At 38.1% G+C, this 121,896-nt stretch overlaps 1 protein-coding gene across 38 annotated transcripts; it reads left to right on the plus strand.

The window, feature by feature from the left end:
• The first annotated feature begins 25,911 nt into the window (after positions 1–25,911).
• On the plus strand, positions 25,912–121,279 carry MYBPC1 (myosin binding protein C1). 38 transcript variants are annotated; one of them, XM_012174902.5, is made up of 35 exons: positions 25,912–26,035; positions 45,673–45,714; positions 48,078–48,119; positions 49,203–49,244; positions 50,047–50,088; positions 59,660–59,698; positions 60,221–60,256; positions 61,880–61,990; positions 64,549–64,697; positions 65,036–65,153; positions 66,381–66,432; positions 68,506–68,562; positions 74,431–74,597; positions 75,541–75,673; positions 77,570–77,694; positions 78,663–78,768; positions 80,265–80,431; positions 82,475–82,637; positions 83,730–83,836; positions 84,145–84,278; positions 90,417–90,576; positions 92,439–92,543; positions 93,286–93,474; positions 94,318–94,452; positions 97,622–97,675; positions 98,827–98,994; positions 102,904–102,992; positions 105,645–105,840; positions 110,318–110,457; positions 113,213–113,372; positions 114,368–114,504; positions 116,196–116,382; positions 118,203–118,270; positions 119,779–119,821; positions 121,006–121,087. In XM_012174902.5, exons 1-34 carry the CDS (start codon positions 26,011–26,013, stop codon positions 119,782–119,784), a joined length of 3,651 nt encoding a protein of 1,216 aa, XP_012030292.1. In that variant the 5' UTR covers positions 25,912–26,010; the 3' UTR covers positions 119,785–119,821; positions 121,006–121,087. The 38 variants fall into 38 exon arrangements, with proteins under 38 accessions (XP_012030292.1, XP_042103072.1, XP_060269091.1 ...); XM_042247138.2 differs by having other exon boundaries at positions 118,203–118,261; XM_060413108.1 differs by having other exon boundaries at positions 118,203–118,261; positions 119,779–121,279.
• The last annotated feature ends 617 nt before the right edge of the window (positions 121,280–121,896 follow it).

A 121,896-nucleotide genomic window follows, 5' to 3' on the forward strand; every position in this document is an offset into this window, starting at 1 on the left:
CCTTGACTAGATGGACCTTTGTTGGCAAAGTAATGTCTCTGCTTTTTAATATGCTGTCTAGGTTGGTCATAACTTTCCTTCCAAGGAGTAAGCATCTTTTAATTTCATGGCTGCAATCATCATCTGCAGTGATTTTGGAGCCCAGAAAAATAAAGTCAGCCACTGTTTCCCCATCTATTTGCCATGAAGTGATGGGACTGGATGCCATGAAATAAATGCATTCTCTCACTTTTGAGCCATGACATTTTATAACAGCAATTTATGTTACATAATATTTCTAAGAATATACTTTCAAAAAGGTCCAAGACGTTTCTTCTATTGGATATCATTTTAAAATATGAAGTTCCTGGGATCAACATTTAATGTAAAAGAAACTGGCAAGAAAGGAGAGTTCAGTTCAGTTCAGTTGCTCAGTCGTGTCCGACTCTGCGACCCCATGAACTGCAGCACGCCAGGCCTCCCTGACCATCACCAATTCCCAGAGTCCACCCAAACCCATGTCCATCCATCCTATGCTGTAACTATCTGGCTCTCTAATGTGACACCCTCAACTATAATGGCATCCCTACCCACTTTTTTTGTTTCTCTTTCACCCTGAGCTGTCAGTCGTAAATAGTGGGCATCCAAGTCTGTTGGTTGACAAAATACATGGGAAATGAAAACACAGCAAGAGAACTGCTTATTCAGTGATATTCAAGGACAGTTTAATTCAGCACCTCACTATTGCACAACCAATTCTAACACAGAAATAAGTATAAACCTAGGACACGTTCAGATGTCACCTAGAGGGTGCTAGTTATAGGAAGCACAAAAAGAACTGTGAAAATAATTTCACCTAATTTTGTCTCTGCCTTCTATGAACTCAAACATAGTAATATACACCACTTGATATCAGTTTCCTTTCTTTCTTTCTCTCTTTTCCTTTCTATTCATTTCATTCATATAACAAATTTTGACCAAGCACCTAATGTTTACTTAGCATCATGATATGGGTGTACAAGCATTAATAAAATGTAATTCCTGTAGTATTTAGATTTAGAAACTTGCCACTATCGCTTTACAGTAGAACAAACTCTGGGGGAAATGATCTCTCTGCCCCAGTTTCCTTATCTTTTAATTGACCTAGCTTTTCTTTTACCAAGCAAGAATTCTTCTGCTTTGGATAGGAGAATTTTTCTTGACAGGACAGAGAGGAAAGGAAAGTTATGGACACTCTTACAGGACTCTTTTTTTTTTTTTTGGTCTCATCACAAGGATGTTTGGCAACCTGCAGGAAAGAATGTGCCAGAGTCAAATGTAAGAGGAAAACCAAATTAGGAGTGGAAAGGCACACAAAAGGAATAACAACAGATGGGTTTGCCAGGATGGAGAGATGGAATGACCCAACCATCTGATTGTAACTTAAAATATCTTTTGACTCAATTGATATTGGATGTTCCCAGTATGGTAGGATTTGAACTGCTGATGAATGGCTTCTGTCCATGGTTATATAAGGTAATTGGGAAGATAAAATGAGAGACTGAGGGTGTTATTTAGCTTCTGTTTTCTCCAAGGTTCAGATATGGGCTGGGAGCCTGAAAATCTAGAGTCAGATCTCATCTCTACCACTTCATAGCTGTAAGTGAAGTGAGTGAAAGTCGCTCAGTCGAGTCCGACTCTTTGCAACCCCATGGACTGTACAGTCCATGGAATTCTCCAGGCCAGAATATTGAAGTGGGTAGCCTTCCCTTCTCCAGGGGATCTTCCCAACCCAGGGATCAAACCCAGGTCTCCCACACTGCAGGCAGATTCTTTACCAGCTGAGCCACAAAGGAAGCCCACTTCATAGCTGTGGTGGAGGGCCAATACTGAAACCTCTATCATGAGTTTCTTCATCTGTAAAATGAAGACAATCACTCTACCTACCACATAGAATTGTGGTGCTTAATGAAGAGTAACCAGTAATATTACATTGCCTGCTGGAGATGGAGAGTTGTGAATGGTCTTTTTATATTAAATTTTTTGATGAGCTAGATCTTGAACATTATAGTTAAATCTGAATGGGTTGAGGAAAGAAAGCACAAAGGCTTGGAGAAATTTTCATTTGGCTGAGTAGTTATGAGCTTCAATAATACAATCATAATATATCACAAGCAAATAGAGTACTGCAGAGTTTTGGCCCAGGAGTCACTGAAACCATTAACACTTTGTATATCAGAAGTTAAAACCTCACCCCACGAGTAAGCCTATATTTATAACTGTCCTGGAAGTCTGTTGCTGAGATGAAAGATTCTTACTCATTTGGGATCTTTGTCAAGTTCGGGCTAATGGAAGGAAGAGATGAAAGACTTCAGTTAGCTGGTACTAATTTAACACAGGGCTTGTGACCGATGTCTTTACGGGTCACAGAGATATTTTCCAGAGCAGATACTGAGTAGTGTTGAACTTGGAGGGAAGTTAATATTATCCAGCTAACTATAGTGTGACTTGTTTATTCTTTTTAAAGTGTTTTTGTATGTATTGTCTGTATTATTATTTAAAATTATTCTCCTGTATCTGTCATGAGAGAGGCTTGAAGGCTTGATCTTTCTGAGTTGCTTATCTACAAGCAAAACTGACTTTGACCATAGATTCTTGGTTCTGCTATTTTTTCCTTTTCTAAATTCAACTCCCAGCAGTACCCAGGGCAGTGCTATCAGGACAAAGTTGGCTAAAACCAAGTGTAACTAGAGTCACTATGATTTTTTTTTTTTTTTTACTGTACCTGTCACCAGCTATATCAGATACCCACTTGTGTTTCATCAGTACTATTAAGTGTTCCTTTTAGCAGACTGTTATAAATATTATGGGGAAAACAGGGTTAACCCTGGGTGTGTGTGAATGCAATGGTTTTTAAGGAGAAAGGCAGCCCAAGAGAATGGAAGAGACTCCCATTCACTAACCTTTTGGTTGGGGTTTCACAGTTGCTTCAGATTTGGGGCACTTGAACACTTTGCTCCCGTCTGCAATAGGATAAGGCAAGGAGGAGTTCTTTGTTCAGGGTTCAAGTACTCTTGTGACCATCCCAAAATAACCCTGAGTGTAATACAGTAGGGCCTCACGTAGCTAAACCCTCAAGCCTTTGACCTGTCATCATTGTCACCCCAACCCTTCTTTCCTCCTTCCTTAGGCAAGCCAGGCACTTGAATAAAATTTTCCGTCAACACACAGAGTTGCATAAACCCCTTCTTTTTGCTTCTCCAAATCCACTAGGAGTCTCCCTGTCAGTTAAAGAGAAAAGTACATAAGCTGGACTTATCGAGCACTTCTCTTCTAAATAAGTTTTCCTAGTGACTAATACTGTTCTTCACTCAGATTTGAATCAGATTAAGCCCATCTTCCCATTTGCTTTCATTTTACCAGAGGATCTTATTTTCTTCGTTTGCCAGATTTTACAAGGATTGTGAATTTTTCCACCAGTCCTTTATTCAAGGAACAGGGTTTGCCACTGTTCAACATATATTTATTCCCCCAGCCGAGTTACCGTGCTGAGTTGAGCATTAAAGAAATCTGATCATTTCCTTAGTCTCTATTTTGGAAGATGCTGGTGTTTTAGCCTTGGTGACAGCATGAAAACAATACCTAAACTAGGTTAGCAAAGAGAAGGGGTTGAGATGGGAGGGTAAAACGGGAACTGTTTCGTTTTACATTATCTCAAGATGCAGCCGGAAAATGAAAAATAACATGCCTTTAAAACTAGGATTTTCTAAAGTTTTGCAAAATGAAACATTACAAAAAGCACTACTTAAAATATATATGTGAAGAGAACAGTGTGAAATTGACCCCAAAAGGAAGAACATATACCAATAACATCAAACACTTGGATAATGGAATTGTAGGTGGTAGGTGACTTATTTTCCTTTTGTATATAGTGTGGAATATCTCCCCTTTTCATTTCTATAGCATTTCTATATTTTCTCTATATCTATGTGATTTTATACAATCTTTGCTATTTTGTGTGGTTGTTTTCTGTAGAATAAATTCCTAGGAAAGGAAATGCATATATAAACCAAAGTCTTTTTTTTTTAGAACGGTTGTGACAATTTTTATTTTAAAAACGTATAAAATTTCAATATTAAAATGTTACATAGCTAAAACTTAAAAATTTTTCATTTTCTTTTAAAAATCATTTGTGCTGGTTTCCTTGTATCCTAGTAACAAACAGTAGGTGTGTGTTACTACTTTACAGTAACAGTAACTGTAACAGTGACTGAAAACTGTTAATACTTAAGTGAGCAATCCTCCATGTTATTATTAAATATTATAATATTATTTACAAAACAGAATCATATTATGATACTGTCCTACAACTTGCTTATTTCTCTCGACATATCTCTGACATATTGGCCCCCCCACACACATACACGCTGCTTTATTTTTGGATGGCTATCAGCTCCTTTGTAGTGCCATTTTATTGTGTAGTATATATTTAATCAGACTCTGATTACTGGGCACTTGGCTCATGTTCTTAGTAACTGCAAACAGTGCCATAGTAAGCATCTCTTTATGTTATCTTTACCATCTTGTAAGTATTTGGAACTAGAAATGGAAGTTTCTAAATCAGTTGGGGAGTAGGTTAGACAATCAGCTTATCATAACCATGGGACAATGATGTGTGTAACCTGTACACTGCATTGTCTGAAAAAAGGCTCAATTTTGTTGGAAAGTTGGAAAAAAATTCAGTTTCTTCACCAGTAGATGGCAGCTAGTCTTCCTTTATCTTGACTAAAATCGCCCGTAACTTCAGCACATTCCCAGCGTGACACTGCGCCTGCACTAACAAAGCCATGATCACATCACGTACAAATGCCCCTGTCTCATTCCACTTATCCCATGTTTGTATTGTTCTGGTTCCAGGACGCTGAGACTTTAAGCCTGAGGCTCTAACTTGAGCAGGAAGAGTTTATTTTGGGATGAAGAATCTTCCCCCATAGGAGGGCCTCTCAACCAGTGTCTCTATTTCTTTGTCTTTAGAAACTGGGAAATTTTAGAAGAGAAAATGTTTTCTAAATCTGCAGAACTGCTTGTTTTTCTTAGAAAATGTCAGACTCCTGTGTTGATCAGATTTACTCAATTTGTAGAGGGGAACACAGAGCTGCAGGGGGATTGAGGGGTCATGTTGAGAGTAATTTCAGTCGATTATGCTTAGGAAAGTGACTCTACAAATCTCCTTAAGTACATAGAGTTGATGGTTCAAATATACACAAAGTATCCATTTCATCAAACCTATAAATATACATGTTTAAAATGGCCAGGGAGAAAGGAACAGCAAACTGTAATTTTAAAAACTGTGATGACATGTAATTTTGTTTTGGGGTAGGTGTCAGTTTTCTTTAAAATGAATATATCCAGAAAGCTCAGGGTAAAAGTTTAACATTTTACCTTCTTAAACATTTTGATCAGAACAACTGTAAATTTTTTCCCCACCAAAAAATACATTAGGATGACCTTGAATAAACCTTTAAGAGAAATATAGGACAGAACTGGAAATTCATGATTTGCCTGTTCTATAAATATGGAAATGTCTTGACAGAGTTCCTGTCTCTCCTGAAAAACGATTCAAACACATGAGTTTTCTCAGAAAAATAAGAAAGATGAGTTTTGGGTTTGGTAGGAGAAGAAAATTAGGAATTATGATGCATTTGACTAATTGTACCTTGAGTACTATAAAAATTCCACATTGAGCCCTCTGGGGACCATTTTGCACTATGACACACAGAATTTACTTATTGTCACCATAACTTGCAAAATTTTAGTCCTTAAAAATATACCCAGATCTTCTTCCTCCTCTCTTCCCTTTTCCCTTTCAAATCCAGATAGGGAATGTAAAGCTAGGTTCTTTTCTAATAGAATATTTCATTAATGATTAGGTGAAATGACCCAGTAAAATACCAAGATGTGTTCTGTTCTAAGTTAGCTGAACACATCATTAGGTGGATGCCTCTTCCCTGGGAATATCCTGATAATGACATTCAGGAAAAAAAAAAAAAAAGTGGGGAATTTTCAACTTGACAATGATAAAATGTAAAATTATTTGCTCCACTATTCATGTAACATTCTTTATGGGTGACAACATTGTGTTTTTAAACACTCCTGTGCAGTCTAAGTCTGATACATCAAAATCCCATCTTAGCATAACTTGAGTTTTTAAAGGAAAAGTAAGTGATAACTTTGGTATGAAATGGGGAAGAACACTTTTTTTTTTTAATGTGACATGAACAGAATATAGCCTTTTATACTCAGCTCAGCATTAAGCTTTCTAAAAATAATCACAAAACTGTTCACTAAAAGATTCCTTTTATATCCTCTTTCTTGGTGGATTTAGTCATGGTTATTAGGTCAAAAAGCTACTTGACAAAGAAGCTGAAGCATCAACAAACCACCACAAATGAAAAAAATAAGCCTTTGAAATGATAAGGAGTGAGGGGTGTGCTCTAGCCCAGTGACCTCTCAGAAATACTTCCATTGTATCAAGTCAGCGATGCCTGCAGACATCCTTCCTCTGAATCAATCAACTACACCATTAGGTCCTTAAAAGTCTGACTATTGAGACCTGTGGTTACAATCTTGGCTATACATTTTAATCACTGGAGGAAACATTAATTAAAAAAAAGACTGACTCCTAGCCCTATCCCATCCACCCCAATTAAATCTGAATGTGGGTCTGGACAAGGCAGTGAAAGTGCTAATATGGGCATTTTTTTCATAGTCCGAAGAGTTGACTCATTGGAAAAGACTCTGATGCTGGGAGGGATTGGGGGCAGGAGGAGAAGGGGACGACAGAGGATGAGATGGCTGGATGACATCACCGACCTGATGGACATGAGTTTGAGTGAACTCCGGGAGTTGGTGATGGACAGGGAGGCCTGGTGTGCTGCGATTCATGGTGTTGCAGAGTCGGACACGACTGAGCGACTGAACTGAACTGAACTGAACTGAACAGAAGAGTTTGACGTCTATCAGGGTTAGCAAACTACCTGCCTTCTTGTGGGCCAAGTCGCTTCAGCTGAGTCCAGCTCTTTGAGACCCTATGGATTGTGGCCCGCCAGGCCCTTCTGTCCATGGAATTCTCCAGGCGAGAATACTGGAGTGAGTCTCCTTGCCCTCCTCCAGGGGATCTTTGAGACCCAGGGATTGAACCGCATCTCTTATGTCTCCTGCTTTGGCAGGTGGGTTCTTTACCACTAGCGCCAGCTGGGAAGCCTCACAAACTACCTATCTAAATCTAAAATAAATTTTCCATTTCACATTCTCTGAAAAACTTACAAGCATCTGGTTAACATTTGAAGTTTTTTCCTCCCTTTCTTAGGAGGAGGCAACTGGACTGTGCTAATGATATAACTAAGTTGGGGAGAGAAGAGAATGTGACTTATGGGAAGGTCCAAAGATACCCACAGAAATTATTTAAAGAAAGTAAGCTTTTCTGGCCCAGGGTGCCTCATAGCTACTATTTATTATATCATGCTTGCCAAGATATTTTTCTCCTTTCAGAGACAGTTTCCTTAGAAAGGATGAACCCAGACAGTTGGCTTCCTCCAGGATCTTGTCTTATACCCTATTTAGTAAACTCTAAAGATGACTTGAGCCTGTGAAACTTTCAAGTGAAGAACGTTTCTGATCAAACATAGTCCTCTCGCTTTAGGTAATGGGAAAACATCTTAACATTTCTTCCCAGCTTTTGTCAGCATGAGAAGCAGTACACCATGGGAGTTAGGGTGGTTAGAGACCAACCAGATTCAAATTCTGACTCTTGTATTTGCTGAATATTTAAATTTTAGATTAAATTACTCAATTTCTCTGAAGTTTGTTTTCCTTATCTGTGAAATAGTGATATTAATTTTCAGGGATATTATAAGAATTAAATGGAATAATGAATACAGAATGTAAGGATTAAATGAAATCATGTATGCAAAATGCTCAGCATAGCATTTGATTCAGAATTAGTAGCCAAGAAATAACAGGTATTATTATCTTAACTGTCTTTATCCACCTCCATTTAACTGACTGGAAAAATTAACCACCTCTCTCTCTAAAAAAACATACTGACCCATGCCCCAAGCACCCTGAAATACTCTTAAGCACACAGGCTTACTTCTTTTACCAGCTGAGTTATAGACTTATCAAGAGTATTATTTGTTCCCAAACCTGTTAATGCCAGTTATTCTTGTTATTGGAATTTAATTAAATATTAAGTAAACAGATGAAATATGAATATGAAGAGTTATTTCTATGAAAACTAGGTTGAATACGTAAGTAAATTCACATTGCAAAGAAAAAAAGTAGTTGTGATAAAACAACTAACTATAATGGACTTAGAAAATGGTAGAAATCTAGAAGCAATTTAGGCACAATTTGACTTTTAAATGACCTTAAGTTTTGGCTCTGCTTTTGAAAAACAAATATTGGCAGTCATATGAATATCATTTATGTAATAATGATAAGAATCTCTAGTCAGTCTAACTAATAAGGAAAAAAGACTTGGTCTTACATCAAAAAGTTGATGATTGAATGCACTTAGAGAATTTATATTAAAATATTGGTACATACCATTTTCAAAAATTATCAGATCTTTTTTTGATTAACCCAACATCTTGTCATATCAGATTAAGGGAAATTCACTGAATCACATTCCAAAGATTTCACACTGGGAGGAAAGGAGAAAAGATGAATTTGTTCCTTCACAGTAGACTCTTTCTTTAAAATTAACATGAGATGGATGAGAAGACGTTTTTCTCCTGTCTTTGCATTTTATTACCCAAGTTTTTAAAGAATATTATAATGAATCTCCATTCTACAGGTGTAATGATCTATCATACAGGCTCAACTGTGTAGGCAGCATTTTGACTGAGATGCAGACTATTACAACTTTTAATGGTATAGATTATTATTTTTACCTACTCTGTTCTTTGCAAGATGGAAGTATATATGTGTTCTCTATGTATCCAGTAGCTTTTGTTTAGCATTAAGTTTGTGAGATTCATCCATATTATTTATTCCCATTCCTATCTAATATATCTTGTGTAAGTATATCACAATTTATCCATTATAGTGTTGAACAATTGGGTTATTTCCAGTTTTTCTTATGTTATGAATATTGCTGTTATTTATCTCATGTGACTGTATTTCTTTGGGTTGCTAGGAGTGACATTGCTGGGTCATAATCAGCTTCTGTAAATGATGCCATGCATTTTTTTTCAAGCTGGTTGTTCTAGTTTCAGTTTTAAAATATTTGCTTTGTTGTGTTAGCCTGTGAGGTTCAGACAGCACATGAGGGTCAGAAGAACCTCTGTTTGAAAGTTCTTCATCTAAGAGGCTCTTAGATAGCATGCCTGAAACTCTTCTTTCTTTGAGACATTTCTGGATAAAAATTTAAATTCCCTAGTTGGCTTCCCTGTAGCTCCTGCAATGCAAGAGGCCTGGGTTCAATTCCTGGGTCAGGAAGATCCCCTGGAGAAGAGAATGGCAACCCACTCTAGTATTTTTGCCTGGAGAATCCCATGAACAGAGGAGCCTGGAAAGCTACAGTCCATGGGGTCGTAAGAGTCAGACAAGACTTAGCAACTAACCATCACCATCAATTGGGATTATAGAACAGATCACACTTCAAGGGAGATGGCCAGCATTCTGTGTGGAGAGCCCAAGATGTATCCAAACTGCAGAATTTTAAAAGTACTGTTGGAGATTTAGGTAATTATTACAAAATTAGTTTGCGATGTGACTCTGTTGATATTCTACTTGGGACTATGTCACAGGAGGCAAGTTATACACAAGCCAAGATATTTGAATGTAACAGAAGACTTGATCTCTATGTGCAGTTATGATAATCTGTCTTGTCTCTGAGAAGGGAAATGATCACAGTATTATGGTGGAAATAGACTTAATAGACCTTGGAGAACTGTGGGGTCAAAGAGGAGTCAAAGTTTCTGGCTCAGGTGACTGGGTTAATGATGGGTTTATTCATCCTGATAAAGAATAGAGGAGAAGCAAGTCATGCTGTGTGGTTAATGCAGCTCTGACTCCAAGAAGTCTTTCTACGTTGGTGGGAACAAATTCTTTAACCAGTAAAAGGAGTCTGGCCTCTTAAATAGTTCCTAGGTTTTACCAATAAACTATATTAGGACATGGGGGGTGAGGGGCAGGGGAGAAGAGGGTGAGATTTATAGAGAGTAACATGGAAACTTACATTACCATATGTAAAATAGATAGCCAATGGGAATTTGCTGTATGGCTCAGGGAACTCAAACAGGGGCTCTGTGTCAACCTAGAGGGGTGGGATGGGGAGGGAGATGGGAGGGAGGTTCAAGAAGGAGGGGACAAATGTATACCTATGGCTGTTGATGTTTGACAGGAAACAACAAAATTCTGTAAAGCAACTATCCTTCAATTAAAAAATAAATAGATTAAAAAAAAAAAAAAAACATTTTAAGCCAGCAATTGCAAGATGGCATCAGCAACCATGAGTTCTAGTCCACTGGGTGGCATAGAAAGGTGTCAACTCATCCCTCAAGTACTTTGAGTTTCACAGTGCAGTGAACTGTAAGGTGAACTGTGGGTGTCTATGTCTGTCTCCCCAGCAAACTATTGAGGGCAGACGGTGGGTCTTTTCATTGTTGAATATCCAGTGCTAACATTGTGCTAGCCCTAGAGGACACACTCCATAAATGGATGCTAAGCTAAACTGAACTGAGGTCCCTTTAAGAAATGGGAGTCTTGTTTATCTCCAGACTGTTGTTGAATTGAATGACAGGAAGGTTTAGGGTGGTGCTGAAAGCTTTTTCTGAAAGTTTATTCAGAATTTGCTTTGGAATAAACAATTGGTATTAAATTGATTATAATCATACATTCATAAACCTGTTTTTTTAAAAGCTTTTTAATTGAGCTTACAAATCTAATAATTATATTTTTACCTCTGGCAAAATTTAGTCAGCACTTTTAAGGAGATAGCATAATTAGATTGTTCCATTTATGAATCTGGTTAAATTTTCTTTCTAAACAGCACATTGCTCTAAAAGGCCAGATTTCATAAATTTAATACACTTGGTAAAAAATATTTTATTTTTATGAATTAAGTAAAACTTAAAATACTTAAGTAAACCCATGGGTGTGTATAAAATAAAATTCTCTGAGATATGCTAATAGTGCCCATAAAGTCTAAGAGATTTCAGCTGAAGACCGCAAATCTAAATCAATTATTCAATTATATATTTCAAATTGGAATTACCAGGCTGTTTCCTAAACAGCACAGTACACATGTCAAATGGTAAACGAAGATATTAAGATATCCATGGTTTTATTGGATAAATTTGATATGTAACATAGTGTAAATTTAAGGTATACATCATGTTACTTTGACAACATTTATATTTTTTAATCTGGTTGACATTGTAATAATATTTACCATAATACATACTTAAAGTACAATATTATTGCCTGTGTCCAGTAAACTGTACCTTAAATCCCCTATCTCTATTTTAGTATTTGTTACAAGTTTGTACCCTTAAACACTATCAATCTTATCCTACCGCCTCTTTGCCCCTGTTACCCACTGTTTTACCTGATTTTCTATCAAGTATCTGTCAAGTATCTGTAACTCTGGACCAATCCCACACCCAGCTGACCCCTTCCTTTCATTTCATGTTCCTTTAGCTTTTAAGATATGTGGCTAGATTTCTCATTTATATCTAAAGATCTGAGGACTTAACAGAATTGGAAGATACATAAATGTTTTTTCCTCTTAAAAGACTTTGAGTGGACTAAATCTTAAGATATAAAAAAGTTTTTCTATTTTACTCAATGGAAACTAAGGCTAGTGTAACTTTCAGGAATATTTTATATGATGTTTATGAGTTTGTCTGACTTGTAGTCCTAAGTCATGAAATCATTCTATTGCTACATCCGTCAAAAGTAAAACACTGAAAGTCTTATATGTCAAACTTGCCCCTTCATAATCAATAGACAGACATTATGAATGACAGTCCTTTGCAGACTTTGCTAGTTGATCACTGCATTTTCCTCATTTTCCCAGAGCCCTTAAAAAGTAGCATTGCAGATGGCACTACAGAGATCTATGGACTGAGCCTAAACAGGACACCTCTTTGCCACCTTCTTCGTCATGCTAAGGGAGCAGTAAACATCTCAGGATCAGGAGACATGTGTTTTCAAAGGAAAGATATTCACCTAAATTTATTTGAGGAAATACAGTTTAATGGTTAAGACCTTGGGTTACAAAAAACATACCTTCTTTCAAATATATGGTCCATCCTAACTGTGAGCTTTGGGAAATTATCCAACCTCCTTGTACCATAATTTTCTCATCTTAAAATGTGGATAGAATGCAGCATTTTATGAGTGTGAAAGGAGATAATTTATGTAAAATGCTAAGCAGATTGCCTGGGATATTGGAAAGTGTGAAAGTGAAAGTGTTAGCCGCTCAGTCATGTCTGACTCTACAACCCTATAGAGCCCGCCAGGCTCCTCTGTCCATGGGATTCTGCAGGCAAGAATACTGGAGTGGGTAGCCATTCCTTTCTCCAGGGGATCTTCCTGACCCAGAGATTGAACCCAGGTCTCCTGCATTGCAGGCGGATCCTTTACTCTCTGAGCTACCAGGGAAGCTCTGGAAATGTTTACTGAATGATGATGGTCACTTCCCTGAATTTTCTGGGCATCAGAAGAGAGAAGAAAATCATGTCTTCAGCCAGCGAGGAAAACGAGGGCAATGTGTGACAGCAGCAGTGGTCAGGGCAGCTGAGCAGGACCAGAGTCTTTGCAAACAAAGGCAGCAGGCAGAAAATAAATCTGAGCTGCAGAATCCCATCACAGAGGCCCCAGTGCTGCAAATAGCAGCTGCAGCTGCAGACTAACGGCTGGTCTTTACATGTCCACAGTGTGAAAAGATTCATTGTGACAAACCGGTCTTTTCCATCACACCCACACAAAGCCAGCAATCATACATAGGAGTAAACTCTGAATGTTTAGCAGCTATATATATATATATATTTTTTTTTTTTTTCTTTAAGTAGAGAATAGCAGACTAACTGAGAATACAGATTATGTATATGAGAGAGAGGGCTTGGTGAATTTTGTATGCTGCCTAGATGTTCTCATATGCAGTACAGAGGATTCTGGATTGTTTAGCTGCCAATAGTAACTCTTTCCACCTGTAAGACATTTACCAGGTTCAGACAGTATGCCAAGGACTTCACATGTGTTAGCATCTCTATGGGGCGGGTGTGAGTGGCTCAGACGGTAAAGCGTCTGTCTACAATGCGAGAGACCCGGGTTCTATCTCTGGGTCAGGAAATGGCAATCCACTGGAGAAGGAAATGGCAATCCACTCCAGTACTATTTGCCTGGAAAATCCCATGGACAGAGGAGCTTGGTAGGCTACAGTCCATGGGGTCGCAAAGAGTCGGACACGACTGAGCGACTTCACCAGACCTTGAAAAGGGACCAGCAAAAGACGAAGCAGCTAAGGCTCAGGTTAGATACTTGACTGAACACTGAAAGATTCTAAATACAGAGCCAAGATAAAAACCAACTCCAGTATCTTATTGTTAAAACTTTGCTGTGCTTCCTTGAAATGACAATGATGTCTTGCTCACAAGTTATTTCCTGTGCTTGTTTCTTGTTACCGCAGAAAAGGGGCAAGGTGCCACACTTGTTTTTTTTTGTATCTCTAAGCTTTCAATTCTTAGTAAGAAGTGAGTGGACACTTACTGATAGATAAGATGTTATGATGGAAGAGGGGAAGGGGAGAAATTGGTCAGATCTCACTGACATTACCTCAAAGTTACTTAAAGAAAAAAGAAGAAAGATTTACCTGTCAATCTGTTTACATTCTTTTTGTTTAGCTGCGTGCACGTGCTAAGTTGCTTCAGTCGTGTTGGGCTCTTTGTGACGCTATGGACTGTAGCCTGCCAGGCTCTTCTGTTCATGAAATTCTCCAGGCAAGAATACTGGAGTGGGTTGCCATGCCCTCCTCTAGGCGATCTTCCCCACCCAGGGATAAGAACCTGTGTCTCTTGTGTCTCCTGCACTGGCAGGTGGGTTCTTTACCGCTAGCTCCACCTGGGAAGCCTAAATCCTGGTTACAAACTATTACGATAAGACAAGATGCTACCTCAAGAATACCGAAGTTTTGACTAAGTACTGCAAACTGAAATGCCCACCTGGGCTTGGTACTTAATGCAAATGAGTGAAGTGGCCTAAGAAGCAACTTGGGTGACTCCCCCTGAGCTCCAGCCGATTGTTTCTACCTACACCCAGTATTTCCAAGATAAGCCAAAAATTCATGATTTGAATGCTTTTTATAGTTTTCACATGAAACAAGTGTGTAGGCCAGGCAAAATTAACTTGCAGACTGGTTTTACAGGTCACAGGCTACCAGGTTGAGACCTCTGGTTTAAACAGTAAGACACATAAATATGGAGAATAGGAGCTAGACTGTAATTGGCGCACGAGGAATACATGTAAAGTATTCAGAAAAGTCAGAGATAATATTCAGCAGGAGCATTAGAGAAGACTTTGTGAAGGATGTCACCTTTCAGTTTATCCTTCCGAAATGCATCAGCTTTGGAACCGCTACAGTGGGAATGAACACTGCTTCAGCTGCAGGAAATAGTACCAGCTAAGACCTGCGGATGGGAAACCATAAGTCAGGGGCCTCTGAGCTACACTGTACTTTGATATTCTTGTTTATTTGTTTCATTTTGGTTTGTTTTTTAGTTTCTTACTAAAAATATATTTACTGCCCATGTAACCCACAGTCATCAGAATTAGAAAAATGTCTGTGTGTTGGCAATAAACACTAAAAGCATGGAGAAGATATGGGGACTGAAAATCATTAGGGTTCATAAATTAAAAGAGATTTTAAGGCAATGGAACTCTCACATAGTGTGCGGCAGGACATGAAACTTAAAAGACCATCCGAATCTTGGAAAGGATCCAGCAAAGGCACCGGGACTAATTTGGGAGATGAAGGGTATGTCTTAGGAGGAGAGGCTTAGAGGGCTTAACATGCTTCAGCTTTAAAATAAGGCGGGTGAGCAGAGTTCTATTGATAGCCTGCAAGGCTTCCAGTATGAACTTGTACTTGGTGTGAGATAAAATCCAAAGTCACACTAAGGAATGTCAAGAAGGCAGGTTCCTTTCTTTTTTCCTGGTTGAGTCCAGGAACATTTTGTGCAAAAAAGCTTTTCTTGTTTGTTCGTTTTCTAAATGGAATGGACTTCCATAAGCATTTGGGGGAACAGCTTCAGTTTTATTACCATCCATTCACTGAAGTGCTAAATTTAAAGGTCAGTTATTCATAATAGCAATTTATGATGTTGTGAGTCGAGACATCAGTGTCCTGGTAGCTTCAAGTGCACGCAGAGTAAATCTGAGACACACATACAGATACAGGTAGAAATGAGAGAGAGAGAGAGAGAGTCTCCTTTCCTCTCTGTTTTACTAAGCCACTCAATTCAGTTCAGTCACTCAGTCGTGTCCTACTCTTTGCGACCCCATGAACCGCAGCACGCCATGCCTCCCTGTCCAACACCAACTCCCAGAGTCCACCCAAACCCACGTCCATTGAGCCGGTGATGCCATCCAACCATCTTATCCTCTGTCATCCCCTTCTCCGGCCCTCAACCTTTCCCAGCATCAGAGTCTTTTCAAATGAGTCAGCTCTTCGCATCAGGTGGCCAAAGTATTGGAGTTTCAGCTTCAACATCAGACCTTCCAATGAACACCCAGGACTGATCTCCTTTAGGATGGACTGGTTGGATCTCCTTGCAGTCCAAGGGACTCTCAAGAGTCTTCTCCAACACCACAATTCAAAAGCATCAGTTCTTTGGTGCTCAGCTTTCTTTATAGTCCCACTCTCACATCCTTACATGACCACTGGAAAAACCATAGCCTGGCTAGATGGACCTTTGTTGACAAAGTAATGTCTCTGCTTTTTAATATGCTATCTCGGTTGGTCATAACTTTCCTTCCAAGGAGTGTCTTTTAATTTCATGGCTGCAGTCAACATCTGCAGTGATTTTGGAGCCCCTCCCCCCCAAATAAAGTCTGTCACTGTTTCCACTGTTTCCCCAGTGACTTAGTTAAAGCTCATAAATCATCACAAAACTTGCATAGGAAAAACTGGAAGTAAATGCAACAATTTTAGCGATTTTAATCTCTAATTGGTTAAATTTTTAATATTTAATATAATTGTAAGTTTAGAAGCAGGACTCAGGATCAAGAACACAGATGAGTTCCGAAATGTGTTCACACAGTAATAGTTGAGGATGTGAGAGGGATGAGCTTATCCAGGTGGAGAATGTAGACAGAGAGAAAGGGGTCTGGAGGCAGAAGCTTAGGCTAAGTTCCCTACCTCACTCCTGGCCAGGGACCTAGCAAGGAAAAGAGGGAGAGCAGGGGGAGATGTGCACGCATGCATACTAAATCATTTCAGTCGTGTCCAACTCTTTGTAACATTATGGACCACCTGTAGCCCCCCAGGCTCCTCTGTTCATGGGCTTCTCCTGGCAAGCATACTAGAGTGGGTTGCCAAGCCCTCCTGCATGGGATTTTCCCAACCCAGAGACTGAACCCATATCTCTTATGTCTCCTGCATTGGCAGGTGCGTTCTTCACCACTAGTGCCACCTGGGGCGGAGATGTAGGGTCTATCATCTACTGCCATAAGCCCTTTCCTCCTGATCACTTTTCAGTCATCTAAACAGTCCTTTAGCTCTACACGTATCTTTTGCTATGGACTGAATTGTGGCCCCACTCCCCTTCCAATTCCTGTGTTGAATCCTACCCCTTCCCCCCAACCCCGCCCCGCCGCTGCATAGGATGGCATTTGGAGATGAGGCCTTTGAGATGTAATTAAGTTTAGATGAGGTCATGAGGGTGTGATCCTCACGATGAGATGGGTGTCCTTGTAAGGAGAGTCAGCAGAGAGCTTGCTCTTCGTCTCTGTGTCCTGGAGGACATATGAGAAAGCAGCCAGCTACAAACCAGGAAAGGGGCTCTCACTATAATCTGACCAGGCACTCAGAACTCAGGCTTCCAGCCTCAGAACTGTGAGAAATAACTTACTGTTATGACACCCAGTCTGTGGTATTTTGTTATGGCAGCCTGAGTTGACTAATCTACCTTCAAAAACAATTTCGGGGGGATAATCTTTATACATTTTCATTTTTAAAACATTGAACTATAGTTAATTTACAATGTTGTGTTTATTCCAGGTGTACAGCAAAGTGACTCAGTTATACATATGTATACTTTTTTCTTTTGTTTTTTTGAAAGCACTAACTTTAGGTCCTTGGGGCTTCCCTTGTAGCTCATTTGGTAAAGAATCTGCCTACAATGCAGGAGACTGGGGTTCAATTCCTGGGTCAGGACTATCCCCTGCAGAAGAAAATGGTAACGCACTCCAGTTTTCTTGCCTGGAGAATCCCATGCATAGAGAAGCCTGGCAGGCTACAGTCCATGAGTTTGCAAGAGTTAGATGTGACTTAGCAACTAAAGCACCCACTTTAGGTCCTGAAAAGCTTAAATGAAATGTCAAGGAACCCTGAATAGCCAAAATAATACTAAAAGAGAAGAACAAAGTTGGAGGTTACACTTCCCAATCCCAAAACTTACTATAAAGCTATAGTAATAAAAACAGGGTGGTACTGACATAAGAGAGAGACATATAGGCCAATGGAATGGAACTGAAAGACTAGAAACAAACCCTCACATCTACGGCCAAATGATTTTCAACTAGAGTGCCAAGACCATTCAATGAGAAATGAATAGTTTCTTCAACAGATGCTGCTGGGACAACTGGATGAAAGTGAAAGTGAAGCTCTCTCAGTTGTGTCCGACTTTTTGCAACCGCATGGACTGTAACCCGCCAGGCTCCTCTGCCCATGGAATTCTCCAAGCCAGAATACAGAAGTGGGTAGCGTTCCCTTCTCCAGAGGATCTTCCCAACCCAGGTATTGAACCCAGGTCTCCTGCTTTGCAGGATATCCACATACAAAAGAATGAATTTAGGCCCCAACATCACACTGATAAAAAATAAACTCGAAATGTATTAACAACAACAACAAAAAGAATGGAAGGAAGGAAAGCATTAACAACCTAAATATGAGTTAAAACCATAAAAATTTTAGAAGAAAACAGAGTGAAATCTTCATGATATCAACAGCTTGAACATCAAGAGAAAAATCAGACTTCATCAAAATTAAAAACTTTGGTGCATCAAAGTTTGTGCATAATCAAAGTGAAAAGGTAACCTACAGAATAGGAGAAAATATTTGCAGATCATCTATTTGATAAGTGTTTAGTATTCAAAACATATATAAAACTTTTTTTGTAAAAATAATTCTACATTTATTTAATATGAAACATTTTCCTTCATGATACATTCATGCCGACAAAATGTAACAATACTTTGAAATATATGTCCTTAATTATCGTTACAAGATTTCCTGGGCTATGTAGTCTACTTTATGATAATATGTAGTCTACTTTTATTTAATATGGCATTTTAAAATTTTTTGACAGATAATTTTATTATCAAATTAAGTTAAAGAAAATATGTTTAAACCTGAAGAACAAACATCATTTCTTATATTTATTTAATTTAAATTTGCCATTTTACAAAATGGCTTAAGTTGGCTTCAAAGGAAAATATATAAGTGAGGCCATCTGTATGCCTTCTTTGGAGAAATGTCTACTTAGATCTTCTGCCCACTTTTTGGACTGGGTTGTTTGTTTTTTTTTGTTGTTGTTATTGAGCTTCATGAGCTGTGTATATATTTTGGAGATTAACCCCTTGTCTATTGCTTCATTGGCAAATGTTTTCTCCCATTCCGAAGATTGCCTTTTCATTTTGTTTATGGTTTCCTTTGCTGTGCAAAAGCTGTTAAGTTTAATTAGATCCCATTTGTTTATTTTTGCTTTTATTTTCTTTACTGTAGGTTGTTGTTGTTCAGTCACTCAATAACATCCAACTCTTTGTGACCCCATGGACTCCACACCAGATCGCCCTGTCCTTCACCACCTCCCAGAGTTTGCTCAAACTCATTTCCGTTGAGTCAGTGATGCCATCCATCCAACCATCTCAACCTCTGTCATTCCCTTCTCCTCCTGCCTTCAATCTTTCCCAGCATCAGGGTATTTTCCAGTGAGTCGGCTCTTCACATCAGGTGGCCAAAGTATTGGAGTTTCAGCTTCAGCATCAGTCCTTCCAATGAATATTCAGGATTGATTTCTTGTAGGATTGACTGGTTTGATCTTGCAGCCCAAGGGACTCTCAAGAGTCTTCTTCAACACCACAGTTCAAAAGCATCATTTCTTTGGCACTCAGCCTTCTTTACAGTCCAACTCTCACATCTATACATGACTACTGGAAAAATCAGAGCTTTGACTAGATGGACATTTGTAGGCAGAGTAATGTCTCTGCCTTTTAATATGCTGTCTAGGTTGGTCATAGCTTTTCTTCCAAGGAGCAAGCATCTTTTAATTTCATGGCTCCAGTTACTGTCTGTAGTGATTACTCTAGGAGGTGGATCAAAAAAGATTTTGCTGCTATTTATGTCAAAGAATGTTCTGCTTATGGTTTCCTCTAAGAATTTTATAGTGTCAGGCCTTACATTTAGGTCTTCAATCCATTTTGAGTTTATTTTTGTTTATGGTGCTAGGGCATGTTCTAATTTCACTCTTTACATGAATCTGTTTAGCTTTCCCAGCACCACAGAATACATAGAACTCTTATTACTCAAAACAAAAACAACCCACTTGAAAAATGGGTAAAGGACTTACATATACATTCCTCCAAAGAAAATATCCAAATAGCCAACAAGCACATAAAAAGTGCTAAACATCATTAGTTATCAGTGAAATGCAAATCAAAACCAACAGTGAGACATAACTCACCTTCCAGGATGGTTATTTTTGTTTTGGCCACACCCTGCAGCTTTTAGGATCTTAGTTCCCTGACAGACGATTGAACCCGAGCCCTTGGCAGTGAAATCATGGAGTCCTAACCACTGGACCACGAAGGAACTCCCAGAATGGCTATCATTCTTAAACACGAAAATAATAAGTGGTGACAAAGATATGAAAAAATTGAACCTTTGTACATTGCCGCTGGGAATGTACATAGTGCAGCTACTAAGGAAAACAGTTGGTGCTTCCTCAAAAAGTTAAATATAGAATCACCACATGATCCACCAATTGCTCCTAAGTATATATCCCAAAAAACTGAAATTGAGTATTCGATGAAGTATGCATACACATATATTCCCAGCAGCATTAGTCACAAAAGGTGGAAATAACCTAAATATCCATTAGGAATGAATGGATAAGTAAATTGTGGTATATTCATATGCTAGACTATTACTGTCATAAAAAGGAGTTAAATATTCCTTTTTATATAACACAGTGTGAGTGGACCTTGAAAACATTATGGTACATAAAAAAGTCAGACACAAAAGGTCACATATTGTATGACCCCATTTATATAAAATATATAGAACAAATAAATTGATAGGGACAGAAAACATACCACTGGTTGCCCAAGAATGAACAGAGGTGAATGGGAGGTAACTGTTCAGTGGGTACCAGGTTTCCTTTTAGGATGATGAATTCGTTTGGAACTAGACAGAGGTGATTACACAACATTCTGAATGTTCTAAATGCAACTCAATTTTTCTCTTTAAGTGGTTAATTATTTGTGATGTGAATTTTACCTCAATAAAAAATTTATTTAAAAAGTAACAAACCCCTTAATTCCTTAGACATTTACAAATGCCCTTTCAAATAACTTCTGAATCAATGATAAAATTAAAACCAAAATTTGATTATTCAGAAATTAATGAAAAAGTAAGTACTCTAAATCAAAATATGAGTGATATAACTAAAGACCTAGGCTGTAAATAAAGTCTAAATCAAATTCTCAACATAGAAAGCAACAACAAAACAAACTGGACCAAAAGAAGTTAGGAGAAGAAAATAGAGTAAAACCATAAGCTATTTTTTCCAAAGCACCAACAAAAATAGTTATACACTAGAAAAACATATTAATGGAGAGAGGAAAAGTAAAAAAATAGATTAGTAATTAAGGATCAGAAAAATGGCAAATTATTACCAATAAAACATTGTACATAAAATTTTCTTAAATCTGGAAGAATTAAAAGGTTTTGTAAAGGAAAAAAAGTTAATTTAAAAAGGAGATACTCCTGAAACTAACATAACATTGTACATTGTTTCAAAGTCCATAGAAGACATTGAATTATTATTGTCAAAGATTTACCATTTAAACGGGCACCAGGCCAGACTGTTTTATAACCAAATATCATCTATTTTCAGTGAACACATTTTCCTGTTATTTACACTATTTTAAATGTCAGAAAAGATACATGTCTAAATTAATTTTTTGTTGCTAATATAACTTATTGATAAAAATAGCACAAAAAGAACTTTTAGAGTAATTTCATCAACAAATTCAAATATATATAAAACAAAATACTAGAAAATGGATCCAGAATTGTATTAATAGAATAATACACCATAATGAAATAGGATTACTACTACCAGAAAGGCAAGGCTTGTCCAACATTAGGCAATTTTTCAAAATATAGAACTCATTCTATAAACAAATTAAAGAAGAAAAACATGTGACTACAACAATGTATACCAAAATACATTTGCTAAAAATCAATAGTCGTTACTAACAGTTAAGTGAATAGGAAAAAAGGGAAACTACATAAAAATAATAGCCTATTTGCTACAAACAGCAAATGTCATAGTTCAAAATCTAGATCCATTTCTATTAAAATAGAAAATAAGAGAGGAAGACTCACCTTCTGCACTATTATAACATTACATTTGGGCTTCTAACTAATGTAATAAGAAAATAAAATAAATAAAAATTGAAAATTAAACAAAATTATCATTTTGCATATTATATAATTGTCATGTACTGTGCTCAGTCGCTCAGTCATGTCCAGCTTTTTGTGACCCCATGACTGTAGCCAGCCAGGCTCCTCTGTCCATGGGATTTTCCAGGCAAGAATACTGGAGTGGGTTGCCATTTCCTTCTCCAGGGGATCTTCCCAACACATGGTTTGAACCCATGTCTCCTGCTTAGCAAGTGGATTCTTTTACCACTGGGCCACCTGGGAATACAAAAAAATTGTAAGAATAACTTCATAGCTTTTCTTTATACTCTCAGTAACCAGTTACAATACTTCGGCCACCTGATGCAAAGAGACAACTCATCAGAAAAGCCCCTGATGCTGTGAAAGATTGAGGGCAGGAGGAGAAGGAGACGGCAGAGGATGAGATGGTTGAATGGCATCACCGACTCAATGGAGATGAGCTTGAGCAAGCTCTGGGTGATGGTGTAGGAAGCCTGGCGTGCTGCAGTCCATGGGGTCACAAAGAGCTGGACAAGACTGAGCAACTGCACAACAACCAGCTGCAAGGACTTCCTAGGCGGCGCCAGTGGTAAAGAGCCTGCCTGCCAGTACAGGAGACATGGGAGACGTGGGTTCCACCCCTAGGTCAGGAATATTCCCTGGAGGAGGGCATGGCAACCCACCCCGTATTCTTTCCGGGAGAATCCCATGGGCATAGGAGGCTGGTGGGTTACAGTTCTTAGAGTCGCAAAAAGTTGGACATGACTGAAGCAACTAAAATGTCTAGGCACAAACTTAACATGAAGGATATAGGATTTTAAATAATTTTTTAAAAATTGAGGCATAATTGATATACAATATCATAAATTTCAGGTGTAAAACAGAGTGACTCACAATTTGTAAAGGTTATACTCCATTGGTAATTATTATAAAATATTGGCTATATTTCCTGTGCTGTACAATATACGCTTATAACTTATTTATATTTCTCTGCACTCTTTGGTTGGTGCAGGGAACATTACTGCTTTTATTTTGAAAGATGTGGCAGAGATTGATATTTACCTATCTATCATTCATTCTCATTCTCTTTAATAAAAGAAGCTTATTACCACTGAGAATGCCACTCAGCTTCTTCTATAGTCAGATATGACCATGTAATCAAGCTATGGCCAGTGGGATGTATTAGATGTTTTATGTGGGACTTCAAAGAAATCACAAAGATATTTAGAAAGTGAGTCCTTTTTTCCTGCTGCCTGGAATGTAGATGTAATGACTAGAGCACTAGCAGCCATTTTGGATCGTGAAGTTACCTGGGATGACAGAACAGAAAGGAGTCTAGATTCCTGATGACAGTGTGGAGTCACAACAATGACTCTAATTACTTTTGGACTTGCTTTAAGTGAGTGAGAAATACTTCTGTCTTGGTTCAATTGACATTATTTTGTGATTTTGTGTTATATTCAGCCTAATCTCATCCTAAATAATACGAAAAGGAAAACCCAGTAAAGGATTTAATAAACTAAAATAAAAAGAGTCCTGTTGGCCAATTTTCCCTTTGCTGATGGAGATAAGGCATCTGAAAACTTCCAGCTGAATATATACCATCAGAAACAGAGGTTACATGTTTTAAAACAAAACAGTTCTAAAAGAAAAAAAATACAGTCCTGGGAAAATTACACATGTCTACTTATTCTTCTAACTTGGAATCTTACTTTAACCATATAATGCACTCTACAACTATTTATCTTGGGATCTGTCCATACTTCCAATTCCTTAAATAATGTTTTGTCTTTTTAAAATCAAGTCCTTAGCTACCAAAAAGTTCCCTGGGCTATAAAATGTCTTCTCCATGGATTGCAGTATGTCCTGGCACATGTTCACTTCAGTAAAATGATCAGTGTATTAAAAACCCAACCAAGTGTCTGCAGAAGCCAGTGATGGCATGGCACCTCTTCTGTGGCATGTGTGAAATCTGCCCATCACTATAAACATTCTTTGCAACATGACACTCTGCCCTTATGTCCATTTCATATGTGGTGTTCAGTGTGATGGGAAAGCTGGGGGAAAAAAAGATTCTTTTTTTAAGGACTAGTCATATAGAATCACAATGTTAAACCTAGAAGGGGCTTCAGAGGTCATTTTTTCAGACCCCTCATTTTACACAAAAGGAATCAGAGGCCCAGAAAGGCCATTTGATTTTCTTAAACTCTTCTGGTTAATGATAGGTCCTGAAATAGAAACCAAGAGTCCGACTTCAAATTCTAGGTTTTTTAACTTGTTTCATCTATTAATGGATACTCTAATGATAGACTGGGTGGGGAGGAGACAGTTACTGTTTTTTTCTTTCAATACATCTAACTTTGTATTACAGAATATACTGTATTCTGGCTGACATTTAGCTGTTTAGCATCTAAGAGCAAACAAATATTTTAGAAAGCAAAACAATATGCTCAGTAGCACTATGTGATTGAGAAAAGGCTTTCTTTGTAGAAGATTTTCATTAACCTTCTTGACTGGTTTTCCGCCTCCTCCCCACCAAATAGCTAAAGCATGATGATATTGATTCTAAGTTGAGTTTCCATCCTTATATGAAAAGTTAGCTTGGCACAGAGTGTGGCAGAGCTAAGTCTGACCAGCTGTGCTCTTAGCCACAGGGGAAATTAAGTGAGACAGTATGGCTGGTTCTGTACAAATCAATCAAAGTCTTTTGAAAATGGTCTTGAAAACACACATCAATAAAAGCACACAGGTAGTTGTCTTTTCATATAAACTAATTTTAGTCCTCATCCATAAGATGCCATGGATGTGGACAAAGAAATGATTGTTTTGGCCAAAATTTTCATTCGGGTTTTTCCACAAACTGTGAATGAACTTTTGGGCCAACCCAATAAGATGTTTTTCTTAGGTTGACCAGTTGGTAATTCATATTTCTCCATCAGTTCTATGAGAATTTGGGGAGAAAGTGGCTAACAGTCTATTAATATTTTAAGTTAGATTTGTGTACATGTTTGCCATGTTGAAACGAAACAATGGCTAATGGTCTGACTTTTCTTGCCCATGCCCCATATATTTTAAAATATATAATTCACTGGTTTTTAATATATTCACAAAGTTGAACATCCATTACCACTACCTAATTCCAGAGCATTTTCATCATAACCTAAAGAAACTTCATATTTACTAGCAGTCGCTCCTAATCCCACCTCCCCTCAACCCCAGGCAACCACTAATTGAGTTCCTGATGCAATAGATTTGCCTATCCTGGGTATTTCATATGAATGGAATCATACAATACATGGTCTTTTGTGTCTGGCATCTTTCGCTAAGCATAATGTTCCCAGGCTTCATGCATGTTGTAGCATGTATCATTACTTCATCTTTTTGTATGCACTGTAATTTTTTAAAGGATGTTTTTTGAAACAAAGATAAAAGCTAAATATTCGTTAATAGAAAATTTTGCTATTCTTGGAGGAGAAAATGAGACAAAATATTCAACATAGAGATTTGGCTTGACAAATAAATATTAGTATATTGATGAAAAGTAAGAAAAAATTTAAACCCAATAATTAAGAACAGACAACAAAAAAGCTAATGGGAACATGACATTATCATCAATACAGAGGTTTTTCTTTATAATAGTGAAAATTAAGGTATATGTTGAATTAACAGGTTATGATTTTTAATTTGATTTAATTTTTTATTATCAGGCAAACTTTTTGCTTTTCTGAGTTGACACATGCCTCTGTCAGACAGAAAGAGAAGAGCAAGAAGGAGCACGAGGCTGCAGCTGAATTTAGAAAGTCAGAGGTGCTCTCATAGCCACATGAGATGAACAGAAGATTCCTTCCAGTAGGCAAGAGAGCAGAGTGCAGACAACAGATGTGAGAAGGTGCTCATAGCTGTTGAGTTCCAGCATCCTTGTGCTGAAGAAGGGGCGGTGCAAACATGATTGACGTTCACAGGGAATATGAAAGCACCGGACTTCTCCCCAGCTGCTTGTCACACTGACCTGCACCATCTCTCGACTGCTCGTGGGGTTTCTGTCAACTAGTACTGGAAAGGACAAACTGTTTGGAGAATAAGACTTTATTGTGACCATGCCAGAACCCACTAAGAAAGAGGGTAAGATTCATCCCAAGATCTTTATGTTGTACTTTTTAATAAAGCATGTGGGGTTTTTTTTTGCTATTTTCAAAAAATATCTAATTTCTTAAAGAGACTATAAGATAATAGAACACTGTGACTTAAGGAAAAGAACCTTTAGAGTAAAAAGACCAGAGGGTAAATATAGGAAGAGTATAACCAATTAAAAAATATCTGATAATGATCATTTATGAAGGAACATTGACTAAAATGATCAAATTAGAATTTTATCATTAGTTGCAAAGAATCCTTAAAGTTTAATTTTCTTAGGTTCAGTCACAAATTTTTCACCTGTATTTACAGTTTGTGGGGAGTGGGAGGAACTTGGAATGTTTTCTTAAATAGTTAACAAATTTGTTCAAGATTTCAAAAAAGAATTTGTGACATTTCCCAGTTTGCTATATTTTTCTCCTAGAAAGACGTTTAAAATATGCAGATGCAGTTATTTTTTGGTTTTATCAGTTTGGAGCTTTATTAATTATGTATGACATTATTGTAATCTTGCATGGGAAAAAAATAAAACACCTGGGTTAAAGAATATCTTTGAATGTCAATGACAGACTGTGTTCTTTAATGAGATTTATTGTAGGTAATTTCATAGTAATCGTTTAAAAATAATTAAGATGAAAATAATCTTCATTAGGAAAAATGCTTCCTCCAATAAACAGCTTCTCCTATCTATGAAAAATCAATATCTTAAAACTACTTATTAATAATATAAATAAGCTGAAATTCAAAATTACTAAAATAACTGATGAAAAAGACTAACAGCAGAAATACATTGAATTTAATTTTAAATGGTAACATCTTTTAAAAATACTTTTTTCATTTGTTTTAGTCTTCATTAATGCCTACTAAATCTTTGTTTTTCACTTTTGCAAATAAAAGCAACAAACTGACAAACATTAGCAGAGAGCTAGAGAGCATAAAAATGGTATTTGGCTTTTTTTTTTCATTTTTAATTCTAGAAACTGCTTTTAACCATTATTTTGAAGAGCCTTGAAAAAAATGCTAGATGTTGAATCCAAGTTGAAATACTAACCAAATTACCAAAAGTTTTGAAATATATTTTCTTTATGTAATTAAGTAACCAGTGTTGACAGGCTGTGGTGATCAGTTTACAGGTTGGCTTTACTTAGTGGCGGAGGGCATTGATGGATGAAGTCTTCTACCCGAAATAACCGCACCAAATGCATGCATTAATATGGGAACTTAATCCTGACTATCAAGCAGCGAGTCCAGTCCCTGCTGAAGTGTCTTATTTGTAATGCAAATGATTTACTTGTGTATTAAGTGTCCTTTTCATCTGATCTGTCACTTGACTAGCCTCTTCAAGGCTTATTTGGATGAAATGCATTCTATGTTTCCTGACTGAGGACAGAATATTGTTCTAATTATCCTGCATTTAGTGGATGAATTTGCATGTGTTATTTTAAAGCCTATTGGAAAATGACAAGAAAAGCTGAGAAACTAAGAGGTAATATGAAGCGCTGTAGAGCCTATAAAGCCAATTAAATTATTTGGATTGCTAGATGTGATAAAGTTTTACTTTTTATCTGACAACTCAATCTGATCTATTTTACTTTTAAAGACAACGAAACTAGCAAGACAGGAGAAAAATATATCTTTAACTTCAGCCCTTTCCCCACCACACCCCCCAAAAAACCATGTATAAATTTTGGTTATAAATCAACATACATACCAAAGTGCCCATAATCTTTTGCTATAAAAGCACTGGGGATATTCTGTGTAGGAGTTGCCCCCAGCACAGTAATTTTATACTCAGATTCTTTGGTTAGTTTAAATTTGGATGGTGGGGAGTAGGGATAAAAAGAAGGTTACTGATATATTTAAAATCCTTTGAGGAAGTACAGGGATTTTTTTGGTTTCCTTACCAGCAGAACTGATTTTTAAAGGAACTACACCTTGAAGAGTTTTCTTAATGAAATCATTGCATTTTTCTGTTGTTTACATCAGAAACGTAAGGAGTATGGCAAGTCAGGGACTATTCTGGTCCTTGCACCTTCTCCCAATTAATGTCATTTTTACTGAGGTTGAACTACCTTGGCTCAGATGGTAATGCAGGAGACCTGGGTTCAATCCCTGGGTCAGGAAGATCTCCTGGAGAAGGAAATGGCAACCCACTACAGTACTCTTGCCTGGAAAATCCCATGGATAGAGGAGCCTGGTAGGCTACAGTCCATGGGATCGCAAATAGTCGGACACGACTGAGCAACTTCACTTCACTACTTACTGGGGTTGGTTTTGTTCCATATACGCATGCCTCTGAAAGACAGCCTCAAGAATAAAATGTGCCGCCAAATCAGTTCTACAGAATCCTTTCAAACTATCTGCAGAATCACCCCCATCAAGCAGGTTTCTCCAGCCCCTATGGATCTCCTTACATCTCTTCCTTAGCCGGAAGAACCATCCCCAGGCAGAGCATGACTGCCTGCTGTAAATCTTGATGACACATGAGCTGCTTTGACCTTCCCAGGATCCAGGAGCACTTGACAACTCTTCAAAAGAGGCCGGGTTTTCAGCACCTGAAAGTGCAAAAGATGTCTCTCTCAAATGCCTCCCAACCTGCAGCGGCCTAATTCTAGGAGCTTCAGGTTTGGGCTTGGGAGAGTTGGTCCTTCTAAGGAGAAGGGGGAAGTATGGTTGTACCTTTAAACCTCATGGAGGGACTCTAATGGAAGTAATTAGTCAACAGCCCTTACTTAGACCCTTCAGAATATTCTAGATGGCTCAGTAAGCTCTTTCTGAGAAAGAACTATTTTTAAGGAATAGTTTCCTTGGTGGCTCAGACAGTAAAGAATCTGCCTGCAATGTGGGAGACCCAGGTTTGATCTCTGGGTTGGGAAGGTCCCCTGGAGAAGGGAATGGCAACCCACTCCAGTATTCTTGCCTGGAGAATCCCATGGACAGAGGAGCCTGGTGGGCTACAGTCCATGGGGTCACAAAGCGGTGGACATGACTCAGCAACTAACACTTTCGCTTCACTTCCCTTTGTCCTCTCCACTTCTATGTTGTATATTTACTCATTGTAGAACTATACTATTTGTACTGCCAGTTCCAAAGAAAATATCTCTTACACTTCAGATTGATGCAGATCTGACACCCAGTAAAAGTTAGGTGTTCTAATCAAATAGTGAGAAGGAAGTTTCAGATTTGTGGGAATCTCCCAGGATGTCTTGCTGATACATTCATTTACTTGTCATCAGTTAATTGAGCGCTTACTATGAGCTGGTTGCTGGGATTTCAGAGATACATGCAACATGGTCTCTGCTCTAAAAACCCTCATGGTGAATTGCCCCTGGGTCTCACTGAGTAAAGAAGTCATCTTTTGCTGAAACTCTCTTCTCCTGTCAAAAAGTGGTTTTATCAACATGAAGTTAGAAACATGCAAGAATCTTATGCTATTAATAATATTTTTGCCTACAAATCATTTCTTAAGAGTATTTGCTCTGTTCAATAATGATTAAAACCATAAAGTCTGGTTCTTTAATATATTTAAACAAATCGTTAAACTGTCAGACTCTATAGAACCTAGAAAAATTCTTTTCTAAAACACCAAGTTAAGGTGTTAATGTGAATATCACTTTTTGTAATATATTAGGCCCTCTTATATTTCATGCACTTAACTTGTAGGAAAAAGGCAAAAATTCCTTATTGGTGCTTGCGGGTCATTTAAACTTTGTGAGTGTAGTAGTAGATTTCTCATCTTCCTTGTAAGATCTTTTGTTGAAAACTCAAACATATGGCAAAACATACTTTCATTGATGATACGCTTTAGGGGCCACTCTAATAACTCCAAGAATCGAAAGTATGGCATTGTTGCTACAGATTCATTTGCTACTTCAACATGCAATATCTATCTATCCTATCTTGGCCTATTTCAGTAAGCTTAGGTGGGAACATGGTCATGGAGAATAACTTTTCCAGTCCATAGGAGCTTTTCCTTTGCTACTTCTTTTTCTTGGTCACTAGAAATTTCACTACATTTTAAGGTTCTGCTAACCCCCAAACCCTTCTGAATGCAAAGCAGCATTCATTACCTCTTACCTATTTCCCAGCATCACTCAAGGCTTAGTCATCATCAGAAAAGGAGCCTTGGTGATGGGAAACCTCCCTCTCATATATACTCCTTGACCTTCAGTTTCCACCTGGATGAGACTGGATGGTCTGTTTCAAACACCAAAGTAAATTTGTCTTTGGAGAAGTCATATTACATATAGAATATTATTTTCCTCTCAAATCAGAGAAAAGTAGGGACTCCTCTGGTGGTCCAGTGGTTAAGACTGTGCTCCTAAGGCAGGGAGCCTGGGTTCCATCCCTGGTTAGGGAACTAGATCCCACATGCAGCAAACAGGACCTAGCGCAACCAAAACAATGAATAAATATATATTTTTTTAATTAGGGAAAAGTGCATTTGTTGAAAGTAATGAAAAGAAAGGGAGAAGAGGGAGGAGGTATTTGATTGAGGGTGGCTATTTTCCTCCAAACTTCATGTGGTTCATTTAGGCCACATTGAAGATTTGGATGAAGAATAAAGAAGTTGCATGAATGAATGCCAATGTTTCCCCCCACCCCCACCCCGAAAAAACTTTGCCAGGCTGTACTGGCCATGCACAGTGTAGATTTGAGCTATCTGCTGTAAGAAGGAATTCTCTTGGGCTAACGCATGCTAGAGGGGCTTAATACTTGGCAAAATCATCCTTTTTCAGTAGCATGCTTTTATGACTGTCTGACTGCACCTGTTAGGAAGATAAATAAAGGACTGGCCAATTCTTTCCTCTCAAGCGCCCTAAATATATCTCTTAAAAAAAAAAAAAAAACTTTGAAAAAACAAGCTGTATCTTTGTTTCTCATCCAGTAAGTTTGAAGAAGCCTCCTCTACGCCTTGCAAAGAGCAGGGGTAAAGGAGTTCCTGAGATGAACAAAGGTTAGGCTTTCTGGCTAGTCTGGATCCCAAGAGAAAGAAAAAAGAGAAAACATAATCTTTGTTCTCTCAATGCCACACTTTATTCTGGCCTGCGATACAGCCTTGGAACATTTTAGATTCCTCGTGGACACACACTTCACAGAGTTTTCTTATTTTTAGCAGTTTAGAAGTATTCCTGAATTTGACATGAATGTTAGAATAAACTGCCCAGGCTGAAGTTACTATAAAGAAATGCTTGGACTTAAAAATAAATAAATAAACCACCTTTTAAAAAGCTTGAGTGAACATAAAATGATGTTTTTGTAATCTTTTTGGAAACTCATAGATTCTTCCTTTTAGAGAGAACTATGGAAAAAGGCTGCCATGAAAGGAAATCGAATGCTGTTGTTTTACAGCCCTAGAAAGCAGTTTTGTTACTTTTGCTGAAGTCTCTTATGATTGTTTAATTTAAAATTTACTTTTCAACTCTTTATGGCCAAACAGAGGAATTTTTATTGTTAATAATTACAATTTTATCTGCTTGCCTCCTTAATTAATCTATGAAACCTATATTAAGAGACACAAAATACTCTTGGCAGCCCATGACTTTGGTGGTAATTCTAGACCTCATTTCTAGACATACTTGGGTGTGTTAGATAATAAAGAACAGAATTAAAGTTCTAGCAATAAAAAATAAGCAGAAAACTTCTAATTTCATGTGTGTTCCTGCAGAGATATGACCATGTCTTTTTCCTTCTTCTTTTTTTAAAAAATCTTTATTTATTTATGGCTGTGTTGGGTCTTGGTTGCAGCATGCAGGCTCCAGAGCATGTGGGCTCAGTAGTTGTGGCCCATGGACTCAGCTGCCCCACGGCTTGTGGGATCTTAGTTCCCTGGCCAGGGGTCAAACTGGCATCCTCTGCGCTAGAAGGAGAATTCTTAACCATTTGGGCCACCAGGAATGTCCCCCATATCAGTTCTTGAGGGAGACAGATGTCTTTTCTGGAGTCCTTAGCTTGTTCAGAATATTGCTGTGTGTTCAGTCACTGAGTCATGTCCAACTCTTCGTGACTCCATGGACTGTAGCGCATGTAGGGAAGCCCGACTAATACGCAGAAAGGTAGTTATTGAAATACAGTGTTTTTGAGTTAGGTTAATCACGAAGTAGGTATCGCTTATTCAAGAGCAGTTTCCTAAAATTTAAAAGCGTAGTGATTAAGGAAAACGAAACTATGAAAAAGAAGAAAAGACTTCGTCACTTAATTTCCTGTGCGTGTGCCTGCTAAGTCACTCAAGCTGTGTCCAACTCTTTGTAACCCTATGGACTGTAGCCCACCAGGTTCCTCTGTCCACGGAATTCTCCAGGCAAGAATACTGGAGTGGGTTGCTGTGCCCTCTTCAAGGGAATCTTCCTGACCTAAGGATCAAACCTGCATTTCCTGAGGCTCCTGATTACAGGCAGATTCTTTACCACTGAGCCACTGGGGAAACCCCTTAATTTCCTACATGCATGCAAATTGTCTCGTATTGGAGAGGAAGCATCTGTCCCCACAGCTTTTTATAAAGACAGCCCCCAAATATCAAAGTGATGACACTGTCACACCCAAATCTCTTCTTTGTGGATAGGCCCAATTATAATTTACAGAGTATGTTTGTTTTGGACAGCCACTCAGATAGAAAATAAGCCAAATGTTCAGGATGTTCCCATGCAAGGGGCAGATTAATTATGCACTTTTACATGCATTTTCAGAGTAAAGTTTTAGATTCTATCCAACTGGGGCATGAAGTGGTTTATTTGGCAAAGAAAAAAAGACCAGAATCATTTAATCCCACGTGTATTTTTCTCTCTAAATTGAGTTCCCAATAAGGTAACTGACATCTGACATTCATTATGCCTTTCAAGTCTGAACTCCACTTTGATAAGATTTTTGCCCTTTTATACTGCCTAAGAAATCTTTTTATGGACCAATTTGGCACATCAATACAACACCCAAAATTATGTTTATCTATATGTCAAATCTTTTAATTTTGTTTTTTGACTTTTACTTTAGATATTTACAAGAGCTTGGGGTTCAATTTTTTTTTCTTTTTCTTCAAATCATCCAGTTTTTCCTCTCTCTGTGTGTGTATGTGTTAGTCATTCATTTGTGTCCAACTCCTTGAGACCCCAGGGACTGTAGCTCGCCAAGCTCCTCTGTCTATGGAATTCTCCAGACAATAATACTGGAGTGGGTTGCTATTCCCTTCTCCAAAGGGTCTTCCCAACCCAAGGATCGAACCAGGTCTCCCGCATTGCAGGCAGATTCTTTAACGTCTGAGCCACCAAAGAAACCCAGTTTTTCCTCTAAATAGCATCAAATCTCTAAGTTCCTCAGGAATTCTTTGCTTGCAGCAAGTATTAGCTTTCGCCTTCTATAAAATTTTATATCTCTTAGAACAGAATGTTTTGCTTTAAACTAAAAATTCACCTTATTATATAATTCTACAATTTAATTTCTTATTTTTAAAGTTACATGTCTCTAGACTTATTCTTCATCCAGTATGTATTTTGGCTTTTTTCTTATGTATACTAGGTAATATTCATCACTAAGCACAGTGACACAAAGTTAACTATTCACAGAACATTCTAGACAGCTCAGATTCCTGCTGTATCATGAATTGAGTTAGTTACATTTCACATGTCTCAGTTTCTTCATCTGTTAAATGTGAATTATAATAGTAACTAGCTCACTGTTTTTTTGTAAGAATTAAATAAATTAGGTGAAAAGCTGAGAGTAAACCATTAGCATGTAATAAGAACTTAAGTCCTTTCCTTCTAAAGCAGCAAACTCAAAAATTTTGTCGAGCCTAAGGTATTAAATGCCTAAAGTTTAATATAAACTTTGAGGGCATTTCTGCCAATACATAGCAAACACTGTAAGGTATGTTACAACCACAGTTCACCTCTCTGCCTGGTGTTAATATCTATAATACGGTCCCAAACAGCTGTGGTTACGATCATAGCCATCATTGCCACCACCATAAGTATTTCTCTCTTTTTAGACTTGAAGTAAAATATCTGTGCTTTCACCCATGGAGGCTCAGATCAGAGGCCTACACTTCAGAGCGTCTGTGGTGTTCATGCTGAAATGTGTCATGTCCAGCTGGGGGTCCCCAGTTGTTAGTGAGGTGGTGATAACCATTGTGGGGGCATGGCCTTTCCCACTTAGATGAAAGAGTCACCCTGCACAGTTGAACATGAAACTGTATCCTCCACCAAGGGCTATGAGGCTTGGGTGTGGGGGGTGGGCATTAAGATTTCTCTTCCCACCCAGGGTGCTATTGGCAGGTGGGGAGTTTTCCTCTGGTCTGAACATTTCTGAGACAGCCACATAAAGAACTCTCCATGACCGTGTATGAATATAGTGGGTGATTGATTGAGTGGCTGTGTTTACTGCTGTGGAATTTTATTTTTATGACCCCACCTGGCATCAGGCCTGTCGTTCCTCTATTTTTAAAAAGTCACCCAATGTGAGGCCCAGCAATGGCTTGGGAAAGGCCTGTAAGTGGTTTATTCTGATAACCCTATAACCACAGTAGAGTGATATGATTGTAGGGATGGTCTACTCAGGAGCAGACCTGTCAGGGAAAGACAAAATGGGATGAAAGGGAGAAATTGTTAATGATTCAAGTCCCTTTTGACCTGTGCTAAATTTTTAAACTTCAGCTTGAGGAAAGCTTCTTCTGTACCACTATACCCACCTAGGTTACTCCCAGCATCACTTTGTTCTTACTTTAAAATATATTAAGAAGAACAATAAAGAGACAAGTAATCAGATCTTAGCAAAAGATCTCATTTTTATCCAGCCCCGTGTTAAGAGCGAGAAGCAATCTGTTGCTCTGTGATAATCACCAGACTTTAATCTTCCTGTGTGGAATGATATCTTAAGTTAAAACCATGTAACTTGAACAATGGAAGAGCAAGTTGACTAGGAAAGGGAAAAAACCCTGTGGATTCAGGGAATTTCCATCAAGTTAACAAATGAGTCATCGAAAATTTACTACTTGATGTACAAATAGACTCCACCTATTCACAACCTTAAAATAACAGTCTTTGGGGATATTCGGCTACAGTAAATATTAATAAATATTAAATTGACTGAATCAAATTTTGAATAGCTGGAGTTGATGGATAGTAAATATCTCATTTTGTTCTTGAATCTTATTATTGCAACCAATTTGGATATAAACAGACTTAAGATGTAATATGTTACTCCTTGTTTTGAAAAACAAAGAACAGTGGATATAATTTAACTTTGTCATTATTTATAGATATCAGTTATCTTACCACATGATATCCACAGAGCTCAAATTATTTGTCTTTTGTTAATGAGGCCACATTGGTTTGTATTCTGAATTTGTGTCCAACTTTGGATGGCTTTCCTGTTTCATCCCTTGCCAGAAGGCTGCTGTCTTCTTTAATTACTCTTACTAGTCAGTGTGTGAAGCTGTCCCCTTCTCTTCCCTCTGTTGTTTGCTTTGGATCCTGGCCAGGTCAATAATCAAGTTGAGCAGGACTACACTGCAGAGTACCCCATTTAAGGAGGAACTTATTCTCAAGGTCGTGCAAATGTAAGGTCCAGACCTGAGTGTCAGTGCCTCTGTAAGTGATACGCCCTAGTCACCTGGCTCCCCTTACCCTAGTTCCAGTTCCAGGGCTGGGGACCCAGGTGAGAGGTCTTCTCTTGGGAGTAAAGCATTTGAGCTCTGAGAGTGCCAGGGGGGAGGAGCTTGAGACAAATCATTTTGCTCTTCAGAAGCCCTTATAATTTGCTGATCAGCAACTGTTATCTGGATAAGTAAGGTTGTTAGATAGCTGAATTCTAAATAAGGGAGGTGATACTAGACAATATCACTCTTTTGTTCCTGTTAATTATGTACACTGTAGAATAAGTTACTGCCTCCAAATCACTCTGTGGCTTTTATTTTGACTTATTCACTCATTTTTATTAAGCAAGGCTATGGATTTTTCCTAAATGATGCATATGACATGAGTTTATTTTTTTTAAGTATACACACACAAAATAATTTTCAAATTTACCATAAATTCTACCATAAATTACCATAAATTCTAAATAATTCTCAAACTTTTCAGTCTCAGATCACTTGGCCTTCAGTAATTGCTGATGACATTAAAAAGTATTTGTTTATGTGCACTCTATTAATATTCACTGAATTTGAAATTAAAATGGATGAACTTTTAAAGCATAAGAGTAGAAAGCACATGTTCTATTAGCTGTCGGAGTGTTAACATCATCACACATTATATATCTTTTGGAAAACTCCACTGCCTGTTTGTGAAAGAATGAGTGAAAAAGGCATAAAATGTCTGAGCATTATTATGAAAATAGTTTTCACCACATGGACTCCTCAAGAGGATTTCAGGGGCTCTTGGGGATCCCAGATCATACTTTGAGAATTTCTGTTGTAAATCAGTATATAATTGCCTCTAAAAAATGTATCCGTTCGGTTCAGTTGCTCAGTCATGTCTGACTCTTTGCAACCCCATGAACTGCAGCACGCCAGGCCTCCCTGTCCATCACCAACTCCCGGAGTTCAACCAAACCCATGTCCATTGAGTCAGTGATGCCATCCAACCATCCCATCCTCTGTCGTCCCCTTCTCCTCCTACCTCAATCTTTCCCGGTACTAAGGTCTTTTCAAATGAGTCAGCTCTTCACATCAGGTGGCCAAAGTATTGGAGTTTCAGCTTCAGCATCAGTCCTTCCAATGAATATTCAGGATTGATTTCCTTTAGGATGGACTGATTGGATCACTTTGCAGTCCAAGGGACTCTCAATAGTCTTCTCCAACACCACAGTTCAAAAGCATCAATTCTTCGGAGCTCATATATAATCCCTCCTTAAATTCCAAGGTATAAAATCCGGACCTGTGGCCCATAGTGACTAGAACAAGAGACAAAACAATCATATAATTGTGAAAACATTAAATTACATCTAATTTGTGTACAAAAATCTTGATCTCTGATGCATAAGCTATATGGTCAGTGCAAATCCACTATCATTCCTGTTTGCTAATTTTTTGGTAGCTTTTATGATTCATATAATCAAAACTTCTCTAAGTGCAATGAATGTCCCCATGCAGACAATATTTTATATTAAAGTGGTTTCCATTGTGCTGTTATCTAGGCATATGAGAGATGGGCTGTGACATGACTTGTGCCAGACTTCACTATCAACAGTGTTTATTGTATATTTAATCCAAAAGAGAATACAATGCTATAGTACCAAAAGTTGCAAGAGTTGGCCAGATAAAACCTTATTTACCACAATGTTTGCAATATATAAAGCATTCACATATTTTATTTCAAACCAAGAATTTGACTTTTAAGGAATTTCCTGCTGGTCCAGTGGTTAAGACTCCATACTTCCACTGCAGAGGATGTGAGTTTGATCCCTGGTTGGGGAATTAAGATCCCACATGCCATGTTAGGGTGGCCAAAAGTAAATACAAATTAAGAGGAAAAAAAAAGAATTTGACTTTGAGAATAAGAAATAATAATTAAGAATAGCATGCAATTTTCTCCTGCACCCCAGGTTACCAAAGGATGGTTTTAGCACATTTGTTTTATCCCAAAAAAGTGACAGAAAGCCACATAAACACAAAAATAGATGTTTAATGATAACAACTGTTATTATGTGTTCTTATTATCTTTTCTATGCCTATTAACATATTCATATAATGTAATTATGCTCTCTGTGCTGTTAAAAGCCTAAATTAAATTGCACATGAGGGCCTATAAAATAATTTTTAAGTAAATCAAACAGTATATTATTTAAGCAGTGAGCCCATGGGAGGAAGAGACCTGGGTTGTTTATATCATTTTGGTGTATAGACACAGAAAGAGAGGCAGATTAATGCCTCTTATTAAAACTTAGCATTTTTTCCCCTTTAATGTATTGACCATGGAACCCTTGATTATGGAAAATAGAAATAGATTGCACTGGAGGGAGCCAACCATTTATGGAGTACTGGGTGCCTAGTCGTTCAGCAGAGACGAGAACCACATATGGGCTGTCTCTTTCATAGCGGCCACCAGTGCCCGTCAATTAGAAGGCCCTGGCACTAACTGTGCGGGCCTGCCATTGGCGGCATACCTGTGCTTCTTACAGTAGGTGGTCATAGGAAAAATCCACCATAAATAGATCAAGCCCTTTGAAAGCATGTCAGTGTCGCAGAGGGAAAGAAAGGCTATATCCGTGAATTAGGGAGGATCAAGGACAGCCGCCCTTGCTGAAGGAGCCTTAGTTGCTGGGTCAGAGTCTGGTTGATTTTTATGTTGTCCATGAAAATATTTCCTGGGTTTAATTTTTCAGAATATACAGATTTCTCTCTTTCTTTCAATTCAAAATTATTTAAAGACAACAACTTACTTAATCCTCCTTCTTGAGTCCATCCTGTTGGTCTGTTTTCCAGTGGAGACAATGGGGACGGATGGATGAGGGGGACAAAAAGCCAACTTTATTCACCTGGAAGCAAAGTCCCACAGAATTTGCCTTTTTTTAAAAAAAAAATTGAATTTGTTACAATATTGCTTCTTTTTGTTCGTTTGTTTTAATGTTTTGGTTATTTGGGCCACAAGATAGGATCTTTGGCCACAAGATAATTTTGGCCACTTGTAGGATCTCAGCTCACCAACCAGGGACTGAACCCACACCCCCTGCATTGGAAGGCGAAGTCTTAACCTCTGGGCAGCCAGGGAAGTCCCTGCCCTTTGGTTTCTGAATAAGCAGAAATATAGCAGCCCTTGGAGAAGGAAATGGCAGCCCACTCCAGTATTCTTGCCTGAAGAATTCTGTGGACAGAGACGCCTGGTGGGCTCCTCTTTACAGTCACAAAGAGTCAGACACAACTGCATAAACAACAGACGACAACCTCAACAGATGCCCATTTGCTCAGATCTCAGAAATTAGGGAGCTTCCCAGGCCTGTGTTTCCTCACTGTTGCAACATGGTAAAGCTGGGTGATGATGGGATTGGCATAGTTGGCTGAGGGTTATTTGCTGAGAAAACTAGCCTACATTTTGAAACGGGGAATCCTTAGAAAGGCAAGAGGTGCTAACTTTATTTATTCATTTATTTGACTTCGCTGGGTCTTAGTTGTATCACATGGGATCAAGCTTCTAGACCAGGGATTGAACCTGGGCCCCCTGCATTGGGAGGTCAGAGTCTTTGCCACTGAACCATCAGGGAAGTCCCCAAAGGGTGTTTGGAGGTCAAAACTCTGGTCCTAATTGCTCTTTCAAGATAGAAGGTATGTTGACAATAAGAAGAGTCTAAATGATGAAGCTGGGTGTGTGCCTGGGAGAAGTCAGCCAGCGGAAGGGTCACCAGCGGGAGACATAGTGTACCCTGCGGGTAAGGCAGATGAAGAAAGCTGCCCTTGGAGTGCCAGGGGATGGTTCTTGATTTCTTGGCAGTGAGCAGAAGGGGCTTTTGTGTGGGTAGAAACAGCCTGCCAGTCAACTATATTTATAGAGCACCTGCTGTGCGGAATTTGAAAAGGAGGAGGAGACAGGCCTTGTCCTCAAGAAGCTTGTGATCAAAGAAGTGCATGTACTGTGAACCCATTACCACTCATAGTCATGTTTGGAATGGGAGAGGATTCAGTGATACTTAACGGCACAGTCTGAGCCTCCTTATTCAAAGTGTGTGTCAAGGACCAGCAGCACTAGCATCAGTAGGGGGCCATTAGACATGCAGAATCTGGAAACCCCCCCACAGATCCCCAGAATCAGAACCTGCACTTGACCAAACCCCAAGGTGATCCGTGTGCTCATAGCAGTGTCAGGAGCACCAGAAGGACTATGGAAGTGCTGAGTCTCAAATATTTCGGGAGAGGAAAGCCTTTTCTGGCTTGGTGACTAAACTGGTAGAAAAGCCACTTAATTTACCTCTGAGATTCTTAAACACGGGCATCTGATCTTAGCTACCTTTATAAACCCCATCCTTGTTAAATTCATAATGAGGCTCAATAAATTCCACTTGTGTGGGAGCTTCTTTCTACAGTCCCTAGTCAGTGGGAGTACAGTGGAAATCGTTGTGAATGAATTATTGTTATAGAGGCAGCTAATTGATTTGGGGAACGTGCAAATGATTTCTGGAGGTGTGGACAAAACAGGGCATGACAAAGCCTGTCAGAGACAGACATATGAGTAGGAGAGATACATGAAAAGTTGTGTCTTTTTTTTTTTTTTTAAGGCAAAAGCGGAGATGTCTCAAGGCCCCAAAATATACCTGTAGTGGCTTATTTTCAGACTAAGTCATGTGCTACTTGGCTGTCAGCATTCCTGGTTCCTCATCCCTTCAGGTTTAGAACAGCTGGAATTCTTTGTTTTAAATGCCTTGAAATCTATTGAGAGTTCATCTTCTTATGCTTTTTGTTCCATCAGGATTGATTTGATTGATCAATTTACTTAATTGTGCAAACTCTGTAATGCATATGTGTGTGTGTTGTCTGTTAAGTCGCTTCAGTCGTGTCTGACTCTTTGCGACCCCATGGACTACAGTCCTCCAGGCCCCTCTATCCATGGCATTCTCCAGGAAAGAATACTGGAGTGGGTTGCCGTTTCCTTTTCCAGGGGATCTTCCTGACCCAGGGATCAAACTTGAGTCTCTTACATTTCCTGCATTGGCAGGCAGGTTCTTTACCTCTAGTGCCGCTTGTAGAACTCATCAAAATATTAATTATTACCATTTTACAGTAGAAGAGTGAGGGGCCTCCCTCCTTCGTTTAATTCTCAGATGCTTCCTCAGATGCCACTCCAATCCCGAACATGGTCGAAAGTGACGTAGCCCATGAAATAAGGCAAATCTCAGGAGGTAGCTTGTGAGGAAAGACAGGAGTGCCCTTCTCCCAGGTGTGTCACGATGAAATCGTGATCATAATGTGAGAACTATGGAAAGAGAGAGAAAGTATCTATGATGTTTATTGCATTCCCTGTCCCTGCAGGAACCCCTTCATTCCTGCCAGCAACCCTTGAGATGAGTTTTGTTGCTATTTCCGTTACTCAGATTAGGAAACTGAGGCATATTCTACTCCCTGGGGCAACATCTAAATGAAGTGATGCGGCCTTGACCATCAGACCAATCAGTTCAGCAGGGGAAAACGCAGTGAAATCTCTGCAAAGTCCATCAGCCCATTTCTGCCTCCACAAGAGTGACCAGCTGAGAAGGGAAGTTCACTTCCATCCTGAGGAGGCCAGGCTTCCTAGTGGCTCAGACGGTAAAGCGTCTGCCTGCAATGTGGGAGACTCAGGTTCTATTCCTGGGTCGGGAAGATCCCCTGGAGAAGGAAATGGCAATCCACTCTAGAACTCTTGCCTGGAAAATCCCATGGACGGAGGAGCCTGATAGGCTACAGTCCGTGGGGTTGCAAAGAGTCGGACACAACTGAGCGACTTCACTTTCACTTTCACCGACTCAAGCTCTGAGCCTGGTTCTACCCTTCAGGGGCTGTGGGACCCCACAGGGCCTCAGTTCCCATCTGTAAAATGAGGATAATGACAATACTGACTGCAGAGTGTTGTAAGGTTGGTAGGAAGTAATATACACTAGGTCCTGCATGCAGTGAGTGGCCAATGCATGGTTGTTATTTATTCCTTCACTGGCTGTAAAATAATGGGGTTTCTATGATTTTAAGAAGGAAACACTCTGTCTCTGCCTACTCACCAGGCAGGCATGCGTTTTCCTACTTCTGTTTGCCGCAGCTACCCTAAAAATGTGGCTCAGAGGTTAAAGCGTCTGCCTCCAATGCGGGAGCCCCGGGGTTCGATCCCTGGGTCGGGAAGATCCCCTGGAGAAGGAAATGGCAACCCACTCCAGTATTCTTGCTTGGAGAATCCCATGGACAGAGATGCCTAGTAGGTTACCGTCCATGGGGTCGCAAAGAGTTGGACACGACTGTGACTTCACCTTACCCTAAAAATGCACGAGCAGTAATACCCTATAATGTTTCTGTAGTTCTGAGTATCTGACATAGTTGACTGTCAGTGATGGATGAAATATGGATTTGTTGGAAGTTGAACTAAGCCCTTTAAACGGTCATTTTGGTTTGTTTTGGAGGCTGTTACATAGAACACTGGGGCTACAGACATCACAAAAATGAAGAATACAGAGTCAGGGCATTTTTACAGTTTCAGTGTCAAGAAACGTTCTCTTTTGTTTATTTAATTAGAATTCACCTTTGGCCTTTTTTCCAAAATAAGATTTTAAGCAACCACAGCTTTCCTTACAAAATGGGCCTTTGTTTACAAAGATGTTGAGAAAGCATGGCCAATTTGATAGTTCACACAGCGACAGAAGACTCCCTTGTTAATTTTTAAAAATCAATTCATTTAAAGTGGTTTTAGCAATAAGAAGAGGTACTAGGGAGATAGGAAAGGAATCAAAGATCCCTGTTTTTGTTTAGTTGAGAGGAACAGGAAACATAAATATATGGGACTTCCCTGGTGATCTAGTGATTAAAATACTGCACTTCCAACGCTACAAGTGCAGGTTCAATCAGTGGCTGGGGAGCTAAAATTCTGCATGTAGTGAAGTGAGGCTAAAAACACCCCCCCCCCTAAAAAAAAAAGAAACACAAATATATGGAAGCAGCTGGAAAATAATTTTTTTCCAGTTCATAAATATTTATTTAGATTTCCCTTAATTTCTCTCAATAGTGTTTTATAAAGTTCTGCGTAAGAATTTTGCACATTTTTAATTAGGTTTATTCCTAGATATTTTATTTTGTGGACTTTATTCTATAGTAAAATAATGGTTTTGTTTTTTTTTTTTTTTTACATTATTTTCTAACTACCTCCAGCCTAGCAACCTTATTAAGGTAACATTATTTTAAAATATTTGTTTATAGATTCAGTTGAATTTTTTTGTGTGTAATAATTCCATCTGAGAAATAATAAAATAATTTTTCCTCCATTGTAATCCTTCCACATATTTTTTTCATATCTTACTGCATGATTTAGAAACTGTTATATAATTAAGGAATAAAGAGTATATTATGAGGTGGTCCAGAATGCCTCCAGAATAAAGAAGGGGGACAGAATGGTATAACCAGCTCTGAGAGTCTTTAAGAGCAATGCCAAAAAAAAGCAGACCAAGATTGCCAAAGAATAATAATGGTAATAGTTACTGCTGCAAATTGTAGGGCTCTCTCTACATGCCAGGAACTGTGCTGTGCATTTAACATAGGATAAGCACCCTAAGAGCTCATTTATCTTATTATCCCTATTTCATAGATGAGCATGCCAAGACTGACAGAGATTAAGGAATTGTCCTCGATTATACAGCTCCTAAGATGTAGAGTCAGGGTTTGAACCTAGGTCTGTCTGACACAGTCACACGTAGAGAAAAAAACAAAAGGTCAGTTGGGGAGAAGATCATCACTCTTTCCAGTGGCAGAAAGGTCAGAAGGTGAAAAAAGAAACCAGCTCTAGAACAGAGGGGCCACCAGAGTGTAATGAGAAGAGGGAGTGTTAGGAGGTGCCTGCCAGCAATGGCTTTGACCTTTAACCTGAGGAGTGTAGACCCAACCTAGTAGGTAACGGGCACCTTCATGAGTAGAGGAACAGGCTGAAAGGCAGTGAGAGCATAGGTGAACCTGCCATCATGGGGAAAATAGATTAGCAGGCAGGGAAACTTGTTTTTATCTCTTCATGTATTTTTTAATCAGAGTATAATTGCTTTACAATGTTGTGCTCGTTTCCACCATACAACATGAATCAGCCCTAGGATTACACATATCCCCTCCCTCTCGGAGAAGCTTGTCTTAAAGGGAGCCAGGAAGAGGTCCACGGGCATTGGATGGCAATGGCACCGTCCAAAAGATAGAGTGTCAAAGACGTTGGCTCCTCACTCTCGGTATTCTGATATCCATGTGCAGCTTCAGCTCACCCAAAGCTCAGAGGTCAATATTAGATTTCCATTGCCACAGTCAGAGCTCTGAAAATAAAATCCTTTGACGGAGGGTTTCATCTCCGGGTTGACACTGGCAGGAAAGATCCTTTCCATGACGTGGCAAAGAAACGAAAGCGTTTCTGGTGTGCCATCTATGGGACGCTTGTGCTTTCACCGTATCGCCAAACCATGTCACATCCTGCACATTATCTTCTGTCTGTCTGTACGGTGATACATCTTTTCTCCTTTGGTTATATTTCCCCAATAGTAAATCGTAATATACTTGCTTATGATCATTTGGATGAAAATGCAGTAATTGTGCATTTTAAGCAGTAAGTTGGAATTTATACCCGGCACAAAACATTAGTGATGAAAAAAGACGTTGCTGTCTCCTGGCAGCCCTGCAATCCTCCTCTCTTCATTTGCTGCTCTTGCAATGCAGGCTCCTTCTTCTGTCTCTTCCCAGCCTGCCTATACTAAAACGGGGCACTGATGATTCTCAGACCAAGCTGCTTGTTGTGAGGTATTGTCCTCTTTGCTTGGAAAGAGCTACTTTCCACATTGGGGAAACAATGTGGAAAATCATAGATCTGGACAAAGCTAAAACTCCTGGGATCCCACAATATGCTTCCGCTACAAAAAATTTTCTTCGATGTTTATTTATTAAACAAAAAGTAATTTTTTTTTAAAAGATCACCTGCATTAACTCTCTCTTCTTGCCCTAAAGGAGGAGCAGCTGATTCAGATACCCATCACTAATTCCCTGTTCTGGGCATCCATAGGGATTTAGCAGGGGAAATTCTATCCACATTGTTCATAAGATATGCCTTTAGCTACTTGGATATATATTCTTTTACTTTACTGGAATATAATTGCTCTACAATGTTGTGTTAGTTTCTGCTGTGCAATGAAGAGAATCAGCTACATGTATGCATATACCCTCTCCCTCTTGGGTCTCCTTCCCATAACCCTAGACATATATTCTTCAGTAGAAGTTTCTTTAACATACTTTACTGCCAGATTGCTATAATCCTGGGTACCCAAAGCCAAGTACAAAAACTCAAAACCAGAGTCCCGAGAACTTTGGATAAGTATAGGCAAAATATCTCCAGGCATACAAACTTCCAAGAATGACTGTGACTATGAGGGAGGCTGGTTCTCTTTCCCAGTGAACAGTGGTTTACTTTATGATAAGAGGTAGTGCTGCAAAGCCAGAGGACTTTGTTCCCATCACCATTCAGAAAGAGATGCTGCTGGTGGTGATGCTGTAGTGCTCTTGCTGTCTGAGGAATCTGGGGTCTCGTTTTCTGAACACCTGAGGTTCTAAGGGACATGCTTGGTACTCACTGTGTCTCATTTCAGCCTCACAGCAACCCTAAACATATGAGATAGGTATCATGTCCGTTTTTCCAGGGAAGGGAAACCAGCTCAGCGCCATTAAATGCTCTGCCTGCTGCCCAAGAACATAACTAAGTAGAAGGACTTCTGGATGCCCATTTCACCCAGTCTCTGTCCATTACTAGCCTCTGCCTCTCCTGGAAGTCTGCATATCTTCAAGCCACACTTAGGTCCTCACCTCATGCCATACACCGAAAGACAGTGTGCCTTGGGTTGATGCATTTCCTCCCTTGTCAGTCTCTGGAAGACGGAGTGGAGTAGAGCCTGGAGCTGTGGAAAGTAACTTTTCTCAGAATAACAGAGACTGACACTTCCATTACTCTTTTCATTTCTAGAAAATGAAGTGCTGGCCCCAGCTCCAGCTCCAGCCCCAGAAGGTGAGTAAAAAATTACAGTCTTACATGTTTAGTCTGCAAACACAGAACGTCCATCCCAGCGTGATTTGTCCCCCATGGAAGCTGTGAGTATTAAGCTATCCTGGCTGTCACGGGTTTGTAATCATAACTGTACCTTGTGTTTATATAACTTTCTTATGTTAATCTGGTTTAGGATGGCACATCATACACTTATAAAACTTATGAAGTTAAGCCTAAGTTCTTGTGCTCATGCCTTCTCGTGGAGGCTGAGTCTCCAAGGGGCTGAAGGGTTGACAGTGCTTTTTCACACATAGCTAAAGGTAAACAGAGCTAAAGGTAAACATATATTTCTCCCTTAGCCCTGGAAGATGAGCAGCCCTCTCCTTACTTGAACTGTGTCACCATCAAGAACCTCCAGAAACTCCCAGGGGAGTTTCCAGGAAGGTTTGGTGGCCTCAGACTCAACAGCAAAAGCTGCTCCAGTCCCTAGTACTCTGTTGTCCAGCAGGTGGCAACAGATAACAAGCAATAAAGAGTTCCGGTGAATTTGGCAGGTAGAGGGAGTGTCTAGCAACACAAGTGAAGCCTGCTTTTTTTTTTATCCAACACCCAAGGAAGAGAATGAGATTGGAAGAATGGCAAGTTCAAATGGAATCTCCAGGACCATTTGTCTGCCTACTCAAATGGCCCCCACGGTGGAGGCAACCAGAATTGCATGCATTTTCCTACCAAGATGGGCCTCCCTGGTGGCTCAGACAGTAAAGAATCTGCCTACAGTATGGGAGACCTGGGTTCAGTCCCTGGCTCGGGAAGATCCTCTGGGTGGAGAAGATCCACTGAAGTGGCTACCCACTCCAGTATTCTTGCCTGGGAAATCCCATGGACAGAGGAGCCTAGCAGGTTACAGTCCACAGGGTTGCAAAGAGTCGGACATGATTGAGCAACAACAATTTTACTTTTCTTTATCATCAAGACACCAAAGTGCTCTCTCTCACAAGATGAGAAACTGGAATCCAGTAAATAATTATCACAGGATATTATCCATGTGCCCTAACCCTTTAGAAGGATACAGAGCTTACTGATAGCTGTGTGCAAATATACTGTATTTAGAGTGGAAGAAATCTTAGTAGGAAACATTTCCCTGTATTCAGTTTGCTTACAGCCAATTAGATAATAAAATATGGCCCAGAGAACAATTAAATAAGATATACTGGTGGCTCAGTAGTAGAGAATTCTCCTGCCAATGCAGGAGATGCAGGTTCAGTCCCTGGGTCAGAAAGATACCCTGGAGAAGGAACTGGCAACCCACTCCAGTATTCTTGCCTGGAGAATCCCATGGAAAGAGAAGCCTGGTAGGCTACAATCCATGGGGTCATAAACAGTTGGACACGACTGAAGTGTCTTAGCATTCATGACAAATAAGTGAAACAGCTTCAGTGCCATTTAGTTCAAACGGTGGCAAGTTCAAGTTTAGTTTTCTCTCAAACCTACGTGTGACAGTCTTCTTAGGAAGTTCTTTGGTATGTTTTCTCCTTGCACATACAGATTTATGTTTTATTTATTTTGCCAGCACTGAGGACGCCGAGAACCTGCAGGCCAATACAGATATCACCTTTCCTTTCTCTTCTCCAGATCAGCAGCTGTCACTGGGCCACTGTAAAGCTTCCCTTGTTATGCCGTGTTTCATATTTATTGTGTAATACTGACCCCCTCTTCCTAAAACAAGTCTTCTCCCAAACTCTGCTAAAGTTATCCATATTAGTTCATTCAGATTCAGATGTCTATTCATCAATCAAAAAAAAGAGACAGAGAGAATTCATGGTTGAAACAATTCTTTTCTTGCATAAACCATAAGTCAGACACCATTTGTAGGTATCTAAACTATTGATATACAATTTTAATTAGAGATGCAAGCCAGAGGGTCTCAACTGATAAAATCTGATGTTTCGGCTCTTGTGTTGCTTTTTTGCCACACAAATTAACCAAAAAGATTCGAAGAAGGTTCTTCAAAAAGTCTATCCCTTTTTGGCGTCTAAAATAAGTGATCAACATTTTATACTCATTCCATACCAGCATGTTATAACATGGTCTCAGCATAGCTAAGCTATTTTAAAGAAATCTGTATTGCATGTTTCCATGTGTACTTTTTTCAACATGATCAGGTTTATTAACTGTTTTTATTAAAAGTTTAATGTGACTCTACATTATCATTCTTCAATTCATAATAATTCACATATAGTGTAATAAAGGAGTATGCAGCATCATTTCTGCTCTGTTCTGTTAGCATTAATTTCTTGATTCCCCCCTTCACCTCATTGCTCATCACACAATTAAATGCTTTATTTTAAATACTTCATAAAATGTGCTTGTACTTTTCCACACAGAACCAAATAAAGAGAAGGAGGCTGGAACTGCACCAGCAAAAGGTGAGTTGAAGAGAGGAAGAGTGAGGATGAATTCAACAAAGTTAGAAGCAGAAAGAGCTTGGTCATGATTGCCAAGGAGGCCCCATAGAATGTGTCCAAATTAGTTAACTATGATTCCAGATGTCTATTCATCAATTTTTAAAGAGAGAGAGAGAATTTATAGTTGAAACAATTCTTTTCTTACATATACCATAAGTCAGTCACTGTCTGCAGAATTCTAAACTCATATGATTCTAAATGGAGAGATACAAACCAGAGGGTCTCAACTGATACAATTTTATTTCTTGCTCTTGTATTTATTGCCACTCAGCTCAACTGAGAAGATTAATATGGGCACCCAAATATTTCTTTGAAACCACTGTACAGTTGTAGATTTTATCCCCAACTTTTTAATATTATCTAGAGGTCTGAACTACTGGACTTCAAACTTTCTTAAAATGTCTGTCTATTATTGGAGTCTAAAATGAGGTGATCCGTACATTATGCTATTTCCACACCAGTATGTTGTAATATCAGAGAAGGCAATGGCAACCCCCTCCAGTACTCTTGCCTGGAAAATCCCATGGATGGAGGAGCCTGGTAGGCTGCAGTCCATGGGGTCCTATAAGTAGGATACAACTGAGGAACTTCACTTTCACTTTTCACTTGCATGCATTGGAGAAGGAAATAGCAACCCACTCCAGTGTTCTTGCCTGGAGAGTCCCAGGGACGGGGGAGCCTGGTGGGCTGCCGTCTCTGGGGTCGCACAGAGTCGGACAGGACTGAAGCGACTTAGCAGCAGCAGCAGCAGCATGTTGTAATATGGTCTCAGCATAGCTAAGCTATTTTAGCAAAATCTATTTTGCATGATTTTATGTACACTTTTCCCCCAAGGTGATCAGATTTATTAGCTGCTTTAATCATGTTTAATGTGACGCTCTATTGTAATTTACCAATTTGTAATTCATGTATAATAAAGGAGTACATAGCATCATTTATGCTCTACTCTGTTACCATTAATTCTTCTCTCCCCACCTCCACCTTGTTGAAATGAAATGCTTTCTTTAAGATACTTTATAAAATGTGCTTGTACTTTCCACACAGAACCAAACAAAGAGAAGGAGGCTGGAACTGCACCAGCAAAAGGTGAGTTGGGGGAGGAGAGTGAGACTGAATTCAACAAAGTTAGAAGCAGAAAGAGTTTGGTCATGATTACCAGGGGGCCCCATAGAATGTGTCCTTATTAGTTAGCTATGATTCAGATGTCTATTCATCAATATTTAAAGAGAGAGAGAGAGAATTCACGGTTGAAACAATTCTTTCCTTACATATACCACAAGTCAGACACTGCAGGATTCTAGACTCATGTCATTCTAAATGGAGAGATACAAACCAGAGGGTCTCAACTGATGAAATCTGATGTTCTTGCTCTTGCATTGTATTTATTGCCACTCAGCTCAACTGAGAAGATTAATACGGGCACCCAAATATTCTCTTTGAAACCATTGTACAACTGCAGATTTTATCCCTGACTTTTTAATATTATCTGAGGTCCAAACTATTGGACTTCAAACTTTCTTTAAAACTCTGTCTCTTGTTGGAGTCTAAAACGAAGTGATCAAACTTTATGCTATTATCAAACCAATATGTTATAATATAGTCCCAGCATAGCTAAGCTGTTTTAGCAAAATCCGTTTTGCATGATTTTGTGAACACTTTCTCCCCATGATGATCAGATTTATTAGCTGCTTTTATTAAGTTTATATGTGATTCTATAATTCCCCAATTTGCAATTCATGTATAGCATATTAAAGGAGTACATAGCATCATTTATGCTCTATTCTGAGGTCCTTAATTCTTCTCTCCCCACCTCCACCCCATTGCTTATCACACAATAAAATACTCTCATTAACGTATTTTTTAAAGTGTGCTTGTACTTTCCACACAGAACCAAATAAAGAAAAGGAGGCCGGAACTTCACCGGGAAAAGGTGAGTTAGAGGGAGGGAGAGTGAAGCTGAATTCAACAAAGCTAGAAGCAGAAAGAGCTCAGCAATGATTACCATGGAGGCTCCAAAGAGTTTCTCTGCAGTATGTTTCATCAGTGTGGTTTAGAGTTCTTCCTTGGCATTTTATCTGCACAACCTAATCAACATTAATGACAAATGGTGCTTTGATCAGTTTTCATCACATTTTCAAAAGAAAAGCAGCAATGATACTATCACAAGAACTTGCTGTGATGCCAGCAAATTTAATAGTAGTTTCCAAGTTCCCATGTGCATGTGAAGGAAAAGAGATGTCTGGTCTTCTTGGGATTACACCAATTTGGAAAGCTTTCTTGATTTTTTAAAAATTGAATGTTTTCATGTTAGTATGTAAACTGTTCCAGGGTTCACTAGTAATTTTGAAAACTAGCATCCCGTTTTGTAACACTTTGCATTCATGTAGATTTATAGAGTGAGTTATATAGAGGGATAATATAAGTCTAAGCAAGCATCGTGTTACTCCTTAATGAATTGGAAGCATTCATTTCTGTACTATTATTCTAGTCTCACTTTATACGGGGGTAGTCTAGTTTTAGAAAATGAATAATCTTTATCATATACTTTTTCATGGATCCATGAAACGCTAATTCCTTTGTTTCTTCATGGAGGAAGTCGTTGTCATTCCTGACCATTTGTCTCAAGTCAAGGGACATTAGTCTCCTATAGAAGAAAGTTTCCGCTGAGGTAGATGACAATTTTGCTTTGTACATCCATCCACATCACCATTTAAAATTTTTATTTGGTATTTGTGCAATGAAAAACATAGTTTAAATTCTGGAATAATCCATTATTTCTCTTTTATTCTGGAAACCCCTTCTGTGTGTTCTTACTATGTTCAATTTCATTAATGAATTCCTATGATATTATTATCTTCTATACATTAGTAAAATACTTTTTTTTCTTTCTTTCAGTACATTGGACTACTTTTCTTCAGCTAACTTGAATTTACAGCTCTCATAAATGAATACCTAATGTTAGTACACTCACTTTGTCCTTGACCTTCAGTGGCTTCCATGGATAGTAACATGAATGCTAATCCCGGCCACATGGACCAGTCTGAAGGTTATTTGCTTATGGAATGCAGAGAGTGCAAACTCCTAGAACACCTTCCATGAGATGGGTTCAAGGAGGTTTGGACATCCTGGCTGAAGTTATTGTAACATTATTCTTTACAAGGCTGATGGTGTACACCTCTGTTTCCAGATTTGGAAAGGTGCTTGGACCAGGCTGTAAGGCTTAACCAACAGAGCAGATGATGTAATCCCAGAAGGCAAACTGTCAAAGTTTTAACAAAGCCTGTCCCTGACCCTTAATCTGAAAAACCATATTATATTTGTGTGTTTAAATGAGAAAATGCCTACCTTTAAGTTAAAATCAACCAACCAACCAGTCTACCAATCCAAAAAGCTCTTTATGTAGAACACAATATGATGAAAGAGCAAGGTCATTATGACCAAGAAGGGCATTTTGAAATTAGTAACATTTTTTTTCTGACATTTGCAGAAGTTAAACAAGGTCATGGCCACATGCAGTCACATGCTCAGGAACATAAACTGCCATGTATGTGTTTGCTCTACATGCCTAGAAAGCAAATCGATTTAGGATAGAAAGAGACATCCCTAAATAAAGAAGGTAGGTGGTGGAAGTTATTTCTAAATATCCAGTCCCCTTCAACTATTACTTACTTTGATCAAGGACAGAGAAATTTCAAAGAAAATACTCAAGTAAAAAGTAGACACAATAATCATTGCTACATATATAGCCCTGGCTGAGAAAGAATTCTTGCATGAACGTGAGCAAGACTGACAGGTGCAACAGACCTGCCTTCCAGTTTACACTAGAATCCTTGTCCTTCACCCTCCCCCAACCCTCAGTCCATCTAATTGTTTTTATTTTTATTATTTATTTATTTATTTTACTTTATTTTACTTTACAATACTGTATTGGTTTTGCCATACATTGACATGAATCCACCATGGGTGTACATGCGTTCCCAAACATGAACCCCCCTCCCACCTCCCTCCCCCATCTAATTGTTTTTAACCATTCAAGGCAGTTGCTACTTTTTCCCATGATCATCCTAACTTACTTTCACTTCCTCTTCTTTCTCCTGATTTTTCTTGGACTGATTGTGTGTGTCATTAAATCATCCTTTTCTCCACTTAATCTTGTATTAATTGTTCACTCCTTTTCCTAACAGGCTATAAGCTTTGTGATGGTCAGGCACCAAGTCTTAACACCTCTTTGGACCTCTCATCTCATTTCTTCCAGCATCTGGCAGAGAGCTGCATATGGCGATCTCCTAATAAATACCTGTAGAATGAATGATCAGTTGAATTTCCGTGCTGACTTAGCTGCTGAGCTTACAGACAATGGTAATCTAGATAGATTTTTATTTCCATTTGCTGGGCAGGAGGATGAACATCCATCCCATGCATGCTCTTAGTTAGTAAGGTTTGGAATGGGATACCAGTGCTGTGTATTATGTATGCTCATCCTAAGACAACATGGATGATATAAGATCAGCCCATTTAACATTACTGGAAATAGTCACATCTGGATTAGAACATTTCTTGCACTTTAGTGTACTATCTAATTAGTTGAAGTATATTCAGTTAATAGCTCCAAGATGCTCACTATTAAGAACATTCATTAGACTGATTGTAGTTCCATCAGGACAAAGAGAGAACAAATAGCCATCAATCTCCCTTTATACCACATACATGACATATTCTGGGCTTAACCTGACCTTCATTTATAGAAACAGAGTCATAGAGGGCATGTCATTAATCATGGCTCTCTCTGATATTAATCTAAATTAATTTTAAAAAAGAGAGCAACATCCATAGCAAAGCCATCTTAATATCTTTTCCAGACTGACTATCATTCTGTAACAAGCTGGCGATGTTCTGAATTTTTGTTTTTGTTTTTTTGTAGTCGCAGAATGTTGTTTGGTTCTGATATTGATCTTACCGGTAGTGTTTGTGACTAGATGTGCCAACTTTTCACATCTACGGAGTCTCTGGTAAACAGCTAATTTCTCAGGAAGTGGTTTATTATTTGTTTATATTTGCTTGTTTGCCCCTAGACTTGCCTATCTAGGTATCCTGTTCCCTAATAGTGCTCACTGTCTTGGAATTGAAACGATCAAGATGACAATAAAGAAAGGGGTTTAATCAAACAGAAACATTGGAATTTAGATATCTCTTTCAGAGTGATTGTACTGGAAGATAATGTCCTTGAAAAAATAATGCTGCTGTGGCTTAGAATTCTTCCGAAATAATCACAGGTAGCAAATCAATGGAAAGCTAAGTATAGCATCTATATCCTCAGTGGGGCCAGAGATCTGCCTTCTATTCCAATATTCATTTATTCATCTCAAGTGTCCACTGAGTATTGGCTATGTGCCAGGGGCAAGTCTGGGAACTGGGTCTTGCTCTCTTAGAGCCAATTTTCGGGAACTTTAGAAGGAAGAATGGGCTTCCTTGATGGCTCAGATGGTAAATAATCTGCCCTGCAATGTGGGAGACCCAGGTTTGATCTCTGGGCAGAGAAGATTCCTTGGAGAAGGGAATGGCTACCCACTCCAGTATTCTTGCCTGGAGAATTCCATGGACAGAGAAGCTTGGTGGGCAACATGGGATCGCATGGGGTCCATGCAACCTGGGGTCGCAAAGAGTCAGATAGAACCAAGCAACTCACATTTTCACTTTTCAGAGAGGAGAATACCATTAGTAGAGGACGGTAGATTTCAGCTACGGTCACAGTAGACAACTGTGATGGAGGGCCATGGGTGGAGAATAATGTGGGTGCACAAGTGGGGCCATACTGTTTTTTTTCTTTCGATCAATCAACATCATATGTGTGAACTTAGTCTAATGAGACTGAGTCTTTTCTGTGCTGAAACGATTAGCCCTGTGGGGCATTTCAAATCTGGTCCTATGAGTGGTTCCGCATCTGTCAGTAGCATTAGAATCAGAGATCAGCTTGCAGATCAGTACTCATCCTAATGCCTAAGTTCTGATATATATTTTTCAATTTTGAAACTTATCATTTTATAGCCAGTATATTTTTTGGTAAGCCCAGCTGGGATTGTTAATGCCACTCTTTATTTTCCTTCCAGAGAAAAACCTGCCCTTGGTTATTGCTGCAACAGAGATGAAAACTTTTTTTTCCCAGGCATTTTCATTAACATTACCACAAATGAACCCTGTGTGTATTTACTGTCTCATAACTTGGGATGAAGAGTCTTTCTTTTAGCGTGAATGTGGTTATAGGATGAGGAAGTGAATCAGCAGAAGTTCCAGCAAATTTCTCCTAAATGATATGATTTCTTAAATGAAATGATTTTTTTTTCATTTAGGTCCATTTACATCTGCAATAACATTGTCTTGGTCTGTACATTTTAACTACATGATTTATTTATAATGAATTTTGTTAAAAGTTAATATGACTATACTTCAACATCTTAAAACACAGCCATTATAAAATGAAGCGTTGATTTAATAGATTTGGGGGGAAACTCATCAAATAAATGCAATTATAGTACAGTGAATCCTGATTTCAGAAGCACCAAAGTGTGAAGACAGGTGTCTCATTCAGAAAATACCACAAATTAATTAAATGTCTCAAAACATGATGAATTAATGTTAGCTGTTTTTGTTATTGACTTCCATATTGATTGTTATTGTTGCCGTTGTTATTTTGGTAACATATGCCAATATTTACTACAACTGACTGTCCTGCTAGAGGAATTCATAAATTCATCTGTATGAAACAAAGTATTATACCTGTATTTAATTTAGGTTTGTTTACAGTACATTTTAACTGTATATATTCTAAAATCTCAACAATTGTCCTAGGTATGTATACTTTAAAAATTAATTTTAAAAAGGCAATTTAAGTTAAACATAGGTAGGAGTTATTTTATGCCCAAGAGGGCTTGAAGAATTATAGGAATGGATACCTTCTACATTTCTAGGTTTCTCTCTATCACTTTCCAGATTTTTCATATGGACTCCCTGAAAATTCCAGGCTTGTAATGTGAGTTCTTTCTCCATTTTCCAGGTGTTCTTCATCAGGAACTTCAATGTTGAAAGAATTATTTTTAAGATTTTACAAATGCTGTTTTCCCATGACTTAAAGATACATAAAATTCAACTTTGGTAACTTTCTCTTCTATGCAGCTCAGGAAGATAGTTCTGTTGCTTTCAGTTTGTGATGTCACATAGGCCATATCTTTAGCCTAAAACAGATGTTTAAGTTTCCATCACCATGGTAGTTGCTTTTAAATAGAAATAAGAAAATATGACATATTTTGCCTTTTTTATTTGCAAATGGTCTTTGTATAATGACACACCTTTCATATGTGTGATGTTGGATTAGGCAGAGCCCAAAAGAGTTGGATGTTCAATTTTCCTCCAAGCTTTAGAACCTGTTTTTCTATGGTACATAAGAAAAAATTCAACCAGGCAATTTTTTAAAGGAGTTCAGGTTCAGAATCCCAACGTCTTCATTTTATTTCCCAATCTAAAAGATGACAGGAACAAAACTACTTTATTTTTTTTTAATGTCAACATTTTAGTTTTATTTATTTATTTTAAAATTCCATCTCATTTTTAATTGGAGGATAATTACTTTACAATGCTGTGATGGTTTTTGCCATACTTCAACATAAATCAGCCAAAGGCACACCCATACGCCCTCCCTCTCACCGCCCTCCCCAACCTACATCTCTAGGTTGTCACAGGACAGCAGCTTTGGGTTCTGCTTTATTTATTTTGACCATGCCACATGGCTTGCAGGATCTCAGTTTCCCGACCGCAGGTTAAATCCAGGCCACAGCAATGAAAGGCTGTGATGCTTTCTATATGGTGCCTTCAGCTCAGTTCAGTTCAGTTCAGTTCAGTCACTCAGTCGTGTCCGACTCTTTGCGACCCCATGAATCCCAGCACGCCAGGCCTCTCTGTCCATCACCAACTCCCGGAGTTCACTCAGACTCACATCCATTGAGTCGGTGATGCCATCCAGCCATCTCATCCTCTGTCGTCCCGTTCTCCTCCTGCCCCCAATCCCTCCCAGCATCAGAGTCTTTTCCAATGAGTCAACTCTTCGCATGAGGTGGCCAAAGTACTGGAGTTTCAGCTTTAGCATCATTCCTTCCAAAGAACACCCAGGACTGATCTCCTTCAGAATGGACTGGTTGTAACTCCTTGCAGTCCAAGGGACTCTCAAGAGTCTTCTCCAACATCACTGTTCAAAAGCATCAATTCTTCGGTGCTCAGATTTCTTCACAGTCCAACTCTCGCATCCATACATGACTACTGGAAAACCATAGCCTTGACTAGATGGACCTTTGTTGGCAAAGTAGTCTCTGCTTTTGAATATGCTATCTAGGTTGGTCATAACTTTCCTTCCAAGGAGTAAGCGTCTTTTAATTTCATGGCTGCAGTCACCATCTGCAGTGATTTTGGAGCCCAAAAAAATAAAGTCTGACACTGTTTCCACTGTTTCCCCATCTATTTCCCATGAAGTGATGGGACCAGATGCCATGATCTTCGTTTTCTGAATGTTGAGCTTTAAGCCAACTTTTTCACTCTCCTCTGTCACTTTCAGCAAGAGGCTTTTTAGTTCCTCTTCACTTTCTGCCATAAGGGTGGTGTCATCTGCATATCTGAGGTTATTGATATTTCTCCCGGCAACCTTGATCCCAGCTTGTGCTTCTTCCAGCCCAGCGTTTCTCATGATGTACTCTGCATAGAAGTTCAATAAGCAGGGTGACAATATACAGCCTTGACGTACTCCTTTTCCTATTTGGAATCAGTCTGTTGTTCCATGTCCAGTTCTAACTGTTGCTTCCTGACCTGCATACAGATTTCTCAAGAGGCAGGTCAGATGGTCTGGTATTCCCATCTCTTTCAGAATTTTCCACAATTGATTGTGGTCCACACAGTCAAAGACTTTGGCATAGTCAATAAAGCAGAAATAGATGTTTTTCTGGAACTCTCTTGCTTTTTCCATGATCTAGCAGATGTTGGCAATTTGATCTCTGGTTCCTCTGCCTTTTCTAAAACCAGCTTGAACATCTGGAAGTTCATGGTTCACATATTGCTGAAGCCTGGCTTGGAGAATTTTGAGCATTACTTTACTAACATGTGAGATGAGTGCAATTGTGTGGTAGTTTGAGCATTCTTTGGCATTGCCTTTCTTTGGGATTGGAATGAAAACTGACCCTTCCCAGTCCTGTGGCCACTGCTGAGTTTTCCAAATTTGCTGGCATATTGAGTGCAGCACTTTCATAGCATCATCTTAATAGTCTAAAATAGTTGTGCATGTTCCTCAAATAGTCTTATAATTTAGTGGGCTTGAAACTACTCACCCGTCAAATTTTTGCTTCAAATGTGGCTTCTCTTTTCATTTTAGTTTTACGAAAGTGTGTATTCTTTTCCCAATCACTTGCATTCTAAACAATTAATTCAACAGTTCATTAGGGTTCATCAGGCACTGTGCACAAAGTATACAAACAACAACCACACCTGTATAAAATGCAGTGTTCATTTGACTGAAAATAGTTCTATTTCCTAGTTAATATATAATAAAGGAAGCTGCTTTCTAGGATTTGGTTGCGCTTTATTTTTTTTTTTCTTTTTTTTTTTGGTTGTGCTTTAAAACTTCATTTTTAAGAATTTTTACAGGACTTTAAATCAAGATTCTTTATGTATTTTAGTAAATACAGGCCTTCAAATAGGTTACACGAATAAAATACTGCATACTGAGTTAAATGTATGGCAAATAATATAGAGACATCGCAAGGCATTTTATTTTTTGTTATGTAAAATTTTAATTATATAAGTTTTCTGAAATGCAGAATTACCCTAAGAGCTCAGAAATATCTCAGTTCAGTTCAGTTGCTCAGTCATGCCTGCCTCTTTGTGACCCCATGGACTGTAGCACAACAGGCTTCCCAGTCGATCACCAACTCCTGGAGCTTGCTCAGACTTGCAGAAATACCTAGACTTCCCCAAATGCAAAAAGTTTGTGGAGAGTAAATGGATATTCCAGGAGAAAAGATTCAAACATGAACTAAGTTTGGGAAATGCTAATACTGTATCATTTCTGATCTCCATCCTCATGAGCACTGAAGACTCTGAGATACCTTTCAGTAACTGCATACAAACAACACTATCAAACACAAACATGAAACTTTATTTAGCCTAGTGTTTCCCAAGCTTCTTTGACCAAAGAGACCTTCCTCTGAAGAATCTTCAATCCCACAATACCCAGTGAATCACCTTTTGGGTTCTGAAGATATGATATTAAGGTTTTCTATACATTACATTAGTTATTTTGTTAAAAAAAGTAATAAAACACATCTTTGGTTGACCGTTGAAGAAATTTCAGGCGAGTAAATAATATATGTCGTAAATATACTAATATGTTGTACCTGTGCTACTTACTTTTTGTCAGGACTTTTTAAAGCAATTTTTAAACCAATAGTCTCATGCGTTTGTTTTCTGTTCTCTATTTTATATAGTCATTTAAGTTCGTATTTTGAAGCCCACAATTATTCTAGTATTTTAAGTAAAACATTATTGTTATTTATACTAACACTAGTCTTTATGCTTTGGAAGGAAAGGAGTAGAAGTTTAGATAAACACCAAATACCTATTTAACCATCTAAAATGTAAGACACTTTGAAATTCAGACATTTTAGAAAATATTCAGTGTCTTTGTACAAACACTACAAGGGATATTTTGAATTTTTAAAATGGGTAAATATTGGATTGGCCAAAAAATTCATTCGTGTTTTTCTGTAAGATGTTACAGAAAAAAAAAAATTTCTTTGCCCAACCTTATCTTATAAATATATATAAAGTATCTGTAAATAGTTTACAAACTGGTAAATATTTTTCAGATTATATTGTCCAACACCAATACAATCTTGGGAAAAGATAGATAAAATTTATAAAATAACTACTGGTGAACTTAGTAAGTATAACAAATTGATACATACTAGTTATTGTTGACTTTTGTTTCATAAATATAGAAGGAGAATTAATTATAAGGCTTTCTGAGGCCATTGAGTTATCAAACTATATAAAAACATATATGATTTTATGTCTGTGTTCAAATGAATGTGGTATATGAGTTATGCTGTCAGTGACTTTTGCTACAAAATAAGAACTCAAAACGCACTTCCATTGTTGATTTCATTGAAGTTAGACTATTTGCATTAATTTTGTTTCTAATTTACAAGTACATAAAAAGTTTGCATAGAATACCATTTTTAAAGCTACTTTCATTGGGATTATCCAAATCTCTCACTCTTTGACAACATTTGTTTATTTTTCTCTTTTGCTTACAGTTTAGTCTTTCAGGTGCCAAGTCCTCTAAGGCTTACTCATCGGTTGAGAGTTCTGTGTAGTTTCTCTTCTTCTTTTGCAGATTTCTCTTTTCTCAGGATACTCAGGATGAAGTTCTTTTCTCCTTGACTTTTGATTCCTCTTTCTTATTTCAGATGAAGAGGACGCCTCCCCTCCTGTTGCCCTGCCTCCAGGTTAGGATGATTCCAACTCCTTTCCCCACTTTGTAATGCATTATTGATTGACAGTAAAGGTGATGGGTTGACAGAGCTGCTCAATGAGACCAAACTCAGAACAGGGTACCCCCTTCTTGCCAGTGCCAAAGAGGGAAAATGTTGGCTTTAATGGCAATTTTTTTTTAACATCAGAAACTTTTTTAAAAGAGGCTTTCTTTGTGAAATAAATAAAAGTATTAACTCTTGGATATAAATTTTAGGGGCAAAAAAATGTTTCACCTCCAGCTGAATACTCTTTTCCCTTGTTCTTTAGATATGTGGATTTGTAAAACTTTATTCTTGTTTTTTAAATAGGACATATACCTTTTATAGATGTTTTCAAAGCTGAAGCTCTACTGGTTTTCCATTCCAGACCAACTTGTAGTGTCTTTTCTCCCCATCATCAAAAGAGACAGGATTTGGGGGATCTGAGAAGGTTAAAACCAGCATTCCATTTTCTCCCCTCCCCCTTGTGTCATCCAAATCACACTTTCCTTTCAGGTTTGGGTAGTCGGGCTCTGGAAAGAAAAGATTCAGGTGAGCACACACCGGAAGCAAGGTGTCTCGACCTCATCCTAATATAGTAATCACTAATGACCTCATTTCTTGAAGCTGTATTTGATTCTAATCTTGGTTTTATTCAGTTTGTAGCTTTTATAGCAATCTTTTATTACATTCCTCTGACTAGAAAACTAATGCATTAAGAAACAATTAATTTTGCATGATACACACACACACACACGCACACACACACACATGAATTCAGAAATCTAGCCACATACACCACAGGTTCCTTTGTTTCATTATCACTATCTTTTTAACATTTGGCAAATACATAGAGATGAAGAGACTTTTAAAATCACCATTCCTGGGATGTATTGACATTAGATAATAATTCCTATTTTTATAGAAATTTACATACACTTAAAAAGAATAATATCAAATGTAACCTGCTGTAGCCACATGTGTTTGAATGCAGACTGATTCTGCTATGGACCTCTTTGTGGGTGGGGCATTTTTGCAGACTCTTTCTGAGATAAAAATGAGCAAAACAGAATATCCAAGTCCTCACATTTCAAATATTAATGGCCACTCTGCACTATTACAAATATACACAACATAAAATTTTAACATCAACTTGGGTATTTTTTGAAATTGTACAATCACGTGACAACGTTGCTTAACTTCACTGTGAAAATGATGGTCTACGGATAAGAATACTAAGCATGATTGACACATGGGAACTAAAATAACTAAATCTACATTTCCTCCTTTTCAAGACACATTAACAGGTTGAGTGTTGGCAGCCCATGCAATTTTTTTCCAGTTATTAGTGGCTGAAACTGAACTTCCTTTCATTCAGCTCTCAGAGACAGAAGAACTTTCTACAGTTCTCTCTCCTGCTCTCCTCATTGGACAGCTGATTGATACCTCCTAAGCACCTGGAGCACAAACTAGAAAATGCAAAATAAGCTTCATTTCCAGGTTGTCTGTCTTCATGGGAAAGCCTCAAAGAGATTATTTCTCTTTCTGTTTTTCTAGTTTTCCCCCCTCTCTTTCAGGACGATCCTAGAGTTCTTGAAATCTGTGCCTGCAGGTCACGATCTGTTACTTAATTGTCAAACTAAGGCCACATCATACAACCATCATGGAATTATCTAATCATACAACAGTGAAGAATCTAGACATATGAGGCCAGGCTTGGTAGTCTGACCTTTCCCACTTGACCTGCAAACTGATCCATCCCGTTAGTCTTTTCCAACTCAGCTGTTGTATAGACAAGGCTTTATAGCCTGTCACCTGGAAAAACACTAAGGCTCTGCTTTCATAGCCTTCCGACGGGTATTTATCAGTTAGGGGATAGGCAGAATTAGGAAACAAAGGAAACTTGGCTGCCAGGAAAGAGTAACAAACTTTCTGAGAAGTTTTGTTATTCCTAGAAATTAGATTCCATCTGGAAGACATAGCCCTTTAAGAATGGGAATCGCTCAGTCTCTACTAATGGCTGTGGGGAGGTGGATGGAAAGAATGATGTTATATTTATCTAGGTTATTTAGACAAAGAGAAGCTTCCGTGTTGACAAGAAAAACAAACCCAGGTAAGTCTGCCTAAAAAGAACCTAGCCCTGAAATGATCCTTTTCCTCCTTTCTGCTCATTAGAATGGTCTATTGGTGAATCACCAGCTGGGGAGGAACAGGACAAGCAGAATGCCAACAGTCAGCTGTCCACCCTATTTGTGGAAAAGCCTCAAGGCGGAAGTGTGAAAGTTGGTGAGTTCCAAGCATTAAATCCTTGTCTTTTTTTTTTTAAGATAAAGACTAAATTCAAATAACATAAAATTAAGCATTTAAAAGTGAGTGATCAGTAGCCATTAGTACACTCAACTGTATAACCAAGTACCAAAATATATTCATCACCCCCAAATCCATGGACAGAAGAAGCTGGTGGGCTTACAGTCCTTAGGGTCACAAAGAGTTGGACACAACTGAGTACACACACTCCCCAAAAAGAAACCTTAAATCCTGTCCAGGTTTATCCCTCTTTCTCCCTTCCCTAACCCTGGCAACCAATAATCTCTTTGTCTCTATGAATGTCCCTATTCTGGATATTTAATATAAGTGGAATCACACAATAAGATGGGACCTTTTGTGTCTGGTTTCTTTCACTTAGCATAATGTTTTCAAGGTCTATCCAAGTTGTGGCATGAATCAGTGTTTTATTCCTTCTTATGGCTGAAAAATATTCTATTGAGTGACAGTTATCGTTTCAATAATCTGTAGCACAGAGTGTTGAGTGCCTGGACCCCTGCCAGGGTAGGTTCAAATCAGTTTCTTCATCTGTAAAATGGAGATAATACTACCCATGAAGTACTCTGAATAGTCCCTGAAGTATCTTCAAGTGGAAGCCTCAAGGTGGAACTGTGAAAGTTGGTGAGCTGATGTTTGCTGTCATTACAACACATCTTATTCCATAAAATGATTATAAATCTGCACACATGCTGGATCAAGAGTTGCAATGTCTCAGAGGAAGCTGATCAGACAGATGGTTTAATTCTGGAGATATTCATTAAAAAATATTGACTATTTACCTCCTGTTTTAGACATTGTGCTAAACACTGAGTAAAATATGTGAGCACTCAGAATTTACAGACTTAATGGGATGAGCAAACAAGAAGAAATTAAACAAACAAATCATCACAGAAGCCATCGCAAATGCCATGAAGGAAACAAAGTGGTCAGCCAGAGAGTGACCAGGAGGTCCAGGAATTTTAACTAAATGAATTTTTATAAGGAATATATTATGATCAGAACTAGTCTTTGACACCAAATGTTTTGCAAATGAACACACAGCTGACTACAGTCTAAAATTACTTCTTTTAAGTCTGGAATACAGAAGCACACTGTATATGAATAGAAATGCTTGCTCTCCTTGTGTTTCTGGAAGACACCAAAATGCTGGACTGGCCACTGGGCTAGAATTTTGATGTCCTTTAGGCCTAATGAGTCAATACAAACAAATAGGAGACTTTACCTCAAAAAGATCAGTTTCATTTAGTCATATTCTTATAACTCCAGTCTTAGCATCATCTTGCCTAATAAAAAGGATGGGAAAAATCCATATATATATATGCATATATATATATATATGCATATATATATATTAATACATGGTATGTGTGTGTTTTCTCATTTTTTCTTTCATTTTTTCATATTTATGCATACTCATAGAGATATTGTGCATTTGGCTTTAGACCACCACAATAAAGTAAATATCATTATAAAGCAAGTCCCAAGAAATTTTTTTCTCCCAATGCATATGAAAGTTATGTTTACACTATAGTCTACTAAGTATGCAATAGATGGTTGGTTGGACGGTTGGATGGCATCACCAACTCAATGGACAGTTTGAGTAAGCTCTAGGAGTTGGTAATGGACAGGGAAACCTGATGTACTGCAGTCCATGGGGTCACAAACAGTTGGACACTACTGAACGACTGAACTGAACTGAGTGTTACGTTTAAAAAAACAATGTACTTACCTTCGTTAAAAATGCTTTACTGCTAAAAAATGCTAACCATTATCTGAACCTTCCGTGAGTCATAATCTTTTTGTAATACTAACATAAAAGATTACTGATCACAGATCACCATACTAAACATAACAATAATGAGAAGTTTGAAATATTGCCAAAATGTGACGCAGAAGCATGAAGTGAGCAAATGCTATTGGAAAAATGACTTGCTCGATGCAGGGGTACCACAAACCTTCAATTGGTTTTTTAAAAAAGCAATAAATTTGAAGTACAATAAAGCAAAGTGCAATAAAATGAGGTATGCTTGAATAGATTGTTTTATATGCATTACATGTGCTTGGATTCCAAATAAAAATTATTTCCACTAATTTCCCCATTGCTCCTTTTCTGCTTCATAAACCTCAAAAGCAGAAGCAGTTAGAGTATCCTAGAAACTAGAGTTCTCATTAAAAAAGTCAGGGCCCTTCCATTGTTCAATTCCAGCTGTGTCAGTCACATCATAGTAGTCCTGTCTAACTCCTTTCGTGCATGCTAAGTTACTTCAAGTTGTGTCCGGCTCTTTGAGACTCCATGGACTGTAGCCCACCAAGCTCTTCTGTCCATGGAATTCTCCAGACAGGAACACTGGAGTGGGTTGCCATGCCCTCCTCCAGGGATCTTCCTGACCTAGGGATCAAACCTACATCTCCTTTGTCTCCTGCATTGGCAGGCAGGCTCTTTACCACGAGCGCCACCTGGGAAGCCCCAAATGGCAATTTTAAAACCACAATGTGAATTGCCTGTGTTTTTTCCCTAGGTGAAAATATCACCTTTATAGCCAAAGTCCAGGCTGAAGATCTTCTCAGAAAGCCCACCATCAAATGGTTCAAAGGGAAATGGATGGACCTGGCCAGCAAAGCTGGAAAGCACCTCCAGCTGAAGGAAACTTTCGAAAGGCATAGCCGGGTATGACCCTGAGCTCCTGCTGCAGGGACCTGACCGGCTGGTTCCTCTGTGTGCGTCAGAGGCCATTTTCAGGTTCAGCTTTGAGGGACGTCAGTTCCAGAAAATCCACTGGAGTTATCATTCCCGGTGTTTATACTCCAGTGTGGTGGCCCTGCTGTGCCCAGGGGCTTCAGAGCACTGCGCTGACCCCTCCTGTATTGAGAACATTGTACCAGAATCCCCAGATGCAGACACATCTTTAAGCCAATGCTGTGGAATTGGGGAAATACCTGCAATGTGGTGTCTTTTTTCTGCTAGCAGGGTAGGGCTGAAATGTGTTCGGATGCATTTCTTTGCAGGTGTACACATTCGAGATGCAGATCATCAAAGCCAAAGAGAACTACGCAGGAAACTACAGATGTGAGGTCACCTATAAGGATAAGTTTGACAGCTGTTCATTCGATCTTGAAGTACATGGTAAGAGAGGCTTCTAGTCTGGATAAGTGTGATGTTTATTTATTTATTTTTTTTAATGGGGTGTGAGAGGATAGAGGAGAATAAGGTCATTTATTAGTGTGAGATTTCAAAAATGAAGTTTCCTGGAACAAGGATGTCAGGAAATCCAGGTAGAAGGGAGGATTGTCTCTTATAAGGACTAATGTCAGATATGGACATTCTTCATCTATATGTTCTGTGTACTGCCAAGAGTGAATTTGATAAGAATAAATTAAAGGTATATATGTAGATTAGGGGGAAAAAAGCAATACTTCGATAAGTAAACAAAGGGAAAGTTGACTTGGTAACAAATCAAAAGTGTGACATAGCTTTGTATTTTTAGACAAAGCTGAGGCAATCTAAAACCAGAGCATTAAAAATGTTACAGCATCTAGGTTTAGGAAGTGCTACTGCTCTCTGTAACATGTTACTTGTTCTGTGTTTGGGGGTCATGCCTTTGGCCATAGGCACTGTATCACCACTGGGATCCCTCCTGGAGTAGGATAACTGGGAGGATGAAGAATCCAGGAACCATAGTCCATTCACCTTGAATGTGTAGGTGAAGAAGGTCCAGCATTTATGATTCATTGTAATAAATCACAGAAGGGCTGACACAGAAAGAGGGAAAGGCAGATAAGCATCAAAAGGTGGAAATTATGAGAAGGTGAATTTTGCATTCACGTTAGCACTAGCTCTTTCTTTAAAGCCATATAGACACCACAGATGGCTGTGAGAGTCCTAGTCTGAGAATTGTCAAGAGGCTGAATGACCACGGGTTGAGATGTCAGTATTAAGTGGGACTCTGGTCCTGAGCACTGCTTCTTCACCCGGCCAGGCATCTGAGAATCACCTAAGGGGCTTTCTAAGAATACTGATTTCTGGGTGCCCATCCTCAGTCTGGTGAATCAAAATTTTCAGCAGGGAGATGAAGAAGCTGATAGTGTTTAAGCTCCTTGGACGATTCTACTGGGCACACAGGTGGAATGACAACAGGATAGGGGAACTCCTAAAGTCCCATCATTGATTGTGCGGGAGGGAAGATAATCTCTGATGTCTCAGCAGCTCAGCCCCTGGGAGCAGAGCCACGCCTGCCCGACCCCCTTCACCTGATTCCTTCCCTCTGAAGAATCCCCACAGCCTGGAGAGGAACTGAACACAAAACTGGGTTCTTAATGGGTGTTTATTTTATTGTCTTCTTTCCTTTCAAAGAATCTACTGGGACTACTCCAAACATTGACATCAGATCTGCTTTCAAGAGAAGGTAACTTCAAAAGAGGGATCTAGGTATCTTTTGTAAAACATGAAAGTAAAGGATTTTCAAATACATGTCCCCTTCCTCCACACTCTATATTGCAAATGAGATCAAGTCTTTTCACTAAAGTCAAACATACCGAATATTCAGAAGTTAGTTTTCAAGAGATGCCATAGGCTTAATGCCATATTGTGTATATGCTGATCATTTTTTAGAATATTCTTGATATAGTAAAGCACTCATTTTATAGGTCTCATAGTTGCCTTAGAAAGACGTTTTCTTTCTATTCATATGTGGCTTCTTCCTGAATTGCATTATTTTCTGCCAAGTGGCCCAGAAAGATATATAACAATACACATCTCATATAGCATCAGTTAAGTAATGTCAGAAAACTTACATTGCTTTTTATTTAGGAATCACGTATAGAGCCATTAAACCATATGCCCAGAAAGCTACAATTAAGTAGCTCCTTACTAAAGTTAGCACAATTTAAGTATGGGATTATCCTAAATGAAAGACCATTGAGTCTGCTGGAATAAGGAACATTGTAGAAAGGCAAAATATAGATACTTACCTGATTTATTTTGCAACCACCAAGGCCAAAAAATCATAAAGTCAAGGAAGAAAAATGAAAAATTTTCTAGTCTGTGAGAAATGTGACCAGTCTCTTCCTGGTATTATTTTCTTCTCTGTACTTCTTACTTATCTAGAATTCTTCCAAAATAGAAATTCATTAATGAGAGGAAATGTTTTGTTCTTCCTAAGACTGAATCCACATAACAGTTTTGTTGAGTAAGGAAAGACATCCCAAACCAGTATAAAACAATGATTTAGCCTTGTTCATAAAAGGCAACATTTCTTTCTAAATTATGAAGTAATGAACACTGTAATTACTCTTAAAAGATATGTGGTATGTCCTGATCAGTCCATTGTATTTTTTAAAGTCATAACTTTCAAAATCTCTTACCTTCCCTTCACCCCCTGGTTAGCAAACGTATAGATCTCACACTAGGTTCAACCTACGTATATCTCTTTTAAGAGAGAAAGATGTCATCTACTTAGTTTTGGGCTTATGGGGCCTATTGTGTTTATGTCAATAGGATTTTCCAAATACCTGCTTTAAAGAAATTTTGAGAACACATTATTTGATTTCAATTCTGATAACTTACATGTTATACATGCTATTTTTAAACCCGCAGACTCTTTTCTTAGAAACCATAACTAACATTTGTAAAGCGCAGGAAACAAAATCTTCACTAAAAAATTAAACATGTAAGTAACTATGTAGCACCATTTAAATGTCAGCTCATAGCTTCTATTTGGAGTTTATATGAAATCATGAAGGTGGCTGCATGCCTAAATTAAGATGCATTTCTCCACAGGAAAACACTTTTAAAAACTCCTAGCAAAGGGCTCAACAATTCCAAGACAAACTTTTAGAAAACACATTTTAAATGGTATAAATAATTAACAAGAAAATGAAAAGCTTATAATCCTTTCCCTTTCAAGAGAAAGGAATGCATCATTTACAAAGCTCTGCACTAGCTCCATGTTTATGTTATGTTCGTATCACATTACCTGATTCATCTATTGACGGACACAAAGAGGTTACCTTTGAATATAAGCTTTGTACTTATATACTTGACACTAGTCCACTTCATCTTCCAAGCCAATCTCTGTATGACTTGAGTAACAGAGATCAGCAAAAGTCCTTTGCTTTTTACACACGGACGTTCCCAGAGCCCCCAACTTGCAAAAACAAAGTACTTTGTGTTGTTTGGCTTAAGTGCATTTGTGTTACTCTGTTTTAACACAAATCCAAGCAGTTTTACATATGCAATCTACAAAAATGTGTCTTCTGAGATTGTAGAGTAACACAAGTTCCTTGTGTTTACTTTTCCACAAGTACATCCTCCTAAATTTAAAATGTCACTTGTGTGAAAAGAAACCGTGTTGGTTTAGTCCCATGATTTGTGTGCTAGAACAACATTGCATATACATTATACATAGAGTGTTTGGGGGAATTGTTGTATATGTGTCTCAGCATTAAACCCAGATTTGCTTTTCTTTTGTTAATGACAGTGGAGAAGGTCAAGACGATGCAGGGGAACTTGACTTTAGTGGTCTCCTGAAACGTAGGTGAGAACCCACTGATGGAGTGAGGCGCTTTGGCCTGGAAATCTTTTAGATACCCACTCAGAGAAGTCAAGTTTAAAGTGGATCTTTTTCAAAGATCCTTTCATTTCTTAAGATGTGTTTTGCTTATGAAATATTATGTGTTGACTAAGCAACAGTGAAATAACTGCCTACTAATCTGCTAAATATTTTAGCTGATGCTTTTACTTTCTTTTTAAATGTTTCATGAGTCTTCACATATTTTCTTAGTAGGGGATGAGGAAATTTGAAAACTGAGACAGAAGACTTAAATGCCTGAAAACGTCTTATTTCTCTCATGATTTCTATTATTTCAGTCATGATCCCTCATCATGATTGAATAAATAAAGCCTCCATTCTCCTGCTTTTGATATTTGACTGAAAAGGCAATTTCAAAATTTTGGTAGAAGTCTCAGCAAATGTATATATTTATGTATATATATATATGTGTATGTATATATATACACACACCTACTTTAACATAGTATTGATGAATTACTGTATTTCATCAAATCTAAGCCACCATGCTAATATATAGCTGTATTATAAACCACTAAGCAATGAAAAAAATTGTCCAAATAGCTTATTGTGATATACTGCTGATTATAAGGTACCTCCTTATTTCAGAGATATTTAAAATGCCCCAAGTTTGCATTTTTTGATGGGATAAAATAGTAGTGAAATGGAGATAAGTGTTTAGTATCATCACTCATGTTTCTTTAACTTTGTACTCTCTGGCAATAAAATTTATAACTTTTCATTATAGATATTTAGTACACAACAATTTTATAGAATTTCTGCCCTATATATGCATATTTGTTTTTTGTTTTTAGTCACTTAGTCGTGTCCAATTCTGTGCAAAACCATGGACTGTAGCCCACCAGGTTCCTCTGTCCATGGGATTTCCCAGGCAAGAATAGTGGAGTGGGTTGCCATTTCCCTCTCTAGGGGATCTTCCCAACCCAAGGCTCAAACCTGCATCTCCTATATTGGCAGGTGGATTCTTTACCACTTGGGAAGCCCATATATGCATATGCATAATCATAAATATGCTATATTATATATATGTTATATATAAAGATATACATATATAGATAGTTACTATAGCACAGAAGAAATATAAAGAAAATGACTTTTGCTAGGATGGTGTTTATGTACCAAATTTGTGAATAAACAGTAAAACTACAACTCTAAATTAATGATATATAATATTGATATTGGACTTCATTTAGTTTTTTAGGTTCACTTCTTATTATTCTTACTGCCTTCTATGTCTACTGAAAATCATAGGTATAGATATGCTTCAAAACAAATTACAAATGGTAATAAATAGGCTTGGGTTCATTCTCAGGTTAGTTCAGTGGCATTATTCAAACCTCTGTGAATGAAATATTCACCCTCAGCTCTAAACATTTAGGCTGAGAACAGAAACATTAACAGCTGCCATTTATTAATAACCAAATGGATATTAGCCAATCAACAGACTTTGGCAGTATCAAAAAACATCATTCCTTCTCTGGATACTTCAAATAATCATTAGTCTCAATAATATTAATTCCCCCAAAGTATTTTAAAGCAACAGAATATGAAGTGACCTTAAATGAGCTGCACTCTTCCTGTTCTACAAGTGAGAGACCAAAGACCAGAGAAGTTGAGTGACTTCCCCCAAGTCATACAGCTAACTTGAGGGAGGGCAGGGACCTACATACAACTTCCCTTTTCTGAATCAGCACACTTCCTATGACTCCACATAAGAAACATCACTCTGAATCTGCCTGGGAAGTTGGCACCTTGTACATTTATAACAAGTTAAAACTTTAGGAAGACAAGAGGTTTGGGGTTGTTGTTTTTTTCTGCAGTCATTTACTCAACCAGGAAAATGCTAACTGCTTTCTTTGTGTAGACTATAACACTAGTTGAGGTGAGGAAAAGAAATCCAATGCCTTCCAGCACCTGGTACATGGAAAGATATAAATACATACTCATGGGAAGAAAAAGGTAGTGGTTAAAAGATGGATTTGAGTCTCAGCTTTCCCATTTACTGGACATGACTTTGGTCAACTGATATGTCCTCTCTGAGACTCACTTTCCACAACTGTAAATGCAGAGAATAAAAACTACTTGAGTATTATTGTGAGAATTAAGTGTAAGAGACCAGATTCATGCAGGTGTCAAATAAGTATCCACTTCCCCCCAAAATGTGACATTTTCCCTTGAAGAACTTACATTAGTGTCAACTATTTAATTTGTACTTGCCATCTTCCTCTACAAAGGTTGAATCATGTGCTGATTTTCAATACTCCCTGAAAGGAGTTCAGGGTGGAGAGCAGAAATGAGGCACTCTGTGCTTGGAAGAAAAACTGAAAGGACAGGTCTTCAGATAGTTATATTCAGATATTTTCAGGAGCTGATTTTATGAGCCCAGTTCTCATATCTCCTCATATCTAGAAAGCACTAAAATCCTTCATGATAACAACTGTTCCTCACAACTAGCAAAAGCTTCATGAGACTAGCAGAAATCTTCCAGAAAAATATGTGCTTGATTGCTTGTATTCCCCCTTCACCAAAATCACATATATACTGACCTTCCCGACTGCCTCTCAGGAACAGTTTCTCAGAGCTATCTGAGGTACTGTCTTCCAGGCTGCCATCCTCATTTTGTTCCAAATAAAACTTAATTCATAGCTCTCACACTGTGCAATTTTTTTAAGTTGACATTAGTAAAGTGACAAAATACACATACACACACATAATCAATCAATAAAAATGTAATAGATTATTAAGTGCCAAGTCTGATTAAAAGGAAAAGGAAATAAAAAAGAATACACTAATTCTATCAGTAGTTTTCAGAGTAAAAGAAATCTAATTAATGGTCAAAATGACTAAAGAAAAAAATTATTAGAAAAAACTGAGCAGTCAACATGTCTCTACTTCTCATTTTCTTTACATCCCCTAATTATGATTTTGACTCATAATTAGATTGTTGTCACCATGAGACTATATTCATTTAATATACTATGTACTAATCCACCAGTATAACTTTGGAAATCATTGTGTTTTCCTACTAATTTGTGAATTGCATGTGTTTTCACTGTAGTGATAACATGTGGTAATAACATTTCTACTCCTCCAAGAGTGTGTGGCAAAATCCTCATGAGAATAAATATCATTACCACCAACATCTTTATACAATGAAATATCTCTCTGCCCTGAACAAAGTTAGCATATTCCAAATAGACATTAGTTAGTCTTTGGGCAGTATCTTGTTATGAGACCTGACCTATATAAATACTTTAAAGTTTTATTCTACATAAAATTTCTATAACAGCTTTGTATTTCACTAGGATTGTTAAGTTATAGAAATTTTGATGTAGATGGAAGTACTGTAAATGTTATATAGGTCTCTGCCAATTCTTGGAAAGGAATCAGTAGTGCCTATAGAAATTTGGATTTTTCTCCCTGCTGAAATTTAATGTAGCCATACAGATATGGTCATGTGCAGCCACCATGGTAAGTAAAGATGTGTTCTGAATGAGTTAAGGAAATACTACAGATGGGCGCCTGACCTCATATTCCAGTACAAAATGAGGAATCCATCTCCTTGCAATTTGGGGTTCAACTGAGTAGTGGCGAGGAAAGAAAGGAAGAGGCAAGAGGTTACTTGTGTTTGTATACAAAGCGTGATAGGATTAAGGTTATGGTAGAGTGGGATGTATTTTGGTGTTAATGAAAAAATGGTGAGGATGATCAGTTTTATGAATCTATCAACAAAACTGATTCAAGAAATCACGCTGAAAATGGTCTTTATTACTTAGTGACCTCCTCATGTAAACATTCACCTATACATCTGGGTATTCTCAGTGTTTGCTTTGTGCCTCTTGTTAGCTCTTTTAATCTGTCTTTATCATTGATATCTTTAAATCTTTTCACCAATGTCAAGAGGATATTTGAAACATGTGGGTAATTCTTGGTTGAGATACAAATGGAACAAAATGTGGGATGGGATAATTTTACAGTGTGGGGATTCAGGCTAATATGACAAAAATAAAGCAATAATAAAGTGGATTGAAGAAAGTCTCACGGGGGAAAAAATGTATATACACATATATACATTTAATCGCAATTCTCCAAGACTTCCTACAAAATATTTAAATGTTAAATTTGAAATGTAGACTGCTTTCAGGCAGTAGATATAGCAGACCAGACAAATTATTACTGATATTTCAACTTCAGGACACTTTTCTTAAGCTTTTCAATTTCCCCATGTCATTAGAGGGCCTAGTTACCATTTCAGTGAAATGAAGAGCTGCATCTCGAATCTTTAAGAAGTACATTTTCCTAAGGGTGTTTCTAGTCCTTCCCACAAAGGTCGCTGAGGGACCAATGACCTTTCACTTTCTTCCATTATCCAGATGTGCCTCAACATCATTTACTGTGCAAAAAACTTACATGACAACAGAAATTAGATATGCAGAAGCCATCCTTGCCTAATGCCACCCTAAACTCTAAGTTATGTTTATATTCTCCTACCCTTCCCTATGATTATAACCCAGTATTTCCTCAAGAAATTCTGAAATTGATATAATTAATATGACAGTACAAACATATGTAACTCATTATTTGCTATCATGATAGCATGCATCTGTTTTCACATTGATGTTTAAGATGTGTTGACCAGTTTTCCTGGAAAAATCACACCCAAACCAGCATTATTCACAGTAAGTAGTCACTAAAATATTTCCAGTTTAATCTTAGTCAATAAAAACAGTCAACTAAACTTAAACTGAATTAGAACTTCTTAGCTAGTTAAGGAAATAAATTTAAATTATATTTAGCATTTGCAACTAAGGTTCTTTCCCTGAAGAGTGTTTATTCCTGAGTTTTATTTCACTTTTAGGTTTTAGAATACAGATAAGTGTATGTACTTTAAATCCTATGTATGTGTGGTATACAGTAGTTTTATATGTTCTTTTGCCAGTGGTCAAAATTTAGAGTCATGATTTTGATAATCACACTAAGTTACTATCAGCTTGTTCATGGAACCCTTTATGACTTGCTTTATAGTTTCACATTTATATTTTCATGATTCAAAGCAGTTTCTACTTCCAAAAAAGTTCTGGACAGTACTTTACGATGAAATATGAGAGAATTTTGAGAATTTTCATTCTGACAATTTAGGGAAAAAAATTATATGTATACACAAAAATCATATGAAAAACCACCAAACCAAAACAACAGAAACTAAGAACAAATGCTTAGTCACAGTTTCAAATATTTGTTGTATTAAAAAACAGCAAAAAATCGTTAATGTACACAGTTACTAACATGGTAGGGAAAATGCTATTTGCAAAATCTGAAGATTTGAAATACTGCTATTTGTACCCTCTCCATGCAGAGTTAGGGTATGCACACAAATGAAGGCAGAGAGCATTGTTCTTTCATGGACCAACACCTAAAATCTCTGGTTCTTAAACCTTATTTCAATATCTAAATCCTAGACGAAAACTGACCTTTTAAGTTTCTCAAAATCTCATCTCCTATTTGGATTTTCAGGTTTAAAATAAGTAAAAATAGCTTGAGGATATTTCCTGAAATCCTTCTATCTCCTTAATACTGTGTTTTTAACTAGAAAAACGAAAGCGTTAATGCAGGTGCATGGATCTGACCTTTGACTATCTAGAAGTTGCACTGAAACTTCATGCAAAGTAGACTTTCTCCTTGGCTATTTAAATACTCAGGCTTTAAACAGAGCTTTTAGCGCTGAACCAAAAAATCGGTACCAGACTCCGACTTTCCTGGTTTTTAAAGGCCAGTGGGCAGCTATTAAACCAGGCCATGGTTCTCCCCGGTTAGGGAGGTGAAGCAGCAGGAGGAACAACCCGAGGTAGACGTGTGGGAGCTGCTGAAGAATGCGAAACCCAGCGAGTACGAGAAAATCGCCTTCCAGTACGGTATCACTGACCTGCGTGGTATGCTCAAGCGGCTCAAGCGCATGCGCAGAGTGGAAAAGAAGAGTGCAGGTGAGGACGTCCGAGCACTCCTAGGGGAGACGATAATTCTCCCCATTTCGTACTGGGCTTATAGGTCGGACTAGCTGTAGTGGAATTTGCAGGGGTTACGCTTCTCTTGGTTAACTTGACTTCGGGTGAAATAGTTCACTGCCTCGCACATCTCCAGCAAAGTAGGTAGTGGACAGCTGCTGAAGGTTTAAGGTAAAAAAAGTACATTACAGTGACAATGTATAATGGAGTATTAAATATTCCTGTGTTACTGGGAATTTCTCAGCAGCCCCTTTCTCCATCCGCTGCATCTCTCCGTCCCTCTCAGATTCCTGATTGTTATTTAGGTAGAGTAGATTCTGTGTTTGTTTTACGGTTACATTCTTCCACCCATTTGATGCGTCGTGGGGAATTCATGTCTCACACCTGCTAAGGCAACCCCAGTGTTTAAGCATGTCAATATTTGCACAGGTTTCCACAGTACAAAAACTATGATAAGCTTACTGTTCAATCAGTCGAAGACATTCCATTTAAGCTCACGAGTCATTGGAAGTATCTCATAAATTCTATGATTAAAAAAACTGTCTGTGAGATAGATATACACAGATAATGCCAATGAAACTGAAAATAATCATTTTAGGAGAATAAGCATGTCCTTCAAGTACAAATTTCATTTAAATATTTTATATTAGATATTGCCCAAAGAATGAAGACAATCATTTTTAAAGCCTCTTCAGTAATTCTTTACTTATGTTTCTTCCAAAAGCATATGGACTCTCTTAAAATTTTTAAATCATCTTATTATTTATAAATCGATGCAGATTTCTAAAATATGAGGGATAATTCAAAAGTTTCCTATTCTTTTTGTCTCAATTTATTCAATTTTAGGTTTTCAGATTAACTATTTAAATTCATATCATATGCATCTACATATTAACGTAGTTTTGTGTCTTCTCTCTACTAGCTTTTGCAAGAATTCTTGATCCTGCATATCAGGTTGATAAAGGAGGCAGGGTAAGATTTGTCGTGGAACTGGCAGATCCAAAGCTGGAGGTGAAATGGTATAAAAATGGTCAAGAAATTCGACCCAGTACAAAGTAAGTCAAATTTGCAAATAATCAGTAGTAACTGTATAAATCAAAGAGTAATTTGATTTGATATTCTATGCCTGAAAGTACTTTTTAGTTATATTCATATGATGCAAAATCATATGAGGGGACGGCAAAAACTTTTTATGTGTTTTGGAACCATTGAAGTATGGTGCTATATAAATTAAACCTTGCCTCATGTTTTAATTATATATAAACTATTTCAAGTACTTGTAATTATGATTTTGTGTCATTGTAGGTTATATGTGATTACTTCAGAGCATTGCCAAACTTCACCCAATTTTTTAAAAAAATTTGAGAAATATTGAAATATATATTTGATATACCAGCTTGTAATGGGAATCACACCTTATAAGTAAATAACTTTTGTTCTTCCAGAATAGCATCTAAAGCCTATGTTTTATTATTTTTGACCCTTTTCCCAAATGAAGGAAAGAAACTAATCCCTGATATCTGATGGTATTGCTAGGCAATTAGGAAACTACTTTACAGAGATCCTTCTCAGTTTGAGAGATTTTCAACTCCAACATATTTTTTCAAGTTAACAGGAACCATGTGTATATTTATAAAGGGCTTTAATCCTGAAAATCTGTCACTTCTGTGGAACAATTAGGTAGTTTCCAGTTTCTTAATGTGGTCCTGCTCTCAGAGTGACTTTGTGATAATAATGTTTATATCTGGTAAAAGTCTCTTGAAGGCAGCCTGAATTTACCAAAACATAATTTTACTTGGCTATTTTTATCTCGAAAAATGTTTCTTAGTGTTTTGTTCTTGAAGTCTTTGAGAATTTCCCAAGTAAGAACTTTTTCATCTGTTACAATGCCCTAATATACCCATGCATAATCTAGATCACAGATAATCAGATTTTGCAGTCTTCTGGATTTCAGGTTTTTGTTTCCACTTAAGTTCTTTTTCAGTAGATGATAACTACGATATATATGATAATACTAGTTATTAAGCTCATTTAAGATAATATCACATTGTATAGAATTACCATCTATATTAATGATTAGATTCATATTATTGCTTAAATTGTGTAATCGTTTACTCACCAAATAAAATGTCATTGGGCTAGCAAGGAGTGAATTCAATAAATCAATGAAAAATATAAACTTTCTCTCCCACAATAGAGTAGATGAATTGATCACTTTAAAAAATGTAAAGAGTTAAAAATCTTAGCCTACCGTATTTTCCAACAACAGGTTAAGAATTGTTCATTGGTAAATATGTGAGTACTGATTTTATGTTTGGAATAAAAAATATGTGTGCTAAGTTGCTTCAGTCGTGTCTGACTTTTTGCGACCCTATAGACTGTAGCCTGCCAGGTTCCTCTGTCCATGGGATTCTCCAGGCGAGAATACTGGAGTGAGTAGCCATTCTCCTCTCCAGGGGATTTTCCCAACCCAAGGATCGATCCCGCATCTCTTATGTCTTCTGCACTGGCAGGCATGTTCTTTACTACTAGCGCCACCTAGGAGCCCAAAAATCATATATAAAAGAAAATAGTGACAAATATTATATGCACATATGCAAATGCATATGTATTGGAGAAGGAAATGGCAACCCACTCCAGTGTTCTTGCCTGGAGAATCCCAGGGACGGGGGAGCCTGGTGGGCTGCCATCTATGGGGTCGCACAGAGTCGGACACAACTGAAGTGACTTAGCAGCATACATATGTATTACATTTTGTGTTATAAAGATAGAAATTGGCTTCATGTTTAATGTTTATTAAACTATGCAAGATATCGCTAATAAATTGCAGATCAAAATGACTATTTCTGACTTTCAGATATTATGGAATTATAAGCCAAATTTGCTGGCAATAAAGAAAAGAATAAAATTGGGTTCACGGACCCTGTTTATCTTCCTCCTGTTTAAAACAGATACATCTTTGAACATAAAGGATGTGAAAGAATCATGTTTATCAATAACTGTGTGCTAACAGATGATTCGGAGTATTATGTGACAGCTGGTGATGAGAAATGTTCCACTGAGCTCTTTGTGAGAGGTAAAGTGAAATCTCTAACATAACCATTAAGAGCCAATGGCTCTCCTCTCAGGGGTAATAATCAAAAATGAAAATGGTGAAGTGAGCTCTTGAGCTCCAGAGCAGAGATATAGTACCTCTCGAGACGGTTTAGCTTGAGTGTTAGATTGGCTCTGGTTTGAAGCATCTTTGTACTGGTGTTTATTGGGTATTCTAGTTAATCTTCAGGTTTGTTGAAGACTGAAAAAGCTGACAGGAGAAAAAAACTGTTGAGTAAAAATGCCTTGTAGTTTTGGCTCGTGTAAGCAGCATTTTGCGATTAAATTGCTCTAGTGATAGCTTTTGAAACCCAACAAAGTCTACGGATAAACATTTCACACATTCAGCTCATCACAAATCGATTTCCCTTAAAACAGCTTCGTTAGTAAACTTCATCAGTGGTTGGCACAATGATCGCTGAAGACCATCGTTTACTAGTGAAAAAGCTGGAGGGTGTCAATGAAACCATGAAGCATTCATTTTTTAAATGAGGAACTGTGGCTGACAGCTTTGTAAACTTGCACATCAACTATACTTCAATTTAAAAAATTTAAAAGACAATTCTATAATCTCTATCATCTGTCTAAAACCATAAGTAGAAAATTTTAGTATTATATATTTCCCTTCCTCAGAAATGTCTATCTTCTGCTTTCTTATTTGCCCAAAGAAGATTATTTGATACAATTTGTCTGCTATCTAAAACTATCATTTATTTGATTTGAAGAGTTCTTGCAAAATTATGTAAAACTTACCCAGGGCTGCTAACTGTTTATTTTGCCTTGAAAAGTCATTTTAAAATCCACCTTCTAACTACCACCATCTAAACATCACTCTGTGATCAACCACACTTTCTTATTGTTGGTTTTAAATCTGTGAACAAACCCAGGGTCATGAGCAGATTTGGGGGCATTTAATGATTCTGATTTTCTTTTTTTTTTTCCCCACAATAGAGCCTCCAGTTATGGTGACCAAACAGCTGGAAGATACAAAGGCTTATTGTGGGGAGAGAGTGGAATTAGAATGTGAAGTGTCTGAAGATGATGCCAATGTAAAATGGTAAATAGATATCCTGAGGTCTGTCCATTTTTAATAAACAAAAAAGTGCCTTCATACTTTGGAGAATAGGAAATTGCTTTTACACATATGAAAGGGATCTCAACCTCATTTGTGTTAGTAGAAAATGTAACTAAAACTATCCTAAGATATTGGCTTTTTTCACCTGTGAGACTGAAAAACAAGATCCAGATATCTATATCGATAAGGATATAAGGAAGTAGGCACTTATTAGTAAATGAATGTTTCAAGGCTCCTCATGTCTATTTGACTCCAAAGCCCATGGGTGCTCTTTCTGATGTATGCTCTCACTATGCCATGATAGCAAGTTTTATGGAATAGATGGAGAAACAGTGGAAACAGTGTCAGTCTTTATTTTTTTGGTCTCCAAAATCACTGAAGATGGTGAAGGAAAGTTATGACCAACCTAGATAGCATATTCAAAAGCAGAGACATTACTTTGCCAACAAAGGTCCATCTAGTCAAGGCTATGGTTTTTCCAGTGGTCATGTATGGATGTGAGAGTTGGGCTCTGAAGAAAGCTGAGAGCCAAAGAATGGATGCTTTTGAACTGTAGTGTTGGAGAAGACTCTTGAGAGTCCCTTGGACTGCAAGGAGATCCAACCAGTCCATTCTAAAGGAGATCAGTCCTGAGTGTTCTTTGAAAGGACTGATGCTAAAGCTGAAATTCCAATACTTGGGCCACCTCATGCAAAGAGTTGACCCATTGGAAAAGACTCTGATGCTAGGAGGGATTGGGGTCAAGGGGAGAAGGGGATGACAGAGGATGAGATGGCTGGATGGCATCACCAACCCAATGGACATGAGTTTGAGTAAACTCTGGGAGTTGGTGATGGACAGGGAGGCCTGGCATGCTGCGATTCATGGGGTCGCAAAGAGTCAGACACAATTGAGCGACTGAACTGAACTGAATACTTTTTTTATGTTACTCCTAGTCACTTTATTGTCACAGTATCTCAGAAAGATATTTTAGACGGAGAATCACCAAATTACTTGAACATTTCTTAAAAATAAAAAGCGTATTTTGGGGGTCAGATGGGATGTGTTTTCTCAAGTTCACTGGGAGTAACCTCAAAGTTAAAGACTAGAAGATCCGGAATCTTAAAATCTTAATTGAGAGAGTAAATTCTGCAGTAGGAATCGCTAGTAATTTGGTTTAGAATAGGTTGTTCATTGTAACCTAGAATCATAGCTATCTTTAAAATGAATCAAAATGCTGTTCTCAGTAGTGTGCACCAAGAGCCCAAACATGGGTAATATCCACTCTTAGCATCTTTATCTAATTGATCTTAAATGAAAGGAATGGAATTTTGCTTTTTTAATGTAATTTTCAGATAATACTTGTTACAGTATTCATCTATTGATAGAGACTGATCCATACATTCTTTAATTCAACAAGCAGTTCTTGAGTGTCTGGTGGCTACCTCTTGAAGCATTTTTTATAAAACTTTTTTAAAAAAATCATCTATTTAACTCAGGTTTAAGAATGGTGAGGAAATCATCCCTGGTCCAAAATCAAGATACCACATTAAAGTTGAAGGCAAAAAGCACATTTTGGTCATAGAAGGAGCAACAAAGGCTGATACTGCAGAATATTCTGTAATGACAACAGGAGGACAGTCATCTGCTAAGCTTAGTGTGGACCGTAAGTAAGACTTCCTTGTATGTCTCCCAGCTTGTTTTACTAGTGTGTTGTGTTTGTTAATTCAGCTTTAGAAAAGTTTCAATCTGTTTGACTTCGACCTGTGACAATTTTATATTTGTAAAATTAGATTCCATTCTAGCTGAGTGTCTATATCATATCAATCAGTCTCTAAGAACTTACTACTCAGTTTAATAGAGTACCAGTATTTAGAAGGATCTCTCCACCATGACCTGTCTGTCTTGAGCGGCCCCACAGGGCATGGCTAGAGAGTTCTGACAAACCGTGGTGCACTGGAGAAGGGAATGGCAAACCACTACAGTATTCCTGCCTTGAGAACCCCATGAACAATATGAAAAGGCAAAAAGATAGGACTCTGAAAGATGAACTCCCCAGGTCAGTAGGTGCTAAATATGCTACTGGAAATCAGTGGAGAAATAACTCCAGAAAAAATGAAGAAACAGAGCCAAAGCAAAAACACCCAGTTGTGGATGTTGGAAGTTGAGGCGATGGAAGTAAAGTCCAATGCTGTAAAGAGCAGTGTTGCATAGGAACCTGGAATGTTAGGTTCATGAATCAAGGCACATTAGAAGTGCTCAAACAGGAGATGGCAAGAGTGAACATCAACGTTTTAAGAATCAGTGAACTAAAATGGACTAGAATGGGTGAATTTAACTCAGATGACCATTATATCTACTACCGTGGGCAAGAATCCCTTAGAAGAAATGGAGTAGCCATCATTGTCAACAAAAGAGTCTGAAATGCAGATATCCTGTTTGCTTAATCCCTAGGTGAATTTGCTATCTATTCAATAAACATTCAACATTCTATAATTACATTTGGGTTGAGAAGTTACTCAAACTAGTGGGCCTCAATTCAGAAGACTGTAAGAGCTAATTCGCTGATAGGCTTTAGAGGTGTGAGAGAATTCATGGCCTTCCTCAAATGCCCCATGATGGTACTAAGTTCTTAATGGCAGAGCCTGTCCCTTCCAGTTAGCTATGAAAATTAGAATAGCAAACTTCACAAGAAGATTGGTAATAGGTGGAAGGCAAAATCTTGTTCTTATTTCTTAGTCCAGTTGCAATTCATATGACCATTGAATTATTTGGAAGTAATCGCAGTACACTCCTTACGTTTTGTAGAATAATGGTCATTATAGTGTAATATCAAAAAAGTTTTTTCAACCATAGGCAGTTCCTTACTGATATTTGCATTCCTTTAAGCAATTACAGTTAGTCCTGCTATAATATTAACATATGCATTTAAAAAAATTACTATGCTGTGCAAAGTCATGCAGTGAAAATCATAGGGCCAATGGGGAATGTGGGTTAAAGACACAACACTCAGTAATTTTTTCAGGGACCCAGTTTTTAAAAAGTGAAGTGAGGGACTTCCCTGATGGTTCAGTGGCTAAGACTTCCTACATCCAATGCAGGGGACATAAGTTCAATCCCTGGTCTAGGAGCCGAATACCTACATGCTGCATTGTGCAGCCAAAAATAAATAAATACATAAAATGATAAGAACCTAATAAAAAAATCAGCGGCACAGTTTTATACATGTCTAGTGAATACTGCAATGAATATGGCACTTGACCTTGAAAAAGATCTGAAATTTGCTTGTGAAAGTGGGGTTAAAAACATTGCAGCTTGTGATCTATTGGAATCAGTGGAAGGAGGTTATTTGAAATTGGGAGAGTTGTAGTCTCAGATGTGCATGGCTGTGGCTCATTTAACAGGGTGAACTAAAGTAACTGGTCGATATTTCAGGTGTATGCGTGTGTTCTGCACAATCCTACCTGGCTCAGTTCAACTGGGTGCAGTTTTCTGGATTCTTCTAGTCTTTCTCATGAATGAAATCATGGATAATCAAACATGAAATGTATGTTATGCTCTAATTGTCTTGGAATGTTTCAGATGCATTGGAACAAATGCTCATTTTCAAAACAAGCATTATTGTGAAACAGTATCATTGTGAAACAACACCATCTTGGCCTGTCTGAAATTTGGATTTGGTGCTTATAACTATCTATTATTTCTGCAGTAAAACCTCTGAAGATATTGACACCTCTGACTGATCAGACTGTAAACCTTGGGAAAGAAATCTGCTTGAAGTGTGAAGTATCTGAGAACATAACAGGAAAATGGACTAAAAATGGCCTACCTGTTCAGGAGAGTGACCGTCTAAAGATTGTTCACAAAGGAAGGTAAGCAAGCTAGGGCAATCCTTGAGTGAGGGCTGGTCCCCATATTGGCTTCTTCTACTTCCCAAATTAGATGATTGGTAAGGATGTTTGGAGAGCAGTCATAAGGAGAGTATCTATTTCTGGTGTTTTGCTTCCAAATAGCAAGAATAGGTGATTTCTCTGCTGTACATCATGTCATACTTGTGACCTGGTACCTGGACCTTACAGTGAGGTGCTATGTTATTTTGGAATCCATTGATTGAGTCTTTCCATATAAACATGAACTTAGCGGAATGATACTGAAGTTGAGGAACTGGTCAAATTAGATTCACTGTCCCTAACTAATAAATGTCACATGATCTTTCCACTTTTTTTTTTTTTTCCACTAGTGGGGAGGTTGCTTAATATACTAGAATCTAGCAAAGATGCAGGGCAAGTCCAAGAGTTCTTAAACTTGGATCCATGGATTCTTAGGAGACCCATGAACTTCAGGCCCCCCCGCCCCAAGTCCTCTGAAATTGTAAGCAGATTCTCTGTATACAAAAATACTTGTTTTTCTCCAGATTGAGGTGCCATTGTGTCCATCAGATATTCACTGATGCATGAAGCCAATGAAGTTAAGAACTACTGTCCTTAAGCCAATATTTTTAAATATCATTGGAGTAAAAACATGAATCACTATGTTTTATATGGGAAACATAGAATACTGTATATCAACTATGCCTCAGTTGTTTTTTTTTTTAAAGAACTATTGCTTTTAGGTTTGCATAAAAAACCAAGGTCAAGGTTATTCTTGGTAATTTCTTGAATCTTAAAGAGTGGCATCAGCGAGGTGTTATCTTCTATTCTTTTCTTAAGCTATGAGATTTTTAAAAGGCAGAAGAGATTCTTGCATAGTAAACAGGCTGTATTTGTAGAGATGGTTCCATATAGCCCCAAATAAATACTGAATGTGGATCAAAAAATAGGCTAATTAAGTATTCACATTATTCTCACTCTCTCTGCAGGCTGCACTAAGCAAGTTAAGATAAGAACCATGTGTCTCCTCAGTTTGAGTCTTATACAATCTAAATCTTTGCACAGTCTTAGAAATATGTTTTTTCATTTCCTTAGAATCCACAAATTAGTGATAGCCAATGCTCTCGTTGAGGATGAAGGTGATTATGTATTCACACCAGATGCCTATTCTGTTACTTTGCCTGCCAAAGTTCATGTAATTGGTGAGTAGATAAAAGTAATCATTTCAGAGTTGTATTCTTGTTTTTCTGGTTTTGCTTACCTTGGAATTAAGAAAAATACATGAATTGGTATTAATCACTAGGCATAATATTAATAGTTGATTCTTAAGAGGTCCTAACAATAGAATAGTTTTGCAACGTACTGGCACCGACTGCTTTGACTCCTCTTATATCTTTTTTGACCAAATAAAATATTGGTTATTACCAGTGTTTAACACTAGACAAGACCTAACCCATATAATCACATGGAAATAAATGTCTGATAACAAAGGCCATGTTTAATATTCTAGATCCACCTAAGATCAACCTGGATGGTCTTGGTGATGACAATACAGTGACGGTGATTGCAGGAAACAAGCTTCGTCTAGAGATTCCCATCAGTGGGGAACCACCTCCTAAAGCCATCTGGAGCCGAGCAGATAAGGTTTGTTCTACACACACACACGCCCTACCCTACTCCCTTCCTTCCATAAGTCAGATGAAAGGAGGCAGCAGATAAATGTATGGCAAAGATATAATTACTTTAGCAAATAAAGATCACTGATTTTTAGGCAAATACAATAACTGTTCATTTGCTTTTCATATTTCTGACTACCTACTATGTGAACATATGCAAATGAATGTTACTATGTGCCGTGAATGAGATTCTATCTTTCCTTCTAATGGGTATCAGAGAGTGGAGTAGAAGAGATACAGATAATGAATTACTAAATAAATAAAGTCCCTTTGGATAGTAATGAGTGCTATGAAGATTAAAAAAAAAGGTAATATGATTAGTAAGTGACTGCATGGAGCATCTACAGTATGAATGACAACAGGGAGCCATTATGTGAATATAAGAACAAAGAAATTTCCAGGTGATGCCAGTGCAAGAGCAAAGAACAAGAGAAAATGTGCTTGACCTTCTGGAGGAATAAAAAGAAAGCCAGTATGGCTAGGACAGAGTGAGTAAGGAGAATAATCAATAAGATTGGAGTGGTCAAGTGGAGCCAGCTCCAGTGTGATTCTGGGGCTTCCTACATTAAATGTTTTAGGGGTAGTGAAACTATTCCACATAATACTATAATTATGGATACCTGTCATTATAACATTGACATTATGACCCACATAACCCATATGACATAGGTTTTTCAAAACCCATAAAATGTACAACACCAAGGAAAGTCATGACCAACCTAGACAGCATATTCAAATGCAGAGACATTACTTTGCCAACAAAGGTCCGTCTAGTCAAGGCTATGGTTTTCTCAGTGGTCATGTGTGGATGCGAGAGTTGGACTGTGAAGAAAGCTGAGCACCAAAGAACTGATGCTTTTGAACTGTGGTGTTGGAGAAGACTCTTGAGAGTCCCTTGGACTGCAAGGAGATCCAACCAGTCCATCCTAAAGGAGATCAGTCCTGAGTATTCATTGGAAGGAATGATGCTGAAGCTGAAACTCCAATGCTTTGGCTACCTCATGTGAAGAGTTGACTCATTGGAAAAGACCCTGATGCTGGAAGGAATTGGGGGCAGGAGGAGAAGGGGACGACAGAGGATGAGATGGGTGGATGGTGTCACTGGCTCGATGGACATGAGTCTGAGTAAACTCCAGGAGTTCGGTGATGGACAGGGAGGCCTGGCATGCTGCGATTCATGGGGCTGCAGAGTCAGACAGGACTGAACTGAACTGAAGGGTCTATGTAAACAATAGATTTTCAATGATAACCTTGTATCAGTGTAGATTCATTCATTGTAACAATGTACCTACTCTGGTGGGGGTGTCAATAGTGGGAAAGATTGTGTAAGTGTGGAAATAGGGATTATATGAGATGTCTTTGTACTTTTCCATTCAATTTTGCAGGGAACTCAAAGCTGCTCTACAAAAGCGATTTATTTTTTAAGGAAGTCGGAGCCTGTTTCCTCCTTTTCTATTTTCTGGAGAGAAAAAAAAAGAGCTTTGTTAAGCTATGGGACAACTTCAAGAAGTCAAATCTATGTGTAACTGGAGTCCCCAAAGAGTGGGACATAAAAATATATAAAGAATTAATGGCCCCAAATTTTTCAAATTGATAAAAGCTATAAAATCTCAGATCCAAGAAGTTCAATGAAATCCAAGTGCAAGGAACATTAAGAAATTTACAGTATCATAATGAAATTGCTCAAAACCTGTGGTTAAGAAAACAATCTTAAAAGGAGACAGAGAAAAAGGTCACATTAAATCTATAGGAACAAAGACTAGGATGACAGCTAATCTCTCTGGAAGCAAAGCAAGTGAGAAGACAGTGGATCAACATTTAAAGGGGGAAAAAACTGTCAGCTAGAATTCTATACTCAGTAGAAATAATTTTTAGAAACTAAGGCAAAATAAAGTTGTTTTCAAATATGCAAAAGCTGAAAGAAGTCATCTCCAGAAGACTCGCAGTATAAGAAATGCTTAAAGAAGTCCTTAAGTCAAAATGAAGTGATACTGGTCTTCCCTGGTGGCCCAGTGGTAAAGAGTCTGCCCACCATCGCAGGAGACATGGGTTCCATCCCTGATCTGGGAAGATCCCACATGCCACAGCGCTACTAAGCCCATCCGCCACAACTACTGAGGCCCACGCCCTAGAACCCATGTTCCACCGCAAGAGAAGCCACTGCAATGAGAAGTCCATACACTGCAACTAAAGGGTGGCCTCCATCACCACAAATAGAGAAAAAGCTCGAGCAGCAATGAAGACTCAGCGGAGCTAAAAATAAATAAATATTATACTGAAAAAGGAAGTGATGCCAACATGAAAGCATTTTCTCAAAGGAACTAAGAGCGCCAGAAATGGTACCTACATGGATAAACATTTAAGAATTTTTTGATTATTTAAATCTCAAAAGATAATTGGTTGTTTAAACAAAAATAATAATTATGCACTGTGGAGCTTTAAACATCAGTGTAAGTAAAGTTTCTGACAATGAAAACATAAGACCAGGAGGGGAGAAGCAGAAGTAAGGATTAGAAGGAGTGAAATGGATGTAGGCTGTTGTAAGTTTCTTTTGCTAAACAGAAAATATTATAACACCACATGAAAGTAGAGTATACTATAAACCCTAAAGGAACCACTTAAATAATAAAACAAACAGTTATAGCTAATAAGCCAACACAGAACATAAAATGGAATCGTGGAACCATATTTAAGGAATCTGAAAGAAGGCAAAAAAAAAAAAAGAGGCAGAAAGAACAAAGGAGACAAATAAAAAAACAGCTACCAAGATGACAGAATCACAAAGAAAAATGGTTAAGTTGGAGATTTTAATACTTTTCTCTCCATAGGTGATAGAACAGGAAGACAGGCAGTCAGTGAAGATATACAAGGTTTAAGAAATACTATCCACCTTCTTGATGTAGTTGACATTTATAGAACACTCCATAAACAAAGCAGAATGGGCATTATTTTAAAACGCACAGGAAAATTTACTAAAATAGACCATAAATAAGTCTCAATAAATGTAAAAGGACTCAGGTCATGCAAGGTATATTCTTTGACCACAATGGAACTAATTAGAAAACAGTAACAGAAAGATTTGTAATATTTCTAAATATTTAGAGGCTAAGTAGCTTCTTTAAAAAGAAAAGAAAAAACATAACTCATGGATCAAAGAAGAAATTACAAGGAAAATCAGAAAATATTTATGTGGTCAGTTGCTTCTAACTGTTTGCCAGGCTCCTCTGTCCATGGAATTTTCCAGGCAAGAATACTCAAGCAGGTTGCCATTTCTTATTCCAGAAAATATTTATGAACACACTACATATCAGAATTTGTGAAATATGACTAAATCAGTACTGAACATCCCTATTAAAGAAACATCCCTATTAAAACATCCACATCTATTAAAGAAATGGAATTTGTAGTTTAAAATCTTTCACAAAGAAAATTTCACATGTAGATGGCTTTATTGGATAGTTCCACCAAGTGTTTAATAAAGAAATAATATAAATTTAATATAAACTTCTAGAAAAAATTGAAGAAAAGAAGATAGGAATATTTCCCAACACATTCTTGAAGGCTAGTATATTCTTACAGCAAAACCAGAAAAAGACATTACAGAAAGAGAAAACTACAAATCAGTATCACTCCTGAACGTAGGACAAAAATAGTTCTAAACAGAATTTAGCAAAGCAAATCCGAAAGTACATAAAAGGAACAATATGTTATAGCCACAGGTGGCTTATCCCAGGAATGCAAAGGTGGGTTTAGCATTTTAAAATAAATATCATTCACCATATTAACAAACCAGGGAAAGAATGTGATCATCTCAATAGACACAGAAAAACATTTGACAAAATTAAACACTCATTTCTAGTAACAAAGCAAACCAGAACATGAAAGGAACTTCCTCAGCGTGATGAAAGACATCCTTGAAAATCCTACAACAATCCTATTATCCTACATAATGGTGAACGATCGAATGCTTTTCCTCTAGGATCAGAAAGAAGAGAAAGATGTTCACTCTTACCGCTTCTATTCAGCATTGCACTGAAAGTTATAGCCAGGGCAATCAAACAAGAAAAAGAAGCGAAAGACATACATTCTAGAAAGGAACAAGTAGAACTATCTTTATTTACAGTTGACATAATCATTGATGTATTGGTTTGGCCAAAAATTTCATTCAGGATTTTCCATAAAAATCCAATATAAGCAACACACACCCCCCAAAAAACCTGCTAGTACAAATAGTCATGGTAGCCTTATTTGTAATATTCAAAAGCTGAGAAAAATGCAGATTCCATCAATGAATGAATGGATAAATAAAATTCATACACGGGAATAATACTCAGTAATAAAAAGGAATGGATTAGTGATATAGTGCAATAACTTGGATGGGTCTCAAAATAATTATGCCGAGTGAAAGAAACTACCATTTTAAGAAGCCGTTAAAAAAAAAAACCTGACAATACCAAATAATGGCAAGGATATGAAACAATGAAAGTCTCATTCATTGCTGGTTGGAATGCAAAATGGTACATCCAGTTCGGAAAAGAGTTTGATAGTTTTTTAATATAAAGTTAAGCATATAGTTTCATACAACTAAAAGCTATTCCTAGGTATTTTTCCCGAAGAAATGAAACACATGTCCACATAAAAACCTGTTCAGGAATGTTTATAGCAGATTTATTCATAATTGTCAAAACCTGGAAACGACTCAAAAGTTCAATTGTATAAGGATATAGTTTGTACATACATAAGCCAACTGCACATGGAATGTGCAATGGAAAAGTGCACAGTAATGAAAAGAAATGTGCTCATAATACATACAGCAAAATGGAGCAATCTGAAAAATTTCACTTGAAATGTTTGACTCCATTTATTTGACATTCTGGAAAAGAAGAAACTAAAGTGGCAAATAGCAGACCAGTGATTTCCAGAGACCAGGGTTTTAGTGGGTTGAATGCCAAGGAGTGTGAGGACACTATGGGAGGTGATGGAAATAGTCTGTATCTTGATTATGGTACTGGTTACAGAATCACAGAAATTTGTCAAAATTCATGGACTATATATCTAAAAGCTATGAATTTTACTCTATGTAAATTATAGCACAATGAACAAAATAAAATATGGAAATATGAGATGGATAATATAACACTGCCCTAAGTAAATCATTTTTCTTTTCACATTAAAAAAAAAAAAAGAGCAGAGCATCTTTTACAATCTTAAGGTAAGGATTTGGCTAAAATGAGGATATTTTGTTTTATCATAAAATAAGAATCATGAAAGCTGCTTCAAATATTCTTACTGTTGTCACAATCTTATGTTATTGAAGATTTGCAAGTCCTAATCCAGACCCTAAAGAGCAGAAGTGACAATAGTTAGTGGCAGATTACGCAGGTTCTTAACTGCCTGGACCTTCTCTATTTTTCCTGTTTGTGTATTGGCTGCCCATTGTTGCATGGAAGATATGACCTGGAAATCAGAAAAATGTAATGTCACTTTAAATTTCTGGTGTGAGAAAGAAGGAAGGGGAGAAATGAAGGAAAATAAGAAGGGGAAAACGGGAGAAGGAGAAAAGAAAGAAAATATAATAGACGTCTCAGCTTCCCTCTGTCTTTACTCTAGGAATTAGATGTTCATTCTTTCATGTCCCACCGGAAGGGAAAAATCAGATTGGGAAATTGCCACTGTGTCCTTCTTCAACCCCTTTCAGTATTTAAAAATTTTCAAGACATTTAGAGAAATGAACAAATCATTATTTAGTTTCTGATATGAGCTTAAATATTTCTAGTTTAATGTACAAAGAAACTCTTCTCCTAGAATGACAGTTTTATGCTTATATTTTTGGTCCTCCAACTTTCTCTTTTTAAGGAGTTAACTGATAGTGAACTTGGAAGTCAAATCCCAGTTCTACCACTTCTTAGCCGTGCAGCCTTGGGCCATAAGTTTCTGATGTGTAAAATGGGATGACAGTATGTTTGTCCTTAGAGCTGGTCGAGGATAAAACTAGGAACATGCATTTCAGGCATTAGCACCATTTCCAGCTTAAGTGCCCAGGCACTCTGGAGGTGTCCTTATTGTTTGCACAGATCACACCACATTGTGTTTCCTTTCTCCCTAGGCTATTATGGAGGGCAGCGGCCGGATAAGAGCTGAAAATTACCCTGACAGCACCACTCTTGTTATTGACATAGCAGAAAAAGATGATTCTGGTGTTTACCACATAAATCTGAAAAATGAAGCCGGGGAAGCACATGCAAGCATCAAGATTAAAGTTGTGGGTAAGTCCTCAAGTCAACAAACTTCTAGGATCAAGCTGATGTGCTTAGATCCTAGGAAGACTTTCTGAGCTCTTGGGTGTCTCAGCTTTTCTGGGTAGCTGACAAAGAAACTCACACTATAGCTGTACTTTATAAACCGCTGCCTTTCTTTCTCTGTCTTTGCCACTTCTTTATATGGCTTTCTTTTTCTTTTCTTTCTCCTCTTTTCTTTTTTTCCCTTCTCTTCTCATCTCTTTTCTTGCCTAGAGGACTAGTTGCAAGAAGGAATAGCTAAAGTTAGGCTTTGGGGTTGCCGACCGAGTTCTCTGCTGCCACACTCCCTTTCAGTGTCTTCCACAGTCACTGACACACAATTGTTAAATAATTTCCGGCATCACATTCATTGTAGAGTGCCGAGGCAGTGCAAGCGCAGGTTGGAAAAGAATTTTCAGAGCTTTTCAGAAGGGAGTGAGTTTATTAAGAACAAAGAGCAGAGATTATGAGGGCACTGCAAATGCAGCGGGCTAACCTCCTACCATACCAGGGAGAGTCAATGCTTTTTATGGGTTAGTAGTGTTCTTGCCTAGAGAATCCCAGGGACAGGAGAGCCTGGTGGGCTGCCGTCTATGGGGTCGCACAGAGTTGGACACGACTGAAGTGACTTAGCAACAGCAGCAGCCAATTTTTATAGCCTCAAGACAAAGCAAATTCCTGCTGGACGGTTGGCATTAGGTGATTGATTAGGGCACCATAGGGTGACTACCAGGGTGGGCACTTTTGCTTCATTTGGGATCAGGAAGTCTGCTGATAATTAAAGATCAGGGTGGCTTTTGGCACTGTTTACAAAGGGGCTCAGTCAGTTCCAGAGGTGACCTTGGTTCTGAGCTCCACTTCCGTGGCCTTAGTGCAAGGACTAGCACCTGTGGCCTTGGGGCAGGACTCCGCACAGAGCAATAAGACCTGCCTTGGTTCTTAGATGACTTTCTAAATACTTTTTTCCAGCTCCCAAAACCAAGTGAAATGAGTCTAGCAAATTACTGATAGACCAAGATCTCATGATTTCTTCATTCCATTTTAGTTTTCCCTCAAGAAACATATTTCAAATTGATCCAAAGCTAAGGTCACTTTATTACATATTGAACTATAGAAGACATGGTAACTTGACATTAAAAAATATATATATTTATTTGGCTGTGTCAGGTCTTTGTTGCGGCATGCCAGATCTTCATTGCGTCTTGCAAGATCTTTCGTTGTGGTTGGATGGACTCTCTAGTTGTGACATGTGGACTCAGTAGTTGCGGCACACAGGCTTAGTTTCTCCCAGGACTGTGGGATCTTAGCTCCCTGACCAGGAATCGAACCTGTATCTCCTGCATTGCTAAGTGGATTCTTAAGCACTAGACCACCAGGGAATCCCTAACTTGCCATTTTTGACTTAGATTTCTACCAGTCAACATCTTGAACCTTCCAACTGATGTAAAATGTACAATAATTAGTCCCTGATTTAGTTCTGCTGAAAGTTCACTTTGTAGTTAAGAAACAAAATCCCATCCAATATTTAGGCAATAATTTAATTTCTTAGTCACCATTTTCAAGACAAACAACAAGTCTTGGATTTCATGTGGTCCTATAATGTGATACCAGCTTAAAGGATTTGGAAACGTCATTTGAATTTGTGTTGGGCTCACCTTCCCTGATTCCATAGGGAACAGGACCTTACGCCTAAACTAGTTAGCCAGTGCATTTCAGTAAACATGGAAAAATAATCAGAAATAGCCTTGCTTCTGTGATTATTACCCCAAAACATATTCTCCCGTGAACACTTTTCTTTGTGCTTTTGGTCAACTTTATTTTATTCTACTCTATCTGTTTGTCTGTTACAGATATCCCTGATCCTCCAGTGGCACCAAACGTGACAGACGTGGGAGACGACTGGTGCGTCGTGACCTGGGAGCCTCCTGTCTATGACGGAGGGTCCCCGATCTTAGGTAACTGCATGTTGGTTCACCTGTGGAATGGCCAGTGGAGCTGATGTGCTGTTTATGCATATTAGCACAAAACACATTTTAAAATACTGAATTTAGAAGAAAATCTTTAAATATCCATTCAAATTAAAATATAGTGGGAGATGTCCTTTAAGTAAGTACTTGAGATTTAAATAGCTCCTATGAATATCATCTGATTTCCTATCCTCTTTTTTTTTTTGACATTTCTATTCAGTAACTAATTTTGAAACAATCATAAGTCTAACTTTGTTCTGGTCAGTAAATGCCCAGTTCCAGAGAATCATGTCTATGAAGCAGTTTCATTTAGGGTTAAATACTTAGAAGAATTTACTTCCACCATGGAACAAGAACAGTTTTTTACTTGCTAATAATGAAACTTACAAAACTGGTTATTTCCCCCTTCTTACGTACATTGCTGGGACTCATAGTCACTGTACTAATTTCTATGGCCTACATATCTGTGGTCTACTTTTTCCTCTTCTCTTCCTAGCACCACTTTAACTTTTTAGTGTTTTTATTTTTGTCTATATCCCATGATGTTAATATTCGTATTCCTTATAATCTCTCTCAAACAACTGACGGAATAAGATGAGTTGAAAATATATGTATGACTTTTTCACTTAGAGTACTGAGAATTTAATAAATTTTCGAGAATTCTAATATCTGACAAAGTTTAATTTTAGAGGCCAAGGAAAAACCTGTTTTCATTTTGTGTCCCCTTCAGGGTACTTCATTGAGAGGAAAAAGAAACAAAGCTCCAGATGGATGAGGCTGAATTTCGATCTCTGCAAAGAAACGATCTTTGAACCCAAGAAGATGATTGAAGGTGTGGCCTACGAGGTCCGCATCTTTGCTGTCAATGCTGTTGGCATCTCTAAGCCCAGTATGCCCTCCAAGCCTTTTGTTCCATTGGGTGAGTCGAGAGATGTGTCTTTGTCATGAAAGTCATTGTCCCAGGTTGTGACTGCTGTCTTCTGACTTCTAACTAAACCAGACCTAGAAGCTTCTTGGAGTGGTGCCAGAGCAAGAAACTGGAAATTGTTAGGGACGATTGTCTAAGAAATTACAAACAATGTGATAGAGTTGAATGCCTTCATAATGTAGGCCCTGGAATTTATTACTGGCATTCCAAAGACAGCTGTGGGTGGCTCTGTTGCCCCTCCTCACTGGAAACATAGTTGAGCCTGTTGACACATGACTACCCTCATTTGACCTTTTGAAAGTGTAAGCCAGCACCTTAGTATAGACACCATAACTAAAACAAATTGAGATCTATTCAACCAAGCACACTTGGAAGCTAGTCTCTTTGCTTTACAATTACACTTTAAATGTTATCTATGAACCAAAAAAGTCAATTCAGTAAAGGCAAAGAAAGAGATGTCTCTGCCATCTTATAGTGGAGAAATGTGATTTTCAAGAAGAGTTTGCACTTGAAAATTAAGAAGTTATGGGAAATTTACACTAGATCATTAGATCTCAAACTTTGACTTTTTTCAAATGCCTTGGGCCTCCCAGAATCCCACACCAACCTCCCAAGTAGAGGGCAAGTGTGGCAGCATTTCTAAAATATTTTTTGTGCCTGGCAAATCTTTGCCATATACACAGCGTATACTCAAGAAGTCTTCACTGAATTTTATTAAGATGTGGGGGCTTCTGTGTGCATTTTTATTTGTATCCTAGTTCATTTTGCCACAGTTCCTGTGCCATAATTCTGTAGTAATAGTTTCTGCTTTTTCTGTCTTTTTTATCTTGAAAGCTGTAACCAGCCCTCCTACGCTTCTGACCGTCGACTCTGTAACTGACACCACAGTCACAATGAAGTGGCGGCCCCCAGACCAGATTGGAGCAGCAGGTTTAGATGGCTATGTGCTAGAGTATTGCTTTGAAGGAAGTAAGTACAACTCATAATTCAAACGAATATCGTCATCAATAGGTGAGATATGCCCCCCCTTTCTTTTGCTTCTGTCTTGGGAATTCTTCTCCTGCCTACTGAAAATGACAAGCCAAAGGTCATCCTTCTGTGATGGAAAAGAATTCAGCCCTTCATTGGTATTAATCATTTGAGATCTCCAAAATATCCAGATGGGCTCCCAGATCTGACCACACGATAGATCTAGGACATAGGAGGAAGGATTCTAACCAAACTTCAGGGATCCCTTCTTCTTGAATTGGTGGAATCAAAATGTGCCAAAGCAAAATAAAAGTCTAGTTAGGATAAAGCAAATTGGAAATGCTAAACTCTATACTGAGCAGAGGTCAGTTATCAGCAGAGCTACCTATTTCTAGGTAAGGAGAGATTATATATTTGACTATCTGGTGATCAATTCCTGCCTTCTTACAGGAAAAAAAAAAAAAGAATAATCAAGAACAACTTTCAGTGTTTTAAAGAATCAGTAAAGAATCTTCCACCAGAGAATGTAAGAAATAGATTTGACAAATGGCAGTAATTTGTTTCAGGACATGAGTGTATAAAGTGTTAATGGTTTCATGATTTACGTTTAGGAGGTGACTAGAAACTGGCAAAAAAAAACCCCTCTTGCTGATAGAAATAATAAAAAATAAAAAATGACACAAGATAATATGGGCCGGAGTATATCTAAAACCAAAAAAAAAAAAAAGTACAGTTCACTAAAAGCCTCTTGTATTTTTTGATTTCCTACTTGTCTTGGTTTGGAGATGGGTGAATAAAACTGCCCTACCTCTAAACTCAGGCTCTATTCTAGATGATGGTAGGTAAACAGTCCACCAAGGAAGTTTATTCAAATCTTAACAAATGAGAGGCCAAGATAGCCTCTAAGAAAATTCTTTGGACCTGCAACTTTAACATGACTCTCACATGAATGAAAGAGAGACTCCAGAGCACATTTGAGAAAACAGGAGTGTGAACAGAAGGAAAACGTCTATGAAGAAGAAACTTTGAAGAGCAGACGGATGAAAAAGAAGCCCCAGGCCTCTGGATGGGAGCACCTGTGGAAATAACCTGAGTTGGTCGGGAGGGTAGAAGAGAAAGGGGAAATAGAGAATCTTGGTAACACTCCATTCCATTCACATGTACTCACTCACAGAGCACTGTGCTTGATTTTTCCAGGGCTTAGAAATCCACTAACCAAAACAACAATGGGGGGGGGGGGGCGGGGAACAGTTCCCAGAGTTATCCCAGTGTGGGAAGGGGCGTTGTCACTCAGGCAACAAATAAAATCTTGAGGATTTCAGACTATGGTTTATTCCTACTCCATTCCCCTCCTATTTGGAACACCCCCCAAGCCCTCCTCTCTGCTATTTATACTGCCCCGCTGGCAGAATTCCCCAGTCTTCTATGTGATGGGGCTGCTGAATGTGAACCTTTTGTGTATGTATGAAACAGAGCAAATTCTTTACTCTTTTCTTTCTGATAGGTTTAAAAAGTGAGAAGATACAGCAAAATGATAGATGGCTGTCATTTTGATGTTACCCACCTTAGATAAAATACAACAAAGTGTATTTTACATAATTTTGTGTGTGGTCTGTGTAGATATATATGTATACCCCCATACATATATATATGTACACAGTCATTATGACGTATATATTTTGCCACGTAATGTGTTGGAATTAGCTTTCTATGGAAGTTCTTTCATAACGTGTTTATCTTTCTTCTTGCAGTCTTTTCTTACTTCCTTTCTGTGGCTGCCCTTTTCTCCATTCTCTTTTAATGGCTGTTGTCCTCCAGACTAATTTCTGTAGTGTTTGATGCTTTTAGATTCGTCAGGTTTTATTCTGTAAGAGAATTCTTTCTTTTATAAGATCGTGTGTTGGTTTGGACTCTGTCTTTCTCTTGGTTTTTATTTTGTAATGCCTGCACCATTTTACTCTTCATTTTCTTCCTTCACCCTGGTTCTTTTTCTTCCTGAAAACTTTTCCTCATGTATCAAATAACTTTCACATTCCTTTCCCAACCCCTGGACACCAATTTCTTTCTCTGTTTCCCTCAAGTAGTTCCAACATGAAAAGTTGTTTTTGTTTCTCTCTGATCTTTCTTTGTCCTGTTTCCTCTTGAAATTTTCTTCTTTCCTAGTTCTTTACTCGTTCATGCATGTTTTCTCAGTCTCCTGTTTCATGTTCTCATCGATTATCTCTTCATTATGAAATATCAACATGGTAGCTCCCAAACCGACCATTGAATTCAAGGTGTTTCTCTTTTTCAAAGTCCTGAGTAATTTGTATCATTCACATGCCCTCCTAGCCACCAAGATATTCTGGCTTGCTGCTCCTTCTCCCTAATACTCTAGAAGGGTTGAACTAAGAGAAAGAAGAATCCCCATTCCCCTGCTCCCTTCCTCATAACCTAGATGGTCATCATTCTGAACCATTGGGGGAACACCCACAACCCCTCTGTGAGCCAGGAGCATCCTCCCCCTGTGTGGAATGCAGGAACCCAGGATAGCTTAATTTGTTTGCTAGACCAAGAGCTTGTTGTCATGACAACCAGGGGCTGCCTCTTGGGCTGTGAGGGCAGTTTTTATTTTCATGGAGAACACTTCCAATTCCTGGTAAGACAGGGCTGCCCTTATCTCAAGCGCCCTCACTCCCAGGCTCTGATGTGTGAGCCCCACGGAGGGAGAACTACGTTCCCTGAGGACCCACCAGCCCCTCCCCAGCTGAGGTGGCAGGGACAAGAGCAAGGGGAGACTGCTCCACTGCAGACTGCTCCCCTATGGAGTCTAGGATCTCTTCCGCTTTTGTCTTCGGGGTCTTGCTTTGTTCTTTTCTACTTCTTGCTCCCAGAGTTGGAGGTGTCCCAGCCTCCTTTCTCCTCCTCTTCTCTGTGGCAGGTGCCTCAGGACCAAAAAAAAAAAAAAAAAAACACACACACACACACAGTCTGGACAGAGCAGGCTGTGCCCCTCCTGAGGAATTCCCCTCTCCTCTAATGTGTTTGGTCTCTTCCGTCACTGTTCTGAAGACAAATATCTTTGCATACTTTGCACACTTTACTAACAGAGAATGCTGACTACTGATACTATATTCTTCTGGTGTGAAAGTGGGTGTCTTTAATTAATTTTAATGACGGATTCTCAAAGGTACATCAGCAAAACAGTCTGATGAAAATGGGGAGGCTGCATATGATCTACCAGGTAAAGTATTCTCTGAAAGATCTCAAAGTTTCTTACTGTATGATAAAGTTTCTGGGAATGTTCCAAGACCGAGCATGAAGTACACCCACACAAAAAACGCCCTTAGAGATGGAGGGGGAGGGTGGGCCATGAGTTAATAAGGTGGGAACCGAGCCTTCTTCTTTCTTGTTTTTCCCCCATGGGCATAATAATGCATGTAAACTTTTAGAACTTGAAATGTTTGTAAAACCTGGATGCTGGGTTTAAATTTTCTTGATGTTATAGACAAAGCTACCAAAAACATTTTAAAAAATCAGAACTTTTGACTGAAGTGAAAGATTATGCCAGTTCTTTATGAGGTCTTGGCTCCGGAGCTGTGTTTCCTCTTTACTGTGGATATAAGCTTCTTTTCTTCATAATTGGGGGCATAGTCCTTCCCATGAGCTTCCCTGGTGACAGACGGTAAAGAATCCACCTGCAATGCAGGACACCTGGGTTCGATCTTTGGGTTGGGAAGATCCCCTGGAGGAGAGAATGGCTACCCATTCCAGTGTTCTTGCCTGGAGAATTCCGTGGACAGAGGAGCCTGGCAGGCTACAGTCCATAGAGTGGCAGAGTCAGACACAACTGAGCAACTTTCACTTCACTTCATTTCACTTCACTTTACTCCAGACTTCCCATGGCCATATTATTGTCTTATATCATAAGCCTGCCAGGATAAAATGGAGAGCTCATATGACTGTAAAGGTCAGGGTCTCTCATTCATAAGAATAGCGTTTTCCTTTTCCCCTGAACTTTAATGTATATTGATGGATAAATATCACAGTTATATCAATTGTAAAAAATGTATACTGTAAAACCAAATTGGAATTACTACAAAATTCCTGGAACAGTCACTATCATTCAGGATACCCTAGTATCGTGTATAAGAGACTTTTTAGAAATAGCAGAATCTAACTATCATTCCTGATTTTTACCTTAGCCATTCTAGGCCATTTTTCCTTTAAATATGATAAAAGCCCAGCCATGTAGTCTGATTTCAAAGCAAAGTCATATTCCCTCAAAATGATTTAATTTAGAGTAAAATACTAGTTTGGAGTCAATTGTTTAACAAGATGATTTCTTTCACTAACTATTATTTTTCTTTTCTTTTTTTCCTTAATGGATTTTAGCTGACGACTGGATAGTTGCAAATACAGAACTGATCGAAAAGACCAAGTTCACCATCACAGGTCTGCCAACGGATTCAAGGATCTTTGTGCGTGTGAAGGCTGTGAATGCCGCCGGTGCCAGCGAGCCCAAGTACTACTCTCAGCCCATCCTTGTGAAGGAAATCATAGGTAGGTGGCAACGCTTTCAAAATGTTATCTCCATGTTTTTTTAACCGCTTTCTTTCCGAAACCCCCCTCTCTTGTTGTCACTCCTTTGATATTTTATTAATATCTCCTGGGAGTTAGAAATGAACAAAAGAGCCCTTTATAGGCAGTATGGGAGGTCAATTCCCAGTTTTTAACCTAGTATTAGGACCAGATAAGTACACCAGGTTGCATGAGCCAAATCTGATTGCGCTGCCTTTTTATAATGGAGAGAGAGAAAGGGGGAAGAAACAGTTCAAACAATCTGTATGGCAGCAACAATGGCTCCAATGAGTCTGTGAGGTCAAAATCATTTTCATAGTTCTTTTCCCTTTTCAATGTCTGACCTTTGCACTGGTGGTGCAAAAGCAATGGTGTGTAAAACTGCTGGTGCCTTAGCACAGATCATATTCGTGCCCCCAAATTGTCTGGTCAGTCTTTTCTTCCTTACGACCATGCACTCCCAATTAAAACAAATGGGCCTTAGACTGTTCTTGATGAGGTATAAAAGTCATTGATAATCATTTAATATGATTATTTAAATGATTAATAATAAAAAATTAATCATTTTTAAACCTTGGTTCTTGAGTACTTTTTCCCTATATATGTGACAGTGAAACGCAAAGTATATGTGAAGATTTTATGCTATGTACCCTAGTACAATTGTTGTCTCTAGGGAAAAGTATTTCTGCAACTGAGTTAAGAGCCTAAACTAGTGCCCTATCCCAGGAAACTCCATTCTTCCTTGAAAGAATGACAGTGACAAACTCTGGCTAGTCGAGTTTGGGTATTTGGCAGACATTTTCTAGAAAATGAATGGCGTGAACCTGTAACTTCAGGGAAAACAGTTTACAGTATTTGTTGTCAATTTGTCCATGAAAAAATTTAATCTTCGAAGCAAAAATTAGAATTTTGGAAAACTGGTATTCACCATCATCGACTTGACAGCTTTCTAATACTTAAGATCTTTTCTGATAAAGTAGGTGGTTATACTAGCAAATGCAATTTTTTGATACTGAATAATGAATGCAGTGTTTCAAAATTTGAATGATCCGCATAATTCAGTGAAGCTATATTTTCCAGAAGACTAATGCAAGTTTAAAAATCATGCCTGGGTAAGATACATTCAAAATGAAAGGTAGATCAATGGACTTTAATGTAACAGAATATGAAAAGTTCATAGATGGTTTTAGATTCCACACTGTAGCTAACCCTTAAAGTGAAGTGGCTCAGTCATGTCCAACTCTTTGCAACCCCATGGACTGTAACCTACCACGCTTCTCTGTCCATGGGATTTTTCCAGGCAAGAGTACTGGAGTGGGTTGCCATTTCCTTCTCCAGGGGATCTTCCCGACCCAGGAATCGAACCCAGGTCTCCCGCATTGTAGGCAGACGCTTTACCGTCTGAGCCACCAGGAAGTAGCTAACCCTTAAGAAATTACAATTCATGTTTTAGTGTAGAATCAAACAAGAATACTCACAATTATCTGAAAAAATTTATTAAAATATTCTGTGTGAAGCCAAATTTTCTTCAAGTACTTCAAGCAAAACAACATACTGCAATAGATTAAAAGTCAGACAAGAAAGAGATTTGCCAAAACAGAAAAGAATGCCACTCATATCACAAGTTTTTGTTAATGTAAATATGGTTGTTTTCATTAAAATGATATTTATGTTGTTATTTTCAAGTTAGTATATGAATATTTCAAACTATATTGGTTTTCATTTCTAATATGGTTAATATGATAGATACAGCCTATATAAACAAAAGCTTTGTAGGACCTTCCTTTGATTGTTTTTAAGAGTGTAATGGGATACAGAGACCAAAAAGTTTGAGCATCACTGCTCTAGGGCAAAGAATATTGGAAAGTGGTTGAGCATCTAGAGCTGGATTGTGTTGAGCCACAGACTTATGGTGTGACTGCCTGAAACCTTTTGGGAGGTTAGGGGATGAATGAATGGAAAAAAGTGTGAAGAATGCAAATTTTCTTAGTTGATTCTGGAGACAGACTATGAAAGCTGAGTTCTGTTTCTTTCATTTATTGACTATGTGGTTTCAGGCAAGGGACTTGCTTTTCCTGAGCCTTAATTTCTTCACCTGCAAAACAGAGGCAATAATCGGATTCACCCACTTCAAGCACTTGTGAGGCTGAATGAATTAATCCCTGTTATTTGCTTAATGAAATGCTTGCCACACAATAAGCTCTTGGTATATGCTAGCTTTTATTATGATGATGGGTTAGTGTGCTATGGAACCTCGCTGAGTCTCTTTTTCCTTAACTCTGTGAAGTTAGGGAGTTAGAGGATCCCTCAAGTTCTCTTCCAGCTGGAGCATTCAGTAATCACCACTACCACCATCATCATCATCTCCTGAGTTTATCGAGCACTTTCTATTCTCAGCCAGTATGCTAAATACTTTATCTAGATGACCTTATTTAATCCTCACAACAATCCTGTGAATTAGATCTTGTGGAGTAGGCTGAGATCAGATCTACTGTCTGATCTAGAACTCAAACCCAGATCTCTCTGACACTGTAGTCTGTATGTCTAAGCAGAGCGTAGGTACTAGAGGCTGACTCCAGGTCCTAATCCTGGCTGTGTCACCTTGGACAAGTGACTTAAACCCTTGTTGTCTTTAGTTTCTTTATTATAAAGTAAAAAGGATACCTTTGCCATAAAGATAGCTGTGAGGGTTAAGTTGGTCCCTTCATGAAAAGCATTTACTATTCTGTACTGAGCCCTCAAATGATATTGAGGCCACTTCATCCCTGTGAGCCATGAGCCTCAATTTTCTTCTGCCTTTGATAGGTTTATATCCACATGTCCTAATACCTTTGTGGTGTGTAATGAATATCAATATTCAGTGGGTTAGTGCTGCATGTTACATACTTCACCATAGCCATAGAGGGAGAAAGTTACCATCAAGTTCTAACATAATTACATAAGCAGTAAGTGCTAGGTACTAAAGCTTAAAATTTTTTTTTAATTATTAAAAAATTTTTATTGGAGTATAATTGGTTTACAATGTTGTGTTAGTTTCGGCTGGATAAAGCTATTTTTTAATTATTATTTTCTGGTGAGAAAAAAATGGTCAGTCCTACCAGCTAATGTGGTGACTATAGATCTTTTATCGATTGTTCGTTGGAGAATACACTCACTGTTAGAAACTATGAAAAATATATATAAGGCCCTAGGAGAAACTTTAGTGTTTGCTTTCAGTTCGTTCGGTTCAGTCACTCAGTCGTGTCTGACTCTTTGTGACCCCATGGACTGCAGCACGCCAGGCCTCCCTGTCTATCACCAATTCCCAGAGTTTATTCAAACCCATGTCCATTGAGTCAGTGATGCCATCTAACCATCTCATCCTCTGTCATCCCCTTCTCCTCCTGCCCTCAATCTTTCCCAGCATCAGGGTCTTTTCAAATGAGTCAGTTCTTTGCATTAGGTGGCCAAAGTATTGGAGTTTCAGCTTTAGCATCAGTCTTTCCAATGAACACTCAGGACTGATTTCCTTTAGGATGGACTGGTTGGATCTCCTTGCAGTCCAAGGGACTCTCAAGAATCTTCTCCAACACTACAGTTCAAAAGCATCAGTTCTTTGGTGCTCAGCTTTCTTTATAGTCCAACTCTCACACAATAAAAATAGGAAGTTGCAGAAAATGAAAGAGGTCAAGGGTAAATTTTGTTGAGTTAAACTGTTAAAACATCTCTTCTTGAAGGTAACATTTGGAACCAAAGTTACCATATATAATCTATTAGTGGCCCATCTAAGATTTTACCGCAGAGACATGAGCACAGGGAAATCCTGATGAGTATATGCCAGGTACACTCATGTAAGGGTGCTTCCAGTGTATGGTACTAACTACAAAATTATGCTTTTCTACTCTATCTCAGAGCCTCCAAAGATTCGCATCCCAAGGCACCTGAAGCAAACCTATATCCGCAGAGTTGGAGAAGCCATCAATCTGGTTATTCCTTTCCAGGTAATAATTCAGGGTTGTTCATTTTCTCTTTACAATGCTGGGGTGTTTAAGGAGTAAAAGGAGATACTTCAGCATTTATGTTATTCATGATTCAATTTCTTCAGAGGAAAAGTAGGAAGTGATGGACCAGATTTGGAGAATGACTAAACAATCTCCTGCTTTAAAAGTACAGAAGTCTATAAAACTGTCATAGATTTTCCAAATGAGACTTCGTCTTGTCCGAAGCTCAATGACTGTAGTGGGCCAGAGAGCAAATACCAAGGAGACACCAAACAAGAAATGCTTAAAGATCTCTCTGGTTCTATCCATCTGTAAAAATGATCTTCTTTTTAAGTGAGGTTATTGCTGTAACACGCAGGAAAACAACATGTGCTTGCTTCCCACAGTTATCCCAAACCACACTCAAATTACCCAGGTTCCAATGAGGGATAACTGAAATTTGAAATTTTGAAGTCACTAACTGAAGTATATGAATATTGTTAAATCCTTGCTCCTGAAGAAGAATCTGTTGTTTATAAGTTTAACCAGGTTTTGCATACAATAATCATTTTTGCACTCTCTCTCTCACACACATACACACACACACACACACACATACACACACTGCACCATTACCTCCTTGCTCATTTGATTCCTTTTATGCCTTAGACAATGCTGTTCAATAGAACGTTCTGTGATGATAGACATATTCTGTAAATGCAATGTCCAATATGGTAGCCAGTAGCCAGATGAGGCTATTAACTTAAAAAGAGCAGCTAGGAACTAGGGTGATGGAGGAATTTTTAATTTTCCTTAATTTTATTTAGTTTTAGCTTAAATGGTCACATTTAGCTTGTGGCTGTTATATCAGACAACCTTAGAACTTAAACTTTAAACTTAAACTTTAGGTCTCTGCACACATTTGAACACACACATACACCCACAGCTGTTTCAAACTCAGGCTTCCGTGAAAATTAACCTAAAAGGACAGCCAGTTCGGGCCATTCTCATTGCGCTTGGGGCCCAGCCTTAGAAGTTATCTTCTATATAGTACGTGAGGTCAGAACGGAAGTCAAGGAGGAAGTGAGTGTAAACATGGCCGAGGAGGAAGGAGATGGCTTGGCAAGATTCCTCCCACTTCTCTCCTTCCTCAGCCTTAAATAAAACTAGGAGTTTGCACAAGGCAGGCACCCAAGACCCTGCTCTGCACCAGGACTGAATTAACCCTCTAGTCTCCACACCATGTTGACAACTGGGGCTAATCCCAGTTCTGGATCTTGTAGGGGGAGGCAGTGGATTCAGCTTCTGTCACTGGGTCTTGGGGAGGAAAGCGCATGAGAACAGGGGCCTCACGTGCATGGCATCCCTAGGGGCTGGTCATCTACAGGAGAGGGATGGTGAGACTAGTATGTCATGTTTGTTTATTTATGTAGCCTCTGGAGTTCGGAGACTTCATGTGAGCCCCATATGAGAGGCAGGAATGGCAGATTTCCTTACCCACTTTGAGAAAGGAAGGAACTGATATTCAGAGAAGTTAAGTGATTTGCCCAAAGTCACACAGCAGGAAAATGGTAGTGCCATGAATAGTGTTTATGTCTCCAGACACTAAATCCAGTGCTTTTTTCACTTCATGTTTTATCAGAGAACTCAATTTTTCCCCCTATAGTTAGTAATAAATTGCAGTTTAAGGAAATGAGACCTGGAACTACTTTCCATCTTTAACAATATTGTTAAACTTCCTACTAGCATATCTGAGCACCCTGTCCATTTTTTCAAGGCCTGTGGACAGGGGTTTGATATGTGTCTCTCACATTCCTTAACAGAACCTATCAACAAGCTACATTAGGATCCCTCGGGAAGGTTGTGCCTTCCAGACACTTGGTTCTTATCTGTGGGTTGAGCCTGGAGGCTCAGGAATCCTACGAAGTTCCCTTGTAATGTAAACTGAAACTCACGTCCTCGAATGACATTATAATTACCAAAGTCTGCTCTTAAAAAATAGTTTCAGCTGTTATCAGAGAGAGAATTACAGACAAATCTAAAATGAGCAACATTTTACAGTGGAATAATAATCATTAACATGGAGATGGTCAATGAAACACTTAGGCAGTGCGCAGAAGCTTAGAACTTCAGTCTTGGTAACCACAATGTGAGATTGGTACTACTCTCATTCCATTTTACAGATTAGGAAACTGAAGCAGAGACTTTAAGTAACTTGCCCAAAGTCACATAGCTCTCAAGCAGCGGAGTCAGGATCCAAATACAGATTTTGGGGCCTCGGGGCCTATGTTCTGAACCATTAGGCTGGGATGTACAGGACTTGGAGCTGAAGACACCTGGCTGGAAGATCAGGTTCCAGCACTTAAGCTGCAAGGCCTTGTGCAAGTCATTTGATACCTTTATCCAAAAATAAATAAATGAACATAATGATACCTACTGTGAAATGAAGATTAAAGGAAGTTATAAATATCATGTACCTAACAGTGCCTTGCATACCCAGTGCAATTGATGGGCAATAGTGAATATTACATTACTGCTGTAACTGCCCAGCATCAGAGAGTTTTCCAATCTTGCCAATGATAGGGTAAGCCACTGACCATTTTTTTTAATGCTGAGAAAATCTGGAGACAATCTGATCCCTTTCCATCTCTACTTTTTGTCTTCTTTTTTAAGGGAAAACCAAGACCAGAATTAATTTGGACAAAAGATGGTGCACCTATCGATAAGAATCAGATCAACATTCGCAACTCTGAGACTGATACAATCGTATTTATCAGAAAAGCAGAGAGGAGCCATTCTGGGAAATATGATCTGCAGGTCAAAGTGGAAAAATTTGTGGAAACTGCGTCCATCGATATCCGGGTTATTGGTAGGTTTGGAGGAAGAAACTAGAATATTCTATGCAGTATGGAGACAAATTGTCCTTGTCAATAAGCAGTCAGAATTTCTATTAGGTTGGCTCTACAAAAAATTCCTTTTTTTAGAATTAAGAAAAAAGGTAAATTAGTAAAATTGGTTAGCTTGTTAGAGTAACTTTTCACTGATTAAAAGGACTAATCATGAGAAACTCAGGGCAGATATATTAAATAAAATGAATATATGTACTTTCTAGTGAAAGCCCTCTGTACTGTTTGACAATCTAGGTCTCTCTTACTCTGTTTCTTAACTCTTTGATGATAAGACTACTTCTTGTGTTGAATTCTTGCATTAAGAAAACATTGTAGATTTCAGATTTTTTCTACAAGAAAACATGTAGAAATAACATGTTTCTTACTTCATTTACAATTGGCTAATAGTAAAGTTAATGCAGATGCAACTTTGATCTCTGGCTCGTGAAGATCCCCTGGAGGAGGACATGGCAGTCCACTCCAATATTCTTTCCTGGAGAATCTCATGTACAGAGGAGCCTGATGGGCTACAGTCCATAGGGTCACAAGGAGCCAGCCACAACTGAAGTGATTTAGCACAAAGTTAATGGAGAATGAAAGATTTTTATTAAATGTAAGAAAGGTGTACCCAAACAGAGTTAAACAATTAAAGACTGAACTGTGGTTGGTCATGCAGGGCTAGTTAGATATTTACCTGTCCAGATAAGTTTAGTTCTTGCTTCTTTCCACAGTCAGGGTGATAGAGAAAGGATTTCTTATAAATAGACTCTTTTTGCTTGAATTGTTCTATAATTTTTGCGTGTCAAGAAATGAATTTAAGAGCAAAGTTAGGAGAATCCTTGTCTCCAATCATTTTTATTAGTACAGTTCAGCAAATGTGCTAGAACAACAGTTTCTCTAACTAAAAGAGCAACTTCCTATGGCAAGCCTTCCCTTAGGTCATGTCCTTTAAACTAAACGTTCTTTTCCCACTGACTAAATTGTCTTGATTTTTGTTAAGTAGAAGAGAGTATGGAGGATGCTGAGTGTGCCGTTGGGTCTGGCCTGGCTCCATTTTAATGGAAGCTCTTGTAGTTGGATCTGGAAGAGGCTTACCCTCTGAAACTTGGGGAAGGACTTTTTAATTTTTCCTACTTTGACATGTAGTTACTTTACCAGGTAGTTAAAAGTGCCTGGCACATCACTCACACATTCAGAGTGTAAATAGTAACAATGATTATCCTACTTACTTTTTTTAGCCCCAAATTTATGTTTCTGCCATGGCCATAAAAATCTAACAATGCCATTTATTCTTGGGGGCAAGTGTTTGAAAAGTCAGCACCAGTTCTGAAGATGAAGCAGATGAGTGCACATGGGAGGTTGAGCTTAGAGAAGCTGGCTGTCTGTAGGTCAAGTGGGTGAAAACAGGAGGTCAAAGACTGTGCTTGTAGAGGCTTGTCATTGGTAATTGTGGAAAGAAAGCAGGGATTGTCACTGTGGTTTCCTTCTTGGAGTGCATGAAGACTGCTTGTTAAATGTTGATTAAAAGAGAAAAACATGACCAGGAAACACTCTGATATTTACTCTTTTCAGTCTGACATTTCATGTAAAAATAACTATAGGGAATATGGGAAGGAAGTTCAGCTCACTGGTGGCTCAATGTTAAGAATCCCCCTGCAATGCAGGAGATACAGGTTTGATCCCTGGGTTAGGAAGATCCTCTAGAGAAGGAAATGGTAAATACTTGCTCCAGTATGCTTGCCTGGGATATTCCATGGACAGAGACTATAGTCCATTGAGTTACAAAAGAGCTGGACATGACTTAGCAACTAAAAACAAACAGAAATAACTATAATTGCATTTTAATACCTGAAGAATATTTCAGGACAGAAAGGATCATGCTTGTATTGCAGAGGATAACAGATGTGAAATTTCCCTTAAAAAAATGAAGAAATTATGTCTTAAAAAAGACATATTATTATTGTCTTTTCTTGCACTTCTGTGCAAGGTGTGTGTTTTTTTTTTTAGGGGCCTCAAAGGGAAAAAAAAAAAAGCTTAGTTTTCTTAACTTTTGGCCTTTCTGAATGTTACTGCCATTTACTGGAAGGTCAGAGGTCACAGAAATTCATGATGCAGAAATAAAGTGAAGAAAGACTTGACTTCCTCATGAATGCATTTTACTTCCATAAAATGGAAACACTTGATAAATACCAATGAATCTTGAAGGGAGAGATGGCAGAGGAAGCATGTTTTCCTCATTCCCATTAAAGATGCCTTTTTAGTACAGCAGGAAATCCCTCTCACAGGCTGTGGGTTTTGGGCCTTTCACAGCCCAGGTAGACTCTAAGATTTCAAGTCCAGTGTCAGCTTACCATTCCATTAAGCAGAGTAGCCTGTGATTCATCGCCAGTCATCGGCCCCTGGAGGATGGTTAATGAGATTTGAAGGTTCATTTAAGTTTTCTTTACAAAACCTTTTTCTTTCCATGAAGATGAAAGTCAAGCATTTGCAGATAAGCTAAGCTGGAGTGCATTGCACTTCTCTGGAGAAGAAAAATACAGAAGAATTGTGGGTGGAAATATGGGAAGGAAGTTCAGTTCAGTCACTCAGTCGTGTCCAACTCTTTGTGACCCCATGGACTGCAGCACGCCAGGCTTCCCTGTCCACCACCAGCTCCTGGAGCTTGCTCAAACTCATGTCCATCAAGTCAGTGATGCCATCCAGCCATCTCATCCTCTGTCATCCCCTTCTCCTCCTGCCTTCAATCTTTCCCAGGAAAAGAGTCTTTTCCAATGAGTAAGTTCTTTGCATCAGGTGGCCAGAGTATTGAAGTTTCAGCTTCAGTATCAGTCCTTTCAATGAACATTCAGGACTGATTTCCTTTTGGGTTGACTGGTTTGATCTCCTTGCAGTCCAAGGGACTCCCAAGACTCTTCTCCAACACCACAGTTCAAAAGCATCCATTCTTCGGTGCTCAGCTTTCTTTATAGTCCAACTCTCACATCCATACATGACTACTGGAAAAACCATAGCTTTGGCAAGACAGACCTTTGTTGGCAAAGTAATATCTCTGCTTTTAAATATGCTCTCTAGGTTGGTCATAGCTTTTCTTCCAAGGAGCAAGTGTCTTTTAATTTCATTGCTGCAGTCACCATCTGAAGTGACTTTGGAGCCCCTGAAGATAAAATCTGTCACTGTTTCCATTGTTTCCCCATTTATTTGCCATAAAGTGATGGGAGCAGATGCCATGATCTCAGTTTCCTGAATGTTGAGTTTTAAGCCAACTTTTTCACTCTCCTCTTTCACTTTCATCAAGAGGCTCTTTAGTTCTTCTTTGCTTTCTGCCATAAGAGTGGTGTCATCTGACTAACTGAGGTTATTGATGTTTCTCCTGGCAATCTTGATTCCTGCTTCTGCTTCATCCAGCCTGGCATTTCGTATGATGTAATCTGCATGTAAGTTAAATAAGCAGGTGGCAATATAAAGCCTTGATATACTCCTTTCCCAATTTGGAACCAGTCTGTTGTTCCATGTCCAGTTCTAACTGTTGCTTCTTGACCTGCATACAGATTTCCCAGGAGGCAGTTCAGGTGGACTGGTATTCCCATCTCTTGAAGAATTTTCCACAGTTTGTTGTGATCCACATAGTCAAAGGCTTTGGTGTAGTAAATAAAGCAGAAATAGATGTTTTTCTGGAATACTTTTTCTATGATCCAACAAATGTTGGCGATTTGATCTCTGGTTCCTCTGCCTTTTCTAAACCCAGCTTGAACATCTGGAACTTCATGGCTCACGTACTATTGAAGCCTAGCTTGGAGAATTTTGAGCATTACATTGCTAGCGTGTGAGATGAGTGCAATTGTGCAGTAGTTTGAGCATTCTTTGGCATTGCCTTTCTTTGGGATTGGAATGAAAACTGACCTTTTCCAGTCCTGTGGCCACTGCTGAGGTTTCCAAATTTGCTGGCATATTGAGTGCAGCATTTTCACAGCATCATCTTTTAGGCTTTGAAATAGCTCAACTGAAATTCTATCACCTCCACTAGCTTTGTTCGTAGTGATGCTTCCTAAGGTACTTGACTTCACATTCCAGGATGTCTGGCTCTAGGTGAGTGATCACACCATCATGGTTATCTGGGTCATGAAGATCTTTTTTGTATAGTTCTTCTGTGTATTCTTGCCACCTCTTCTTAATATCTTCTGCTTCTATTAGGTTCATGCCATTTCTGTCCTTTATTCTGCCCATCTTTGCATGAAATGCTCCCATGGTATCTCTAATTTTCTCAAAGAGATCTCTAGTCTTTCCCATTCTATTGTTTTCCTCTGTTTCTTTGCATTGATCACTGAGGAAGGGTTTTTTTAATCTCTCCTTGCTATTCTCTGGGATGGGAAGGAAAGGACATTTTAAATACCCTCCTACAACAAGGTCTAGATTAGGGGGAAAGTGACCTCACAGTGACACCATGAATTTATCCTACAGACCGTCCAGGTCCACCCCAACTTGTGAAGATTGAGGATGTCTGGGGAGAGAATGTTGCTCTATCATGGACCCCACCAAGAGATGATGGAAATACTGCCATTACAGGGTACACGATCCAGAAGGCTGATAAGAAGAGCATGGTAAGGTCTGGCTTTCTCTGGTATAGCAGCAGCAAAATCATAGTTCATCAGAAGTTAAGGGGGAGGCATGAAGTCCTCTTTGGTGAGGAACTCATGAGGGTCATGGAGAAGTGACATGGCACAGTGGGAAAGGTAAGGAAGGCCTTAGGAGCCATGGAGAGTTGGACTTTAACTTCCACCTAAGACCACATATACATGAACAGTCACTTGACCTCTTTGATTTCCATTTCCCTCATATGTAAAATAAAGACAGTGAACTTTACCTTGCTTGTTTTTCAAGAGGCTAAGACAATAGAATGCTCAATAGAATTCACTAAATTTATTCATTCAGCAAATATTTACTCACTCTGAATTCTGGCTCACATTTGGACCCATGCGACTTCTTTCTCTTTGTAGACTGATGTCTTAAAAAAAAAAAAATACCAGTTAGAAAAGAAAGAACAGCATATGCAAAGGTCCTGAGGAGGGAAAGAGCTTAGAGTATTCAAGAAGCAGATCAACTGGAATATGAATTATTATTACCTATGCTTTATAAATGAGGACATTAAGGCTCAAAAGAGTAAATGAATTGCTGGAAATCACCAGATTTAAAATGTTAAAACCTAGGTCGTTCTGACCAGAATCAATCCACTACACCCACCATTCCCCTGCCTGTAAGTCGGTGAATGAATAAGTGAAAGTTTCACACGGAATGTCACAGAGCCACTATCCATTCTCATAGGACAAGTAGAACATCATACTGAATGATTTTGACAGGAAGTCTTTAGGCATTTATACTAGTAGATTTCAGTAAGAACTTAGGTTATAAGGTTACACTGGATTAATAGAAGGGGAGAGGGATGAAAAGAGCAGCCTAAGTAACAGGAATGGGTTTCAAGTCTTTCCTTTTCATAAACTATTTCTATCCTGTCTTTCCCCACACTCCTGGGTGGGTGCTACATGACAAAATAAGACTTGTCATTTAAAGAAACATCTTTTAGCCAAACCTGGACAACTTGAGAGCTAGATCAATGGGCAGCTTTGCAAGGAAAGTATTGAATATTTTGGATTTCCTTCGCAAAAGGGGCTCTTCCCTGGACCTTTGTCTGGATACTGGTAGTGAATCCAGGGGTACTGCATTTCCTCCAGTGCCCCATCCCTACCACACTGCCCAGCATTTGTCTTCTTAGATATCTAGTCAAGTCCAGGTGAGCCAGGATTTTGCTGCTGCTTCACGTGTCTTAGCTCTGCCTGCTGACAGGGGAGGAACCCAACACCGCACCGTTGTGTTTCTGGTGCATTTCAGCAGACCTGCAGACGTGAAGATGCTCACTGTGCCCAGTGCACTTCCCAGGAGCTCACCACACCACTGTCTCACTGTGTCTACAGATGCTGTTTTTCACTTGAGTTCCTGTAGTCCTTTATACCTTCCATAAACATTGTTTTCATGATGTATGCCAAGACATTCATGTATTCATTCATTTCCTATTTGTTGAGTGCTGTTCTAGCTGCTGGATCAAAAACAAATAGACAACTCATGCTCTGGGAGCACTCATAGTATAAGCAAGAAAAAGGCATAAACCAAATGTTAAAAATATATATATATAATAAATGTTGGAATAAAGGTGTGCATGAAGTGCTTTGGGAATTAAGGAGGACATAACTACAGTTGCTGGGTGTCTTTGAAACAGAGGTCAGAGGACCTAAACATTGCAAGAAAAATCCTTTTCCTTTAAGATTTTTTTGGTCAGGAAATGTATTTTCTCAATTAGTGGTACTAAATATATGTAGTGCAATGTGGTTTTTTGCTAGTGGCAAGATAAACTTTGAAGCCACTTTATTTCTTGACATGGTGAAGGAAAAATTAAAAAAAAAAAAAGAAAGAATAATATAACTTTAACTCACTCAATCATTCAAGTATTCAGTTTTGTTCATGCTACCCACCATATACCAGGTGTTGCGATAAGGCCCTGGAGACACAAGGGGTGAGAAGAAAAGTACATTTTTAACCATCACTGTACACCCATTGCAATGGGGAAAGTAGTGAAAAAGCAAGTAAAATAGTAAGTACACGATATATTTAAGGTAACAAGTGCTGTGAAGAAAACTAAGCCAGGTCAAGGTGAAAGACTATGACCCGAGTGGAGTGGTGGGAGGGTAAACAGGGAGGAGGTAATAATTAATAATTGAACAAAGAATTGAAAGAACCTATGATAATGATAGTGGGCAAATTGATTGGGTGATGTTAACTTTTCTCTCGTGATTTAGCATCAGTATGACTCTGCTTGGGAAGGGAGCTTTATCATGGAACGTATACCAGCATTAATGTCCCAGGAAGGGAGGCATTTATCTGGATTTTCAAAAGAGACACTCGTTACTTCCAGGCAATACATGCTTTTCTTTAAATGGTTAAAGCAGATGTACAATGTATGTTTAATAGGCCACAAAACAGACTGTTCTAATTAGTATAAATTTTAAGTTAAACCACATATAAGCCAGAATGACATCCCCACAGCTCATTATGTGAAAGTTTCTTCCATCGTCATCTCGGGTAAATGAATCTCATGTATAGATGAATATTAAATTGCATCATCAGGTATAAATTAATTATAAAGTATTAAATTAAATATACATTTCTGTTACCCTCAATGTAAAAATTAGTGCTTTTTTTTCCTTTTAGTTAATGAAACATCCCTGTTATTTATTCTAATTAACAGTTGAAATAGCTGTGTATTTTGAAGTGATTTTCCTTAAATTATCTTTGTTTGTTTTTTAGGAGTGGTTCACTGTTATTGAGCATTATCACCGAACCAGTGCCACCATTACTGAACTGGTCATTGGCAACGAGTATTACTTCCGGGTCTTTGCTGAAAACATGTGTGGCCTCAGTGAAGATGCAACAATGACAAAAGAGAGTGCCGTGATTGCCAAGGACGGTGAGCTGGGAGAGGGCTGGACATCCGTGAGCCTAGTTTTAAGTGATGAGACAGAGAAGACAGAAAGAAAAAGAGATGGGGCAAAATGAATAAGAACTCATAAACACCCGTTCAAACCTGTGGTAGGAATGTCCAACTGAAATTTTAATCTTATGCGTAAAATATCTTAAGGGAAACTGTACTATGATTATATTTTTTAACATACATAATTTCATTCATTCCAACATCTGGACAGCGGGTCTCTCAATGGCTAGCATCACAGGGATAGGAAAAAGTCGCCATTTACTTCTAGAGCTTGGGTTATTCTATTCCTGGACGCCTTCGAGGATGCTACTTATGAGAGCCATTTTGTAATGAAAGGAGAAGTTGGATTCCACCCCTGTCATTTCATTTCCTCATAAATCATGTCCTTCCAGCCTTTCCTCATTACATTCAGGTTAAAACACATTGTTGAGCAAGACACTCAGACACTGAATTCTTCCCAGTATTTGTTTGGGTTCCAGATGGCTCTATGGCTTTCTGTCCCATGTGAGGTTGGTTGTAATTGGTACCTTCCCAAATGAATGCCTTTGTTCATGTTTTTACATGTTTTTCTAAGCTCAGAGGGGCTTCCCAGGTTGCACAGTGGTAAAAGAATCCAGTTGCCAGTGCATGAGATGCTGGAGACTTGGGTTTGATCCCTGGAAGGGAAGATCCCCTGGAGAAGAAAACGGCAACCCACACCTGTATTCTTTTCTTTTTTTTTTTCACTAAAACATTTAATTAGCAAATAATATTACAATAGCAAAGAAAAACCCACTCCAGCATTCTTACCTGGAAAATTTCATGGACAGAGGAGCCTGGTGGGCTACACTTCTTGGGATCGCAAAGAGTCAGACATAATTGAGTGACTGGGAGCGTGAGCATGCAGTAAACTGAAGGAAGTTTTTATTGTAGTCAACTACGCCAAGGATAATATTTTTATTTTTAACTTATTTTTAATGCTTGTTTTTAAGGCAAAATCTACAAAAATCCAGTGTATGAGGACTTCGATTTCACAGAGGCACCTATGTTTACTCAGCCATTGGTCAACACCTATGCTGTAGCAGGTTACAATGCTACCCTGAACTGCAGTGTGAGAGGAAATCCTAAGGTACCATTTTTTTTCTTTAATCACACTAAATTAAATTTAAGAATTAATTCCAAACTCCATCTTTTATATTTGCTATGTTATAATTGTAAGTATTGGGTTGGTCAAAAAGTTTATTCAGGTTTTTCCATGACATCTTATGGCAAAACCCAAACGAACACTTTGGCCAACCCTACAGTAATATTAGCTGACTTTCCAACTGCTCAATGTGTGTGTGTGTATTTTTTGGGATAGAGAGATGGGACATGCAGGGTGATGATGTTGGTGGGTAATAAAGGACACTATATAAATGTATAAAATATTTCTTTACTAACTAAGGAATATTTTCTAAGGAAAAAACAAACCACTTAATTTTAAAAGAACTGAGGTAAGGAGATGGAAGTAATATTGTGTCATCTGAAAAATCAGGTGACACTGATTTATCAAGTTTCCTGTAATAGTGTAAATCAAATGATGATACCATAATGCAAGGCAGAATACAAAATGTTCGGTGATAAAGGTACAGAGCACCAGGAAGGAGAGATGGCATCTGACTGAACAGGTTACATGTTGTCGGCATTTGAAAAGAGCAACACTTTAATGAATGTTGCCCGCAGAGCTGTCTATCCCTGAGTAGTGCTGAAAGAATGTGCCCTAGAATTTGGAAAAATTGCAAACGGTGATATTTTTCCAGCATATACCAAGAGCAGAAATAGAGAAGTGAAAGGGATAAGCCAAACTGAGGATGCAAAGAAGATGCTAAATCTATATTTAATTGGAGGTGATGTTGGTACGTGCAAGTGGGAATGACCAGGAGGAGAGAAGAACATCACGCGAGCTTGGGAGAAAGGCGAGGGGCTGTGTCTCTTGGTTTGGGTGCCCCAAGCATGGAATTGCTGCATCCCACCCTTTGGAGCTGAAACTCTAGAAAGGAATATCAGAAGAAAGAGAGAAGTGAAGTGAAATGTCAAGGACCAAGATGTGAGCCTCAGGGAATATGCCCATTTGAAAGGTGGAAGGAGAAAGAGGATGGTGAGGACACTGAGAAGTGCTATCTTTTGGGTTTGAGCAAGACAGAATCATTTAAGAGATAGAGGCAAGAGTGTGTGTTTACAGAAAGGAAGAAGAGACAGTGTGAGAATGGAAAGGAGAGTTAGTGTTGGTGTAGCAGAATGGAGTAGCCTTCCTGGGTGATTGGATCATTATTGATCTGGGATTATCTGATTGGAGCAGGTCCATCCATTGCCACCAGATGATGAAAACAGATGTCAGAAGAGAGATTAAATAGTGAGGAGGGTTAAGCAGCCCGTAAAAAGTTAGAAGAGCATATCAGGGAAAACGTGAAGATAATTGACTGGTGATGACACTTTACAGGGATTCTTTGAAACATTGAGCGATATACAGGCTCCTGGATGAGTCAATCTCATAGACATGTAGATGGAATTTAAATGTAATTGAATCTGTTTGGGAAGATTGCCCCAGGGCTGTCCTCTAAACAAATCTGGCTGTTTCTTCGAAACTGCTCATTTGCTTTCTGGCCAAGCATTAAGTAGAATTTAATTTGAAGAGAATTAGTGCCTAAATTGACATGGATTCTTCTTAAATGTAGTGTTTTCTTTCTAAGCCACATTTTAACATTCTGTCACTGGCTTGGATGGTCTATTACCCCAGGCCAAGTACAGATATGTTTTGACCTAGTTTGTTTCCATCTTCAGCCCAAAATTACCTGGATGAAGAACAAAGTTGCTATTAAGGATGATCCAAGATACAGGATGTTCAGCAACCAAGGGGTCTGTACTCTGGAGATTCGCAAGCCCAGCCCCTATGACGGGGGCACTTACTGCTGCCAAGCCGTCAATGACCTTGGGACAGTGGAGATCGAATGCAAACTGGAGGTGAAAGGTAGGACATCCCAGATCTCGTGTAGACCGAAATGAAAATAATTTAATTACTATCTTTACTACCTAATCCAAATTGCTTGCTAGCATTTTGGGAAAAGGTTAGGAAGGGGGGGATAAGATCCAAGGAGAGGACATTTTTACATTCTGCATTCACTTTATTTGTGATGGCTACTTGATTTTTTAAGTAGACTTATTTTCATCTCTTGAAATTCTTGTTATCTAAAGGACTGTTAATTTCAGTGAACTGTGTTATGTGCACAGCATGGTAACAATGACTCAAGTCAAGGGGTATTACTTTCGTGATGTAGTCCATCTTAGATAAATGTAAAATATCACTCAATGAAGGAATTTACACTATTTTTAACTAGTTTACTATCTTTGTGAAACTATATGTGTAAATTTGCTAGTTTAGTAATTAATATTACATATGTGCATGCTCTGTCGCTTCAGTCGTGTCCAACTCTTTAAGATCCCATGGGCTGTAGCCCACCAGGCTCCTCTGTCCATGGGATTCTCTAGGCAAGAATACTGGAATAGGTTGCCATTTACTTCTCCATATGTAGAACTCAGCATACACATAACCCACTTCTTTTAAAATCTCACTAGAGAGTTTCCATTTGGAGGTATATATTTCATTTATACTAGTTTTCAGAAGTGTTGCAACTAATTGTAAACCAAGAAAAGACATAAAAATTGATGTAGAAAAGTCTCAGTGTAATTGTCATCTTAATCAATTTTTATATTAATTGAAGATAAGTTTTATGCTGAAATTTTTTTCTTGACAATCAGTATCTATTTTGGGACACCATGAAGACTCATATACCTGTCAGAGTCACTGTTAGGAGTTAATGGGTGACATGATGCTAATGTCTTTTCTTTCATTCTTGTATTATATTGCCGCTTTATAACAACCAAAGTCTTTACTTTTCCTACCTCTCTATAATGGAGAAATTATAATCTAAAAGTCAGATATGACTTTATAAATATGTTTTAGAAAAAATGTTAGTAAATGTTTAAGGTATTTATGTAAATAATAGCAACAATGAAAGAGTTTTTTAATTCCTAAATCTAGTGTAAATATAGTGGAAAAACTTCTTGAAACACTTTTTTCTTTCTCTAACTTTAAAAAAAATCAGTGTTCTTTCTCTTCTGATTTCTGTCCATCCTCAGATAATACAGGAGAGTAGATGCACAATTGATAGAAATTAAAAAAAAAACTTTTTTTCCTCTCAAATGTAAAACGTATAATATTCTTAGAAAATTTTAAACCTTTCTATTGAGATGGTGGATAAATGTTCTTTTAGCTATTTATTAGCTTTAAATGCGAATGAAGGTCACAATGCAAACACATCTGATTTCTAAACTCCTAATTAGTTCCAAGGTATTATTGCTACTTACATTCCAATGTCCAAAAAACAAGAACTCAAAAATCAAAAACCTGAGACTACATTTGCATGCTCTGAAAATAGCTGAATGTTGCTAATGATATAAAATGATGGTTTCATAAATGGTTCAACATTTGGGGTCCCCCATAAGTGAATAATTTTATGCATCTATAAATGCTATATTTTATGCTAATTGTATAATAAATTGTAACATAAATAATGTTCTAGTATATAAATTCATAATAAGCTATCAACTGTGATATACTGGCAAAAGCTTTTGGTCCTAAAAGTAAAGCCAAGATTGTTTGTCATCAGATTGTTATCTGATAATGCGTGACTTGAATAAAATTAAGCTGTGAAAAAAAAAAACAAAAAAAAAGGTAAGAATGTCAACTGAGAATAAATAAATACTGGTGCAAATATTCTAATTCTGCAGTGATATATCAAGGAGTAAATTCCCCTGGACAACCAGTCTTCCTGGAGGGGCAGCAACAGGTTTTACAAGTTCATATCCCACTGGATATTTCTTCCTTCTGTTCCATTCCTCTTACATGAAATCGCACTTTGCATGTAAAGCTTGTCTTTCTCTTTTGCTTTTAATTATATTTCTTAGCAGCTCATGGCATACAGTGGTTATGCCATGAACAAGGAAGGCCAAATTATTCAAGGATATTAGGTAATGTAGGAATATGTTTTGTCGGAAAACCAAGTACCATACTACAGGTTCCCATAAATAAAGCCAAAAAGCCACATTAGATGATGTCCTCATTTTAAATGGTACCAGAATTCAGGAACCAATGACGTTTCTTTAACACTTTCAAGTGCAGAGAGATATGTTCTACCTTTAAGATAACATCCAGTGTAGGTCTGTTAGATTCATGTTGAAGTTCAGAAAACTGAACATTTTTCTGTTGCTAGGCTGTAGAAAAAGTGTTCTGTGTATTTACGATGGGGAAAGGACACAAATAAAAAATGTTTGGAATATTAGGATCCAATATTTGGAAACTTCCATATTTAAGATTGTCCAGTGAAAACTTCTAGATACTAGTAGAGTATCTGTAATCCATCTACCTGTTGAACATTTTGTATATTTTCATGGGACCAAGATTATTTCATATATTCATGAACTTAGGAAAGAAAATTCTAGACCCCATTACTTAATATATTAAGCGGTAAATGGGTCCTGCAGTATATATATAGATTGGGCCCCATTTGGAAGAGTGAATCAAGGAATTCTCCAGGGCTAGATGAGCAATGTGATGTAAACTCTGATGACATCGACCCATGCCTGAGTTTACAGTGTTAGCTTTCTGAATTCCTAGAGATAATGTCAGCTTTCAAAAGAGGAAAGAATTAGGATTCTTTCTTTAAAGTTTTGTAGATTGCACGTATAGTCACTTTCTAGCCTGTTGTTTTTTTTTTTAAGCCTTGTGTTTATTTAGAGCAGTCATATTGGGTTGGCCAACGAGTTTGTTCAGATTTTTCCCTAAGCTGTTACGGAAAAACCCAATGAACTTTTTGTCCAAACCAATATATAGTCAGTTCAGAATAGTGTTATAGAATAATTTTAAAATCCACTTGATAATTTTGCCTTTTAGAATTTCAACATATATATATGTACACTAATGCTTTGTCTATTGTCCCTGTTTTTCTTTTGTTGAAAAACACAATATATATATGTTGTAGGGTTTTTTAATTTTTTTTAGCTAATGGTTTGGAAGCTGTTCCTATAATTATTCACATTACAGTCAAACTGGCTTTGCCACCTGTTGGCAAAGTGGTTGTGCCTATTAATAAATGTTTTACATATTAATGATCCTTTTGAAGTGACTGGATCCCTGCCCTTCATTCCGTGCGCTTCTATTTTCCTGTACTTTTCACCTGACTAAGGATTAATGAAATCACCTCATCATAATCGTGACCATAATTTCCTCCAACAAGTACTCAACTTTGGTATTAGCACTTTATTAATGCTTACAACGTCTCTCTCTCTCTTTCTCTCTTTTCCTTAGTTGTAGCACAGTAAGGATTTTTGAATGTATATTATCATCTAAGGTAAGCTTTCATATGATTTTGGCATATGAAGCTTATGACTGTCATAAGCCATACAAAGCCTGTGGAGTATGGCATGATTTTCATTATGTAATCCAATGAAAACAGACTCTTTAAAATCTCTAACATTGTAGCTGTAATGTGCATTTCAGTATCTTGACATTAACGGCTAGTACTTATTCATCACAACAATCTTCTGTTGACATGAAGCAAGTTGTTGAATGCAGTAGAGCATGAATTAAAGCATTTAATGTAGATGAAAATGAGTGATACCCAAGCATTCTGAACGCTTTGCATCAAGGAATGGACATGTACATAAGTGGCATCATTTCTACCAATATGTGACTTGATTTTTTTTTTTAAAAGGAGAATGATTTTTTCCAAATTTGCATTAAAGGAGTTTTAAGAATGTTCAAATGGCATGCTGTTTTTGTCTGGACGTGAATTTATTAGCAAGTAGTAAAACATTTTTCTAAAGGACCATGAATTTTTGTGGTTTCATGGGGTCTCTCATGAAAGGTACTTTTAGTTTTCAAATGCAATTCAGAACCATGGATGGTAAGTATGAAATATTAAGTGGTGTTTCTCTCACCTTCAGATGTACTGGACAGATTTTACTATTTTGTTAATTTTTATTTTATTATTTTACAGATTTTACTCTTGGACAGATTTTACTATATTTCCAATTTTTGCACTTTTGACAATGTGTGAATAGCCAAAGTTAAAAGAGTAGTCCCTTTTTTCTTATCCCATGTGCTTCAATGGGAACTCTTTGTGCTTAATTAAAAAGAACATTAACAAACTGGAAAAGGTTCTTCCTACTGACTTATAACATGATTTGCATTTATTCTGCCATTCATTCTGAACACTGAAATTATATAGAGGAATCTCAAAACCTTGCAAAGGGCAATAAACACTCTCCAACTAGTTAGGAATTTAAACCAAGTAGGGAACAAAAAAACTGCTATGCGTCTGCAGGGAACTTGCTTTTCCTTCTCATTGCGGAGTGTTTTAGATTCTAAATGTACTAAACCGGAGAGATTTCCAAGTAGGGACTGAATGAATCTTTGTAACTAACTGAAACATAATTAGTCACATTTGCAGACAGCTAGTCAAGAGGTCTTGTTTCAGGGATTTTTCACGTGTAGACAGTTTTGACTTTGCTTTTTCCTTCTTATCCTTTCTAGGTGGCCTTTCCTTCTGCAGGCTCCTCTTGCAAGGCGTGCCTCCTAACATAATTGATTCATATTTGCGAGACTTGCACTCAAGCAACCCTGAGGAATACTAAGGGCCTGGGCATTGCCTCTCTGCACGCCACTGCTTTGAAATCGGGTTGCAATGAGAAAGCATTTCTGTTTTTCCACCAGGCTCCCAAGTGTGGTCGGTTTTTTCCCTCCTGATGCTGAAGAAAAAAAAATGTTTGCACGGATTGCTTAATTAAAAATTGCAAACAAAATCTCATTTGAAGTTAGCATTTTGGTCATTGTTGTCTTTGCTTGGTCACTGTACTTTCCAAAAAATGCAAGCTATAGAATAAGCAGAAACAGTTATTTTAGCTTAACATAATAGACTCTGAAAGCTTTTCTTTCCCTTAGAGTAAAAAATATATATATATATATATATATATATATATATATATATATACACACACAATAAACAGCAATGTAACCTTAAACCCCATCTTTCTCTAGATCTAAGAAATTTTTCTAAGCAAAGAAGAGTTGTTTATTTCCCACAACCCTACTTAATTCCAGTGGATCTCTGCCCTTTTCCCTATTTAAATTCACTACGAGACATTGTTAAAGTCTTTCAGACAAGTTTTCTCAACAGAAGGGAAAATGTATTCAATAAATGGTACAATAAATCTGAACTATTTATGATGAAATGATACAGTATTCGTTTATGTGTTTGGGGTTGCATGATCAGACAGACCTAAGGACACAGGCTACGGGTCAGGATGCTGTCAAACTCAGGCCTGACCCAAGTCGTGTCTCTGGCACAGCATCCTGGCCAAGTGCACCAGTGTTCCTGCCAAAATGCCTCGTCACAGTGATGGAGAGCTGTTGTAGACGACAGAG

The sequence above is a fragment of the Ovis aries genome, chromosome 3, assembly GCF_016772045.2.
Source record: "Ovis aries strain OAR_USU_Benz2616 breed Rambouillet chromosome 3, ARS-UI_Ramb_v3.0, whole genome shotgun sequence".
Taxonomy (NCBI): Eukaryota; Metazoa; Chordata; class Mammalia; order Artiodactyla; family Bovidae; genus Ovis; species Ovis aries.

Bases quoted from the DNA above. Each gene is read 5' to 3' on its own strand.
- MYBPC1 (XM_060413105.1), top strand. From the start codon at position 26,011: ATGCCAGAACCCACTAAGAAAGAGG. The intron at 61,991-64,548 runs GTGAGTTCCAAG...TTTTTTCCCTAG, and splicing joins AGGCGGAAGTGTGAAAGTTG to GTGAAAATATCACCTTTATA. The intron at 82,638-83,729 runs GTAAGCAAGCTA...TCATTTCCTTAG, and splicing joins AAGATTGTTCACAAAGGAAG to AATCCACAAATTAGTGATAG.